Genomic DNA, 144,179 nt, shown 5'->3' with positions numbered 1-144,179 from the left:
TCTGTATCCTATTTTAGAAATTAGTATCCATCTTCAGCTATTCTATGGTGTTTGTTGTTTTCATTTTCCACTAAAATTTTCTCTTCCTCCGTTTTCGCGGAAATTGTTTTTAAAAACAACATATCACACTCCTTGCATGTGTCATATCTTGGAGAACCAAATTGAAGCTTGAAATCCGTAAAAAATATAGGCTGCTAAGAAGCCCTGCTCACTTGATTTTCTAGATACTTTTAATTAAACAAACGATGCTATCTTTGATACAGAGAGATTCGAATTTAGATACTCTTGTTCGTAATCTTTTCTGCTATAATGAGTAAGTTCTTTAGGAAAAGAATTTATTTGTTCCTTTATTAAATCAATTGTATCTGTCTTGAGTTTTATGCAAATAATCAAGTTCAACCAACCATAGTTGACGCGTTCTTTTCTGCAACGATTTGACCTCTTGAGGAAACGTACTCTTTTCCAGCATCTTTTAAAATCTTTCTTTTATTTTGCTTCTACTCTTTCTCATTCCTATTTCTTTTTTTCCTCCACAGGTCAACAAAAAAGACTTACTTTTTTAATAAGATATCCGAATGGTTTCCGATTCATTTTTCGGCGCTAAACACGATCCCGACTTCCAAAATTGCCCATCACGTCAGGATTTTGAGAAAAGTGGGGGTCCCCAAAAACGTGTTTTTGAGGGATTTCAACATTTTTTTTCCTTAACCTGACGTGTTAGACTTCCACAAGGTCTTAAATTCAAGCTTGTAATGTTCACTACAAAACCCATGTCCATATGATAAAAAAATATTTTTTTTTTCAAAAAATGTGGTTGAAGACACCAAAAATGTGTGTTTCTTGATTGCTTTAATAGACTTATTGCAATTGCTTGAATTCGCTTAAAAATGATTAATCGGGGTTTTGGGGTCACTGATTACGAATCCGATATTAGTTTTTAAAAATTCAAAATGGCGGAACTTAGATGTCAGATAAAAATATTAAGAAATGCTTGGATTCGCATTAAAATGGTTACTCCAGGGTTTCTGGAGTCGCTGATTACGAATCAGGTATTTGAATTTTTGAAAACTAATATCGGATTCGTAATCAGTGACCTTAGTAACCAGAATTTGTTAATGTGAATACTACTAAGGGGCCGTCCATAAACTACGTCACGCCTTAGAGGGGGGGGGTGGAATTCATTTTTTGTGACGTTCTGTAGAAAAAATGGCGCTAAAGCATGTAAAATTTGTGACGTAGGTAGGGGGGGTGGAAAAATTAGGCAAAATAGTGTGACGTAGTTTATGAACGGCCCCTAACTATTTGTACTAACTACTTGTGTAATAATGTTTTCATCAATTAGTTCCTTTTGGATAATTATTTTCAAGTTTATGTTAGGCAGAATTAAGTCGCATTAAATTGTAATCATTTCTATGCGGCGCAATACTTCATTCAATACTTCATTCAAACTTTCAATACATTTTAATACCTTTCAATGCGACTTTGTATGTAGGGAAGCTTCTAATTAAAGAAATTATACCATGCATAGCGCAAAAAAATTAGGTAAGCTCATGAAAGTTACTATTCAGGTCCTTTTGTGGTTTGTGATTACGGACCCAATGTCAAGACTCAAAAAATCAAAATGGCGGATCCAATATGGTTGTCAAAAATACTAAAATTGGACCTAAGTTGATAAAAACTGTTCCTCGGGGGTTTTCGGGGTCACTGAATACAAATCTGATGTCCGTTTCTAAAAATTAAAAATGGCGGATCCAATATGCCTGCGACTTTTTAAAAAATTGTTCAGATTCGCTGGAGAATCGTAACTCGAGGATTTTCGGAGTCGCTGGTTAAGAATGTAATTAATTTCAAGCCGATTGAATTTATTGTGTGTCCAGTACTTAACAGTATTCAATCTTTAAATGAATGATATTGCTAACTCGTGGTTCAGAATCTTCCCTTGTTAACATTTTTCGCTTCCACCTGTAACCAGAGCACCTCCACGTTGCAACAGTGGGCAACAGAACCCTACTGTCAAAGTTCCTGGGAAAACGGCATTCTTGCCCACATGGCAAATACAAGTAAAAAGGTTTTACGATGCAAGGATTAGGAACCCCAGTATCGGCGTCTGGTGGGGGTTGGAAAGCGGGCCCCCTCCGACATTTTCATCCGGCAAACGTAGCTCTTCATTGATGGGTAACTTGGTTAATGAAGAGTCCGATGCTACAAGAATAGTGACTTTTCTATTCCATAATTGTAATAAAAGTCCCGATTCCTTTTGTTATATTTGTAGCAAATATGAAGTGAGCCCCTTTTGGAAGAAATATATAAAGAAGTGGAAAAGCAAAGAAATTTATTGAACAAAAAATTGTTGCGGTAGTAAATTATAATTTCTTACAATTATGTAATCGAGAAGTCAGTTTTATTGTAGCATCGGACTCTTTAGCAACCAAAAGCTACAGTTGCCGGATAACGACGTCAGAGGACCCGCTCTCTTAACCTAACTGGACCCGATACTGAGGTTCCTATTCCCTGCATCGTAAAACCTTTTTTACCTGTATCTGACATGATGGCATGAACGCCGTAAACCGTCCTCACGAGGAGGTGCCCTGGTTGCAGATGCAGACGAAAAATGCTAACAAGGAAAGATTCTGAACCACGAGTTAGCAATAGCATACATTTAAAAATTAAATACTGTTAAGTACTGAACACCCAATCAGTACAATCGGCTTGACATTAATTACTAAAAATTAAAGGTGTGCAAAAAGCTCAAATAGCATGGCTGAACTCGATGTCTCGGGTATTAGAAATTTTCTAGTACTCTAAATTATTTTAGCTTTTATACTGCCCGTTTCGGCTCGAACTTGGCTCGAGTTCGGACTGATTTAGCTCGGCTCTTCTAGAAAAACATAAAGCTCGAAAATACTCGATCGAGCTTTTAGCACACCTCGACTAGAAATATTTTGGGGTTACCAATTAAAAATGTAATCTCACATTCTTAATCAGCGACCCTGAATACCCTAAAGTAACAACTTTTATCAACATAGGTCCAATTTTAGGATTTTTGGCAGACATTTTGAGTTGTTAAAATTCGACATCGGGTACGTAATCAGCAACCACAAAAAGACCTGAGTAGTAACTTTCATAAGCTTACCTAATTTTTTTGCGCTATGTACTCCAGATCAAGACACTTATTTCTTTTTGTGTGGCTGTGAATTAAAGCTAAATAGTTTGTACATTATTAAGGTACCGCTCGCTAATTACAACAACGTATTATTAACATTACGTGATACTTTAAAATTATTTCGTGTTCGTTCGGATATTCTCGAGTCATCTCGACGAATGAGACGACGAGAAATGCACGCAGATTTTATTCTAACACATTTTGGCGTGAAACGCTCGATTTTTGTCGTATCTGTTGTTACTCTTCCTGGATTTTGTTCGTTGCTACCTTGTCGATTAATTTTGGTTTCGTATAAAGTTTCTGGTCAGCTTGAGTTAATAATAATCTTTCGTTGTAGTTTTTTTATGCGATTCGTTTAGATCCCTTTGAATTTCCTTCAAGTGCTTGTCCCAATCTCAACCTTGGTTATTAGCGATATATGCTTGAGTAGCGCGGAAAATTAACTGTGAGTATAATTCCGTGCTTGTTACAAAAGTCTCTAAATTGTTTGGAGGTAACAACAAGAAGCAATTAATGAGTTCAATCATTTTGTTATCGTCGACGATTGCTTCTTTTAAATATTTTCATATGGTGTGATCTACGTTATGGTTACTTACTTGATTTATTTTCTTTTTAGCGATTCATCGTTTGTCGAGAAGTTGACCGACGTTCGGGTGAACCCTTACTGCCATAGCATTACATAAATATCTTGACCAGAGACCGATAAGAGTTTGTTCTTTGGTGTCCTGCATACCGAGGTCATTGGTTGATTTTCCGGGGAAGCTTTGTTGTGAGGTTGAAGTGTGAGTGCTCGATTACTCAATTCCAATAAGGTTTCCCTTCGTCCGTCTTCCAGTCAGAGATGCCATTAGGCGGAGGAATTTCATCCCCACTCTTGCGCCATTTTACATTGACTTAAATGTAAAATGGTGCAAGAGTGGGGATGAAATTCCTCCGCCCAATGGCATCTCTGCTTCCAGTAAGTTCCACATGGGCATCTCGATATTTTGATTAGGAGAAGGAAAGAGCCTGCTACAGGTGGGGTTAACACTGGGGGGCTATTGCGACCACTGGGATGACCATTTAAAGACATGAAATCACGTTCGCCCTCATGTGGTGGTACTTGTCGCAATAAGTCTTGACGCACGCGTAATCCATCGACCTGATGGAGTCTTGGGAGTTCGTTTTATTTATGCACTGCGATTCTTTTTATACAAATAGGTTAACTTTAAAACTACACTTTTGAATGTTAATGTGAAAATCAGTGTAAAGAAGTATTTACAAATAAGAGTCATGAATTGAAATAATAAAGTAATAATTAAGTTATTTTAATAAGTAAATCAGATAATACAAAAAGGTTACCCCACAGTGATAGTGTTTCGCAACACTGATCTATATATATTAAATGGATGTCGGACGTGCTGCCTAAAGCCGTGATTAATTCAACGCCATTTTTTCACGCCGAGTGTTAATCGTGTTTTTCCGGAAACATTCGTATCTCTGTTTACGTTTTAGTAAATTATTTTGGTACACTGCGGTGTGCAGGCGACAAAGGGTTGGACGGCCTGACTGAGATACTACAGAGCACTACCGACAGACTACAAAACATGCGCACAGCTCATGACAGGTATGTGCGAATGGTTCGTTTCACGCACGTGACGTCACGTTTCTATTCCCTAAAGAGTTAATTGTGAATTTAACAAACAGCAAACAATATTGTTTTATAAAATTAAAAAATTACTAATTTAACCCCTTGGCAGTCGATGACGTGTATACACGTCATGGTGCAGGTGGGCTCAAACTTTCGATGACGTGTATAGACACAAGCAGATTTTTGGCTACAAAAACACACAGATTTGTCCACAAATTGATACTCGGGGGTTTTCGGGGTAGCTAATTACGAATCCGTTTTCAGATTTTAAAAATTCAAAATGGCGGATCCAACATGGCGGACAAAATTTTTAAAAATTCATCGGATTCACTAGAAACTTGTTACTCAGAGGTTTTTGGGGTCGCTGATTACGAATCCGATATCAGATTTTAAAAATTCAAAATGTCGGATCCAATATGTCGGACATTTTCAAAAATTCATCAGATTCACTTGAAACTTGTTACTCAGGGGTTTTCGTGGTCGCTGATTACAAATCTGATATCAGATTTTGAAAATTTAAAATGGCGGATCCAATATAAGAACAAACAAAAAAAATATAAAAAAACAAAATAAATAAAGATGTGTAAAATCCGACCGCATACCTTCACGTGGTAAACTCTGGGGTCGTAAGTAACGTAGTACACGGAGAGAAAAAAAAAGTTGTAACTGCTTTCTTTTGAGTCGTCATGATAATTTTATGATGTCAAGTAGTTGTAACCGGAGAGCCAGGCCGTTTTTACTTGGCTCTCGAGTTGCGTCTTTAGTTTTCCTCAGTCAATTTACTATTGATATCGATCCAGCCATTGACATTACTTGAGGCAGCCAAGCCAAAACTGCCTGGCTGTCAAATTGTGCTGACTTGGGCATCAGAGGATATGTCAACGCCTGTGTGGGTCAAGTAGTTTTAACCGGGGTCTTCGGTTGGTATAACCTAGGGGAGTGTTAGGTATGGTAGCGGACACTTTGTTTTTTGCGTCTCTCTCTCTCTCAAAAAACATTATTTTTCAAAATTTCAAAAGCAAGCAGTTGCTGACATCTATGAAGCATATTTCTGTTAGAAGCGGCTGTTAAAATTCAAATGCATTTAAATTTTACAGCTCTTGGCGCAAAAAACTGATTTTTTTTATTTTTGAAAGTTGTAAGGTATAGTGGCGGATTTGGTGAATTCAACTAAAATATTATGTAGATGTTTAAATCATTTATTAAAACTACTAAAAAATGATAAAAAATAACAAAAAGAGAAAAAACTGATGATTTTACATTATAGAAAAAAAGTTTCACTTCAGTTATGGTTACAATTTGGACATGTGAAGTAGCTGGTGACTGTTTTATCGCAACTAGAATAAGAGAAGACCGCAAGTGTCACATATTCGAGAATTGTATTTTGGAGCACAAGAGGCATTAGTACACAAAAAATGCAAAGACAATTAAAACTCGTGCAAAAAATGATCATTTAATCATTTAGATAAATAGAGGAAAATTGTAGAGAATCCTTGATCTAATTTTTTGAGCTCTTGGGAGTTGAGTGAAGTTAGCATTTTTTATGAAAAAATGACAAATTAGAGTATAAAAACCTGTAAATCATGATAAAACTTAATAAAACAACTTTTTTGTAATAATTTAGGATCACTAAATACAAAAATTAAGTTGGAGTTTCGAAATTCAAAATAACGGATGAAATTTTCAAAATTTAAAAAAACTTCTAATTTATCTAAATTGTGGTATTTTAATGTTTTCTAGGTCGCTGAATTCAAATATGATGGTGAAATTTTAAAATTCAAAATGGCGGACCCAATGTGGCTTACCAAATTTTTTTAAAATGCTTTGATTTTAATAATACTTGGTACTATAATATTCTTGAAGTCGCTGAATTCAAATATGATGATAAAATTAAAAGATTTAAAATGGCGAACAAAAAGTGTTTAAAAATGCTTAGATTTTAACATGACTTTGTACTTTATGATTTTATGCAGAATATAATATTTTAATTCTCCAATTTAAGATTCGATTTGTACCAAAGTTTAAATTATTTGTGGCTATTGGAAATATTGCAATTGGTGTTTTTTTTATTTAAATCTATACTTTACTCTGATGGTTTTAATATATTTCAATTCCCTGGAAGTATGTACTTATTTGTAAATTTAATTACAGTTGTTTGACATTTTTTCTGCTTTCAATTGTTTTCCCGCTAATCTTTTTTTACAAGTTAACATTAGAATTTGACTGCGCTTGACGTGTAAGAAAATAAAGTTGTTACTTTTAAAATTTGTCAAATTAAAATATAAAAAAAATTTTTTCCGACATATTAGGTCCGCCATTTTGAATTTTTAAATTTTACCATCATATTTGGATTCAGCGACCTCGAAAACGTAAAAGTACCAAGTCTTATTAAAATCGAAGCATCTTTAAAAAATTTTGTCCGTCATTTTGAATTTTTAAATTTTACAATCATATTTGGATTCAACGATCTCGAAAACATTAAAATACCACAATTTGGATAAATTAGAAGTTTTTTTAAATTTTGAAAATTTCATCCGACATTTTGAATTCGCCATTTTGAATTTCGAAACACTAACTTTATTTTTGTATTCCGTGATCCTAAATTATTACAAAAAAGTTGTTTTATTAAGTTTTATTATGATTTACAGGTTTTTATACTCTAATTTCCCAGGTGAGAACTGACGCTGGGTTCAGGCTTTACGAAAGCTTCGTTGAGGCTTGGTCAACATTGATCAAGCCTCGGTGGGACGGCGGAAGCAAGGTTGCTTCTAGCCATAATGTAACACTTATTTAAGACTGACGCTCCAGTCCCTGTTGAAGATTGGCGTTCAATGTTCAATCAATGCTGCGGAACCCTAATGCAGGACTGAAACAAGGATGCTTCTACTGTTCCCAAATTTACGCGTCTCTCGCGCTCATTCAATATAATATGGATATATGAATTGTATATAATAATAATAGTAATAATTATAATTATAATAGTAATGAATATTATTGCTATTATTTTTATTCATATTATATGCGTTTGTTAATTTAATGGCATTAAGTTACTATCATAATAATTATATTATTATCATATAAATAATATATTACTAACAATAAATGTCATTTGAAATAGTAATATTAAAAAAATAATTTTAGTAAAAGAAAACAATTTTTCTGTTAATCGGTACATTTTTTTCTCGATTTTTCAGCAGACTTTTTAATATTATTTACAAACATATTCACATTTTTTATTCACAACACAACACACAATTTTATTATTAGATATAACGCTTAAAACAAAGAATAAAAAATATTCGCTCGCATGTGGGATCGAGAACTCACGCACCCCGCCCCTAACGCATACCGGAAGTCCTAAACGCACGCATTTAAACCGCTCGGCCACAGAAGGCTGGAAGGCACCTCGCCTAATCTACTATTTCAATGCCAACGCCGTATATTCTGTAGGGGAGAGTCTCCAGTTGTGAGACGGGTTTCATTTTTGACCCGTAAATTGTAAACGGGTAAACGAAATTGTAAATAAAATACACCGTTCGAAAGGTAACAGAAATACGCAACTTTTATTAAAAGAAAGTATAGTGTTTCGATGAACTCAAAAAATTTTACGATACATTTTCCGAGCACATCGCTTTTTTCAAAAAAAAAAAAATGTCTCCAGTTGTGAGACACTCATTAAAAATTGCTAAAATTTAATAAGTTTGACATAAAACGTTATGTTTAGTAGAAATAATTAAATATATTAATAATATATATTATTATATACTAAATAATAATATTTATTCGACAAAATATGACTATCAAATAAACACAATTTAATAGCTTCAACAAGAGCATTAAAATTGATTTCTTCTGAATCAATTGACTTTTTTCCACTTGACATGCCCAAAAATACTAGAAAAAAAATCAAAACAACATTTAAATAGTATGCCTGCAAAGTCGTATTTTTTATGCTGCCCAGATGGGTGTTGACACCGTCTCACAACTGGTGATATGCTGTGTCTCACACCCAGAAATTGGCGCTATTTTGAAAAAGGAAAATTAAATTATTTTCAACCGTAGATTGGAACAATGCAATATTGCATCACAAAATATAAGGAAAACACTAAAAGAAAATGCATTACATTTACCTTTTCAAATTAATTAACTTGGAAAAAAAGTACTTTGCATTTTTTGAAAAAACGCTTTTTAGTCGATTATTACACACAGTGTTGGTATTTAACAAAAACAGTTTATATATCCGCTTCGGCGTACACGAAAAATTTGGCTCATATAAATAGAAATGTTTTTATATAAACCAATCGGCTTTTTAATATTGCATGTTAAAAAAAATTGACTGTCTCACAACTGGAGGTGTCTCACAACTGGAGACTCTCCCCTATATACGGCGCGTCACTCAATATTTGTTCAGCATGGGACACCAATGTTCGTCCCATGCTCGATTCAAGACTCGGTCAATCTTGATACAATATTCACTTTCTTTATTACCGTGTGCACTGAACAATATTAAATATAAATATTTATATATTATTTAATATTCAAATATTTTTTATGATAATTTTATAAGTTAAATTATATATATTTTTTTTTCTTGTACAGTGTCAAATTATTATTTTCAAAGATTAAGAGTTTCGTTTATCTAAAAAATTATTAGTGAAAAAAATGTTCATTAGGTAGTGATAAATATTTATGCTTAGTAATTTTACACTAGGATTAACTGTTTAGTAAATATTATCAAAAAACTATTTTTTGGCAAACACGCGCAGCTAAACACAAATAACCTTGAAACTCCAGCATTACCAACTCAACACATACTTTAAACTCTTAAGTTGGCAATGCTAAAGTCTCAAGGTTATTTGTGTTTAATCGCACGCGTTTGACAAAGAATAGTTTTTTGATAATACATATTTACTAAACAGTTAATCCTAGTGTGAAACTACTAGGCATAAATATTTATTACACCCTAATGAACATTTTTTTTACTGAAAATTTTTCAGACAAACGAAACTCTTGGACTTTGAAAACAATAATTTGACACTGAGCAAGAAAAAAATAATAATATATAATTTAACTTTATTTATATGAATCTTATATAATTAATAATAATAATAAATAATATAACACAAGTCAACATGAAATTTGCGCCTGACATTTAAGATATTTTTTATGATAGATTTATCGACAGATATGAGGAAAAAAATTTTATTTTATAAAAAAGTTTGCTTTTGTAGATAGGAGAACGTTTTTACCATATTTTTGATAATTTAGGATTTTCTGAATGAAATGGTCAATCAAAAATCTGTAAAGTACGTAATAAAACGTACAGATTTTTGATTTACCATTTCATGAGTATTGCATGAGTATAGATGTGCAAAATAAATATATTTTTTAAATTTTATTAAAAAATGGTGTCTGTGCAGCATTTCATTAGAAAGCGTCTCGTTTCAGGATTCCATAGTCAGACAACTAACGTCCTTAATTTTTTTATCTGGAAAAAAACGAAAATGTTGTCATTTTCTATACATCAACAGCTATCGACACACGAAGGTTTTTTTATATTACTTACTTTTATTTTTATCAACAATTTTTAGAATTTCTTTTTTGAAAATTGTCATTTTTTTGTTCAATTACGCACCATTTTGTAAAAAAATCAAAATATCGAAAAAATCCTACGTGTGTCGATAGCTGTTGATGTATAGAAAATTACAACATTTTGGTTTTTTTTAAAATTAAAAAGTGAGGACGTTAGTTGTCCGGCCATGGAACCCTAAGATACAGACGCCTTCCAATAAAATGCTACATCGCAGCCATTTTGCAATGAAATTTTTTAAAAAAAATATAGTTTGCATATCAATACTCATGGAATAAAACGTAATTTACAGATTTTTAATTGATCATTTTATTGAGCCAAAAAAAATTCCTAAAATATGCCTAATTTTCGTGATTTCCCCCCTTAACATGTCTGCAACTACTACAAAAGCAAACTTTAAAAAGAATACGTATATTTTTCCTTTATTTTAGTGAATAATAAATAGAAAAATCGTTATATAAATCCAGGCGCAAATTTTTTTCGTTTTTTTGTTGAGCTGTGTAATAATAATAATAATTATTATTATTATTCTTATTATAATAATAATATATAATTATTATTATTATTATTAATTAATATAAATATTATATACTAAATAAATATTAATATTTATTTACCAATTGATATCTTAATAATAATAATTTTTAAATAGCCCATGTAGAAATTTCCCTACTTGTCCCTACCAAATGTTGGATTCTGATTAGAACCATCCTAGAAAATCTACTCTAGAAAAATCTGTCTAGAACCTCGCTAGATTCTGACTAGAATCTCTAGTCTACAAAAACTAATCGGTTTCCAATCAAATTCTAGTTAAAGAATTATTATTACTAATTTTGTATTATAAAGAATTATTATTAATTGACATTATTATTTATTATTTTAATAATTTAAATAATTTAATAACTTTATAATTTTTTAATTTAAATTATTATTAGATTATAAAGAATTATTATTAATTGAAATTATTAGATAATTCAGACTAGAAAAACTCACTAGGACCTTATTGATTTCCAACTAGCGACAAACTAGTGTACAAGTAATATACATAAATTGTCTTTCTATAAATAAATATTTTTATGAATTGTCAAAAACATTTTAAAGTATAATTGCACTTACATATATTTTTAAATAATTATTTTTACGGATAATATTACAATATTTAGGTAATAAAAATTAATTATACTCACATAATTAATATTTATTTGTGTCTTATTCTTTTAATTTACTTATTAAATAAAAGATTTTTATTTAATAAAATTGTTTTATTGGAATTTTATGTAAGAATGTTCTACAATATTAAAAATTGGGTTTCAAATATGTTAAAAAATGAAATAATTAAATAATATGCAAAATTTTTTAAAAAATAATGCTGGTAAAAATTATTTAACTAGAATTTGATTGGAACCCGACTAGTTTTTCTAGACTAGAGATTCTAGTTAGAATCTAGCGAGAGCCCTACTAGAGATAGGGGCAAATGGTGAATTGCTGCACGGGATGTTATTTAAGCGGAGGTGCTTCCAAGCTATCACGGCCGGGAGGTATGTGTATCCGACTGGAGTCCCCAAGGTCCAAGGTTCGATCCCCCATGGGCACGAGATTTTTCAACTCAAGTTTCAGGTTTTTCGTGTACAACATTCATTAATAATGTTAATATGAATGAAGAATTTAATTATAAATAGGTTAAGTTGAAAAATAATAATTTTTAAAAGTCAACTAGAAAATTCTAGTCGGGGCCCTATCAACACACAGCTAGTTTTAATACTAGTTCCCGACTAGATATTCTAGTCTATACCCCATCTGCCGACCGTTATGAAAGTAGTTGGGTTCTAACGATTTTCTCTAATCAGTTCCCCACTACAGATAGGGAATTCTGGCTAGGACCCCATAAAATTCCAATCTCAATTTCTGCATGGGAGTATATAAAATTATCATAAAAAATATTTTAATAGTAAATAATTTATAAATATTTATATTTGATATTTTTAAATGCACACGTCAATAAATAAACTGTCAAGATTGATTCAGAATTGAATTAAGATTAGATATTCAAGCTTCACTCACGAAGATTGACCGAGCCTTGAATCGAGCATGGGACGAACATTGGTGTCCAATGCTGAATCAATATTGAGCGACAGTGATATAAAGACTGCTTCAACACTGGGTTACCCACGCTGGGCGTTCAAGACTGAATCAAGCTTCAATCCATCGTCAGCATTGGTCTTTCGCGCCTGGGTTGTCATTTTTTCATAAAAAATGCTAACTTCACTCAACTCCCAGGAGCTCAAAAAAGTAGATTAAGGATTCTCTGTAATTTTTTTCTATTCTACATTTATTTAGCTTTTTTTGGTCCAAGGTTCATTCATTTTGGTCAATTCCTTCAAGAGAAATTAGGTTTTGAACGCGAAAATGAAAAAATAACTCATTGTGCGGTAGAAGTAAACTAGAACTTCTAGTCGGGACCCCATCAACATGATCGTGACAAAAGCGACTAAAACCCCACTAGTTTCTGTAGTTGAAGCCCTTTTTCAAATAGGGTAAACTAATTAGTGTGGTCCTCACTAGATCCCAACCACCATTTCTACAAGGGTAGTTAAAAAGTAGTAAAAACCAGATTTTTTGTATGTAGACGGTCATTAGAATTAGTAGGGCTTTAATAGGGTACTTTTTAGGGCCACATTAATTTTCCACTGATAATTTTTTGCCCTATTTGTCCCCTAATATTAAAAAGGTAAACTTCTACGACCCCTAATCATAGAGTTAGACAAAGACCTTACCAAAAACTTTTACTCTTGCACATGCGCCATTAAGGCACTTTTCCTATGTGACGGTTTGAAAAAATCGATTTTTTTGCATGTTTCGAAAGTACAATATCGTAGAAATATCGTGTAAAAGTTTTAGACAGATATTTGAAAAACTAACAAAGTTCGGTCTGTAATTTGGAGGCATTATTCTACACATGAGTGGCTATCCTATTTTTTTAAAACAATTACTTACGATAAAACAAGCGATTTTTGAAATTTTTTTTTAACAGTCCGCCATTTTGATATTTATTAAGATAAATTGTTTATTGAGGTTCACACGATAACAGTAAGCCTACTGAGTAAAACTACGTTTGATTTTTTTATTTCAGACTATACTGAAGAAAGTTATCGTTGCGACCGTTCACCCGTGCATTTTCAAAGGAGTCACCTTTGACTCATAAAAATAATTATTAAATGATTTGAAAAATCACTAAAAAAAATTTTTTTGTATATTTTTAGACACCAATTACAACATGTAAAATAAATTATAGAATTATATTTTATTCTCTGTGAAAAAAAAATTCCTGAAAAAAGCCTAAAATTTCGGCCGTCACATAAGAAAAGTGCCTTAAACAAGACAAGATAAGGGGTCTACTTTCATGCTTTTGTCTCTTTCTATGCGCCTAAGAATGCTTCTCATAACGTTAATCTGACGATATTTTTTGGTCACTAATATTAGATTAACGTTAACTAAATGTTAGCCTAACGTTAGTATCATTAGCTAACGTTAACTTTTCCACCTAGGATGACAATGATCAGATTAGTTTTTCTAGACTGGAGATTCTAATAGAAATCTAGCGAAATTCTTACACGGAATGTAAATTCTAGAATTTTTTATATCTTATATTAAACCAATATAAGTACTCATAATATGACATAACGGAAAAAATTGTTGCTTCTTTATTATTGGAAATTCACGTTATAACTTTTTATAAATACACGGAGAAAAATACTTTAGCAACAGCAGCAAATTTGCATTATCAGAAATTTATTAGCTGTTGATGCTAATAATTTAGCTAAGTGAGCAAATTATTTGTTGTAGCACCAAATCTTTCATTGATATATATGTAGAGTAGAAGGGGGTAATGTAGTGCACTTTTCTTTCGAAGACTTCTGTACATTATTTTTTTGTAGATGTAGGTGGAGCTTTTCTATATCCAAAAAACTGAAAGCACTTTTTTCGACATTCTAAAATTTGTGAGGCAATGTAGTGCACCACTTTATTAGTGAAATAAAAGCAGAGAATATATTATAAACAATTTTATTTTATTAGATATGATAGTAGGAACATAAGAAACTTAAAAAACTATAAACAAGTAGTGATGCCCACGAGAAGAGACTTTGCATGTAGAAACCGAGACGAGATCTAGACTTTACATGCCCGTGCGGAAATTAAAATGTGGGCCTGATAGGGTACTGGACAGTTTTCCCGATCTCTGGTGTGGCTCTGGGTAGAGAAGCTGACCAGTGCCCGACTAGTGTGTGACGTTGTTCCCGACCAATGCCCTACTTAGGAAAAAACTGGTCAGGGCCTCGTCAGTTTTTCTTAAAATTGCCCTATTTTGTGAGGCTAATTTTATTCAAAAGAAATTACAATAAAATTACTGTAATTAAAAATATTATTATACTAGAAACATAATGAACATATTCATTATATCTAGAGAAAAATATTATTTAAACCAAATATATTTTATTTGAGTTAAATAAACGTATACTTGTCTCAGAACCAACTAGACTTTTTATTTCTTTTAAATAAAAATTTTATTCGACACAAATAAAACATATATTTGAGATAAATAAAATTTTATTTAAACCAAATAAAATTTATTTCAAACAAATAAAAAGTCTAGTTGGTTCTGAGACAAATATACTATTTCTCTGGGTGTATATATACAACATATTTATACATAACATAATGAGGTATTATAGTCATTTTGACTAATTTAAAAGTAAAAATGATAAAAATAATATAATTTCAAGAATAGAAAAACTTAAAAATTTTTGAAAAATATAATTTTTGGTTTTATGATTAATTCATTTTTCTTTTGGAGGTTGTCGCTCCTTTCTGCCTCCTTAATTTTATAATATTATTAAGGTTATAATTTTTGTTTTCAAATGTGTAAGTAATAATTAATATTTATTTAAAAAAAATTTTATTCAAATTTATTAATTATGTTTAAAAAATAGTTATTAAATATTGAAGGTGTTAAATTTAACAATCTCTCCGAATCATTTTCTCACTTTAAGCTAATATAATATAAAATAATTATTATTATTAAAATAATATAATATAATATATATATATATATATATATATACAAACCAAATGATAAATTCATCCTATAAATTAATAATTATTAAAATTCATTAAGTATAATTTATTAATAATTGTTTATTAATTATTATTTTTTAAATTCATAATTTTTATTTTTAAATAAATGTATAATAATTAATTATTTCACAGGAAATGAAAAGTGTTGTTTTAACCTGAATTCAGGTTAAAACAACACTTTTCATTTCCTGTGTTAATAACTATTATTATTCGTTATTTATAATTTAGTTGTTATTATTAATAAATAAACTTTATTATAATATTGTACTTAAAGAAAAAAAAAATTATATGTATTTTCGTTTTTTAAATATATTACCATAATTATTTTATAAAGTGTTTTTAAAGAACACGCTTTTTTAACTTAAATAACTGTTTTAAAAAAGTTAATTTTAAAAAATTAAATTTATTTACATGCTTTTAAAACGAGGAAAACTGTCGAGGCCCTGATCAGAGCCCTATTTCATATCTAGTGAACACCCCACTTAGGGTTTTGGCCAGAATTTCTGGTCAAACCCATAAGATAAAAAATTCTTAAAAATGTAGTATAATTACTCCGTTTAATTAATTTCTTCAAGTGTTTATAATTTTATTATGGGAACTAATTTAAAAAATTTAATTCATTTACACTTTATTCAAACGATGAAAACTGTCGAGGCCCTGATCAGAGCCCTATTTAATATCTAGTGAACACCTCACTTGGGGTTTTGGCCAGAAATTCTGGTCAAACCCACAAAATAAAAAAATTATTAAAACGATAGTATAATTACTCTCTTTAATTGTATTCTTCAATTGTTCATTATTTTTTATTAAAAGTAATTTTAGAGATTTAATTTTTTACACTTTATTTAAACAAGGAAAACTGTCGAGGCCCTGCTCAGTACCCTATCTAAAATCAAATGAACACCCTACCTGGGGTTCCGGCTAGGAATTCTAGTCAAACCCCTAAAATAAAAAAATTATTAAATAACTAAAATAATGGTTGCCTTTCATTGTTAATAGCTTCTACAACAAAAAGGAATTCTAAAAACTTTATTAAAAAAAAAATTTAATAGGGAAAACTGTCGAGGCCCCGACCAGAACCTTGTTTTAAATAGGGCAAAGTGGGGCATTTTCTGCACGGGTGGTATCATCTCATCTCGTGGACAGCACTATAAACTAGATATTTCTTTGGTCCTGTGTTAGATAAAACTGAAAGAAAATTGCAAAAATTTGCAAAAAGCAAACATGGTTAAATAATACATATTTACGGTACTCTGTATAATTGCACTACATTGCCCCCAACCCCGTACACTACAATGCCCCAAGCACTTTTTTCACGTTGACTTCAATATCTCAATAAAAACAAAATTAAACGTCAAAACAATACTAAATTTGTGTTCAGAAGTAAATTTTACATTGAAAAAGCACTTACCTGATACTTTTTTAACGAGCCTTACATTTTCTTCAAGTCACTAAAAAAACGTAAATATGGTTTCGAAATCTAGTATTTTTGAAGTTACGCCACAACTTCTTTTAGAAGAAGCACAATAAAGCCAAAATGATATACATTACTATAATTTGATACCTTAACCCTACCATGCAAACGGCAAGTAATTCAATTCATTCGTTTAGTCAGTAAAGCCAGTGCACTACATTACCCCCCTCTACTCTATATAGCTGTAAAAGTTATCTAAATTAGCCATTACAGCAAACAAGTTAGCAATTACAGCTAATAAGTTAGCAATCCGTGCTTGTGAACCCCGTAGATTTTCACGCATGCACTAGACAGTATTAAAGAAAGCGTCAATGACATCGCGTTTAGCAAATAAGTTTAGAGTGCTAAATATATTAAATTATACCTACTATTACTATTTATTTTCGGTCAACAAAATGTGAAGTGTTAAACTATTAAATTCGTAAAAAGTGTAGGACATGGAGGATTGTGTAAAAAATCTGAAAGTAAGAGATAAACTTTAATATATGTATCAATTTAACATTATAATTTTTTCTTTCGTATACATTTTCATTTTAGTTTTTCTTATGTATTAATATTATATTTTTATAAATTAGTTTATTAATTTTATGTTCAAAATTATTGAAAATTTATCTCTTTCCAGAAGAGAGAATATTAAAAATTCGTACAATGTAAAATCTAAATGTAAAATAAAAGCATTATTAGAACTAGTAATATTAGCCAGGTATATTTGTTATTTTAGCTATTTTGTTAGCTAGATTATTAGCTGATATAGCTAACAACGCCTCTAATATTTAGTAGCTAGAGTGGCTAATATAATTGCTATCCATATAATAGAAATTAAAATTAGCTGCGATTGCTAATAATTAGTTGCATTAGCTAACTTTTTTCTCCGTGTACAACTTATTTATTTTATTAGAATTTAATAAGTATTAAATGTCATCTACAATATTTTAAAAAAATGTTTTAAAAACAAATCTAAACTGGGCGATAACATCTTCATAGATTATTATGAGAACATTATGAGAGACATGTACATGTATGAAAATGAAACATATATTGTATTATAGGGGATATATTCGCAGAATAGCTGGAAGGTTTACCTTTAAAGATGTCGATAGCCTAGAATAAGTACTCTGCCAAGATTCCAATTAAGCGTCGGCCTTTTAGTTATGAAAAGACGCGTATTGTATATATACGTGCCGCGCAATACTTATTTGGTTCACATTCCACTTGATTGTAATCGATCGTTGTGGGCTAATATTTTTTTGAGTTAAGAATTTTTCCTCCCTTATAGTTTCAAAGTCTTCTTACACTACAAGAGCATGGTGTTGTTGCAACAAGGTGTTAGATTAATTGTCCGATTAAAACATCGTAAATCACTAAAGGGACGCCCACAACTCGCGCCTTCCTATCCAGATTTACTCATCTCTTCCTCTCCCCCATCCCATCTCTCACTATGTGTGAATTCGCTTATATATTATATTATATTATAAGCGAAAGCTTTATACCAACCTATGACGATACGTATCGTTTTATAGACGTTTGCAATTTTTCGCAAATAACATGGCCAGTTAGGTTCGCATCGCCTTCAATTGGAATCCCCAAGGCAAACTTTGTGTTTAATCGAGGAAATGAAAAAGGAATTATGAAATTACATCTTTTAATTTCATTTTTTTTATTATTATTAGAGCGTTTTTACAATTTTTTTTATTAATCAATATTTTTATAAAAATTAATTTATTTAAATTTATTTTCATTTTTAATTAATAATTTTTATGTAATTATTAATATTTATTGAAATAATGACACAGGCATGCAAAATTTTGGTCATGTCTGTTACAAAAAAGGGTAGTAATTTTACAGATTTCTTAACTCTGGATTTTTTGAAACTTACCAAATACTAGTCATAGACTTGAAAACTCATTTTTGCAAATCGTTTTAAGATATTTCATGAAAAAAACTCATGCAGATTTGAAATTTCTTTATTTAATTATGTATATTTGAGGCATTATTCCTGAACTGCCCCCCCAAAAAATTGCGAATAGCCTACTTTGACAGTAGTCCGACCTAGACTATACTCCCCTACAATATTTTTAGAAAAAATCATTTTTATTTTTTTATTTTTCTATTGAACATAATCGAAATCAATTTAAATTAGTCTAGTCTGAGCACCGGACAAATAATAATGCATAATACAATTTATTTAAATTGTTGCAAACAATTTTAAGGGGGCAGTCTGGGTCATTTTGCACGTATTTCGAAGAATTTTTTTTTCATAGTGAAATTTATTTAAACATTTTAAAATTTTTACATATTATTACACATATATTAAATTAAATAAAAAAAATGTTTTCTATATTTTTTGTTGTTAATAACGAAAAAATGACGACTTGAAAAAAAAATCTCGAAAATCTGGTTGATTTCTCCAGTCAGAACAGACGGAATCAAAAAATTCAAACGGATTATTAAAATATAGGTAAGTGGTTACAGTCTGAACTAAAATAAAAAATTTTCATTGAAAAATAACAAAATGGCGGACTTTTTACTTTTTTAACCCTTCTTTTGCAACTAAAATTGTTTACAAAACAGGTTAAAAATTATTTAAAAATTATGATTTTAGTTCAGGCTTACCTATATTTTAATAATCCGTTTGGATTTTTTGATTCCGTCTGTTTTTATTAAAGATATCATGTCAACCAGATTTTCGAAATTTTTTTTCAAATCACCATTTCTTTGCTATTAACAACAAAAAATATAGAAAAATTTTTTTTATTTAGTTTAATATATGTGTAATAATATGTAAAAATTTTAAAATGATTAAATAAATTTCACTATGAAAAAAAAAATTCTTCAAAATACGTGCAAAAGACTCAGAATGCCCCCTTAATTACAAATAGATAACTTTGGTCCTTTTTCATAAAAAACTTTTTTTTATTGCAGTCAAGTTCAAATTTATATTTATTTAAGTAGGTAATTAATGTCTATTTTGGTAAACAAATATTTTAAAGTTAATAATTATCATTGTTATTAACAATTATATGAACAATAATCAAGTTTCTATCTGTAAATATTTTCGGCATTTTTTAAACTTTAAATGTTTATATCATATGTACGTTCTTTCAAAAACTTAAAAAATTTATAAGCATAAACAATTACATTTGTTATAAACAAAAAATTTATAAAAATGTCCAGAATGGACATTTTTTGCCCATTCAACCTCTAATATTACAGAAAATCCTGATGTGATAGGCCATTTTGGAGGTCAGATTCGAATTCAACGTCAAAATATCTGTAAGAATCAACTCCTCTTTTTATGTAACAGACATTACCAAAATTTTTCAAGCCTGTGTTTTTGTCTGACACCTATATTATGTATTGTAAATAATCGTTCTTAACTAAATTTTGTTAACTATTAAGATCTTCGAAAATGCAAATTTATTTCACCTACTGATAATTTTATTTTTCTTACTCCAATATTAATCTTTTTTTGAATTACTTATTATTATGCAATTTCAATAATTTTATTTAAAAACTTATCAATATTTTATTTAATTCAAAAGCTTATATTATATTTGAGGAATTTAAATATTTCATGACATTGAAAATATTTATTATAAGAAAATTTCTAAGAAACCAACTTCTCTTCAGATTTTAACGACAGAAGCTCCTTAAAAATGTAAAGATGTCGATCGGCAGAATTCTTAGCTCTCGGAAAGAATTTTTATTAGAGACTACATAAAATTGATGGTCGATAACTTTACGCTCAGTTTATTTTTTTGCAAATAAGTTTATTTAAAATAATTCAGACCAAAGAATATTACGTTCATTCAATGATTCATCATATCCAATATCTGGAATGCAATTATCCATAAGAGAGGCTTTCACTCAAGGACTTTTGCTACGACTTTACTTTCGCTCACTGCAATTCTTACAATTATAGAGACCTAGAAAACTTAAATATTCAATAAAATACAAAACTTAAAAGTATTTTTATGCAGTAGAAAAATAATTTATAACTTTTTGCGATTTTTGTTTGTTTACAGTTTAAAACAGATAAATTATAAATAATTTAAATTAAAAATTTATAAGTTTACTTGACTTGTTAAACATTAGATATTGACGTAATATTATGGTTGACACATGGAAAAGCGGAAGGAATAAATACTTCATAAATATAATTTTTTACATTTTTTTATTATAATTTAGATTATTATTACATTTTTTTGTTGTTTTTATAATCATTTGTTTTTATTTGTTAGCATTCGGTACATAACGAACAATAACAATTGCAGCGTTATATATATATATATATGACGGGTTCCACGTCAAGTGACCCAGGTCAAAAATTTACATGGAATATTTGAAAAATTTGTAATTTCTGTAAAACAAAACGAAAATACGTTTTCTATTTTGGGTTTTGCTGCTGTTTTTCAACACTTTCTAATAGTGTGAACAAATGTAGAGAAAAAAAATTATTTGACCTTGAAAAATTAAATTAAAAAATAAAATTTCATTTTTCTATCAAATGGGCAGTTTTTATTTTTTTAAAAAAAATTTTATCATAAAGGTGAGGTTTTTTCCTAAAAAAAATGTATAGGTCAAAACGTGGGACAAGAACTTTTAACTGGTCAAATTAAGCATTTACTTCTGCCGTGCACCGTCCCACAGTGGAATTTTTTTTACAATTTACTATTAAAAAATGTCTATAGCTTACAATTTTTAACCGATTTGAGTGTTCTTTGTCTTAAATTAAAGGGGAATAAATTCTTAAGACATCCTTCGAGGCCGATTTTGGAGATTTTAATTATTTATAATTTTTTTTAAATCAAAGTTAACAAATTAATACACTTTTTTAAAAAAGGAGGTTTATTTTCTTATTCCGTTGATGCACATGATCTAAATAAATTTAAATTCATCCAATATGACCACCAGATAATTAATAAAGCATAAAATAATTTATTTCAATTGTTATAAACAATATATAGCCCAACAACGAGCAGGGGCGGTGGATTGCAGAAGTAAATGTTTATTTTGACCAGTTAAAAGTTCTTGTCCCACGTTTTGACCTATACATTTTTTTTAGGAAAAAACCTCACCTTTATGATAAAATTTTTTTTTTTAAAATAAAAACTGTCCATTTGATGAAAAAATGAAATTTTATTTTTTAATTTAATTTTTCAAGGTCAAACATTTTTTTTTCTCTACATTTGTTTACACCGTTAGAAAGTGTTGAAAAACAGCAGAAAAACCCAAAATAGAAAACGTATTTTCGTTTTGTTTTAAAGAAACTACAAATTTTTCAAATATTCCATGTTAGACCAAAAATTTAAACTTTGACCCCCTCCAGTTTTTATATTTGTTTAAATAAATTAATAATATTTGGTATTTTTAATTGTATCTAATAGGACTACTGTTTTTGCAAAATTTTTACCCGATCCCAAACATTTAAAATTTTGACCTGGGTCACTTAACGTGGAACCCGTCATATATATAAATAAAATCTCATTACGGTCATATATACCAAAATGAGTATACTCATACATACATGTGCGATAATGTTTCATAAAATCTAAATGTGTAAAAAACATTATACGATATACAATATATCCTCAATTTACTAGCATAATTAGTATACGAACAATATAATCTCCATTTAATTTCTACGCACGTGTACGCTTTATAATTTATGTGCACATTATGTATATGTATATATGTATATATGAGTGAATTCGCACACTTGTCATAGAAAGTTTTTTTGGTTAAAAAAATAACATCTTCTGCAATTTAAAAACGAATCGCTTACTATATATCAATGCTCTGAAATAAATAAATTTATGTGATAAAAGTTGAAAAGAAAAAGAAAACTTTCTCTTATTTATAGAATATACGATACAATATGTACTTTGGAACTTATACTATACCTCATTGCTTTAAAATTGCACTCGGTACCTTTAAAGGGAAATTATTACAGCACATTTTTTCTTTTACCTTCGAAAATTAAATGAAATTAAACTTTAATTATAATTGCAATTTTTAATAAGTGCATCAAAAGAGAGATTTAAAAAATATATAAATATATGGAAACAAACACTTTTTAAATAGAATATTTTTAATTAAAAATTGAAATTAAACCAAGTAAGTTCTACCTCGAAATTAAAATTTAGGTACGAAGTATGGTAATACATAAATTTTAATAAATTGTTGTAGTAAATTAATAAAAGAAAAGAAAATTCTAAGGTTGGGATGTAATAACCACATTTGTAGCAACTATATAAAAATCCTGCCCATTGGTCTTCATTTCATGACCTTGAAGAGTAGCCAATAGAATGAGCGAGAACTACATGTAGGCTTCTCTACTCCCACTACACGATTTCTAGAGTTGTTATTACATCCAAAATTAAATTATATTAATAATTAATGAAATAAATTAAAATAATTATATTGTTGAGAACTTATTTAAATCATGCTTCAAAACATAATTTCTTCTACATTCTAAATAAGTATAATTACAAAAAATGCAGAAAAAATAAAATAAATATTAAAACTACAAGTAAATATATATAAAAAAGGAAGATAAAAAAATTGTTATCTTTTTTCGAATGAGTTATGCATAAAAGAAGAAATGTGTTGTAAAAAAATGTTGGTACCGAAAGGTGCTTTATGATCCCATTATGTAAACGCACTTAAAAAGCCACTACTTGGGAAAAGAAGAAAGAACCTCTTATTAGGACTGGTAAAGAGAGTACACGACCACCTTGTGTATATTGGAATCGTGTCGTTTAGAGATTCTTAGTGATACAATAAATACGTGCGTACCAATGTCAAATAAATCCGTTTATGTACAAGAGCGTTTGGTATACACGAGGTGGCAAAGAGGCAAGAAGAGGAGAAGGAGGAGGGAGCGATACAAAAGTACAAAAAACAACCAATGAAAAGTACTAATTAAATACCTGATACAGACCTGGTCGCTCGAGAAACTATCAACCTTAAAGTTAATTAATTTCCAAGGGCTATGTTTTTTGGAAAATAAATAAAAAAAACTACGTTCTTTTCTAACATTTTTTTTCCAATCAACATACTCTACTCTCATAAAACAAAATTTAGACAATTTTCCCACTTTCCTGAATTTCAATATTCAATAATAACAATAATAATAAAATAATAATAATACAACAAAATTATAAATATTTTTTAAAAATCTTGATTAGCAAAAAAAAATAATTTACTGTCCGGAAAAGTGAAATTTTTTTTATATAAATACAAATATAAATAATTAAAAACCATAAATAAATCATTATAGTAATTATAAAAATATGTTATAAAATATTTTTCAAAAATTAAATAATTTCAAATAAGTAAAAGTATAGTATTATTAAAAATTATTTTCAACTTTAAAAAGAATTCAATCAATTTTAAGAAGAATTAGATTAAACTCTTATTTAAATAATTGAAAGATACGAAAGTAAAGCACCTCTATTGCAAATATTATATTGACGATATAAATATAAATCGGGGATCTAACGTCAAGTGATCCGAGAAAAAATAAAAATTCATGGGATCGGAGTGAAATATACGCTAACTTAAGATATATCTTCAAATACTAAGTATTATTGCTTTTTTCAGTAATTTCCAAATTTTAGAAAGGGTTTAAATTTTAGATTTCTGTATGACATTTACAATTTGATAACATAAGTCCTGGATTAAATGACGTACAATCCATCATATATATATTTCAGTATTAATCATAAAGTTATAATAATAGGTTTTTTAGCATCATATAACAATGGAAATGACTCACGTGAGTCTGAAAAACTAAGAAATTAAATATTCCTTAAATACTAATCGTTCATAGAACATACAATGTTTAATATATCATAGATATATGGGACCAATATCACCGGTCTCAATCGCATATTCTATCTCCTCCTAACACATTTAATTTTCCAAAATCTCTCATTTTTGCAATTTATGAAAATAAATATTTAATAGAATCGATATTAATAATATATGACAAATAATAATATTATTAATAATGCAATAATATTATTAATACTATTATTTTAATGAAAAATATTAAAATAATCAAAGATTTAAATGTGAAAACAATTTTTGATATTAATTTGCATATCGTTTATTTCATTGCCACAAAGTCAGGTTTTATAGATCATTAATGTCATCAAATACGCGTAAAATTTTTACTGCTTTTCTTTAAATTTATTATTTAATGTCTCACCCATTTTATAAACACCTTTTTTCTGTAATATTTCAATACATTTTTTGGAACTTAAAAATTTCAAATTTTGTTATAAAAAAGATAAATAAAAATCATTTTTGAAAATATATAAGTAATTTAATTTTACTTCTTTGAACTTTTAGAGAAAAGTATTATACTTCGAAATACCATTTAAAATTATTACTCTACACTATATGATTACTTCAATTTACTTAATTAAAATTTTTAGAAGTTATGTTATTCATTCGCAGTAAAATAAAAATTGTATTTTAACGCGGAGAGAGGGTAAAAAAAATTAATTTAAGATAGTTAATTTATTAGGCAGTCTAATAGATTTATGCAAAAAAATTTTCTCTACTAATTAAGAGTACTGAATTTCAGACTCTTCTTAAAATAAGATTTTTTATAGTATTAATTTAATGAGATTTGATTTAAAGCTCTAAAAATAAAGAAAGTAAATGAAAATTTATTTATTGATTTGAAAAAAGGAGAGACTTTGGAGATCAGAAGTGTTGATCAAGCAGCAGCGAATAGTTCCGCGCGCTAAGATCATAGAAGAGTGGGCCAGAATGTTCCGCGAATGAAACCAGCAAGCAAACGCAAGAAGAGACTCTATATTTTGGATGTTAATGATTAGTCATGAGCTGAATGTATTTTTTTTCTAAAATCTTCACAGGACGTACCTCCTGATTCGATCTTACGAAAGTTGTTCAGCGTGTGGTGTATCTTTGCTTTTTTTATAGAGCTCTCGCGCGTTATTAACAACAACTTACCCTCTAGAAACTTGAGAAAAGCCAAGGTTGTGCTTTTTAGCAATATAAGCAGCCTGGATCGATCGTAAAAATCGATAAGGAATGAAGAACGAGATTGCGTTAATTAAGCGCCCAAACCGGGCGTACACGTTGGTACCCGACCGTCGTTTGACATTATTCTCGAAAATAATGCAAACTCGGCGGATTCTTTTTGGCGACCTCCGCATTACAAAAAACAACACTTTATTTTTTTCGAAATTATCAATTCACTCACGACATACATACTGCGAAATTTTCCTTTTTCCCATTATTTGTACAAAAAGATAACAATTCGTAAATATAGAGACACTCGTTAAACGCAGACATACAATTATTTTGCTTGAATTCTTTCCACATTGCGAAAAGACTCGGAAGCCTAGATTTAGCTCTTGATTCTCAATCTAGATTCGAGATCGCCAATTGGATGAATTTTATTGGATATACGCTTGTAGTATCGTTTGATCTTTGACCATTTAAAGATTCGACGCGAGATCGAATCGAGATCGAGAAATGAAATTAGACGAAGACGATCTTTGAGATGAAGAAGACAGCTTCCTTTGGATTTATGTGGGAACTTGATTTGCATCGAGGAGAAATATATAAAGAAGTCTATCCCCGGCAATGAAAGAATCAAAAACTTGCCTCTGATTTCAAAATCAATTTTAAATTGTGACTCAAGAAGCTCAAATCCTAATTCAAGATAAAATGTTCGAGACATGATTCAAATTTGATATGAAATGGCTAGTTCTCGATGTTTATTTTTTGGAGATATATTAAAGACAATAGGGATGACAGAACTGGTAGACTAACCTCTGGCTGCGTTCTGTCTTCTTCATGATACCTTTCTTGTAGTATTGTCGAATGCTGCGACTCAATTTGTCATAATTCATTGCAGGACGATTCTTTCGTTTACCCCAGAGCCTTGCAACGCGAACGGAATCTTCAATCTTAAAGACACCCTTGTTGCGATCGAGCCAACGAATACATGAACCATGCACTCCGGGACTCTGGAGCAGTTCTTTGAGAAATTGCCAAAGATGTATGTGTGAGCCGCCATTTCGCATTTTTCCACCGGATGATGCTTGAATCGATCCGGAATCCTCATCTTCATCTGCAATCAACAAAAGAAATTTTATTTTGCAGATTGGAAGATAAACTGTAATTTACAATGATCCCTATTTCATTAAAATTTTTAATGAACAAGTTGTGTTAACTCTACAGAATTTGATAAAAATAAGTTTAATAAATATTGAAAGGGAAATAAATTATTAATTCTTTTGATGATTTACCGTCAGAATAATCCAAGGAACAGGATCCTTTGACACTGGCTGGACCAGTACTTGATGCGGAAGAAGTTGTACCTCCATTTGCACTTCCTGGCGCTTGAACAACTCCTGCCGGACTCCACGAAGCGGCCAAGGTATTTCTTGGTGATTCCTCGACTGCTGTTTTCCAGATTTCCAGTTGAGCATAGAGCACGCTTCCGCACTGTGATCAAACAAGATTACTTTCGATGAGCAAAACATACCTCTCAAAATCCAAGACTATTTCATCTTAGAATATATATCTCCATACCTATGTATACAGTATACTAAAAAAACGTCTATTTTTTTGGGACCTTTAATGGTATTATCTGGGAAACAAAGCCATTTAACCCTTAAAGTACACACTTCAAAAACTTACGTTCAATACACACAAGGGCGATTTGTACCCAGCAATACTTTAAACCCTTATATCTTTGTCTCAAATTAATGAAATTTAGTCGTTTTTTTTAATCGATACGAAATGTTCTGAGGAATATGAAAAATATAGTTTTGATGATATAAAATTAATTTGTTAAAAAATATTAAACAATAAACAAAGGCATGATTTTAAAAATATAATGCATTTGAAAAAACACCGGGGCGATCTGTATTCAGTGTGTACTTTAAGGGTTAAAAAACGTTTATAAGACATTGTATGTCTGATTCAAAAACGTTTAAAAGACGTCCACGTTGAACTTAGAAAATTATATTTTTTAATACCTATGAAAGTCTAAGTAAACAAGACATCTTTTAAAAATCTTAAAGACATTCAATGGCTAAGATATAGAACATGATGAGTCAACATTGACATAATCAATATTGAGGAAATATTGTAGTCAAATTGTGCTATTTGCAAATTTAGGTTTCACTTTAAAAATATAGTAAAAGTTTTTTTTTACAATTATCCTTCCCAGATATTCATATTTATAAGTGAGTAGGACCTTAAAGTTTAGGTAAATTGTCAAAGGTCCGTAAACGAAAATTATCTTCAAAGGATGTTAAGCCTAAATTCTTTTAAGTTAACTTAAAAGGTGAATATACATATATAACCTCAAATTTTAGGTTTCTGTTCTGAAATCTAACTAATAGCAGGGTTGCCACAGGTCAGGGAAAAGTCAAGGAAAAGTTAGGTATTTTTATTAAAAGTAGTGAAAAAAATTTAATTTCCAGGATTTATAATTAATTTTATTTTACTTTTTAATAGGGGAGAGTTGTCAGAGTTGGGCAGTGTTTAGGGTTGAGCCACCGCGTTTATTTCGTTTTATCGCACTAGCGCCATCTATTTTTTTACGAAAATTCTTGCTACTAATGTCAGCCATCTTTTCATATGAGTCGCAGTTACATATACGAACCTATACTTGACCATCGTACCACTTTGTGATATAGACTCAGCAAAAATTTGTTTGTGGTGTCAAAAAAAGAGAACTAAATGTAGAAGAAATGTGCCAAAGACAAAATAAGTTTATAGAAATTGTTCATTAAAATGATATGTGAAAATGTGTAAAGTAATTTGGTGTTTGTGTCACGCGTTTGTGTTCTGTGCCCCTATGGCGCAAAACGACGCGTGAGTCAGAGTTGGGCCATGAGGGAAATTTTGCAATTACAAAGCGTACTTGCAACAGAAATTCATTTTTTTTACTTAAAAAGGTATTAAAAACTCCATTTTCATTGGAAAGAGAGAAAAAAAATTTTTTTGATAACCTTTTTTCAATTTTTCAATTCTGGATTTCGTTTATGAGGAATAAATTATCTAAAGTTATATGAAAATGCATAATATGGGATTTTATTTTAATTTCATGGTTCCTTTCCTCATTCCCAAGTGTCATTCTGTCCTTTGAAGGTCATTTTTAATCATTTACCTAAATATTTCATTGATTTTCTACAGTGTCCCAACTCTGGCAACCATGATCAACTCTGGCAACATTTTTTTTTTAAATTGCTTATAACTCTGAAACTTTTGGTCCGATGTTCAGCAAAAACATTGCATTTGAGTTGATCTTTCCAAAAATATTCGCAAAATCGCGAAATTCGTTCTACAGGGGAAGTTATGAAGAAAAGTCAAAACTATGCCCAATTCTAACAACTCTCCCCTATATATTTATTTAATTATTAAAAATCATGGATTTATAGAAGAATTTTAGTTAAAAACACTTAAAAAATTCATTTTAAAGAAATTACAAATCAATTATCTTTAAAAATAATAAAATTCTTCTCCAAAATAAAATTATTTTATTTATAAATAATAAACATTTCACAGCAATTCAACACTATTTACAAATTTTTTATAAATTTTTTCGTAATAATTTAATTATTTGTATAAATAATAAATTTTTTCCCAATAATTCAATTATTTTCATAAATAATAAATTTTTTTTTCAAAAATTCAATTATTTTCATGAATAATAAAAGTCCATAGAATTTCAATTATTTTTAATACACAATTTAAACCAAATTTCTCGAAAAATGTAATTTTTCTTGGAAATTTTATTAAAATTTGTCGAAAAAATTCGATTATTTAAAAAAATTTGTTGATAAAACTCTTTATGAGAATTCAATTTTGAAAAAAATTAATTTATTCAATAATTTTTTCATTTTTGAATTTAAATAATAAATTGAATTCTCGTAGAATTTTTTATTAAAAATTGTTTTAAAAATGAATTTCAGATAAAAAATTAAAAATAATTGTTCATTTATTTCTTTCGAAGAATTTTAATAACATGTTTTAAGTTAATTACATCTTTCGAAGAATTTACTTAAAATTGTATTAAAAATAATTGAAATCTTGAGAAGAATTTTATTATTTAGGAAAATAATTGAAGTCTTGCAACGAACTTTTATTACATTTCTTTTAAATAATTAAAATCCTGTGAAGAATTTTATTATTTAGGAAAACAATATTGAATTCTTGCAACGATATTTATTACATTTCTTTTAAACAATTGAAATCCTGTGAAGAATTTTATTATATATGAAAATAATTGAATTCTTTTGAGAAATTTTATTAAAATAGTAGATTTTGCAAATATTTTAATTTCAGCGAAGAATTTCATTATTTGTGAAATGTAATTGAATTCTTGCAAAAATGTTTGAAAATAATTACATTTTTCGATGAATTCATTTAAAATTGTATGAAAAATAATTTAAATCTTAGGAAAAGTTTGATTACTTATGATAATAGCTAATTGAATTCTTACAACGAATTTTATTACATTTTTTTTAAATAATTGAATTGATTTAATTAAAATTTTTATAAATAATTAAATTTTTTTTTGAAAAATTTTACAGAAATTTAAATTATTATAAAATATGAAGATTTGAGAATTAGAATATTCTTTTGAGTCAGGGAAAAAGTCAAAATTTTGTCTGGAAATCAGGGAAACGTCAGGGAAAAAGAAAATTAATTTTTTGTAGCAACCCTGAATAACAAACATAGTTAAAAACTTTAGCTTATGTTTAGAAGGCCAAAGGTCAAAAAGCGAACATAAATTAAAAATTTGGATTAAATGTCAAAAGAGAAATATGTACTTTTTGTTTCTTATTTATCTCTTGCTAGAAGCGACAATAACCTTAAAATTTGATTATTATTGCATTGATCAGAAAAAAGGTCAAATTTATATACATGTTTATAAAACTAAATACAAACATTTAATTCTGAAAAAATTGTAATGTAATTTAAAACTGAAATAAATTATAATTTGAAAAACAAGTTTTTAATAGGTATAATGTTGTACTGTACAATTATTTGCCTGTGAAGCAAAGTTACAAACAAGTTTTATTCTTTCATAAAAAGTTTTCAGTAAACGTACGATTTTTTCATACTTTCTTTAAAAAATGTACATATATATAAATTTCACTTTTTGTCAAATAAATGTTCCCTTAATATCCGTTTGTAATGTCAATATTCATGTGAATGAAACTATTTTTTACGAGAATATTTAATATGAGTATTGATTGGATGAACCGATTCATGAAACTTGAAGAATTTGATAAAATTCCGATTGAAAAAAGGAAGAAAGAAACGATTGCGCTCTTTTGCGTTAGAACTATAGTTTGCGAACGAGGAAAAAGAACACAAGTATAAGCAATAGAATTCCCGGTCGTGTCTCGACTGTTGAAGAGAAAGCAGCTCTGGTGACCTACATTATCGTTTAGGACTTGTTGGGACCAATGAAGGAGTCTGCAGTGTCCGTTGAGAAGACCAATCACAGCTTTTGCCACTCTTTGTGCATGTCATCTTTAAGAGGTATCAAGAAACGCACCTTGAAACCAGTTATTTCTCATGCGCTTTAATCATTTTTCAATCATCTTCATATTTTTATCACTCCTCTGTCTTTAGTTATTTCTCTTGCTTCCTCGATTGTATGAGTTGTTTTAATGAAAATTTTTTATTTTTTCATTGATTTTGATATTATTTAGATCAAAGATTGTAAAAAGTTACGTTTTTAAAAATTTTTTAAATTTTTTTTCCCGAGAAATAAAGTAAATATTTACTTGAATCAAATAATTTTTGTTTAAATCGAATAAATGTTATTTACTTTAAATACTGAAATTATTGATTCAAATACAATTTATTTGATTTAAATGGAAATTATTCGATTCAGGTATATTTAGTTTATAATAGACTAGCAACGGTTTTTCTTATTCTCTCAGCTTCTGTATTTCTTTTTATTTCTTTAGTAATTTAACGCGAATTAAAAAAAGTCTGGCTAAAATTTATAAACAGCATTTATGTACTTTTAATATTCAAAAACATTTAATAGTTTATTAATTTTTGTTTAAAAACTTAATATAAATTTGTTATCTTCTCTTCTTTGGTATATGTGATGCAATTATATTATTATTATTATTTTCTGAGTTACAAGCTTTACAGGAATATATGAGATTTTTTTCTGAAAATGTATAAGTTTTTAGATTTCTGGTGTTCTACGGTTTGAAATATCGGCGGGTGGTGTTTCAGGTGTTTGGTTTGAGATAGGTATTTTGCAATGCAAGATTTCCGATGACACATCACTTTGCGTGGTCCACGTGATTCAGAACTCGTGCATGCTCTCACTACATCGCACCACCGGTGCATCGATCTTTCGAAACCAGATGGAAATACCTTCGATATATATACATATATATATATATCGAGTTCACGTCTTTCTAGTGCTCGTTTAGCATTTACACCAGATGAAATATCAGTCCAATCGTTAGACTTATATCTTCACCCAACAGGTAACAGCTGAGATTACTCTCGTAAAACAATATACATATATAACGAAAATTTAAAAAAAAAATCAAAAAAGAATCGAAAGCAACATCCGACAAACATTTTTAAATAGAGTAAGTGAATAAGTAAGTTCTTTTGTAACTAAACGTAAATGTAAACAATAAACTGTTAAAAAAAGAATGAAAAATCAACTCAACGTAAACCTTAGCTATATTTTTAATAATCTTTAACATCCTTTGATATTAAATTATTAAAAATAAAAACGACCACAAAAGGACAATAACAAGTACTTGGACAAAAGGACAATTAGTACTTGACTGAAATTCAAGATAGAAGCTTTATGCAAAGTCTTGTTTCTATGTTTAATAACACATCTAAAAAAAACCAAAAATTTTTGCGCCTGGGTTTATATAATGATTTTTCTATTTATTATTTACTAAAATAAAGGAAAAATATACATATTCTTTTTAAAGTTTGCTTTTGTAGTAGTTGCAGACATGTTATGGGGGGAGATCTAAGTAACTCACGAAAATTAGGCATATTTTTAGAAATTTTTTTTAGCTCAATGAATTGGTGAATTAAAAATCTGTAAATTCCTTTTTTTCCATGAGTATTGATATGCAAAATATATTTTTTTTTAAATTTCATTACAAAATGGCTGCTGTGCAGTATTTTATTCAAAGGCGTCTGTTTTTAGGGTTCCATGGCCGAACAACTAACGTCTTCAATTTTTGATTTGGAAAGAAACCAAAATGTTGTCATTTTCTATACATCAACAGCTATCGACACACGTAGAATTTTTTCGATATTTTGATTTTTTGCAAAATGGTGCGTGATTGAACAAAAAAGTGACAATTTTCAATAAAAAAATCACAAAATTGTTGATAAAAATAAAAGTAAGTAATATAAAAAAATCCTACACACAGAAAACTGAGTGTTGTTTTTATTTTGGGTAATATTTTGGTTGGGTAATCTCATTAAGGGTAAATATTCATAATAGAAAATTTACCCTATTTTCAGTGTTGATATAACACAACCGGGTTAAAATTTGATGCAGACACTTTTCACATCGAATTCAGTGTTAAAACGACACTTGCCTTTCTCTGTATACGTGTGTCGATAGCTGTTTATGTAGGTATAGAAAATGACAATATTTTCGTTTTTTCCAGATAAAAAATTAAGGACGTTAGTTGTCTAGCCATGGAATCCCGAAACAAGACGCTTTTCAATGAAATGCTGCACAGCCACCATTTTTTAATAAAATCTAAAAAATATATTTATTTTGCACATCCATACTCATGCAATACTCATGAAATGGTCAATCAAACATCTGTAAAGTACGTTTTATTAGGGGAAGTTATTGTATTTATTCTTAAAATCTAATTTCAAAGTTAATTCAATTTTAAAAGAATTTAATTAGAAATATAAAAAACGTAGATTTAAAAAAAATAAAACTAAAATTCTTCCGAAATTAGTTGAATCCCGTGTGGAAAAAGCCACGTTCGAACCCCACAGCTCCGAGGCCCCCGTTGGGGGCCCTCGTGGAAGATCCATGAGGAGAAATCCACGAGGGCACTAGCAGGGGCCCCGTTCTTTGCCCTTACCCAGTGAGAAATTGCCAATAGACTTTAATCGGTCCAATATCGGTCCAATATTGGTTGCCGTGCTGGGCGCCGATTGACTCCCAATATTGGACCAATATGGGCTGATGCTTGGGATGTAACGGCATCGCCAATCATCGGTTGTCAATATTGGTCCAATATTGGCCGAATATTGGCAACCAAGAGAAAAAAATTTTTTTAAATAAATTTTTTTTAATTAAATAATAATAATAAAAAATTAATGTTTATAATTTTTGTTTAACATATTTATTTGTTTAATTATTTATTTTTAATAATTCATGTGAATAATAAATAATTTATTATTTATAAATTATAATTATTTAAAAATGCAGCAGCTATTAGAAAATAGCATTCTGCAAAAAAATTCTATCATTGAAAAATCAATGATAGGCGAGAGAAATCCGCGTCTTTAAATAGATTCGCAGATGATAGACAAGAGATATCCGCGTCATTAAACGGATTCGCAGATATACTCTGGTCTCGCGACGAATCTCTCGATACTTATATACACTGGAGTCGCCGTGTCAGTTGCGAGAACGGTTACAGCGTCCCTCTTGCGGCAGAGATAAGAATTGTCACGTAAACTGCTAAATCGCTTTACCGACCGCCTTATTATACCCGCAGTTTACGTGACAATTCTTATCTCCGCCGAAAGAGGGACGCTGTAACCGTTCTCGCAACTGACACGGCGACTCCAGTGTATATAAGTATCGAGAGATTCGTCGCGAGACCAGAGTATATCTGCGAATCCGTTTAATGACGCGGATATCTCTTGTCTATCATCTGCGAATCTATTTAAAGACGCGGATTTCTCTCGCCTATCATTGATTTTTCAATGATAGAATTTTTTTGCAGAATGCTATTTTCTAATAGCTGCTGCATTTTTAAATAATTATAATTTATAAATAATAAATTATTTATTATTTACATGAATTATTAAAAATAAATAATTAAACAAATAAATATATTAAACAAAAATTATAAACATTAATTTTTTATTATTATTATTTAATTAAAAAAAATTTTTTTTTCTTGGTTGCCGATATTCGGCCAATATTGGACCAATATTGACAACCGACGATTGGCGATGCCGTTACATCCCAAGCATCAGCCCATATTGGTCCAATATTGGGAGCCTTTATTGGACCGATGATCGGTCTCTTGGCTCCCAATATTGGACCGATATTGGACCGGTGAGAAATTTCTCACTGGGTACGGTTGCCCTGCTCAAAAATTTATCTAAGTTTCAAAAAAAAAATTTTTTTATTAAAAAACTTTAGTTCAGATTGCATTAAATTACATTTCAAAGCACCTGAAATAAACATTAAGTAACATTTGTCCAGAAATTCTATTACAAAGTTATGGAAATTTACGAGGGCACCAGCAGGGCCCCTGCTCTTAGCCATTATGAATGCCCTGCTCAACAATTTTTCTAAGTCCAAACAACGAATATTTTTTACAACAAAAAATTATTGTTTACAATCATTTTAAACAATGAAAAACACGTTTTTAACAAATATTTAATGTTACTTTTTGAAAAATATAAAACTTATATGAGGGCAAATCCTTAAGGGCCCACGAGAGGGGCCCTCATGGATTTCCCACATCATTAACTAGAAAAAATTTCTAAGTCCAAAAAAAAAAATTTTTTTACATCAACAAATTAATGTTTATAATGATTTTAAACAATGAAAAATGCGTTTTTAACACAAATGTTTTGACATTTTTTTTTTTTTGAAATGATAAAAATATTAATTTATGAATATTTATGGTCTATTATTATATTATTAATATTGTTATTATTATTATTAAACTATTTAATTATTTGTCATGGTGTATTAGTGTCAATAAATAATTTATTGAATCATCAAAAGCAAGTCAGCAAGTCACCTACAATAAAGCAATAATTTTCAAGTAGGTCCCGTAGCATAGTGGTACTCTCTAAATTTGAATCAGCGAAAAGTCGCTGATTCACCAGCCCAGAGTATGCAGCTGATGAAATAGCGTATATACACTGATGAAACAGCGTATATGCACTGATTTTCCAGCGTATATACGCTGTTTAATCAGCTGCATACTCTGGGCTGGTGAATCAGCGACTTTTCGCTGATTCAAATTTAGAGAGTACGAGTGTTGCCTGGTAGTCAGTAGGTCGTAGGCTCAATTCCCGCGTGCGTCAGATTTTTTTTTTTTTTGGTCACGATTTAATTAAAAAAGTAAAAATTGTTAAATAAGAATGTTATTTATCAATAATTGGACTAATTTGTTATTAATAAATAATTTATTTATTAATTTAATTGAAAATAAAGTTGAGGGCATTTTATGAAATCCACGAGGGCACCGCGTGGAAAATCCATATGGAATCCATGAGGATTTTACTCCAGGGCACCCATGAGGGAAATCATGTCACGCCTTCGAGGGCTCCGCGTGGATTGCCATTACGGATTCCACATGGCAAGAGGGCAATCCACGAGGGCCCCGCCGGGGGCCCTCACCATTTTTCTGCACGGAATTTTTTAATATATATATTTAATTGATTATTAAAAATAATGGATTTATAGAAGAATTTTAGTTAAAAACACTAAAACAAATTGAATTTTGAAGCAAATACAATTGATTGCAGAAATTCAATTATTTTCCAAAGTAGTAAAATTCTTCTTACAAATTCAATTATTTTCAAAAAGGGTATAGCGGAATAAGAATGGAAAATCTGCCTTTGCTCCAAAAAAGTTTAAATTATTACTAAAAGTTGGTACTAATAAGATAAAAATTTCTACCAAATATTTTTTGAAAAAATGCATTTTTACAGGACTTATGGAGGGGGAAAGCAAAATGAAAAAATTGATTTTTCTCATAAAATGGCTAAACTGATTTTAATAACAAAAATAAGTTTTTTTGTAGAATCAAAAGAAGAAGTATAAAAAAAATACTCAGAAAATTTTTGCCCAAAAAAACACAAAAAAGAAAGTTTTTGAAATTTTGAAAAAATTTTTTAACAGGGTTATTGCAAAGGTACCATTTTTGAAATGTGACAAAAATATCTCTAAAAGTGCCTACTTTAACATATAATTTTTCTAGATTTTTAAATTTGGTGGAAAATATTGAAAAAAATTGAAAACCGAGAGTGCAACGTCATTCTATCATCTGCGTACTTCGGCTTAAGAAATAAAAAACTTTTTTAAACCATTCCATAAAACTCAATTTCCGTAATCATAAGATGAATTATAAAAAAATACCCCAACAATTTTTGCCCAAAAAAACCCGGAATGGTTTAAAAAAAACTATTTTTAATTCTCCATTTTTTTTTAATATGTTGCACCAAATTTAAAAATCTAGAAAAATTATATGTTAAAGTAGACACTTTTAGAGATATTTTTGTCATGTTTCAAAAATGGTATCTCTATAATAAAACCCTTTTAAAAAATTTTCCAAATTTCAAAAAATTTTTTTTCTGGGATTTTTGGGCAAAAATTTTCCGAGTATTTTTTTTATTATTCGTCTTTTGATTCTACACAAAAACATATTTTAGTCATTAAAATCGGTTGAGCCGTTTTCGAGAAATATCAACTTTTTATTTTGCTTTCCCCCTCTATAACCCCCTCCATCTCATTAGTACCAACTAAACTTTTAGTAATAATTTAAACTTTTTTGGAGCAAAGGCAGATTTTCCATTCTTATATTCCGCTATAATCTTTGAATCAAATTCTTGGCAAAGTTTTAATTTTATTTTCAAAAACTTTCTTCAATTCAATGATCCAAAAGAATTCAATCACTTAAAAATAATTTTAATAAAATTCTGTGCAAACATTTCATTATTTTTAAAAATAATAAAAATTTTACAGAAATTCAATTATTTGCAAATTATTTTCATATATTATTCAATTATTTTTCATAAATAACATTTTTTACAAGGATTCAATTATTTTCATAAATAATAAAACTCAATGTTAAATTTAAATTATTTTTAATACAATTTTAATGGAATTCCTCGAAAAAAGTTATTATTTTTAAAAATTTTATTAAAATTTATTAAATAATTATAATTTTTTAATAAGCTTTATTACAATTTATTTATTAAAATTTTAGTTTTATTTTCAATACATTTTTAATTAAATTTCTTTAAAGAATAAAATTATTTTCTAAACTTTAATGAAATTCTTTGGGTAACAATTCATTTTTTTCAAAATAATTTTAATAAAATTCTTCGCTGAAATCCAATTATGTCTATAAATTTACAAAAATTCTAGTCAAATTTTCAATTATCTTTATAAATAATACCTAAAATTTTTCTCCGAAATTCAATTATTTTCCAAAACATTTAATAAAATTCTTGGCAGAATTTCAATTATTTTTAATACAAGTTTCATCAAATTTCTCGAAAAATGCAATTATTCCTGAAAATTTTATTAAAATTTGTCAAGAGAATTTATTTATTTAAAAATTTATTGATAAAATTCTTTATGAAAATTGAATTTTAAGAAACATTCAATAAATAAAATGTTTATTTCTTATAGTTAAATAATTGAATTCTCATAGAATTTTCTAATAAATATTGATTTAAAAATGAATTTCAAATTAAAATCTTTGAAAATTTCAAGTTTTCAAACTTTTAATTAAGAATTCTATAGAATTAATTTTTCTCAATAAGTTTAATGGGATCTTCGACACGGAGTGATCGCTTTCTTCATGTTTTATGATAATATTCTTATGTTATTGAATTTCAAATTTTTGAATATCTTAATTTCTATAAAAAAATAATTATTAAATATTTATTTAAAAATGAAGTTATTTATGTTTTCGAATATTTTTCGTTTTAAAAATCTGGAAAAATTCCGTTTCTTAACCTGGAAAAGTCGGGGAATTTGAAAAGTGCAAAAGCGTGGCAACCCTGAAATTTATTAAAAATGATTAAAAAATACTCTGATGATGGAAAAGATATTGTGACGAATGTTTTTTGCTGAAATATAATTATGTATAATATTATTATACACAATTAATTCTGGATTGTGTTTAGTTACTAAGGTACTGAGTATGATCCACTATATATTCTTCTTTCCATGTATATACAATAATACATGAATATGAAAGAAGCATTTCAAATAATTTCATAATGATTACAATCTTTTTAATATAATAGTATGAAGTACATAAAGAAAGAAATAAAATTAAAAAAAGAAAAGAAACAAAACAAAAGTTAGAATACAAAATACAAAGATAGAGCAATAATAAGAAGCAATAAATTAATAAAAAATAAAAAAGGTTAAAAATTCGAAAGGAGTAATTTTTCCGAAAAAAAAATAAAAATGCATTTAATAGTTCAAAAATCAATGTTCGAAGGTTCGTTCGAAGGTGTTTTGTAATTTACTGATATTTTCTACTAATGTTACAAGAAGATTGTTCTTAACTGCGGATTGTATTGGTGAAATATCGAACTGAAATTGTGTAATCCTCTAGTGCCACTAAGACGGTTGCAAATATCTTCTTGTGTCCTGACTGAGTATGTGATCCAATTACAATCATATCTCAAAATCTTCATAAAGATTTATATTTATTTTTAAACACTATATTATATAAATTTCAGACGTCTTCCCACACAAATAGCACAACATTTGACTATAAAATATTGCGTCAATATTGCCAAGTATGGCGGATACAATAAACGTTAATGGAATAGTACCCTAATATTACCATGCAATATTAACGCCCGATTCTCGACATTTCAAGCTTGCAGAAATCTTGCACAGTGAACATATTTAGAGAATTAGTCAAAGTTCCATGAGATTCGCAACTAAAGATTCCGAAAATGGCAGTCAAGTTAATTTTAACTTTAATACAGGAAGTACTTGACTAAAAACTAAATTTTTTTTTACTTCAATTATTTTGAGGTTGGTGATAAATAAACTTGAATTATATTATGTTTTCCAGATAGGTATTTTATAATATTTATCCCACAGTAAATCACCCTAAATTAACTACATTTTCAAGTTATAATATAATTATATTTTTGTAGTGTTATTCCATTCTTAACCTAAATTTTGAGGTAATATATTGTTGAATATACCTAAATGGTGTAAAGTTTATGAATTATATTTACAATAGCGAAATTATTTTCTAATAATGGAATGTTCTGTATATAAAATCAAAAAATACAAAAAAAAATTTTTAATGAATTATATTGTCGAAGATAAAATTCCATTTTTTTGTAGTACAGCAAAAATAATAAAAGAAACGATTTCATCATTGATTCGTGATCTCGAGCACGGAGATGTTAAATGAATGCTGTGATCCGTTACATGGAATACAAACACACACACACACATAAATTCGAAGAACTCTCATTTCAGGTATAAATCTGACCACGTAGAATCAGTGCCAACACACGTATTATGTATTCTAAAGTCGCGAAGAAAGACGTCAGAGTTCCAAGATTTCCCGGAAATTTACTTTCACCGGACCTCTCCCTCAATAAATTTCACAAACTTTAAATGACTCAACAAAAATCATTACTTAATTGTTTTCAAAATTACATATAATATCGCAACAATTTTAAATTATCTGCGTGGCAAAAAAATAAATATGAACTAAAAAAGAATAAAACAAAATTTTTCTTTTGTAAAAGAAAATATGGATGATTAATTTAATTATTAATTTAAATATATTAATTGAAATAAAGTACTTCAATTTTTTAATACTTAACATATTCCAATTTTTTATCTTCTCAGTTTAAAAAGAATTTTAATAATTTTTTATTTTATTATAAAAAAATTTGTTTATTTCATTAGAAAATTAACGCGCTCAGTGTGAAGACAAATATGGAAATTATTGCTATATAGGAGCAAAATTCGTCGTGTGTGATTAGCGATGTGAGGCTTGTCTTGGAAATAAATTATTCTTTGTGAACCTTTGGAATTGCACTGGAGATACGAGAGTCACGTTCGGGATTTATTACGCTATCACGATGTCATGGTATTTTCTTCGGGAAGGGATAACCTCTTGAGAAGAGATCATCTACCATTTCAAGGCTGATGTGTTCGCAAACCATAACTCTTTTTTTTAAACGAAATGATAACGCAATGTAACACATTGACATCGACCTTTTATACCGAAAAATGTTTTCGTGTCGTTGGATGTTTGATAATTTTAGTCGCAGCCTCCCCTCGATATCGTTTCACATATACATTCAGAACTTGAAATTTCAAATTTTATTATTAAAGAAGAAATAATTTAAAAATGTAAGTGATTTAAATAAATTTAAATTTCTAATTCAAAACTGAAAAATAGTAAATTGAATTTTAAAAATTGTAAATATTGATAAAAATTAAAAAATAATGAAAGCACCTCTCTGAATCTGAATATTGAAAATTCATATATTTAAAAATTATGAGTCGTTCTCTCGTTTAATAAGTGCAAAAACACTTATAGTAATTAGTGAAATTTCACTAACAATAAATAAAAAATTCCCTTATTTATAAGTGTATGCACTTATCGATTAAGAGAGAGCGACTTATAACATAATTAATATAATAATAATTTCGATTGAATTTGAAAATTATCGGTGAGACAATAAAGAAAATGAATGGGAAATGAATGTCGGGTGGATAATTTGAATTATTTCATGGATACTTATTTTAAAAAGGTTTTTAATTGATAAATAGCACGTCTTGAAGAAAATCGATTGACTCACCTGTGGAGCTCTCCGGCAAAATTCCTCTTCAGTGAGGGAAGTGAGAGTAGCACCATCAACATTGAAACTTTCCAGAGGCACAGAGGGTAACTGCAATTGCCTTCTAGCCCACTGCACCCAAGCTGCTACGTCGGCCGCACTCCAGCGGCAAGGTTCTAAAAAAAATTTGCAAGAAACATTTTAAACCCAAGATCAATATTTGCTTGTTGCTCAATTGAACCGAAAACTATTACACAATTTTTTTCGCAATTTTATCCCCCTTTTTTCATTCGGACAACAACATTACACTTTTTAAAAATAAATAATTTTTAATATTTCAATAAAAAATTTATCGAAAATCAACAATAAAACCCTAAAAAAATAATTTTATATTTAGAGGAAAATTTCTTTTCTAATATCCTCTCAATTGTTCCTCTCATAACAAAAGTATTCCACTTGAATGTAAAATATTTTTATTCTCTGGTGGTTAATAATTAAACAAAATAATTTTTTGAGGTTCTAATGTTAAAGACATTAAATTTAAGAGAAATAAATAAATTTTATTAATTACTGTTAGTTAGTCATCCCAATAAACCCTCTCCTCTAACTCCCTGCCCCTCTTTCCATCTCTAAACCCCGTCCCTTGGTCTTCTTCTCTAACTGAATGACCCCTTTCCCCTATAAAAACCCCCCATCTAGACCCATCCTCTGACCCCTTTTTAAATCTATCTAAATAGGTCAAAATTGACCTATTTTTTGACCTACAGGTCAAATTGTAAGGGCCCACTAGTATACTTAAGATAACTCCAGATCAAAATGTAGGTCAATTTTGACCCTTTTTAACCTACAGGTCAAATTGTAAGGGCCCACTAGTATACTTAAGATAACTCCAGATCAAAATGTAGGTCAATTTTGACCCTTTTTAACCTACATGTCAAATTCTAAGGCCCCCTATAGTATATTTAAGTTAACTAGGTCAAAATATAGGTAAATTTTGACCTATTTTTTAACGTACAGGTCAAATTGTAAGGGCCCACTATAGTATACTTAAGAAATCTCCATCTTGAAATATAGGTCCATTTTGACCTATTTGTTAACCTACAGGCCAAAAAGAGGTCTCATAAGGTCTCTTCAAGTGGTCATTACCCTAGGTCAAAATGTAGGTCAAATCTGACACAGTATATTGTGAGGTATTAAAAAGCGCTGCAGATTAAATTAACTCCAAGAAGGATTAAAATAATCTATTTTGGTGTTATTTTTTACTGTGAATGAAGTTTTATTTCAAATCAAAACCAAGTCAACGATTTGTCAAAGAAAGTCAATGTAAGTCTAAGGCTAAGACTAGGCCTAAGTCTTAGTCATAGTCTTAATCTTAGTCAAAGACTAAGGCTTGACTAAGACTTTAACTAAGGCTTTAAATAAAACTTTGACGAAGACTTTGAATATCAGTATGACTTTGACTAAGAATTTGACTAAGAATTTGACTAAGACTTTAAATATGACTTTGACTGAGACTTTAAATATGATTTTGACTAAGGTTTTGACAAAGAATTTGATTAAGAATTTGACTAATTAGGTTCCTTCAAAGTGTTGTTTTCTTACGTCAAAATTTAGGTCAAATTTGAAAAATTCTTCGACCTATGGCAAGATGTAAGTAAATCAAGATGAAACCAAGTAAAAAATAGGGGGTTGGCGCGCGAAGCCCCCTATATCAGTCAATGTAAGTCTAAGGCTAAGACTAGGCCTAAGTCTTAGTCATAGTCTTAATCTTAGTCAAAGACTAAGGCTTGACTAAGACTTTAACTAAGGCTTTAAATAAAACTTTGACGAAGACTTTGAATATCAGTATGACTTTGACTAAGAATTTGACTAAGACTTTAAATATGACTTTGACTGAGACTTTAAATATGATTTTGACTAAGGTTTTGACAAAGAATTTGATTAAGAATTTGACTAATTAGGTTCCTTCAAAGTGTTGTTTTCTTACGTCAAAATTTAGGTCAAATTTGAAAAATTCTTCGACCTATGGCAAGATGTAAGTAAATCAAGATGAAACCAAGTAAAAAATAGGGGGTTGGCGCGCGAAGCCCCCTATAGCCATTAATTATATTTATTTTATTAAAAACATTTAATTTGGTAGATTCAAATTGCTTTTTTTATCAGTTCATAACCATAATTGGCAAATAATATGCAAGAGGAAAATTCTCTTATGTGAAGACTACACGGAGAAAAATTCTTTTTAATGATTACAATAGTCTACATTACAGCTCGGATATGTGACCACTTTTTGGAATGATTACGAAGACTATGTAATGTGTTAAGAATTGAGTAGGAACGATTACTATAGCTGTTGTAAGGGATACCTTCATGTTTGTACTCCTTACAACAGCTATAGTAATCATCACAAAAAGTGGTCACATATCCGAACAGTAATATAGACTATTGTAATCAGTAAGAATAAATTTTTCTCCGTGTATTACTTTTGATACCACGTATAAGAGGAAAATATCCATTTAGTTTAGAGGAATCAAGAATCAATCAAATCAAGATTACTTTTTTAGGGTACATTGCAAATATATGAGAAAAATTTTTACTCGGACCATCTATAGTCCATAGAAAATTGGTATTTTCTATATTAGAATAAAATAATAGTATATGTATCTTATTAATATATGATGCTTTAAACATTCCAAAACTGATTAAAATATTTCCATCTTAGGTACGTAAAATACTTTGATAATTTTTTTAAAGTACTTATCGCAGATTAAGATGTCAAAATTCTAAGTTATTAAAGTATAAAATACATTGTAAGATACTTGACACATACATAAGAAACTTATATTTGCAGAGCATAAGTTACCTTTCGTTTTTTTATTAAAGTAAATGAATAATTTTATTCATTAAAATCAATTTAAATAAATCTAAAATAAGAAATAATGATAATAAAAAATACCAAAAGAAACTTGAATAGAATAAATAAAAGTCTAAAAATTCTGCTCAAAAATTTTGTTCAGCATGCCTCAGAATATGGATTGATTCCTGACCCTGGAATGAGGGCCAAATTTTCGTAACTTATAACCGAAAATGCGTCGTCATCTTTATTAAAGCTATTTCAATCTATAACGTTATATGTTTTAGACGAATAAAGTGGAAGCCGGTCGTGGACGAATATTTGCCGCGGGCAAGGTAGGCTGGTCATATAAAACAAGTATATAGGAAAAGAGATGACAAATTATAATATTTTTTTATTAACTATTTTTTTCCTATTTTCTACACTTGAATAACACTTCCTGACTTTAATTGATGATGATATTTAGTTTTAAAGATTTTTAAAACCGAAAAAAGTATCTATAGCTACATTAAGTAATTTCTATTCATCCATGGAATGTTTATCTTTTAAAGGTACAAACAACTTAATTTTTTCAACATGTAACAAATATAAATTTTATTATTTTTTAATAAATTATTTACTATTAAGATGCTAAAAAAGAATTAGTAAAATGTCGCACAATTATACCGTCGGTAGTGTATTAGGTTATTACTATTTGTGTTATTACAAAGCATAATTAAAAAAACATTTCAAATTAAGTAATATAAATAATTTACTAAAAGAATGTACCGCATTTTTTATTTTATTCATGTTCACTGAAGCAAAGTTTGTAATTAAAAAAATGTAAATATACAAAAAATAAATATATGCAAATTATTAATTAACAAGTGGCATTAAATTGACATCTCTCAATCTATAGTGAGATGTCTCGTGGACTCCCATGAAGATATTAAAAGACCTACAATTATTATAACTCACCAGGATGGATGCCGAGGGCAACGCATGTATTATCAAAATCCTTTTGCAACTGTTGTATAGCAAGACTGAGAACAGGTTCAATTTGCTCCCGGGTAAGATCACCAACGCATTCACCAGTTTCCATATCTTCAACAAATCCAGTACCAACAGTTCCAAGATCAACGGGTCGAAGATTATATTTTCTTTGAAAGCTCGTGTCCCTTAGAACTTCTCGTAAAAGTTGATGGTCACTTTTTCTTCCGTCTTTGAATAATTCTTCTTCCTTTGCCAGGGGATTTATCATTTTGTCCAAAAGAAGATCTTCCGGGAATTTTTCCACTTTCAAAATAGTCGTGGTTTCGTCGGGTAGATTCTTTGGACTCCCCTTGTAAAGCAATTCACGAAGTGGAGATCGTTCCAATTCAGCGTATGCTGGAGAGGAAGCTGAGGAGGAAATAGTTGATGCAGAAGAAGAGATTGAGGCTGATGATGAAACCGAAGCTGGCGAAGATATGGACATTGATGATGAAGATGATGTTATTGACGCTGGTGATGATGACGAAACGAAAATGGAGGATGTGGATCGAGGCTCTTCTTTAAAGAGAATTTCTTTTAAAAGGGGATTGGAGTCCTTTTTCGGGAAAAAATCTGTATCTAAACTGTTATAAATATCTTCTTCTGTCCTGGGAGGTGTAGAAGGAACTGTGCAGTCTGTAGAATCCTCTTTATAACCAAGACTCTCTGCTAAGAGTCTGCAATAAAAGAAAGCGTTCGATTAAAATTTTAACCTGACTTCTTATTTTATAAAAGATTTTGTATTAATATAATTTCTGGAGTCTAATTTGACTATTATTAATGATCAATGATGATTAAATGATCAATTAATAGGTGCCAATTTGTAATCCAATAATTAATTTGAGATATTAGAAGAACCTTTAAATTTATTAAAAAGAATTAAAAGTCAAATAAGTACATATTTTACTAAAAATTGACAAAATGTCTTCGAATTTTTTGATTCATTTACTCAGAAGGTTTGGCGACACAAATCTGAAGTTGAATTTTCATACACATTTTAAAGTTGTTTAGATATTATATGATTGGGTTCTACTTGGGTAAAGCGTAATTTATCAAAGAGATATCTATTTTTAATGTCGTGACGCACAGATGAAAATTCATTTATTCTCTTGGAAATATCCAGGACTTTTTTTAAATCTTTTTGACCATTTTTGAAATATTAATATGATAATAATACGTCTAGCAATTTTTACCGAAATTCGTTGAAACCTTTTTCAGTTCTCGTGTTCACGAAAAATGGAATCCTCTCCCACACACATATACATAAATCCGGACATTTTATTAGAAAAAACTCATAACATATTCATATTATAAAGGACAATTTGTTTCAATCATTTTAAAAAATTTTATAATTTGAAAAACTAGAAAAATGAACACACTTATTTTTAAAACCTTTTCTGAGCAATACTGGATCAATTATTTTGAGTAATTCTTATAAATCTAACTTTAGATTCAAAATCAGTGGTGACTACAAAACCCCCGAGTAAGAAGATTCAGACGAATACTATTACATTTTGTCGTTTTATAAAATAAATTACTAACTAATAACCTTTAACATTTTGACGCCACATTTGAAATCGCCATTCTGTAAATGTCAATTCCTTCATACTTTTCTATAAACACACTTCTTTGGTTAAAGGTAGAATTATCTCTCTAAATCTGAATCAGTGAAAGCTTGCTGATTTTCAGCTAAAAGTATATACTACTGATTTCAATCAGCATAAATATTTTTATGAATTAGTGACAAATGAGTGAAATTTCATTAATGTATCAGTGAATATACCCTAACTGAAATCAGTGCTATACTTATAACACATTCAAATTAAGAGAGTATTTAACTATTAAGTGCCCAAAATTTGTTTTATGGACAAAAGAATTGCAGAAATGAAATTTTTTTATCCCCTTTAGAAACTATAGAAAATTTTGAATTGTCTTACATGAAATCTTTTTAAAAATGTACATTCTTTGTTTTTTCATAAAAATGTTATTACATTTAAAATCTTGAAATATAAACAAAATATTTAAAAAATTGTAGAAAAAAGTATAGAATTAAACACTTAAATTAAATTTATTTGTACTATTCAAAATTTCAATTAAATATGAAAAGAATAATAAAAAAAGCATTTCTTTGATAAACTAATAAAATACATATATGAATGGTAGGCATATTAAATTTTTAAAGAAATCCTTGGAACTGAGAATGAAATTAAAATAATCCCCACTTCCAAGAACATCTTTGTATCAACTATCAAGAGTTGCAAATTTCTTTTCCCTTAAACTGAAATATCTTATTCATTATTAAGAGATGATAATAATTTTTTATAGATACAACATATGACACAATTTTTAAAACAAGCATCCTACCTAGACTCTTGAAGAATAGCCAGAAGATCAAGACTTTTCTCTCGTTTGACATGTTGCTTGGTGGGTTCGGGACTTGTTGGGTAAAATTGAGCACTTTGTGGACTCTGTGGAAGATAATAAGGACTTGTGGGATAAGCAGGTGATGCATCTCGCGAGTAATTTGGTGACAATGCACCAAGTCCTGGATAAGGTGGACTTGGATAAGTTGTCGGTGATGTGGGTCGTGGTGAACAAGCCTCTTGTTTGATTTGCGGAGGTTTTAGATTGTTCTGATTGTTCAAAATGCCATAATCGTCTGGCAGTAGAGACAAATCGAATTGGAAGGTCGTGTAATCGAAGGTCGGCGAAAAGCCATCTGCCGTTGGCACTGTCTGTGGCATCTGAAACAAAAATATTATACGATCATTGTAACTGACAAATAAATGAAAAGAGAAAAAATAGGAAAATATAAAATACATCACATACCTAAAAAATGAAAACGAAATATATAATTATAAAATTAAGAATAATATAAATATGTGAAAAGGAAGAAATGAAAAATAAGATATAAAAAGAATTATCAAGTATAATTATGTAAAAATCACTCAATTAAACTGTAAAAAATACAAATTCCATAAGAAATGAAGAAACAATAAAAAAAGGAAACATAAGAATAAACACAAAAAATTTAAAAATATGAAACTGTAAAATTATAAGGAACAGAAATATATATAAAAAAAGGAAATTGCAAGAAGTAAAGTTTTCTAAGCGTCAATAAAATAGAAAAGCAAAAGAATAAATGGATGTAAGCTGTACATAAAATGGAATGAAAATATGAAGATATAAACAGCATAAAGTTAAAATGAAGATAAAATACAGAAGTAAATAAATTGTAAATTACATTGATATTATTAACAAAAAAAAATATTGCGAACTATTAAATGTCGAGCCAATATAAAAAGTACATTATAGAAGTTTATAACATCTAAAGATTCTAGGCTTATCAAAAACATCTCGACATTTAGACAGCCAATAAAATCGATGAGGAACAACCTTTGAGAAAAATCTATATAAGAACTTTATCAAAAGATATCTTTAAATGCGGTATGTGAGAGGTGGAATACGTAACAGTTGTTATATATGTAATAATCGGACTTCAATCAGAGGTTAATTACAACCTTTATAAACATTTGGCGAACATATAGACAGATACTATTAAAATTTAATATCTGGAGTGTGCAATCTTTTATAGATATTAACCTTTAATATATCTAGAGTATTAAGCCTGTATGTCATTATTTTCATTCTCATTTTTTACCTTCTTCTTCTTCTTCTTATCTTCTTTAACATTAAGAGAAAGGTTAAAAGAATACAAGAATTTTTCCAGTACCTATATTAATCAAAATTATTTACCAGAATATTTCTGCAATATTACATCGATAATTAAAACGCACTAAAAAACCATTAATTTGAATCAAAACTATATTTAGTTTAAATCAAATTTATAATATCTTTGCAATACAGTTAAACATATTTAGGTTTAATAAAAAAATATACTTTTTGGGTCATTGAAAAAAATAATATATTTAATTCAAATAAAAATTTATAGTCGTGTTTATGAATTAATTGTAATTAACTATTTTCTTATTAAATTATATTAAAATTATTAATACAAAATTAAATTCTTGTAATTAGACAATTTTATTAAAGTTTTTGTAAATAATTACATTTTTTTGAAGAATTTCATTAAATTTCGTAAAAATAATGTAACTTTATAAAGTAATTTTAATTGAAAATTTTGAAAATAATTGAAATTTACAAAGAATTATACCTAAATATTAAAAACTTATAAGAACAATTGAATTGTTTGGAAACATTTTATTTCCATTTTTAAAAATAATTGAATTCTTGCTAAGAATTTTACAATTTACAAAAATAATTGAATTGTTTCAAAGAATTTTTTATCAAAATTTGTTGAAAATAATTGAATTTTTATTAAACTTCTTGAAAATATTTGAATTTAATTAATATTTTAAAAAATAATCGTATTCTTTCGTAAAAATTTTATTAAAATTGTATGGAAAATTATTGAATTCCTCCTAAAAATTTTTTTATTTATGAAAATAATTGAATTCCTTTGATGTCAATTTTATTATTTATTTATTTAGGTATATTAAAATCAATTATAAGTGAATTCCTTGAATTGAGGGTTCACGTGCAATAAGGGGACGCGCAGGCTATTCGTTGTCCTCTCGCGCAGCCGCAGAATCGCTATACGCGGGGACTTTCACTTCCATGCGTATCCCCTTATTGCACGTGAACCCTCAATTTTGAATCTGCAATCATTCAAAAATTAATGTTTATTCTTGAAAATATAAAATTTTTTAACCCTTTCGCGTCTCCGCTCCTGTACATACATGTACCACTTACAAAATTTAATAAAACTCTTATAATTTTAAACCAATAAACAATTAATATAGCTTTTTTAATCACCAATCTAACTAATATTTATAAAAAAGTAGGAAATTACATAGTACTATTATAATTATTATAAACAATAGTAAAATATCGTTAAAAAAATAGCAAAATTTAATTTTTCAAAATTTGCTAAAATTTGCTTAAAACTTCTTACTCAAGGGTTTTCGGGGTTACTGATTACGAATCTAAAGTCAAATTTTCAAAACTTAAGTTGGGGGAAATTGTTTTTCAAAATCGCTCATATTCGCTTGAAACTTGTTACTCACGGTTTTTCACGGTTGACATTTTGAATTTTGAAAATCTGACTTCAGATTCGTGATCAGCGACCCTGAAAACCTCCGAGTAACAAATTTTATTCAAATTTGAGCAATTTTGAAAAAATGTCCGCCATATTGGATCCGCCATTTTGTATTTTGAAAATTTTGAAAATCTGACTTTAGATTCGTAATCAACGACCCCAAAAAACCCCCGAGTAATAAGTTTCAATAAAATTCACTGTCTGCGGGTTTCTCGGGGGCACGAAAGGGTTAATTAACAAAATAATAATAAATGAAATACCGCTTTCCGCGCGTATTATTTGCTAATAAATATAATAATTTACTACTTTGTAATTACAATAAAGTTAATAACAATAAACTATTTAAAAACCAACCTATTATACGCGTGGGTGAAAAATTACATTTTAAAAATTTTATACAATATATTTTATACATAATGTAAATAGAAGAGAAATAAAAAATTTCGCGTCCAGGAAGGTGTTGGAATTAGATAGCATCAGCTGTCACACGAAGGATGAAATAAAGGCAGCCGGATAAGAGAATAGAAGTTGAAGATAGGTTGTTGTGTTTGGCGTTTAATACTGGCAAGTGGAGTGACTTGAATGAGATCGAATGAAGCCTCTATACACCAGTAAAACACTTTGCCTGGGATATTGTTGGGACTTTAAAATGAACGCTTGTATATGTATGAGGGAGAGAGAGAGAGAGAGAGCATCGTAGGGATTTAAGTTGTGCCGAAACACTTTCCCTGGGGTACCAGAGGTACTATAAGGGCCATTTATCTTGGCGTGTGTTTATTGCCCGTCGTGTGTTTGACCTCGCATCAGTTTGTTACGCTTTGTAAGCCCATTACATCGTTCCCAGTGCATCTTCCCTACGCCAGGCGGGGTCCCGTCTGACATCTTGACGTAGTGCCCTGCAAAGGTCGACGCGAAATAAACGATTATACATATACAGAGGCGAAAGATACTGGACATACAACGAAAGAGCACATCATCTACGAACGATCCGGTCGAGCAACAATAGTTATAAGATTCTCTATATAAACTTGAGTCGTATATACTCCACAATCTGAAGAGCTAAGTGAGCTTATCTATGTTCTTATGTTTTACGTTTGACTCTTCGCTCTCGGACTATATAATGTTGAGAAAGTTTCTTCGAGTTTCACGGGATTACTTCACCAATCAGACACAAGAAAATTGAAGATAAATAATTATTTATAAATAATTCCTACGGGTTTTGGAAACCTCATCAGAAAAAATGGCACATTAATTATAAAGAGCTGTACGCGGTAAAAATTGCTTTAGTAAAGTTTGCAGGCCAAGATTGTCAGATTCTTTTGAGAATGGACAACACGACGGCAATAGCCTATATCAATAAAATGGGAGGAACAAAATACAAAAATTTTAATACCTTAGCTAAAAATATCTGGAAATGGTCTGAAAAGAACAATATTTTCTTGTTTGCCTCTTATATCGCATCCAGAAAAAATATTGAAGCAGATTCTCTATCGCGAATAGGAAACGATGACACCGAGTGGGAATTAAACGATTATGAGTTCGAAAAAATTTTATGGGGAGATAGATGTCGATTTATTTGCTACAAACGAAAATAAAAAATGTACTAACTTGTGTTCAAGATTCCCAGATTCAGAAGCATTCGAAATCGATGCTTTCACCTTCAACTTGTCAAATCTAAACTTTTACGCATTTCCCCCATTCACGTTGATTTTAAAGGTATTGAATAAAATTAGCTTAGAAAATGCTTCTGGGTTAGTGGTCGTACCAAACTGGTCTAATCAACCAACTATTTATTTATATTTATTATTTTTATTTGAAGATTCAATTCTGATCGGCCAACTTTGTCAAAAATAATGCATACATTGCATTGGTATTATGATTGCAAGAATTAAAAAAAATCTTTGACGAAATTGCACTCTGAGGACTATATTATCCTACTATTTGACACCGTTATAAAGAAAAGTCTGCCTTATAATTTCTTCTAGAAAGAAAATCTTTAGAATGATATAAAAATAAATTGTTTTTATCCACAACGCATAAGATTCCTAGAAATTGTATGTAATTTTATACTCAATGAGGAATGATTCAGAAATGACTCGTTTTCTACTCTCTCTTTTTTTTAATCACAAAATTTATCTGATACTTTAACTGTGGTATATTTCACTTTTTCATCATGTATCAAAAGTAATATCTTTTGAGCAGTATGTAAATCTACAGACAAAAAAGAATTTAAATCTACTTTGGAATTTCCAAACTTCAGGTATCGTTGAAGACTTTATAAGAATCTTTTTTATAACGATTAAACTCCTTGGGTTTCTTAATGGTTAATAAGAAAAATCAGCACTTGACTCATTGACGTTACAGTACACCGATTAATGAATACTTGCGGTCGTCCTTTCGCTTGCCTAACCAAGTGAATGTACTATGAAACACTCCTTTGAATCGCGTTTTCTAAAAATAAAAATAAATAAGAGAAAGAGTTTTTAACTAATTAGTAGAAAATACACAATTTCTTCCCCGAACTCTTCTAAATAGAAATTATATCTTCTTTACATTCAATTTATATTTGATGCTTGACAGAAATCGAAAACAGGTAAAAATAATTTTACTTCTCTAACTTCATATTATTTTAAGTATCATTTAAGTTATTATAATTTAAAGTATAATCAAACAATCCATTAAATTAATAAATTAATAAATTTTTTAAAATAATAATGAGTAGAATTTAAGAGATTTATTAAACTGACATGTCAATATTTTAATGTACAAACTATAATTAAGTAAATAACTAATTCAAAAAGTTAATTTCACCAAAAGCGAGATAAAGTATTTTAAAATAAATAAAAATATTTTCATATCCACCTTTACGAAAATTGACGTTTATTTATTAATAATACAAAATTAATAAGTTTACTGTTACTTTTGGCAAATAGTTTAAAATAACATTTCAATTTCCAAGTCTCTAAATATATTTTTCAAAATATTTAAAGTTTCCAATAAATTAATTTTACTAATATTCTACCCAATACCACTCTACCAATTATTATAAATTTTTTTAATAAATTCTATTTCAATTATCTATCAGATTTGAGAAAGGAGAAAATTTGACAAACCATATCTTTGGATTATAAATTCTCTCTCAGAAAAAATATTTCGTTTCTATTATTTCCAATGCGAGAATGATGCAAAAATTTAAGTCTACGATATTGTGAAGGAATTGAGAAGCGGTAATTTTCGATGGTTCGTTGACCGGATAAAAAATGTAGGTTCAAGGACTAAGTATACAAGTACGAAGCCAGTATAGTATATAGCATCAGGACTTTTTTTGTATATAATGTATATAATTTATAAAGTGTAATACATATATGCATATATATATATATAAATATATAACACTGTTTCCTAATACTCTTGACGTCAAAGCAACAGGAGGTGGTCCTTTCTAATCCAATGACGTCATAAATATGCTTTGTTTGCCACGTTTTATATATTATGTCCCTTTTATTCTCACCACTCCCATTTCATTTTTTTTATATCTATCTCTTCGGCCTTCTGCGGCCTTTACACTTTTTATAGTATATACCTTATCCTGACTCGACTTTCCGCTGCAATATCGAGAAATCATTAGAACGACCTTTGAAGGACATTCTTTGTTCATTTTACCAGACCTATACAGTATACAATCTACATCTTTATTTTTATGTTTTTTTATTGATATATTATCACGCTTTTATAATTATATATGGGCAATTCCACGTGAGATTTAGGTCGACCTCTTAAAATCGGCCAAAAATATTTTTTTTCTGTTCTGTATCGAAAAAAACAGATACGTATTTTTTTATTTTTGTTTAATATTGTCCAAATTTTCGAGTTATGAATTTTCGAAATGTTGGACTTTTAATTGTAGACCTATATTCAGTAGCTTATAAGTCCGAAAATATTGAATTTAGGAAAAAGTTGTCAAAGTATGGAAGTTTCAGTTTTCTCTCGACTTTTCGGAAATGTAAACAAAAATTTTTTTTTTTAATTTGTTATTAAAAAAAAAATTTTTTTTATAAACAAATTAATTTTTTTTAACTTTGGGCCAGATTTTTTTCTATTTTTTTTAAATTTATTTATACCTTATAATATAGAGAAGATTTTCCAAAATGTCCCGAAATTTGCCTGATGTGTTAAATGAGTTTTAAAACATTTTCAAAAATCACTTGCAAGCATCACAGTGGGATTTTTTAACAATTAACATTTTAAAACTGTCTACAGCGTATAATTTTTAATCTATGTAAGTGTTTTTTGTTTTAAATCGAAGGATCTACGGTGTAGACAGTTTTAAAAAGTTACTTGTAAAAAAAATCCCACTGTGATGCTTGCAAGTGATTTTTGAAAATGTTTTAAAACTCATTTAACACATCAGGCCCATTTCGGGACATTTTGGAAAATCTTCTCTATATTATTAGGTATAAATAAATTTTAAAAAAATAAAAAAAAATCTGGCCCAAAGTTAAAAAAAATTAATTTGTTTATAAAAAAAAAATTTTTAATACAAAATTAAAAGAAAAATTTTTTGTTCACATTTCTTAAAAGTCGAAAGAAAACTAAAATTTTCATTCTTTGACAACTCTTTCCTAAACTCAATATTTTCGGACTTATAAGCTACTAAATATAGGTCTATAATTAAAAGTCAAAAATTTCGAAAATTCATAACTCGAAAATTTGGACAATTAAACAAAAATAAAAAAATACGTATCTGTTTTTTTTCAATACAGAATAGAAAAAAAATATTTTTGGCCGATTTTAAGAGGTCGACTTAATCTCACGTGGAATTGCCCATATGTTACATGTTGTTGTTCTTTTATTACTGCAAATTTATGTACGTTTCACTTAGTTAGTAATTTCTCGATTTGAAATTCATTTGTCATTATTTTCTAATTTTAACTTTAATTGATTTAGAAATAAAAATAGTTTAAAATATAATAAAAAAGGTCAATGAGGTGCAAAATTATTAATATTTTAAAAATTAATTACTAATAAAACACTTTGAAATTAGTAAAATTCGGATTTTACGGACCAAAAATGAAAAGTTACGGACCAATTACTGACAAAAATATAACCGAGTCCGAGTCAAATAAAAGAACATTTTACTTAAAAGTATAAATTAAATTTTTTTCACAACTATAAAACATAAAGAAATCGATCACTCCGAGTCTTTGACTCGGAGTGATTTCTTCATGTTTTATAATAATTAAAAATGTCAAATTGATAAAATCATTATTTTATATTATAAGAATATTGTACTTCTTCAAAATTATTTTTATCATATTAATTCATCATTATTTTTAAGAATTTTTCACTAAAATTTGTCTTTAAATCAATTAATGTTTAAAAAAGTTCTTCTACAATTTTCAAAATCTACACGCAGAAAAATCCGATTGAAAATTGTGGAGTTCAGCGCTAGTAACTTAGATTTCATTCCCAAACTTGTCTACCTTTGCGGCTCCAGGATAGAAAACAGGGAAATGAATCGTAAAAGGTTTAAAGCACGTCAGTAGGCTTAACATGTTTTCGTTTTTATGCACATTTATACGCGGAACAAAGCAGACTGAACACATTGATAGGCTCTTCTGGGCGGAGTCCAAGGCAAGTCTAGTGCCGAGTCCCATACTTTGAATTTTATAAAACTTCTCACTGGGATTATTAATATTCTTTAGATATTTAAACGTAGAATCTCTTTAAAAATTAAATACAAGTCCTTTGCCATTTTTACTAAAATGATCTGTTTTAAAACGTTTAAAGAAAGACATTTTATTTAAATATCTACAGATTAAATAAAAATCTCAATGCGAAGATTTTTAAAATTGAAAGTATTCTCTATGTTTTTAAATATTATTTCATTTTAGACTTTACATTTAGTTGCCTAAATTGAACATTACAATAAAATATAATAACAATTAGGCATTGCATAACCGGCTAAAAACCAAATAAACACACACCTAACCTCAAAATGAGATCAAACATTTCACATAGATATTCTTCTACATTCATTTGTAACACTAGAACTTTATTACAAAACTGCACTCAATATTATATTTAAAACTAAAATTTTTATTAATTGAAACAATTAATACACTACGAACTACACCGAGACTTCCATGTATATCAAAAACGAAGAAACTGAACAAACGCGGGCGCAGGCGCGCCACAGAGTTTCGCATTCCTAAAAACTGTTTGGGAATGAATCTAAGGACTCTCGCACAGAACAGTCCCCGTTTAAGTGAGCGTTGATACAAAGTTTGTATCAATTGAGTAGCTGAATTAAAATAAATGCAAATAATAATAATTGTACCTATAATTCTTTTCACCTTTGAATTATTTACGGAATCTGATTGCACTTGTTGAAAGAAGACTATTGGCGTTTATTAAGATATTTAGCATTGATCTTCATTGAAAATCGTTACTAAACTTTTTAGAATAGAGAACCAAAATTTAATATTTCTTCCTATGATAATACAAATCATTCAAATTGTTTTATATTCAGTCCGAAATCTGAATTTTCATTTTTCTCCGTGTATTTATTTACAATATTCAATTTTACAATTATTTCTAAAAATTCACGCTATATTGCTTTTAATATTCAATTATTATCTAATATTTTAACTAAAATTCATTTTTAAATCAATTTTTATTAGAAAATTCTACTAGAATTAAATTATTTAAATACAAAAATAAATAATTTATTGAACTAGCTCCTCCGACGGCCGCAAGCGACCGTCTACGGTGCTAGTTTTTATATGTCCATTGTCCAAGTCCATTATTTCATTAATAATAATATTCAAATTTTTTCAGTTAATAATTTGCTTATTTATATTTGAAATATTGACGTTTTTTTGACAATGCAAAATAAGATTTGTTATGTGTACATTCTCTTAACAAAAATAAAATTTATATATTCGCGCTCTTTTTAAATAACATACGAGTGCAGCGCCACCTTCACATGTATAAACAATTTTAAAAACACCCTTCTATTAAGATTTTACATTCTCATTGCCCATTCTTTACTTCGATACTTTTCGATACATTCGACCTTTCCACTCCATGTCTTTTTTAAGAAAGGATAATTGAATGTTTCTTAAAATTCAAAATTCTCATAAAGAATTTTACCAACATATTTTTAACAAATTGAATTCTTTCGAAGTTTTTTAATAAAATTTTTAAGAATAATTACATTTTCCGAGAAATTCGATTAAAATTGTATTAAAAATAATTGAAATTATGCATTGAGTTTTATTATTTATGAAAATAATTGAATGCCTAAGAAGAATTTTACTATTTTTTAACATAATTAAATTTCTGCAAATGATTTTATTACTCTTAAAAACAATTGAATTTTCGCAATAATTTTTAACTTCTCCGAAATTAAATTTTTTTTTAGTGTTACACGGAGAGAAAATTTATTACATATATTAACACATATCATATATATTTTGCAAAAGTTTTTACAGTTTAGGGAAAAAGTGCACCAAACCGAAATTTTGGTATCAAAAATACTAAATAGTGAAAGAAATAATTTGAAATTTAGTAAAGTTAGATTAAAATTCTTTATATTTGATATTATTATACTAAATTTCATATTATTCCTTTCACTGTTTAGTATTTTTGATACCAAAATTTTGGGTTGGTGCACTTTTTCCCTAAATTGAGAAGCACTTTTACAAAATTTAATATAATTTTCTTTCCGTGTAACTAAAATTTTTCTTTAAATTCATCATTTTTATTAATTATTGAAATAGTTTTTTGAGAATTTTCAGATTCATTTGTTTTTAACTGCAATTCATTTTTAAATCAATTTTTATTATAAAATTCTACTAGAATTCAATTATTTAAATACAAAAAATAATTTATTGTAAATATATTTGAATGTTTCTTAAAATTGAATTATCATAAAGAATTTTATCAACAAATTTTTAAATAATTGAATTCGTTTGACGAATTTAAATAAAAATTTTAATAATAATTACATTTATATATGTGAGAAGAAATCATTCTTTCCGAGTCATTTATATATCATTTATTTAGTCATTTATATTATTTTATTTGACTCGGAAAGAATGATTTCTTCTCACATATATAAATTTCGACCGAGTGATAAATTCTACTTCATATATAATAATTACATTTATCTACGAATTTGATTAAAATTTTACTTAAAATTATTGAAATTCTGCGACGAGTTTTACTATTTATGAAAATAATTAAATTCCTAAAAAGAATTTTATTATTTAGAAAAATACTTGAATCCCTTTAAAAATGGTATTATTTATAAAAATAATTGAATTATATTGCAAAGAAATTTATAAAAAATTTGTAAATAATTGAATTTCTGTGAAATTTTTATTATTTTATGAAAATAATAGGTATTAAAAATTATTAAATTAAGGAAAATTTTTGAAAATAATTGAAATTTTGCCAAGTATTTTATTAAAATTTTTGAAAATAATTGAATTTCTGAGAAGAATTCTATTATTTATAAAGGTAATTGAAATTTTGACAAGAATTTTAAAAAATTTTTGAACAGAATTGAATTTCTGCTAAGAATTTTATTACTTTTAAAAATAATTTAATTTTGCAATCATTTGAAATTTCTCTAAAATTTTCCAAATCATATCGTACAATTTAAGAATTTTTTGTCCTTTTTTAATAAAATAATTACTGAATTTACGGACCTTTTTTAAAAAAACTGACTTTTACGGACTTGAATCAAATTTACGAACCTTTACGGGATTTACGGACCTAGTTCGAGCCCTGTAGTAACCATATAATAATATAATATTAAAAAAATTATTTCACGAAATTTATATTCTTTCTAATTAAAAATCAGTAAAATTTATAATCACTTAAAATTCATGTAGAAATTCTATAGAATCGTTCTAGTGAAATTCTATAGAATATTCACTAGAATTCATATATAGAATGATTCTAGTGAAATTCTATAGAACTTTTTCAGCTGGGCATCTAAACTGATAATTTTAAAATGTTTTTTATACAATAATTAATTTAAAATATATTTTTTGATTAAAAGTTATGATTCGAAGAAATAAACGCGTTCTGGATTTTAATAATCGTTTAGTCTTTAGTGTCGTAGGTCACGTGTTGATCACACCTGCTATTTCCTTCTCGACACTGAAGAAATACACTTTCTTAAATACTTATCAATGATTTGACAATTTCGCACTCAGGAATCACATTCTTCACGAGTGTACTTGCTATATATAAAAATAAATAATTTTGATAATTGACGATTAATAAAAAAATTCAGAGATTCTACAAATGCACAGAGAGATGATAATTGTAACAAGCAAGTAAACAAATTAGCATTTTTTTATCAATTTCTCAATATATGATAAAAATATTTTTAAGCTAAATCAATGTTTCACGAAATGAGAAACTTTTTTGCGTTATGATTTAATTTCTAGAATTAATCTTGTAATCTATGTTTTTATAATATATAATAATAAAAAATAAAGAAAAAAGTTTTATGTTTAATAGTGGTCCATTTATTATAATTATATTAATAAACATAATTCTTTTACAAAAATAAAAAGGTGACTTTATTATACAATTATTATTTTATTTGTCATATTTTAATTCTATTCTTTTTTCTCTTATAAGTAAATTGAATAATTTTCGAAAAAGAAAAAAATTATTAAGTATTATTATAGAAATTTGAGTTAAAAAATAAATTAATTTACCGTAAAATTTTAAAAGGATATCTTTTTTATTACCCCGGGGAGTTACAGCAAAACAATGGTGTCATTTTTCTAGTGAACTTGAATTACCATAACGATTAATTGATGATAAATTTATTAAATTATATTCGCAGAATAAAAAATCTTTCAATACTTGGCACCATTTCTAATTTAATAGCAAATTTTCTAGTTCAAGGTATTCAACACATATACATTGCGATTATAATTATTCTTTTATTAATATGTCTAAATATATTTCTTTTAAATAAGAGTGTTTCAGATGAATAATATCAATTTTTAATCAAGATTTAAAATTAAATGTAAATAAATAAAATAAATTTTAAGTTTGTTTTTACTCTTATCCCACGTGAAAAATTTCTCGGGAATTAGACGGAAAAATTCCCGTTAGTGAAAAAAAAACTTGTTTTTTCACTCCCGGAAAATTCTCGGGATAAGTGATTCCCGGGAATTTTTGTTCTTGTTCCCGGGAACTTTTTCACGTGGGATACGAGACAAAATAATAAGAGTGTATTTCTTAATGTTTTATGCAATAAAGATATATATCTTTTTATATACTGCTGCTAATTGACAATACTATAATTAACGAACGAAAATAAATAATTCATTATTAATTCATAATTAATTCATTATTAATTATCTACACTACCGTCGGAAATTGTCAGTCCGATCGACCGAAAAGGAGAAAAAAAGACAGCTCCACTAAAATCATAATAACTTTGACAAAAATGAAGATAGAGAATTGAATTTTGCAGATTTGGAAAGCTTATAAAATTTTGAATAAGATAAGATTTGGTTAATTTTTTTAAAAGGTTTAAAACTTGTTATATTATTTAATTATTTGTAGTACAAAATTCTCCAAATTTTCAATTATCGTTCGATATGTTTAGTCCGTTGCCTGATTTACAAAAATAATAGGAAAAATTTGGAACTTACACCATTTTGTACGAAAAACTGTCACCTTTAGTTTGAGCCTAAGAAAATTAAAAAATATTAATCCGTCTCCGAGATATGATTAAAAATGTCCGCGTATGTTTTTCTCGTCATTGAACCATCGATCGCCGCGGATCCCGTCTGTGGCTTTCTCTCTCTCTCTCTCTCTCTCTCTCTCTCTCTCTCTCTCTCTCTCTCTCTCTCTCTCTCTCTCTCTATATATATATATATATATATATATATATATTTATTGATTTTTATTTAAAAAACATATTCTCGGAATCAATTACTTCTTGTATAAAAATCTTGTTAAGGAAAAATTATAAAAAAGGAAAAATTCCTTCTTCTTGAAGAATATATCAACGTTTCAATTAATCACTCTTGCTACACACTAATATCATCATTCTAAATATAACATATTTTCATTTTATTTAAAGAAAAGAACTTGATTAATAGTTTCGATTTCAAAAACAACTACATTTTTATATTATTCCATTAAAATCAAATATTATATAAAAACTTTGGTAGAAGTATTTAATAAAATTTATAATATATCATCTTAAATTTATATAATATCAAAGAAAGAATTTCATTATTAAAAGAAAAATGAAAATATAAAATTAAAAAAATCGCTAATAAAAATAAAATACATAAACTAAAAGAAAAAAGAAGAAGAAAAGAAGAGATTATTTGTGTATAAATGTGTATAAATTTATAAGAAAATAAATACAAGTACAAAATAATGTAAGTTGTCAAGTGGGCAAAACTGTGCCATGCAAAAGAGAAGTTATATGAAGAAGAGAGTATAACGATAAGGTAGACAATATGAACTCTGAAATGCGTATAGATAGATATAAGGTGGTTGCTTCCAAGAGAAGATGGTTGGACAATCTGCACGATTTGCCACTACGGACTATAATAGCCAATACCAAGCTAGCAATCGTAACACCACTTTATTACTGCATTCAGTAAAAACTCAGGGATTCCCTCCACGTGGGCGAAAGTTTCTCCCCACCATTTTCTCAATTACAATAGTTCAAATTCACAACCTACACATTCTTATTTGCCTCCTTTCCATTCTTATAAATTTACATAATAACCGCGAATGTATAAATATACTGTAGGCTCACTTATTCAACATTTTATACAAGTTCACGATTTAATTCATATATATATTTCTGTTTTCTGAAACACGCGTTAACAACATATTCAGAATCAATAATCATTTCTATGTTTATAGAAGAAATTAAATTTGTTCCGAATTGACTGCGTTTATAAACAATTGTTAATTGTTATTAAGTCTTGTTTCTAACCAATAAAATTATTTATTATCTACTATCAATACAAATCATTTTAATAATAAAAAAATATAATCAAGCAAAAATTCTGATCATTACTGTCGTTACCAACCAAACTGACCCAAAAATAATATAAATTATAATTGTTATAGGAGGAGAAATTAAGTCTTTGAAATAACACAATTGAATACAAGAAAAAGTTCTTAATGAATAAAAATTTTTTATAAGCGAAATGCATTCCAAACAGCATCCGGATATTCAAGACATCTTACGAATGTCCTAAGAATATTCGGAATCTATTATATCCGAAGGATGTCTCAGGGATGTCCTGATAATATCTTCAGGACATCCTGGGGATATCCAAATTTCCAGATGTGATATCCCTAATATCCAGATAGGATTAGGATATCCTTTAATATCCGTTGCTCTTAGAGAAATTCTGTTTTCTGAAATATTTTTCTGAGACGACTCTGACTGATATTTCAGTCATTTTTAACTGATTTTAAATGAAGTAATACTGATTCAAATCGCGAGAATAGAGTCACTGATTGTCACAATCAGTCAAATTTCACTGATCTTCAGTGAATTTTCACTGATTCCAGAATTAGAGAGTAACTTGAACATTAAGTCAAAAAGTTAGTAGAAAAAACCAGTCTACAATCAGACACGTCTACACTTTCGTCCTTATAAAAGATTTCTCAACCACCGCAGAGAAGAATTTGCCGATCATTTATCTAATTATGTCGTAAAATATAAAATTATATAGGAATAGAATGTAAAATTGTTAAAGAATCGAGTGTGCTATTACGGATTATGATCAGTTTACGCGTATCAATTGAAACAATTCGATTAGCAATAAGCGATAAGGTCGCAAAGGCGTGTCAAGGCAAACCCGTGCACGCAATCGTTTCTGTTTTACCGACAAATCGTTCTATCAATTTCAATCTTAACTTTTATAAATATATATATATATATATCATACTAAATAATTATTTTAATTATGTACATTATATATGATTTCTTTTCAAAAATTATCATATTTTGAAGATTCAGGATCATCTTTAATGTGAGTATCAAAAGATAAAGGTGATTAACCAAAATTTTATTCTTTCAAGTTAAAAAACATTTAAAATTTTAATTTTACATAGTAAAAAAAGTGTCATTTTAACATCACAATCAGTATAAGTAAATAAGCAATCCTGTTATTATTGATACTATTAAACAAAGTAACATAAGTAGCACCCCTCTGGGCACGGAAACGTCTTCGTTTTAGAAACGTTATTTAAACGTTTTTAGAACGTTTCATGTCCCCTACATAACGGCATAAGAACGTCCAATGTTTTAAAAACGTTTTTAGAACCAAAAACGTTTTTAAGACGTCATGTGAAGGACACGAAACGTTCTAAAAACGTTTTAGGAACGTTTCTAGAACAAAGACGTTTCCTTGCCCAGAGGGACGTAATATCACTGTAATGTCTCTGTAATGTTACATGTAATGTTAGTGATATTACAATGTCCGTCACTGTAATGTTACATTGTAATATTACTAACATTACATGTAACATAAAATATAAAATAAATAAACATACTATGCATGCACAATAAAAAGGGTAACAATAAATTCGCGGTAATTATTGAATTGATAATTTGTTGCATAAACTTTTTTCTTTTAGGATATGTAGAATATTAATGTCATGATGAACTGTTAATTAGCAAATATTTAATGAGAATGTTATCCTTAAAGCCGAACTTTAAAACTAAGTAAAGATTTTATTGTCTTTATAATTTTTTTCTTTTTAAAATTGTTACTTTTTTGGAATTGAATGCCTTTGTCTCTATTACAAATTTTATGGGATCATGCTTCCAGAGACGTTAATACAAAATTTGAAATTGTATTTTATTAGTTAGCTACGCGAAAGACTTAAAATAGAAAAATGATGTTCATCAAAAAAATAGTATATGGGGAAATCTCACGAAATGGGGACAAATTGGGTTCTGAGATATATGTGCCACAAAAAGCTTCCATATTGCTAACCCTCATTTTTATACATTTGCTAATACTATATCGCGACTATGAGATATAAAAAAAATTCTTTTTAGTAAAAATTAAAGAAGTATGCACCTGATTTATTCATTAAAATGGTAGAAATTGAGAAATTCTTGACGTAACTCGCATAAAATCGAATTTTCATTAAGCGATAACTTTTTGAGCAATTTTTTTTTTGTTTGGAATTTTTTGTCATTTATCTATAGGTTGTGAAGGGTCGAAAAAGGTAAATTAGACAAGTGTGCCAATTATATAATATTCGAGATAGTGAGCTGTTTATAACTGTAATTGCATTTTCACCTTTTTTTGAAAATCATTAATTTTTTTATAATACTTGTTGAGCGATCATTATTTAAAATTCGCCCATATATTATTTATATTTTTAGGTATTCAGAAAAAGAATTATGGGTGGTAGAACATTGTGCCACTTAAAACATCTACGAAATCGTTCTGCGAAAACGCGCAACGAGTGCGTAACTCGTTGTCAAAAAATGGTTTTTTGACGAGCACAAGAAATCACATTTAAAAAAATGTATTCACCTTTGTGTAATATCTTGGTTTAGTGTTAATAAATATGTGTGCAAAATGCTCACCCCAAAAAATAATATTTGTGGTTAATATTGAATAATTTTTGTGCGAAATAATGTTACTTAGTCAATTATAGTGCAATTTTAAGAAAAAATATATTTGAACTATATCGCGTGTAGATTTTTGATAAATGTAAGTTTAGGTAGATAAAGGAAAATGTTTTTTGAAGGGTTGTAAAATATTATAAATTCTTGAAGATAAATACGTTTTACCTGCACTCATAACCATAAATATGAAAAAATAGTTTAAATAAAGTAGCAATTAATAAATATGAATTACGCCGGTTAAAATATACTTCTATTTGGTCAAAGAATAATAATTAATGGTAAAAAGATGTGCCACTAATTTGAAAAATAAATTTTTTTTACAACAAAAAGTCCCAATTTCGTGAGATTTCCCCATATAGAAGATAATAACGATGTAGTGGGAGAAAGAAAAAAAGTAAATAGAAGAAAGGAAAGCAAAAAGTACCCAAAGTAAAATCTGAATCCGTTTACATCTTAAAACTAAAGTGATTGAAAAGTAGCCCATTCTAAGCTTAAAACTAAATTAAGTCAATTTTCGGAGTTCAAATCATATTCTCGCAGCTAAAATTCAGTCAAAAATGTTTATCATGTAAAATGTATAGGATATGAATGAAAATTATATATTTATAATTTTTTCTGTAATTTTTTCGTTCAAACATAATTTTATGCACATAGTAATTAAAGTTGGTCTAATCTTTTAAAATCTAGGATTTTCTAGTATAAAGATGATGTCATTGTTATTGACTAATTTTTTAAAACCAATATCTTTTTTAATTGCGCAAACGTAATCTATCTTACATAATTGTGTTATATCCCTCAGTGAATTTCTTTCTATATTCTTTAATTCATAGAATTTTTAAACATGATTTAAGGATTAAAATCCGCTAAGTATTTATGAAAAAATCAAAAAATACGTTTTTTCCATCTGAGATTAGTAGAAAAAGAAGCAATCATTATAGTCTCAGAAGTAAATATATTATTCACAATGAATTTTTTCAAACTCGACAATTAACATTGCTATTTTTGATGTAAGTTGAATTATGCTTTTTAATTCCTCAGTTTATTGTGAAATATTTTTGAAAAGAAATGTTCCAAAGGGAAAAAAATTATAAAAATGTGATAAATTTTAGATGAAAAAAAAGCGAAAGTGAATACAATAAACTGTCGAATTTAGCACAGGAAATCAGAATATCTTACAAGTGTAGTGGATGGTAATTTAACACTTGACTCGTGAGGCAATAAAGAATATAGAAGGAGTCTAAAGAAATAAGAAACAGGAGAGAAACAAGTAAACTGGAAGACGAGTAAGATAAATAAATGGATGGTTACTGTAGTAACATAATACTGCATAATAGGAGCATCATGTCAGGAAACTTGATAAAACCTATAACCAAACGGCCCTTTGCTTTGTGAGGCAGAAACCTCAAAAATCTTGTTAATATCGACAATTGGTATTAAATGCTTTTGTGTATCACACTTTCATTTTCCTTTGCAAATATAAGAAATAGAATGTCAATTTTAATAAATTATTACTAATTAAACAAATAAAATTTTTTAAGCAGATGTCCTTTTAGCTTCTTTTTTAGTTTTTACGAATTTTAGTGTTAGAATTATTTGACTGTGTGGAGTGCCATACAATTTTTGGTTAACATGATTTGGTATATGTATACTATTATACACATTTTGATGAAGGTTACGGTACAGGCACTTTTTTGTGTGCTGCATGTCGCTATGGACGTGAGCGTACGTTTCACATATCGCGAAGCGGTACTTTTTTCCATTCCATTTACATCAATTAAGAAAATCGCCAGGTTGCATTCAGAGAACGCACCTGCAATTTAGTTTTATTTGTCGTACTCGTTCAAGCGTAATGACACGTGATGAAAAACGACATGTATTATAAAAATAATATATAAAGAAAAAGAAATTCGCTTTTTTTAACACAGTTTTGATAATTTGACATATATTCAAGTAAATGTAATTTATAATTATTTGATAGTAAATTATTGAAAACTTCCCCAAACACTTCCATCATATCTATATAAAAAATGTTAATGTATTTATGAATTCTAAATTTAATCAAGATTTTTAACACAGTAACAGTTGTCACTACAACCGATATGGCCTCAACATTGCAAGGCAATGTTGTCCTATTTTAGTAGTTAAAAAATGCTCAAAGTTAGATAAAAAGAACTAAATTTAAATTATGTAAACGTGAATAAATAAACAAAAATATTTTTAAAACAGGAAAATGTTTGTCATTTAACAATAAAAGTTGTATTAGAAAAGTAATCGAGGTCTCTCTCTCTTTCTCTGCAAAATACGCCTAAAATATATATGCCAATTAAATTGAAGATGCACATAAATTGCACAGTGGCTGCGGACAGTTTCGGTCAGGTAGCCCGTCTGTACGATGATCTATTCTATTATGGGCTTAACTCTAGTATCAATAACCGTGCCGTAAAACGTTATATGGTTCGAGAATATTAGAGCATTCACTTTGTTTGACTAAAATCGTCAAGATCTACTTTCAATAAGAGAGGAAGCAAAATTACATTTCGTTACCTACATACTTTAACGAATATATTTTCAAATACAATAAAAGTAAATTTAATACCTTATAATAATAATAATAATAATAATAATAATAATAATAATAATAATAATAATAATAATAATAATAATAATAATAATAATAATAATAATTCCGTGCCCGGTTGGAACTTTTGTTCTACCTGGGGCGCATTTTTGCGCGGGGTTGCTGGTCCTCTATCGGACGCGTGCCAGGTGGCGGATAGGTTAGCTTCCTAGAAATAGGTGGTATCGAGGAAATCAAATACTCGACGCGGACCAAAACCAGCAAACAAGAAATACCCATCATGAGCGATTGTAAAAACGAGGAAGAGTACCTGCGGGGTAATGCTACGGCTAAATCCCTCACTGGTTCCGATCGTCAAGCACCTAGCGTGAGGACGGTGGCCAGTGGCCCAAGGATGCAGGAGGGCAACAACGCGTTGGTAGTGCCACAGATCATCGTGGACAGGTCGGAGAGACGAGGGAGTACGAGCAGTGTGACAAGTCAGGCTAGCTGCATTTCTGTCTTCAGTAATGCTTCAGCGAATGACATTGCTAGCTGCAACAAGGACCGAGATGAATGCATAAAGCTGCGGGAGGAAGAGGCAGCGAGCATTCTAGAAATGGAGGAGGAGGTCAGCAAGATGCTGAAGTCCTGTGAAGTCCAGAAGAATGCTAATAGGACAATTAAGGATGGACTCAGAAGCTTAACATCGCTCATAAGGGACGTAAAGGAGAAGCACGCAGCAGCTGCGAAAAAGGACGAGAGTTTCTACCAGGGTTTGACCTGGTCTGAAGAAGCTAGACAAGATTGCAGAGTTAGAAGAGATCGTTGTAACGCAATCGTGTTGAGAAACGTCGTCTTAGATGCTTAGAAGCGGAAGAGAAGTGATCCTGAGTCTGCGAAGGATCCAAAAAGGAAAAAGGAGGAGAGACCAAAAAAGACTGGAGGCAAGGGGATCAAAACGGTTCCAAAGCCAGACCAGGTCAAGAAGGGAAGAGCCACAGTGATCGTTAAAGTGGCCGAAGGAAAAACTTTCGCCGAATTGCTGGCGAAAGTTCGAAAAGAGGCTGACCTAGAGGCCAGTCAGACAAGGGTTGTGGGAGCCTTACCCACTAAAAAGGGAGACCTTCTCATTAAGATTGGAGGGTCTTCAAACAAGAAGTTGTTCGCTCAAGAGGTGACTAAGGTTATCAGCGATTTGGGAAAAGTGCAGATGGCGGACCGGCAGACTGTGCTGGAGATCCGCGACATGGACACCCTCACCGTACAGCAGGACGTCAAGGAGGCCCTAGACAAAGTATCTACGGTACCAGCAGGAAGGTGATAGTCCTTGGACCAAATAAGCGAGGTATGAAACTCGCTGTCGTGGTCACCACCCAGGAGGATGCTACCAGACTGGAGAAGATAGGGCACATCAAAATCGGTTTTGTGTCCTGCAGAATCAGTAGGAGAGTTATGGTCACATGGTGTCACAAATGCCTTGACTATGGCCATATAGGCAGAGATTGCCAAGCAGTAGATAGGTTGGCTGCGTGCTTCAAGTGCGGAGAAGCTGGCCATAAGGCAGCAGATTGTAAGAAGAGCCCATGCTGCTTCTTATGCAAGGCGAAGTTCGGCGAGGAGGAGAGTATCCAACATGTCGCCGGATCAGGAGGATGCAAGGTCTTCAGAACTGCCCTAGAGGAAGCCAAGAAGACTTTGTCAAGGACAAGAAGGAAATAAGGCCAGAACAAGAGCGGCACGGAAGAGTCGCATCAGCGACTAAACGGGACCATCCATCTACGAAGTTTGAAGCCAATAGGTAGTTCCGTAGGTGAATAATAGGTCTAATATTATTGGGTTTTTAACATGGTATGGTCGATGTGAGTCCTTGATGTCTAAAATCAGAAGGCAATCGACAGAGTCCTGTATGATTCAATTTGTAACAAATTGTTTCTCTATAAAAGATTTTAATGTTTTCATAAGCTTTCCAATTGAATTTATTCGGTTGTAAAGTTTATGTTAACTACCCAGCAGAAAGCTAAAAAAAAAATAATAATAATAATAATAATAATAATAATAATAATAATAATACCTACGTAATAAATTTAACAAAAAATGAAAAAATTAGTAACAATATAATAAAACCAGTATCAATTAGTAGGGTTAACTTCTGCCCTACTTTTGTAAATAAAATTAGCAATTTAAAAAAAAAATAGAATTTAAAAATTTTTAATTCAAATTTTTTTTCATAAAAATAAAATATGAATTGGAATATAGATTATTACTATTATAACCACAATAATCATATATTCTGAGACAGTGGATTCAAGAAAAAGTTAGACATTTTTATTAAAAGTAAGAATTAAATTTTTAGAATACATAAGACAATTCTGAATTTTAGTGTCTTTTTTGTTTGCCTCATAAACTATGAAATCACCACGAATTCTAATACAAAACCTTCAATTTCTGACAATAATTTATTTTTAAATAACTTCATTTTTGAACAACAATCATAAAATTATTACTTAGAAATTATATTTAATGAATAATTTTACTTAAATATTACAAAATTCATTGAATTTTAAAAGAGTTGCGTTTATAATTACATTCTTATAAATAGATGAATTTCAAAAGGTTTCAATTTGAAATTTTTAAAAATTTCAATTTTCAATGAATTTAATTAGAAATGTTAAAGAACTTAGATTTTTGCAAAATGTTAATAATTGAAATTCTTCTTGAAATTAGTTAAATTTGTCAATTAATTATTAAAAATCATAGATTTATAGAAGAACTTTATTTAAAAACATTTTAAAGAATTGAATTTTGGAGAAGTTACAAATGATTGCAGAAATTATTATTTTCAAAAGTAATAAAAAATTTTTTACAAAAGTTCAATTATGTTCAAAATTTAAAAAAAATTCTCGTGAAAATCACAAATATCTTTATAAATAACAAATTTCTTCTCCAAAATTCAATTATTTAAAAAAATTTTCCTTATTTCAATGATTTTCAATATCTACTATTTTAATAAATTTCCTAAAAGAATTCAATTTTTTAAATAAAATTGTACTCAAACATTTACAAATTATTTTCATAAATAATAAAAATTGCACAGGAATTGAATTATTTACAAATTTTTTTGTAAATATCTTCTCAATTATTCAATTAATTTCATAGATAATAAATTTTTTCAATGAATTCAGTTATTCTCATGAATACTAAATTTGTACAATTTTCATCGAATTCCTCAAAAAATGTAATTACTCTTAAAATTTTTAAATAATTAAATAATTTTGAAAAGGTTTCAAATTAAAATATTTGAAAATAAGAATTTTCTATACTTTTAACTGGCAATTTTGAAGAATTAATTTTTTTAAAAAGTTTAATTTAATTTTTTTTAAACAATTTGAAGTTACATGAAAATATTTCCGAATTCTCAGAAAATTTTCCCATATTTTCGTAAGGAAATTTACCTGAACGTTTAAGAGAATTTTTTAAAACTTTTGGGATTTTTTCTAAGCTATTTTATGAGAATGTTTCTAAATTCATAAGGAGTTTTCGATAATTTTTTAGAATGGTGTTAAAAATTGTCATAGAACTTTAAAAAATTTTTTAATATTTTGATTTAATGAAGAATTTTAATTAAAAATTATAGAAAATAATAATTGTATTGAAATGATAAAAATAATTTTTAAGAAGTCAACGGCTCCCGTTGATATGATCTTGTTTCAATTGTCAAAATAATAAAATCGTCTTTGGAGCTCAGTTCAATATGATCTCTATTCAATTGTCAATTTAATATAATCTCGCAAAAGTTTCCGTGTAAATAAAATCTTAATTCAGAGTAATTTTAAATTTACTTAAAAAATAAAATATTAATTCGTTTTTAATATTATTTTAGGTTTTATAATGATTAAATAATTATTAATAAAATAAAATATAGAAAAATAAATAAAGAAAATTATTATAACTATTAAAAATAGCAGAAAAATAAATTATTAATTCTATAAAATATTAATTCGTTTGTAATATTATTTCATACTTTTCAATAATTAATTTAATAATTAATTAAATTAAAAATTAAATAATAAAATTATACAAATCTAAATAATAATAAAAATACTAAACTAACTAATTTTAATTAATAAAATTAATTATTCATCAAAAAGTATAAATAATTTTTTTATTTTATGAGTTTTGTAAAACGTTTAACAGTATTGTTTTTGGATTCTAAATAATTTAATTTTTAATTAATTTAATTAATTAATTAATTGTGTGTTTTAATTAAAACACATAATAATTTTATTAATTTTTATTAGAATATAATCTTTTGAAGGATTAATTTATTTCTAATTATTATTAATAGAATAAAAAACAAAAAAAAATAAATAAAGAAAATTAGAAATAAAAGTGAGTAATATAAATAATAAAAAATAAATAGAATAATTAACCTACAATAATAATAAAATTAATAAAATAAATCAAAGAAATTTAAAATAATAATTAACAAAATAAAATATAATTAAAACGTAACGAAATAAAAATTAATTCACAAATGAATAATTATAACCGAAATTGTTAAAAAATTAATATAATAAAATATTATTATAAATAAGAATTTGTAGATTAAATTTTCTCATTCGTATTTAAATATTTCAAACTTTATTTAATTTTTCTCATGGAATACTTTTATTTATTTTTTTATATAAGAATTGCTATTAAATTTTCTGTTTTTGAAATGAAGTTTTTAATTCTTTAGTTAATTTTAAGAATTAATTAATAAGTTTGATAAACTTATTAAAATTCAGGTAAAAAAATTATAAAAATAATTTCTGTATTAATAAGTTATATAAAATTAAGTTAAATAGTTTTTAATGCATTTCAGACCATCCACTTCGGCCGGAATGGATAATTATACTTAAAAAAGAATTTCAGTTGAAAAATGTAGTGTCATATAATTGTTAATATATATTTTTTAAATATTATAGATAATAGGGGAAAGTGGGGCAAAGGCGCTATGCGGGGCAAAGACGTTTTTTAAAATATCTCTTTTATTTTCTGTCTATTCCAATTGGTATTAAAAATTAAGTTGCAATGCAATCAGACCAATTGATTAAAAAAAGAAAATCCTAAAAATATCAAATATTTAAAGAAATATAACAAAAAATTGTTTTGCAAAAATAAAATGATAATTTTACTGAACAAACTTTTATTTTTTAAAACATAAGTTTAAGTATTTAATTTTCAAAAACGTAACATGTAAATAAATTAAATATTTCTCTACACAACTGGCGTGGTGTTTTAAATTAATTTTGTATCTAAATATTTTTAATTTAAAGTAAAAAAAAAGTTTGTTATGTGGGGCAATGGCAATATTGAACATAATTTGGTTAAAAACAATTGAATATTCGAATATTATACTAATAAATATCACTTGTTAATTTTTTAAGGCTTATAAATGCTTTCTTTTAGAAATATAAGCGAAAACGTCGCTGCCCCAGCGTGTGGGGCAAAGGCATTTTTTGCATTGTTTTTAAATTTCATTAAATAATGTATTTATAATTATAATATACTAAATAACAACTATTAAAATTTCTGTTGATTAGTTTTAGAATAATGAAAAACAAAGACCTCATAAATTTATTGCTTAATTTAAAAAATATACATCGAATGTAAACCTAGCGCCTTTGCCCCACTCTCCCCTACTCATTTTGATTATACTTTGTTAATTTTTTTTTATTTAATTAATTTTATTATTTTTTTGCAATATTATTTCATACTTTTTAATAAATAATGAATTTTATTAATTAAAATTAGTTTGTTTAGTATTTTGATTAGTATTTAGATTTGTATAATTTTATTATCTAATTTTTAATTTAATTAATTATTAAATTAATTATTGAAAAGTATGAAATAATATTACAAACGAATTAATATTTTATAGAATTAATAATTTATTTTTCTGCTATTTTTAATAGTTTTAAAAATTTTCTTTATTTATTTTTCTATATTTTATTTTATTAATAATTATTTAATCATAAAACCTAAAATAATATTAAAAACGAATTAATATTTTATTTTTTAAGTAAATTTAAAATTACTCTGAATTAAGATTTTATTACACACAAACTTTTGCGAGATTATATTAAATTGACAATTGAATAGAGATCATATTGAACTGAGCTCCAAAGACGATTTTATTATTTTGACAATTGAAACAAGATCATATCAACGGGAGCCGTCGTGTTACAGTAGCAATATTCTTAATATACAATAATGATAATAATTTTATTAGTTGTTTAATTTTAAAAAGGTTTGAATTTGACATTTGTAAAAATCTTAATTCCTGTGCAAATTAAATTTTCAATTAAAATTTGCAATTGACAAATAGAATTAATAAACATTTTTTTTCTTTATTTTTAAAAGACTTTAAATTTTATTAAAGCAATATTGCTATTAAGAAATAGAAATGATGCAAATTATTTCCTTATGAAAATTGAGAATTTTCTACAAAAATATTAAAAAACGGGATAGAGTTTTTTTACATAAAGAAAAGAAGCGGTTTGTGAACTGATGAGTTTGTTATTGAGAAATAAAAATTATGCATGAAATGGGTATATATCCTATTTCTTAATCATATATTTTGAATAATTAACAATTCTCTAATACTTTTATAAATAAAAAGGAAAAAAATTTGCTCGTAATATTACAGCGATATTGGGAACATTGCCTTAACATTACCAATATTGCCTCAATGTTGTGGCATATTGCTGGAATGTTCCCAATATTACGTGCTACTTGGGTTTCTTTTACTTATATTTCACTAATAGCCTGATTAAGGACATAAAAATAATTTTTTAACTTTTATTACATTTAAAAATAGGGGTAAAAAATAGACTTATTCTCCCTTTCTTTCATCCTGGGACATATAAAATGATGTTTTCAATCCGTTTATTATTTGAGTAATTACACGTCAATAGTTCTTGTGCGCAAAATGCACTGAAGTTTCTCATGCGTGCCTCTAATTTTGCAGCATTTCGAATTCATCGCTTATCGAGGATACGATAAATTGCTATTGGCATAAGTGTGCGAGCATACCATAGTGGAACAGCGGTAATTACTCCAGATTAACGATGAGATCAATCTCTCAGGAAAATTATATTCAATTGAAAATTCTTTCTTATTATCAAAAAATTTTATCTAAAATATATCCTTTTCATATATTGCTTTATGAAAAATAAACTTTCAAATTCGAATTGTTCCAAATTTTTTATAATATATACCTATACATATTGAAAAAGTTCTAATTATCAGTTTCTTTTTGCAATAGTGACTAAAAATTATTGTCAATAATGTTCCCATCACAGGGGTTCGATTACGTAACTTATTCCGCATTACACATTCCGGATTCCACATTTCACATTCTGCATTCAACATTCCGGATTCAAAATTCCGGATTCCACATTCCGGACTCCACATTTCACATTCCTTATTCCACTTTTAAAATTTCACTTTCTGGATTGTGTATTCCATATTCCATATATCTGATTCCACATTCCTAATTCCACTTTCTGGATTCCATATTCTCTACTTTCAATTTAACATTCCAAAAACCATTTTCCTCTTTAGTCAAGATTATTCAATATCCTAGATTTCACGTTCCTATTTCTACATTTTCAATTACACTTACAAGATTCCCAAGTTCAAATTCCACATTTCCTGTTTCCCATTCCTTATTCCACATCCATATGCTCTACAAGTTGGTATTGATAATTTTGAAGTTACTTGTACATTTTTCAACAAAATTTTGAAAAAAGTCTTATTTTACAAAATTTCAGATTTTAAAAAGTTTAATATCTCCAGCTGATATGGACGAAAAATGTTTAATGAAGGCTCAAAAGATGCGTCTGAAAAAACTATACAAAACTAAGTAGAAACATTTATAGATATCTTAACATTTTTTAAAGTTATGGACGAAAAACGTCTTTTGCAAAATAAAAAAAGTATAGTTGAACTTCACAGTGCAACAGAATTTCACTTTTTTATTATTTCTAGGATCGCATAGGGTGATTTTTATAGGTTTTTTGATGCTGAATGCGAATCCGTAATCAGAATTGTTCCATCACCCTAGGTTTTCGAGAAATTTGACCTTGAAAATTGAAAAAAGGACGTTTTTGGGATGCTTTTCGGTTTTTTATCAGGGTACAAAAATTTTTTCTAAGGTTTTCATGATATGCGTACGAAATCTCACATCATCCTCAACAATCTCCAATTTGAACATTTTAAAAATATCTATTTTTCGATGAGTTATCTTTGTTTTTATTAAATTATTGTTAAAGAATTTGAAATGATAAACAAAAAAACAATGGTTAATTTATTTTTGATTTTCCTAAGAATGTAATAGTTTCTTTAATGAATCATTGGTTCCTGCTTGAGATTTAATGGGTTAATATTAATAACATTAATATTATGTTAATATTTTTCTCACTGTTATCCCATTTGACGTTACGATGCGAACTTCAAACAAGGATAGCTCATCGAAAAATAGATATTTTTAAATGTCAAGATTGGAGATTGTTGAGAAGGATAGCTTTCGTACGCATATCATGCAAATACTAGGAAAAATGTTTGTCCTTTTTTCAATTTTCAAGGTCAAATTTTTCAAAAATCTAGGGTGATGGAACAATTCTGATTACGGATTCGCGTTCGGCATCAAAAAACCTATAAAAATCACCCTATGCGATCCCAAAAATAAAAATGCTGTTGCACTGTGCTTTATGAAACGATTGCTACTACTTAATAGTGTCAAAATTTGTGAAGCGAGAATCAAGAATGTCGATTCCGGAATATGGAATATGAAATGTGGAATTCGGAATGTAAAACCGCCATGTGGAATCCAAAATGTGTAATCGGGAATGTGGAATTCGGAACCTGGATTGTGTAATGTAAAATCCGGAATGTGAAATGAGGAATGTGAAATGTGAAATCGGGAATGTGGAATGTAAAACGTGGAATCCGGAATGTGAAATGAGGAATGTTAAATGTAGAATGTGAATTGTGGAATCCGGAATGTGAAACCGCAATGTGTAATCGGAAATATGGAATCCAAAAGTGGAATCGGGAATGTTGCATCCGGAACGTCGAATCCGAAATTTGGAATCCGGAATAAGTTACGTAATCGACCCCCAGTAGCATATATTTTGCATTTGCAAATACTTAATCAATGGTTTTATTGCTTCTGTCTTTTAAAAATTATTCATATTGATTATACTTTTTTTTATTGTATTCGACGAATTCGAAATGTGGAAAAGAGAGATATATATAGTAGATTTTTCCTCTTTGTTTAGTTAATAAGTGATGCCTTACAGTCATGGTAGATTCTTTATAGTACACGTTACAAACGTACCCACGCACCGTACAGATTAATAGTGCAGAATGGAGTTTGCATAATCGAACGATTCAATTCACTCGTCGTGCCAGTGCAAAGGTCTGAAGCCTCCGCCTCTTTTTGCCTCGTTATTGGCGCCGACAATGGAGGCACTTCAATGTGCAAATTTGTCCTTATTTCGACTCCAATATATAAACGCCCTTTGAAAAAGCTTTACGCATATACTGTGACTTTTATTCAACTTTCCTGATTGCAGAAATATTTTTCTGCATAAAAAAGTGTAAACATTTATTTACTTATTTGTATTAGAAAGAGATAGATATAATAATTATGAATAATTTAATTTGCTATCAACATATTTAAGAAAAAGAATACAAATGATAAATCGTTTCCTGATAAGAAATGTCACTGATAAAGTGATGTCAAGATTAGATATTACATTTGTAAAAAGCAATGACTACTGAAGGTCGTGTGGAGAAAACTTGTGTTACAGGCAAATGAGAAAAATCTGTAACGGAAACTGCAAAGGTAAACTAGATAGAATTTTAAAGTTATTTCATTCTTTAGTATACTTGGTTACTAAGCTGCAAATATTTTACTCCAAACTCTTTTTGACTCCAGAAAACGTATAGTATTGTCAAATAGGAAATTATTTTTCAAACTGAAGAAAGTTAGTAAATTGAACTTTACTTACAATTAAAGATTCATTGATAACTTTTCCGCTGATTAGTTGAATGTACTAGATCTGTTTGAAATTTGTTAAAAAGAGAAAATTATGGATTTGGCTCTTAACATAGAGTCACAACTTGAAAGCTATTATCCGAGGTACAGGTATAAGGATTATTACGGTTTTTAATCAAGTAGATAACAAGGCTTTGCAATAAAATTAAATATTTCATCACACCAATTTATTATGTATGTATACATTTTGATTTTAACTGCTTCACAGTTGTTGAGAAAGGATAAAATTTTGATAAGGAATGATATCGTGCAGCTTGTCCACATGGGGTCTCTCTCTCTCTCTTTCTCTGAATGCGCATTTTCTTATCATTCATACAAGAATTTTCTTTTCCTTTAAAAACCATTGCTCGAGCGCAATATTTATCGTGCTAATTAATAAAATGAATGTACTTCAATGCACACTCACAATATAATAATATTCACTCGCACATGCACACTTGTCAGGACAAGTGCTCTGATATGCAAAACCACTAATGCACTCACTTCGTTAATGTCACTCTTTTCATGTGCAAAATACACCCAATTCTAACATCCATTTATTTCAAGCTGACATTTTTCATTTTTCATTTTCATCTTCAAGATCAAATAACTTCATTATCATGAAAAAAATTCTATTTACAGAAGAAATCTTTCTTACCTTACTAAGAAGCACTTCTATTTTTTCTCTTTTTTATAATCTTTTTTTATTATTCGTTGCCAGTAAGAATAATGTCTCACACTGTTGTTTCAATTTACTTTGATATCCCAATGGGAAATTTACAACTGGCGTAGTACTGCGCCAGCACTGGCAGCACTGGCGGCAAGGCTGAGAGCCAGCACTGGCATGGCACTGGGATGATAACGCCGTCTGGCGCTGCCGAAGTACTGTCTGTCAGTGCTGCCAGGCAGCGCTGGCGCAGCACTGGACCAGTGCTGGCTGAGAATATTGCCGCAATAAATGCCGTATTGTTATTAATTAGTTGTAAATTCATAATTTATTTATAAATAATTTAACAACAAAATGGTAAATAACATTAATAAATAGTTATTATTCATAAAATATTTCTCTTCTTAAAGAAATTGTATTAAAGATGGAGACTAACAATGCGGATATAGTAAATGAAGTAGAAAAAAATTGTTTATAACATTTAAAAATTAAATAATAAACAATTACAGTAAGTGTGCATTAGATTTTCATATTTTAGTACCTAACGATTGGAATCTAGAAATATCGCAAACCTATGAAAATAAACAAAATTGCTGACGAGGGGAATCGAACCTACGACCTACGGACTAACAGACTAACGCTCTAACCACTATGCTAACGACACGTGTGTACAGTAAAGTATTAATATCTCAGTATCATTCAGACATACAATTATTATTGAGTCAAAGATGAGAAAAAATAGGGATACGTTAGAAATAATAAATTAAACTGAATTTTTAATAATTAAATTAAATTACTTTATTTATTGCATTTAACATTTGACGTAATTCTTATAAATTACGTGGTAATTTTTTAATAATTTTTTATTCATAGTATGAAGTATAATAGTATTTTAATAGGAACCAAATTATTATTGAGATTAAAGTTTAAATTTTGTTTATAATTTTAATTTGTTTAAATAATTTATTATTTACAAAATTAGACAATTATGTTAAATTATTATTATTAAATTTAATAAAAATAAAAAATGAACAACTGAACAGTAAAATATTAATTTTTTCAATAAATTTATATTTATAAACATTCATAAACTTTCTTTATAATTTTTTTCAAGTTTATGTAAAAAAAGCAATGTTGGCAAAGAGCGTTGTGAACAATTTTTCTATACTCAGCCAGCACTTGCCGCCGTGGCTTGTCCAAGCTTTGGCGAAACAAAAATTCTGTACTGCGCCAGCACTAATTGTCGAGGCTCGGCTAGACTACGCCGAACAATCGTCTGAGTACTAAGCCAGGGGTGAACATCGGCACTACACTGGCATTTCCCATTGGGATTATAGAAAATCATAATTTATTATCTTTAATTCATTTTTTATTCATGTATTGTAAAGAAAGAAAAAGAAACTTTTTTTCATCATATGAAGTTTTTTCTTCATGTGAAGAAAAAACTATTGTATGTTATTACGTCAAAAAAAAATTAAAAATTATTTTTAAAAAAATTCAATTAAATTCTATATACAAACTTTTAATTATTTTCAAAAAATAATAGAAATTTCACAGGAATTTCATTATTTACAAATTTTTTTCATAACTTTCTTTGCAATCATTCAATTATTTTCGTAAATAATAAAATTTTTACGGGGAATCAATTACTATCGTAAATAATAAAATTCTTTTTATGAATTCAATTATTTTCGTAAATAATAAAACTCATTTCACAATTTCAATTATTTTCAATACAATTTTAATCGAATTTCTCAAAAAATGTAATTATTCTTAAACATATTTTATTCAAATTCGTCAAAAGAATTTAAATATTAATACAATTTATTAATATAGTGTTTTGGCTATCTGCTTTGCAAAAAGCCATTAAATAAAAAAAAAAAAAAACAATTTATTAATACAATTTTAATCAAATTTCTCGAAAAATGTAATTATTCTTAAAAATTTTATTAAAATTCGTTGATAGAATTCAATTATTAGAAAATTTGTTGATAACAATTCTTTATGGGAATTTAACTTTAAGAAACATTCAATTATTTAATAAATTATTTATTAACATTTTATTTTTATTTAAATAATTGAATTCTAGTAGAATTTTCTAATAAAAATTGTTTAAAAATTAATTTCAGTTAAAATTTTAGATAATAATTGAATATTAAAAGCAATATTGCGTGAATTTTTAAAAATAATTGAATTTTGAAATTATTTTTTTTTTGAGAAAGTTTAATTGAATTTTTTTAAATATCAGAGTAGAAGGGGGTAATGTAGTGCACTTTTCTTTCGAAGACTCCTGTGGTCGCAATTTTTAACCAATTTTGATCAATAAGGACTCGTTGGAAAGACAATGCTTCTAGCTACATTTATGGTGTACATTATTTTTTGTAGATGTAGATGGAGCTTTTCTATATCTAAAAAACTGAAGGCACTTTTTTTCGACATTCTAAAATTTGTGGGGCAATGTAGTGCACCACTTTCTTAGTGAAATAAAAAGCAAAGAATATATCATAAACGATTTTATTTTATTAGATATAATATTAGAAACATTAGAAACTTAAAAAACTATAAACTAGTAGTGATGCCCACAAGACGAGACTTTGCATGTAAAAACCGAGACGAGATCTAGACTTTGCATGGTATATCATCTCATCTCGTGGATAGCACTATAAACTAGAGATTTCTTTGGTCCTGTGTTAGATAAAACTGAAAGAAAACTGCAAAAATTTGCAAAAAGCAAACATGGTTAAATAATACATACTTACGGTACTCTGTATAATTGCACTACATTGCCCCCAACCCCGTGCACTACAATGCCCCCAAGCACTTTTTTCACGTTGACTTCAATATCTCAATAAAAACAAAATTAAACGTCAAAACAATACTAAATTTGTGTTCAGAAGTAAATTTTACATGGAAAAATCACTTTCCTGATACTTTTTTAACGAGCCTCACATTTTTTTCAAGTCACTAAAAAGACGGAAATATGGTTTCGAAATCTAGTGTTTTTGAAGTGACGCCACAACTTCTTTTAGAAGAAGCACAATAAAGCCAAAATGATATACATTACTATTATTTGATACCTTAACCCTATTATACCAACGGCAAGTAATTCAATTCATTCGTTTAGTCAGTAAAGCCAGTGCACTACATTACCCCCTGCACTACATTACTCCCCTCTACTCTATTTTAAGTTTTTATTTTCTAATATTTATTTAATTGAAGAATTTACGAATAATTGAAATTTCGTAAAATTCAATATTGTAAACAAATGTATTTGAAAATTGTCAAAATGTTGGCCTATATCATGCCTTTTACATAGCATTTTTTAATCGACTTGTGTTGGGTTGTTTGGCTTTTTTTGTATACAAGTTTCTGCTCCCCCTCTTTGTCTCTTTCTCACTCTCTCGATGAACCTACACTCTTTACGCTTAATCAGAATCACGAAACTGAGGTGCGAGAAAGACACAAGTAGGAAGTGAAGTGGGAGCACGATTTGAAAAACCCGACATGGTCGACCTTGAAGGTTGGCCCGTTCACCAAAAAGAGGAAGAAAAAGAGGAGAAGCGGCGCCTTTCAGGAATTTCGATGAGAGAAGCAAAGGGGAAAGAAACTGTCAACCACTCTCAGTCTTTTTTAATAAGTTATATATCGTTAAAAAATTACTTAACATATTATGAAATAACAAAGAAAAATGTAGCAATTAAACATTAATATTTAAAAAGTGTTTTTAAAATATAAGAGAAAAACAATTATATAGAAAGACAGATAGAATAAAGTTAATTATGATTAAAAATTGTATCCGACATTAGTGTAAACAATTTACAAAGTGTTAATGTACCGAGATCACAGAAAACATTACTTTCGATCCTCCAAAAATGTAATGGAACAATAAGTTAGGTGTCATGCATGCGTATAGGTAGTGCTAGTGATTTTGTCTAAAAAATAGCGATGGGCCTACCTCGACTATGTTCCCCTACAATTTAATAGTTGATGAAACTTGTTAAAAATTTAATTTTATAATATTATATTTATTGCAGTGCTGAGTATTAACAGCAAATTTATTAATAATTATTAAATTTTGTAAAATACTGACTATATATTTAAAACTATTTTTCTACTATAATTTTAAAATATCCTTCTGTTTTACATTTTTCTTATACTTTATAATTTCCCATTTTTTCACTTTAAACATTTTATTTATTATGCATTTAAAATTGATAAAAAATTGTGTATAAATAATAAAAATAAAATGAATAAAATAAAATTTAGATTTATTTAATTTTATATTATTTTTATATTGATAATAATGGTGCTACGCAATGAAATTCAAAAATACAATAACGTTTAATGAGAATTTATGCGATAAGGCACCTGTACTATATAATAAATATACATATACAGGAAGGTAAAATGCAAGGTTAAATTTGCGAATAATTTTTAAAATAATTTATGACTTTATTGAGAAAAAGTACGAAATGTGTTTTAATCGTACTTCGCTTTTTTTTATTTATCAAGAGAGATAAACAACGTTCTCTTAATAAAACTGTTATTGAAAAATGAAGAGAAAAAATTGTACACACATATAACGTACACATTCACGTATACACAAACAGGTGTAATAATTTAGCGTCCTCGTTTTCTCGGTGCTGAAATCATTAAAGACGATCGCGTAAATCGATGCTGAGGATTCACTTGGGAAAGGAAAATAAATTGATTTACGCAAGCTTCGTATCATTGTTGGATTTTACGACTTACGATGCTTTTCACACAATCAATATCAGCTTGTACACAACCATACATATAGTTATACATTCATATACAACATAATTCTGACCATACGTTTAACAAAATCACTATTTGCTGTATACTTTAGACTAAAATAACATTATTATTATCTCATAATTATAACTGGAATTTTTAATATTTCTCCTCTTTAACATTCTATACTTTTCTATTTTAAAAGCATAAAAATTGTTTGAAAAAGTATTTGACCGCACGTGTTAATTTTCTTATAATAATTTTAGTAATAAAAACTAGTTTGTCGTTATTTTTAATAGCCGCGACTGGTTTGCAATTATTAGCAAATTTATTTAATATGATTCATTTTAACCTACCTTTACTTGTTTTGAATCAGCTGTAATTTGTTTTCAAAGTTGTTTGTGTTTATTTTTAATTATACAGAGAAAAAAAGAATTATTAATATTGAACTTACAAATTTATATTTTGTCCTTATTGTTACAATTGCTTTTATTGCCTGAAAATATTGTTATTACAACAAATCTGAATTGTTCGGACAACAAAATAATTATTTCTGTATTAACCAATCGATTAGCAAAGTAAGAATCCTTTTTTCCTTGTAGTTTATAACAAGGTAACTTAAAATTATGTTTAAAATAAATTATAATTTTTGTATTTGTAACAGTCTCCTGTTGTTTGTAACCAGTCCGAACAAGTATGGACTAATTAAAAACTATTTGATAAATAAGTAAGAAAAATTATAAAACCTAGTCCATAATATAATAGTTGTTGTCTCTTTTCCATTTTTTCCTCGTTTTCTGAGTATTGTTCTCACTAGCTAGTTTGTAACTTGGAACAGAATCGAGTTGCAGCAAAATAATACATGGGAAAATTGTAGCTAAGAAGTCAAGTTTTCAAACGGTCCTACTCATTTTTTTATTTTTTTTTTTTTAATACATTTTTAGACACAAAAATCCAAACAAAAATAGTAATTCCCCACCCTACCCTACTAGATATTAAAAATCATTGAATTACGAAAAATTTTTGAAAATTATTGAATCGTTTAAAAGAATTTTATGATTTTCTAGTCGAAACATTAAAAGGAGATATTAAGGAAGAAATTTGTGAATATAATTATTTGTGTCGCGTCGTCGAGGAATATTTCGTTTTATTAGGATCGTCCTCGAGGTCTAGGGTTCGATCCCCCGTGCGTGCGATATTTTTCCGTCTTAGTTCTTAGTATTTAGTGTATAATTCTCAAGAGTGTTATATAAAATATAATTATAAACAATAATAATAATAATTTAGTAATTAATTAAAATAAATAAGATTGTATAAATTAATAAAAAAAAAGAAAATTTTTTTTTTAAAACTTATTTCAATAAAAGCAATTTTTCTAATTATTTACATTTTTATTGTTACTCATAAAAGTTTATTTACTACAGAAATATTAATAATAATTATTAGTATTCAATAAATTACTCCTTTTTCTTTAATAATCAAATAACAAATTAATATAAGCTTCTAAAGGTAAATTTTGTTTTAGAGAACGCGTTACAGCATTTTCCAAATTTACTAAATTTTACCTGCGAATCAGTAATTAGGCGGTGTTCTGCCAGTGATATCTTAATACTGACTTAGTACTGACTGCCGGTAAAAAATCAGTACTGGACAGCGTTACCAGCCAGGTATTTCCCAGTACTGATTTAGTACTGGAGTCAGTACTGCTATACTGGCAGTCAGTACTGGGTCATTACTATGCCAGTATTACATTTCTACTTGGGTAGTGATGCAAAAAAGTTGTTACACCCAATAATTTCAGTTAAATATCTATACAACACTATAGATTTGCATTAACGGTTTGCATGATGTTTATGTAACAAATTATGTTTTATATTTATAAAATAGAGAAACAGTACAATACAACCAACAACAAAATTACCACTGAAAGTTATAAAGTGCGACGATAATTTCACACTAGTAAAGGTGACATACGGAAAGCGTTAAAGTGGAAACCATTAAGTCCAGCACAAGAGCGGAGATACCGGTATCTCTCCAACTCTATTTGGACACAAGTAGAAACTCATCAACCCGTGTGGAAATTGCCCGACTTCGCCTTATTTAAAGATGGGCACTGATGAGGATTTAGTGAGGCCAACCACACTAATAATGTCTAGATAGGTGATAATAGGGTACTGACTAGAATGCCTTCTTTTTCCAAATAGGAAAATCTAGCTGGATCTATTTATGGCCCTATTAAATATTTCAATCAGGCTCTGACTAGAATGCCCTTTTTGTCTGAACAGGGAAATCTATCTGGTATCTATTTATGCCCCTATTAGGTATTTTAATTAATTTTCAATTTTATTGACAAATCCTAATTTCTAAATAATAAGCAACGAAATTATTAGAAAAATAGTTCTAAACGCATATTAAAATACTATTTAAAGTTTAAAAACTATTTAAGCAAAAATATTTACGATTTTAAAAATTCGAAATATTGCACTTTTTCTCACAAGTGCTAAAGAAATGTTCTGTTAAGTATATAAGGACGATGAGAAAATATATTCATAGCGTGCGAGTTAGTGTTAAGTTAGTGATAGGTTGATTGGTCGAAACAGTGTTGTTTACATGTGTGTTTGTTCAGTGACTTGTTCAGTATTTCTGGCGCAATATTACGCCTGTCGAAAATTTTTGCCTATGTATTTAGAAAAACTAATGAGGCGCTAAAGAGGCTCTCTAGTTAAATCCCCACATTATGCTTTTCTATTCAGGCAGTGACAAGGCAATCTAGTTAGAACCTCTCTGTCTTTCCACATCATCACCTGATATTTCAAGCATGACGAAATTAGACGGGTCCTGACTAATTTTCCTAGTTTGCGCCTCACTAAACGAAAGGGCGTCTATTCAGGGCCTTACGAAGTCCTATTTTCAATTTCTACACGGGAAGCTTTGTCAAACACTGCCCTAAATTACAATTCTACGTGAAATAAATTCGACACAAACTACTTCTATAATTGATCTTTTTTTTGAATGAACAAACTGTTATGATTTATATTTTTCAAAAATTCTTCATTTATTTTCGACACTAAAAAAAGATTTTTTTGAAAAAAGTTACAAAAAACCTTTACAATACAAGAAGTTTCAAGATGTCTTACACGAATATTATATGGATATCTTATAGAGGTAGGAGAAAACTATTTAAATTCCTTTAAGTACCCAAAAGCATTAGGATATTCAAGATATCATACAGACATCCTAGAAATATTTATTCACTTTCGATGTCAACTGATAAATGTTAATTTTATAATTCGTCCTTTTTTTAATCGATTCTAGGTTAAACGGTTAAAGTAGATTATTAACTGAAGAAATGGTAATTAAAAGTTAGCTTTAACCAATACAAGTTGTAATCGGCATAATATACACTTAGAAAACCATTGTAGTTAACCCAATTTTGTCAAACTAATTCAAATAACTATCGGCACTTTTTTATCTTTATTTTCACGATTAGAGTTAATTTTATTCTTTGGAGATTAGCAGCGAACACGCCCAGTTTTTAATAGCGCGAAAACGATCGCTTCAATTTACAGTTAGAAGTCCACATATTGAAATATAAACGTGGGGATGATTTTTAAAATTTCTAAATGACAGTGCGATAAAAGAAAATCTAATGCTTTTTTAGTTTTAGCGGTAAATTTCACCATTTCTAATAAATAATCAATAATTGTCAATTTCTCTTTTCCTCTCTCTCTTTCTCTGCGTGTATTATGAGCGCGAATGCAAAACTTAACGATTTTACAGTATCCACTCGATTATCCGTGAGTACACGCGTTCCTACCTGTATAACACGTCACAAGTACCAGCACCCCGTGTGCTGCTTTAAGTTTTATATTTATTCCCTTTTTTTATTTGTTTTTTAAAGGTTTGCTAACGCTCACGGCATATTTTACTTGCTGACTTATGTATAATTCAGAGGTACATCGAGGCACCGTATTTCGCATACACGAATGCGAATGCGGGAAAGATTAAACATAGATTGGAAAGGGAGGTGGAGGAGGAAGAGAGAAAGAGAGAGAAAAGGATCGAGTGAAGCGTTTACAATTTATTTCGAGCTCCATCGAAGAATCTTTTGGATTTTTTATTAGTAGGGGTCAATCTCAGGATCCGTACCCTATACGGGAGTTTTGTGTATGGACGCGCGTTCACTCTAGTTGCGTACACAAAAAGTCAGAGCCTTTTTTTTAATATACATAAGCATAAATGACCTTGTGAAAATAAGAAAGATCGATGACCGTGAAACATGATACAAGAAGTCTAACTGATTTTAAAAAAAAAGAGAAAGAAATATGACTGATTGGTTATTAAATCTTTTTTCAGATTTCGAAATAATTTGTATAAGAAAAAGAAGAATCAGCTTCACGATACTTTTAAATATTTTTTCAAGATAATTCTAAATGCTTCAAGTACATTAAAAACAATTTCTAAAACATTTTATTACTTTCTAACTATTTTGCTTCGTTTAATCAGTACCCAATAAAATTAAAAGTTTCTATTAACCATCAAAAACTAGTTAAAATAAGAACTAAAAATGTATTGCTGTAATCAGACTTTGTAATTGTTTTTGAAATTTAGTTACTTTTTTAATTAAATGGATTCCAAATTTTTAACTACATAAGTAGTATAATTAACTATACAAACAGTGAAAATTTATTAAAGATTTAAGTTCTGAATAAAGATTCTGTATAATATAGATAAACGTCAGTATGTGAGAAAATATTTAATGCGAAAGTTAATTGAATATTTAAATTAAATTTTCGTTAAATGTTTGGCGCAAAAGTTGACTGAGCAACTAAATTAACTGTTCGTTAAATGTATGGTGCGAAAGTTGACTGAACATTTAAATAAACTGTTCGTTAAATGTTAGGCAAATAAAATAATTTAACATGATGCGTAATTCTAAAGTAAAGCGTCTACTGCTTAGCAAAAAAAATGTTTGGTTTCCCAAATACTATATGTCTATTTCAATATCAATCAATCAATTTAAAGATACTTCAAGGTAGTTTGAATAAATTGTTACGAAACTGCAGATAATTTAGAATACTTTTTACGTATATCTAGACCACACTATGTGTATGGCTGAAAGAGCAATAATAATGTACACTGTAAAAAAAGGGAGTTAAATTTTAACTCCCCCGGGGGGTCTATAAAAGTCGCACCCATTGGGGAGTTAATGCCAGGGGAGTTAAATAAAGAGAGTTAAAACTTCACACCCAAATGCTAACTCCCCAAGGAAAAAATAACTCGCGCGGGTGTTGAATGAAGGGAGTTAGAAATTAACTCTCTTTTGGAGTTGATTTTTAACTCGAAAAATTTCACTCCCAACTCCCGAGTCCGTTAACTCCCTAAATTTTTTACAGTGTATGTCTGTACCATACCCACAAATACAATTATTAGTAAATTAGTCAAAATTATGTCAATAGCAGAGATACATTTTCCCATGTACAATTTGAAAAATAATTGTCAATCTGTTAAAAGAAGAATTTTAAAATCGAATGTTCCTAAAGTACTAAATAATTCAGGAAATTAAAGTATCCAGGGATTTACCTGGGGTACCTTTTCGACATTCTGATTTCAACAAGACAATAAATATAGCTAATAATAGGATGAGCTTATAAAATAAAACTGAGACAACTATCATAAAATATAGAACTTCTACTTTTCAGAAAAGTATTTCGTATAATAATAGGAACATGGAGAAAAATGAGTATTAACCGTTAACATCCAGATGTTAAAGCGTAACATGTTTTATATTTAACATAGGGCCAACTATCTAGATATTAAAATAATATCTGTAGATCTTTAAACTATATATCAAATAATATTCAAGATATTAAATTTAAATATGTGAAATATTTATTACATGTTATTTTACATCCAAAATAATACATTTAATCATGTTGTGTTCTTTTAATATATAAGGCTTTTAATATTTTCTAAAATATTAGTATTCATTTCTAGACTTTTCAAACTTTTATGATCATTGCAAAGAATCAGGTAGCAGGGCTCGAACCAGTGAAAGTATTTAAAAATACGGACTTTATGGACCAAAATAAAAAATTACGGACCATTTACGGACCAATTGCTGACTATTTTCAAATCCATTTGTTTACAACATTTAATTTTACGAAATTTTAATTATTCGTAAATTCTTCAATTAAATATATATTAGAAAATAAAAACTTCAAATAATATAAAAAAATCCGCAATTAAACTTTCTCCAAAAAAAATTAATTCCATAGAATTGTTAGTTAAAAATATGAAAAATTCAAATTTTCGAAGATTTTAATCTGAAACCTTTTCAAAATTCAATCATCAATTTTTATGAGAAAATTCTACTAGAATTCAATTATTTAAATACAAAAGAAAACAATTTATTGAATAATTGCATGTTTCTTAAAATTGAATTCTCCTAAAGAATTTTATTAATAAATTTTTAAATAATTGAATTCTTTTGACGAATTTTAATAAAAATTTTAAGAATAATTACATTGTTTCGAGGAATTCGATTAAAATTGTATTAAAAATAATTGAAATTCTGCAATGAGTTTTATTATTTATTATCAAAATAATTGAATTCATAAAAAGAATTTTATTTTTTACCAAAATAATTGAATCCCTGTAAAAATTTTATTATTTATGAAAATAATTGAATGATTGAGAAGAAATTTATAAAAAAAATTGTAAATAATGAAATTCCTGTGAAATTTTTATTATTTTTTGAAAATAATTAAATGTTTGTGTAGAATTTTATTAAATTGTTTTTCAAATAATTGAATTCTTCTGGAAAATTTTAGTAGAATAGTAGATGCCTATTAAAAATCATTGAATTGAGGAAAATTTTTGAAATTGACAAGCTGTACATTTTTTTATAATTTTGGTGCTCATTTCATGAACATTTTGCTTCCTCATAGAGATTAAAATAATAGAAATATATGAATAAATTTTTATAAATATGATAAAAGTGATTGAATTTTGAGTCAATCAATGTATTTTTAAATACCCTACAAGATAGTTATAATAGTTTAATAGTTAAACAAAAGTTTTCAAACAAAAAAGTTGAGAAAATGTCATTTTCCATAATTTTTGGTTATTAAAATACCAATAATTTCGAAATTTGTTATCGAATTATATTAAAAAATAGGTCAATCGAAGCATTTTTAATGCTCTACAAGTTGGTAAAAATAATTTATTTTAAAATTACTTCTACATTTTTCAACAAAATTTTCAAAAAAGTCTTATTTTCCAAAATTTTTTATTTTTAAAAGCTTAATATCTCCGATTAATATGACCAAATATGTTCAATTAGGGCTCAAAAGATGCGTCTAAAAAAACTACAAAATTTTGGAATAACGTTTATAGGTGTCCTAAAATTTTTTTAAAGTTATGGGCAAAAAACGTTTTTCGCAAAATTAAAAATCCAAAGAAATTTAGTTAATCTTTATTAATCTATCACAAAAAGTACTCTCACTTTATGTCCGCTGGTGAGATCTACAATTTAAAAAAAAGTGCAACCCAAAAGCTCTTCATGATTTTGAGATATTTATGAAAATGTGATGTTTACACACACACACACACGGAATGACATTTTTTAAAAATGTCATTTTTGAACTCCTGAGGTCAAATAACATAAAGATATGTCAAAAAATCGAACTCGAAAAATTTTGGTATTACAATACTTCCTCTATGAGGAAGTAATTTTATTCAAAATTTGGAAAATAATTCAATTTCGAAGAAGAATTTAATTATTTCTAAAGATAATTGAAATTTTGACAAGAATTTTATTAAATTTTTTGAAAATAATTGCATTTTTGCAAAGAATTTTATTATTTGAAAAGATAATAATAATTGAAATTTTAACGAGAACTTTTAAAAAAAAAATGAATTCTACAGAATTGTTAGTTGAAAAGTATGAAAAATGCAGATTTTCCAAGATTTTAATTTGAAACCTTTTCAAAATTCAATGTTTTCTAAAAATTCATACTCCAATGATTTTAATATTCAATTATTATTTAAAATTTCAAAAAAAAAATTAATTTTCAAATCAGTTTTGATTAGAAAATTCTACGAGAATTCAATTATTTAAATACAAAAAAATTATCCAAATTATATCGTACAATTTACGGGCTTTACGGACTTTTTTTCAAAAAAACGGACTTTTACGGACTTCAAGCAAAGTTACGGACTTTTATGGGATTTACGGACCCAGTTCGAGCCCTGAAGGTAGTCATGTGACTCTTGTGCACGCGTTTGAACATAGCGTTTAAAATCTGAATTAGCGATTAATGACACAAAAAGATACTAGATATTTATGAAGGAGTTTACACCGTAAGCCTTAAATATAAGCCTCCGCGAGCATAAACGGATATGCCTCCATGAGGATATACTTGCGTCTGCGCAAAGTGTTTGCCTGCAGCTGTGTTGTGAAAGAGTTTGCCTTGACCACGTGTTCGCGCAGGCGCAAATATATGCTCCTGGAGGTATATCCGTTTATGCGCGCGGAGGCTTATATTTAAGGCTTACTGTGTAAACTCCTTCTATCTAGGAAGGAGTTTACGGATATATCTCCAGGAGCATATATTTGCGCCTGCGCGAACACGTTGTCAAGGCAAACTCTTTCACAACACAGCTGCAGGCAAACACTTTGCGCAGACGCAAGTATATCCTCATGGAGGCATATCCGTTTATGCTCGCGGAGGCTTATATTTAAGGCTTACGGTGTAAACTCCTTCCTAGTATCTTATATATATATGGGTGATTCTACAAACGAAGGACGAAAATCAAGAAAATTTGGACACAACATTTTTTTCTCATTTAAGTTCTGAAAATTATTTTAACTTCAAGTTAATGGTACTAATAAAGACATCCATAAGTAGCCAGACAAAATATTAAAAATTACAAAAGTTATGGTTATTTATAAACAATTTATCCAGAGAATTAAAATCGTGTCAAGAAAATTCACATTAACATAAAAATTAATGAATGGATTTTTATAAAATTGGTTACTCGGGGGTTTGCAGGGTTGCTGATTAAGAATCCAATGTCAGTTTTTCAAAATTCAAAATGGCGGATACAATATGGCGCACGACTTTTGAAAAAACTTATCGTATTCGTCTAAAAATCCTTACCCGGGGGTTTTTGAGGTCGCTGATTAAGAATCTAATTAAATGAATTGTAAAAAAATTGTTCGATTTTTATTAAATTTGATTTTGTAAAATATGTTTAAACGTTAAATAAGTTATTAACCTAGAGGAAAAGTTAGAACTAACAATTTACAATTTACCACCATTTTCGCAACTTTTGAATCAGATAGTTCAAGATTATTTAAAATACGGAATACTTGATGCATACGGAAATTTCCGAGGACTGAAAAGAAATCGAGTACCCGAAAAAATCGAATACTAAATACTTTGAATACACCTCTAGTTTTTAACGTTGAGTTTAATTTTGAATTTACTTTTTAATAATTTATTAATTTATTTTTATTTAATTTATTTAACTAATTAATAATTAATAATAATAATAATAAATTTTAATTAATTAATTATGATTATTAAAAACTATTTAAAATTTATTTATTAATTTTTATACATCTATGAACTATAAATATAGTAGTAGAACTAAAAAACATAATTAAATTGTTTAAACAAATTGTAAAAGCAATGGTTAATTTGAAAAAAGTTGACCTCGGATTGGTAATAAGCGAAACAGAAAATCACCGAGTAACGATTTTCAGACGAATATGTTAAGTTTCTCCAAAATCGTCGGCCATATTGGATCCGCCATTTTGAATTGAAAAATTTTAAAAACTGACATTAGGTTCTTAATCAGCAACCCCGAAAACCCCCAAGTAACGATTTTTACGAGGATCAATAAAAGTCATCGGTTTAATTAATTTTTGTTGTAATTTAATTAATAATTGTTTATAACAAATTACGGATGGTCTATTTGTTTCTATAAGCACAATTTCACAAATCATAGAATTGTAAAATTAAGTTCAAGTGTCTAATAATAAAGAACTACTTTGATTTTTGTGGGCTAAACTTTATTCATATAAAAAATACTTATTCCATTTGTTTGTTTATGTCAATATAATTATGCGAAATGAAAATTGAAAATTCAGTTACAGCAATTTCTTGTAAATTTAATTAGGATTATTTTAAGACCAGAAAATCGAACAATAGTTGAAAATTGTTAGTTTTACGCTATTTTTAGTGATATAGTATACATCCTATCTCAAAAGTGCCAGACGAATGAGAATTTGGCATTTTTTGTTTAAAAAATAGAAAAATAACATTAAATGAAAAAATCCTTCAGTACTATCTTATAGAGAATAATAATCTACAAAACATAAGTCTATAGAATAACCGAAAAATAAAATATTTTTTTAAAAAATGTATGCCAGACGAATGAGAATTTGTCTGGTCACAACACAATCTCCGTTACAAATTGAGAAATCTTGGTTAATAGATTAGAAGATTCAATAAAACCCGATTGGTATCACATTTAGTTTAGTTTAATTAACAACTACAACGAACAGTCACTTCATCAGAATGTTGATTTTTAATAATTTTTACATTTTTTGCACTGCCAGACGAATGATAACAAATTCAGGGGACAAACTTCACGAAGATATTTTATAAATAAGATATATAGAGAAACATCATAATTATTTCCATATTAGTAATCTACAACTATTCAAAATTACTAATTCAGTATGAATTTTCCGCAAAACCTCTTTTGTAGAATCACCCATATATATAAAGCGTTAACGTCTTTTTTTAATATCTACTTTTAACCATCCATTTTCTCTGTGAAGTGATTTCATTCCTGAAACGGGGTCCTTAGGAGCATTATGATCGAAGTTGAAGAAATATTTGAGGGGGACTTCCCACGTTTGCTCATTTATATTAAGTGCGACTCTGGTAACACACACGCCGTGGGTGGACTTGGCCACTGGAATGGCATTTGCGATTACGAGCCCTGAACGGCGCGCGGCAAACTCGGTCCAGTATTATAATAACAGCGGTTCCACATGGAGGCAAAATCGCAGCGACGTTGCGATTGTCGTGCTCCCACCATCCCATCTACTCAATGCACTCCCCGCCTGTGACGTCATGAGGGGAAAGCATTGTGTAGATGGGATGGTGGGAGCACGACAATCGCAACGTCGCTGCGATTTTGCCTCCATGTGGAACCGCTGTAATGGATTCAAACTAAGGGTTTGTATTGAGATATCAGTATGTGGCCGGCACCAGTAATGGCCTCGCGTTCTCAGAAGCCTGTTCCTACATTCAGAGCACTTCAGATAGATATGCGCATTACGCCCCATAGCTATAGGTAAAAGGTTTATATATACAGGTTTAGGTTCTTATGCTTGGTGCTTTTCTCATAGCCAAGTATTGTTGTATGTGTACACAGAGAGGTGTATCCATTGCATCATGGCACGAGGAGGCTGTCCTACACCCGATACCCATATACCCAATATCCCCCAAGGTACCGTCAAGAGGTGTCTGAATTTATTTTCTTACAATGTTGCCTCAACATGCTCGACCATATGCATTAATGCAACGAGGCTTCTTCTTTATGCACGCCTCGATATATAGGTTCTGTATATTTTACTATACTGATAGATGATATCTTCTCTATCCAGATAACTTTCGACTCAACGATATACTATTTCGTTGTGACGTCTTCTTGTCATTTTTTTCATTTTCATTATGAGTCAATTGGTTGACTGGAAATTGAATAAGCTTTTAATTTTAAAGACTCTTCATGTCTACACATTTCTAGAACTGCTAAATATGAAAACGAGATCAAAAAAGAAAACTGGGTTTAAAATTATTAGCGTGATGTGAGCTTCTTATTCTAAAAAGCAACAGGAATAATTTTGTTTAAATTTTTTTTCAAGTTTTAAACAAAAAAGCTTGGTAAACCCTAAAACTTCAGAGGTTTGTTTTCTAGTTTTTTACTATTAACCGTAAATACATTTAATTATCATTTAAAGTAATATTTATATTATTTTATTTAGAAACATAACTCTATTTTACTTTTTAAAAAAACTTGAACCAAAAGTACATAAACAAATACAAAAGTCTGTATAAATATTGTATTATTATAATTTATTCAAAACCTTGAAATGAACGGGTACCACATCTTTCAGAGTGGAAAACTTTTTTAGAATGAAAGCAGAAAAAAAATGGAAAAAGGAAATATGAGAGAAGGAAAAACAGTCACGTGCAAGGGTTGCAGTCGCACATTGTTGTAAATCACAACCGCCTCTATTCTATTCAAATGAAACGACAATTCTCTTTCTCTCTTTTTGTCTTTTTCTGTTTTGCTTTCTACCTTTCTTCTTCCCTCTCATCACAGTCTCTCGTTTGCAATTAACTGTACGTGTAGTTTTTTCCTTGTTATAAGAGCATAGAATCTAATGACATTTTGCATAATTAGTCTTGCATCAATGATTATTGTTCTTTGAGATTGACCCTTTTAATTGATTCTTGTCTTTATAAAATCAAAAATTCAATTTTAAGCCCAATATTAAATTTAAAATTCACTTCTAATACTTAAAAGCACAACAATATATATTTCAAATTTATTATAATTTATCTATATTCTAATTATAACTAATATTAATTTAAATTGAAATGAAATTAACTGGATTTTTATAAATTAAAATTTACATATTTAATGATAATCAGATTGTCAATGCAATTAACATATTAAACTTAATATTTATTAAACAAGTTAAATATACCGTTCACATTTGTGAAAATAAATAAACAATTAATTATGTAGCAACTATACTCTTTAACACTAAAAAAACTGTATTTTAAGAGACAATATTAAAAATTTCTTTATGTTGTTTTTTGTAATAAAAAAGTTTTCGTATAAAATTTCAGGGTTATCACTAAATGTCAAGGTACTTAATCAAAGGTAGAAAAGATGGAAAAATAATGAGAAAATTAAAAATATTCTAAAAATGTCAAGGAACTGTAATATAATTAATTAATTACTAATTATGTTTTTTCTTATTTTAAATAGATAGGAAAATTTTTTTATTAAATATAAAACTTAATAAATTTGTACATAACAGAATAATATTATTTAGTGAAGACTTTTATAAAAATGAAAAATATTTATCACCCTTTTTATTTTTTGTTCCTGAGATGGTAAAAATTTTACTTTCCGAATGACCTTCTTTCCATGTAATTTCAATTTTTCCCCAAGGTTCTTAAGTTGCTATTCATCAACCACTTTCAAAATTGTATCTTGTCAAATTGTACACAGAGAATTTATGACATTACGTTGTAAATTTTCAATTCAATATAATATATAAAAGTAAGCGTACTGAGCTATGAATCAGTTTACTATTATAATTTAATAAGTTTTAATAAAAAGTATTTTCAAAAATAACTGAATTTCTTTAATTTCCTAAATTTTATTTCATATTTTTAAATTGCAACTTTTGCAATTTTTAATTTTCAACTTAAACCAATTTTCATAAATCTTTCTCTATTTTGCAACGATTTCTAAACAAATTAAAAATCGTTGTCAAATTGTGTGTAAAGTATTTAGTTTGACAATTTTTACTTTTTAACATCAAGTGCTTAAGTTAGCCCCAACATATTTAATTGTTAAGATTTTCATCTAATTTTTAGTCTTCTTTGTCTTTTTATTTTTAATATTGTTTTGAATAAGTCCTTAATAGTTTGGGAATATAAGTTCTAAGTGTAATACATAACAAGTACAAGAAATTTAGAACTAGTTCTAAAATGTGTTTGTTTAAAATGCTTTTGGAAAATAGTTTTATGGTAACCGACTTTTAATCAAATGTTTATAATAGTTAATTAATACACAACTTTTTCTCATGCAATTGGCAGTTTGTAATTAAGTCAGCTTAAGAGAGTGCAAAACTCATAAGTACCTCAAAGATAAAATTGGAAAATAGAAAAATATAACTTACATACCTCTCTGTATATAAAGAGTAAGAGAGAGAGAGAGAGAATCCATTGACCTTCGATTGGAAATAGAATATTATCAGGAGAAAGTCTGTTGTTAAAATAGCACTAATAAAGTCACGTAAACTTATCTCGACTGGACCGCAACTGACTGTTGCGATAAAGGAATTGAAAAGGTCGTTCTCAAAAGCATTAAGAGCTGTATATAGTAAAACGAGAAAAGCACTCGACAAAAGCGGCTTTTGAAGATAAGGCATTTTAAAGGCGTTTCAAAAACAGTAAAGCTCCTTGCAATAGCTTCCTGTGACATTTAATCCAATCTGCAATAAACTACATATAAAATCTCAACAGAACACTTATTTTTCTATTTCTCTTTTTTGTATCTAACGAGAAGAAAAGGTATTTTTATCTCTTATATGATGATGCAATTAGTCCCTATACAGTAAGAAAAGCTATCCGTCAGTCATAGGAAAGTATGGGAATCGCATAAGTCTGTCTCACTCCCACTCATGGGATATGACTGACGTGGTAGGTTTTCGTACTGTATAATTGTTTCTACTGAAATTTTCTGATAATCATTACATTTTTCTTCTATTTAATGAAATTCATAATTTTATATATTGAAGCCTGAAGCAGTGAACCAGTGTGTGTGTCATGATGCCTGTACATTTCATTATATTGGTGTCAATGAATTGTGTAATTCTGTTGACCCATCCAATGCTTCCCGTACTGCCTCGTGTAATACATTTTCAGCTGTTCTCCAATCGTTCTCTATTTATTATCAGAATTCTACCTTTCATACTTACTTAACAGTTTGCAATATAAATGAAAAAGTATATACATATAATAATAATGTAAATGCGGCCAACTAATTTTTGTAATTAATTCTGTCATATTTTTTTTTATTATAAATAGTACACTGTACGAATGGGCACAGCCCGTATATATCTAAATAAATAAATATTGTGTAAATATTTTTCTATTAACAAAACTCCGAATAAACAGTAAATATAGATAAGAAAAAACTTATTATTATTTGAACATATGTATATAATTAAGTAATTGCAAAAGAAATAGAAAAAAATAGTATTTCTTCATCGATCAAAAGTAAATGTTTTTCTGAAAAGTAAGACGAGTCAGCAGCAAACAGAAGAAGTCGAGTAACGGTAAAACCGCGTATTCAACGAAGAAACTCCGTTGCGCCTGTGATGTCTGCGATACTGAATACTATAATACGAGGAACGCATATACGCGAATATAAGTGTGGCTTGTGAAATCTTAAACACACATAAAAAAGAAAAATGCATGTGTTAAGGAAGAAAAATATTTGTTGGTATGCGCTAAGAAACACGTCATCAAGCGAATATATATATATATGCGCACAATTAACTCTCACCATAGTTTTCAAGCGTTCCAATCTATTTAGCCATTTATATCTAATTGAATTTAAGATTCTCCATTATATCAACATTACAACGACATTTTCAATTCATGTAATACATCCAATTAAGCGATTACTCAGGAAAATGGTCCTTAAAGTGTAACGGATCGCTTTTATTTTAAAGGAAGGACAAAAGTAGTAGTTCTAAACAAAATCTTCAGTCTAAAAATGCAATTATCAAGGCTGCGACTAAACTTGTTATATACATTTCCCAAGTAGCACGTACTACTAAAGTCACATATTAAAATGTCCACCTTATGCAATTTTTATAATATTACTGGAATCTTACAGTAATATTACATTCCAGAAATATTATTTTACACAGTATAAAGTAAACAGGCTTCGCACTCATCTACTAAAACCTACTATTTACTACTTTTTTTACGTTATGCTATACTATTTCTGTTTTTTTCCAGAATTTTCACTAGGGTAAAGTGCGGATAGATGCCCCCAAGTTCGAAAATTACATCTAAATTCAACAAATATTTATATTTTTAATTGACTATTCGATTTTTACACACTATTACTATTTACCATTAACATATGTAAGGACCAAATACCTACAATAAATAATAAATTAATCAGAACGAAAATACAAAAGGTCTGCATTTGGCCATATATCCCACCTGGGTGGGTAAGACTCCCCCCCGGTAAGTTATTATCATTTATTACAATAATTATTATAAAAAATGGTAAACGCCGATCTAATATGTAATATGTTTCTCTGATTAATTTGAAATAAGAAAATAATAGCAAATATTTCATTCATTTAGATATTTCTAAAAAATCGTCATTTTCAATGTTTTACAAAAATTTGAATAACTTCTAAAATAATGAACGCTTTTTAATGAACTTAGGCTTATTTTAAAGGTCATTTGTTACACTATAAGAATTACTTATAGGCATTAACGTGTAATTTTTTTCTTAGAAAATGCAAGCCGTCAAACTTAGACCAAAAAAATTCAAAAAATTTGGAACAATTTTTCTGTACTAAAAACGATTCTAGAAAATATATAAAATACCATATGGTGTTGATTTTTCAAGAAAATTTAATAAAAAGAATACGTTTGAATTTTAAAAATTATTTTTCTGTTAACAAGAATGTTCCAAATTTTTTGAATTTTTTTGGTCCCAAGTTTAACAGCCTGCATTTTTTAAGAAAAAAATTACACGTTAATGCCTATAAGTAATTCTTATAGTGTAACAAATGACCTTTTATAAAGCCTAAGATCATTTAAAAGCGTTCATTATTTTAGAAGTTATTCAAATTTTTGTAAAACATTGAAAATGACGATTTTTTAAAAATATATCTAAATTAAATATTGGCCAAATGACTTCTAAAAGATCTTTTTCTTTTTAAAATTTCAACATCTTTTAAAAAATAAAAAGAAAAAAATTTTAGTTTCCATACATTTTATGTTTTAAAATGTTTTTCAATCATCTGAAAATGGGTGGTCTCTCAATTTTGACCGGTAGTGTATTTATTATTATAATTATTATATAAATACCATGCATAATAATTTTGGTTATATGAATTGATAAAATAAGCAATTGTAATGCATTAAATTAATGTTTTTATTTAAATGAATATAATTAATAAATAATAATTAACATTATTGTTATATTTTTGGCAACAATGAAAAATTTCCCACAGAATGTGAATTGTAAATTTTTTTCAAAGAATCTGACGAATGAAAGAATTTAATTGAAATCGAAGAAAATTTACAGTTATATGTCTAATAGATATTCTTGATAAATTTTAATAAATAACAGTGACAGTTGAGAGTTGTATTTCTCTTACAAACCGCAAAGACAATTTACATTTTATAATGAAGTTCTAACCACACTTGAATAATTTTTCGATCTCAAAACACCATAATTAACAAATGAAATAAATGGTTTTTCAAAAATGTTTGTGGTTATGAATATTTTTAATTTACTCTAATTTGTAAATTGGAAATCTTTGTAAAAAAATCTCTTTTTACAGCGTAGAGAAATGCTTCTGAACTTGAAGCAAGAATATATATATATATATATATATATATATATATATATAAGGAGAATGAAGAAAATGAGGCAAGAAGCTATTTTCACACGCAAAGCGTGTGCGTTAGGTGCTTTATGAATGGAGTACTTACTTCATTCTTGATTCACGTTTTTCATCTTACATGGAGAAGAGTGCAGAATCTAATAAGGAGAATATATTTGGACTAAGTATAAACAGGTTAGTGTGGTTTACTTTGTAAAACACGGATAAACAAAAAATAATTTTTTGTAACAAAACACTAAAATATTATTTTCCCTCCTTGTAAAGATCTAGACCACACACTAATGTTATTGTATTATTTAAACGAACTTAAATACATGAATTAAAACATTTTACAGTTCAATTAAAACAGATATCGGGAAAAATTTACATACAAAAATAAAATTATGTCAATATATCGAACAAATAAATTTTATCGCATGTATTTATTTATTCTAATTTACTATCAACTTATTAAATTCTTACATAAGTGCTGAACAAAACAATATATTATCTATATTTTTATGTATACATTTATGTATATGCATTACTGTTTTAAACAATGAAGGTATCAAATTTTATTATTATTAAAAAAGAAGAAAAATACTTTTTTTTAATAGAAAGAGAAAACAAAGATAATATACCTATAGGATAAATAAATAATGCAAATAATAAAAAGATATTAAAAAATCGAAAAACACATAAGAAACAGAAGAAAATTAAAAATTAATAGGTTAAATTAAATTAAGAAAATTAAAAGGTTATATTATAGCAACATGTAAACAAAATATTAGAATGCCGTGAATACAGCATAAAATAGTTTTTAAACTCGTAGTTTGAATTTTATAAAAAATGTTGGACATTTTGATATTTGAAAATAAACATAATTGAAACTTTTGGCTTTTGGAAGAAAGAATTATTGGAACTTTTGGACTTTGGAACAAAGTATTATTGGCACTTTTTTTCTCTGGAACTTTTTTTTGGAACTTTTGTCCTCCAACCAGTTTTTGTGTATGCTTTTGTTTTTCTCTTTAATTGTTTGACAAATCTAAAATATGCAAGTATTTTTCATAATTTATAATAAAATAATATTTCAAATTAGAAAATTTAAAAAAAATTATGAATAACAAATAAATTATCATTATTTTATATTTAACTCTTTCAAAATTATTCAATTATTTAAATTCAAACACAGATAATTTATTAAATAATTGAATGTTTTTTAAAATTTAATTCTTATAAAGAATTTTATCAACAAATTTGCAAATTTAGAAAAATGATTGAATTCATAAAAAAAATTTATTATTTATGAATTTAATTGAATTATTGTGAAGAAATTTATAAAAAATTTGTTAATGATTGAATTCCTGTGAAATTTTTATTATTTATTAAAATAATTAAATATTTGAGTACAATTTTAGTAAAATTTTTTTTAAATAATTGAATTCTTTTGGGTTTATTAAAATATGTAGTAGATATTGAAAATCATTGAAATGAGGACAATTTTTGAAAATAAAATTGAATTTTGGAGAAGAATTTTGTTATTTATAAAGATAATTGTGATTTTGACGAGAATTTTTTTTTTAATTTTGAACATAATTGAACTTTGCAAGAAGAATTTTATTGCTTTTGAAAAGAATTTAATTTCTACAATCATTTGTAACTTCTCCAAAATTAAATTTTTTTAAATGTCTTTGACTAAAATTTTTCTATAAATCCATTAGTTTTAATAAAATTAATTAAACATATATTGACAAATTTAACTAATTTTAAGAAGAATTTGAATTATTAGAATTTTCCAAAAATCCAAGTTCTTTAACATTTCTAATTAAATTCATTGAAAATTAAAAATTTTTAAAAATTTCAAATTGAAACCTTTTAAAGTCCATCTATTTATCAAAATATAATTTTTGTAAACGCAATTCTCTTCTAAAATTTAATGAATTTTGTAATATTTAAGTAAAATTATTCATTAAATAATTTCTAAGTCATAATTTTATGATAGTTGTTCAAAAATGAAGTTATTTAAAAATAAATTATTGTCAGAAATAGAAAAAATTGAAGGTTTTGTATTAGAATTCGTGTCGATTTCATAGTTTATGAGGAAATCAAAAAAGACACCAAAATTCAGAATTTTTTATGTATTCTAAAAATTTAATTCTTACTTTTAATAAAAATGTCTAAATTTTCCTTGAATCCACTGTCTTAGAATATATGATTATTGTGGTTATAATAGTAATAATCTATATTCCAACTCATATTTTATTTTTATGAAAAAAAATTTTAATTACAAATTTTTAAATTCTATTTCTTTTGAAATTGCTAATTTTATTTAAAAAAGTAAGTAAGAAGTTAGCGGCGCGAATTATGCTAGTTTATTATAATACAATATTAAAGTAAAAACATTAAATAGTAAAAAAGAAGTATACATATGATTACAAAAATTCTGGATTTAAATCAAAGTTGACTATGGAGTGCTCCACTATATATAGTAGGGGTGAAAAGATAAAATGAGAAAGAGAAAGGGCAAATCGTTTTGCAAGAGCGAATCTCCGGGCACTAGAGGTGAACGTAACTCCTGGGTGAGCATAACCCAAGAGATGCACCCAGGCAAGGTAAAAGGATTCATTTTGAGCGACAAGACAAAGAATGTCAGCCTTCTAATGGCTGCTGTAAATTTCGCGTTACTGAGGCCGAAATGTAACTACGTACTTTATACCCAGTTAAGTGCCTAGTCCGGCACATCGATCGATCTCGATTCTCCAGTCTTTCCTTCTAGACAATATAAACACAGTCAAGTTATTTTACTGCTTACCGCATCGTCAAAATCAACCAAATAAACTATAGATATTTCAAAAACACATTAAACTTAACCTTTCTTTTAAATTCCTTCGCATTTTTTAATTTCATTTTTTCCCAGTTTATTATTTCATCATATTTTTTAGCATAATGAACTTGTTACGTCTCATTATTGAACTTCTCTTAGTAAAGTCTTTAGTAAGGGTGAAACACGCAGCCTGGTTTTATTCCACATTTAGATATCTCTGGTCCCCGTTGGGACCACAGGGGCTATTTGTGTAGTTTCTTAGAAGAAATAACTTAAATTCTTAAAATAATTTTTTAATATCTTTTATTATATAATTATACATAGTTTAACATTTACTCAAAAAGTCATACAAAAACTATTAATTAATATCAAAGGCTAGTATTTGGATTCTATAACACTAATATTATTAATTAATAAATCAAGAGGGAGAGAGAGAGAGAGAAATTTACAGTTAAAAAATATTATCATATGAAAGGATCGATATGTCAGAATGTTTAAGGACAATGCATACGAATTTGGTAGACTTATTTTTAATCAACCTCGTCGAATTGGATCTATCGAAATAGTTTAACCTCTTATTGCTTACGTCGCGTCGACGATATTCCTGCGTAGGTATACATTTTTTATAATTCTATTCAGTATAGATTTATCAGAGAGGCGGTCGGTTTCAATACGTGTACTTCAACTCACTAGTATAAATAAAATTATTTATTGATAACACTCACTCACTAACAGAGTCTTATTAATATTTTTTTATTAAATAATATGTGTTGAATTTAAGCAAATTTTATTCGTGTTCGCTTTTTGAAATTGATCCCATTTCTGAGGCTATGTTTTGTTTCTTGAACTCGGACTTATGGTATCAACTTTGAGAACATTAGTTGCATTGTACCTATAATGACCTGCGTTTTGAATTTACGTTTGAAACACGTATTAAATCAATGACTGTGAAATAATTCCATACCTCAATACGAAGTAAAATAAATTTATTTTGTAGTAGAAAAAAGAATACAAAAACAATGATGATTTTTTTAAATTGAGCACCTAGTACAATAATACTCTATTATATGCGACGTCAAAGAATCCCGCAAAAGATAAGAAACTTTATATTTATACGAGCAGTAAATGAACATTTGTCGCAGTGATGAAAGTCTGCTGAGGGAAAGCGGAAATACAAGAACTGTCGAGGAATCTCGAAAAAGTGGAGCACACGCACGAATTGCAATTACCTTATTTCTAAGTCTTTGTAAATAAAACTCAAACTCCTAACGAACACAGAATTTTTTGTTTCGATCTCTCTCTCTCTAAAACTTAAAAAGAAATTTCCTAACTTACACGTTTTTTATCTTCAATTTTCACTAAAAATTATGGAACAAATTAAATTTTTCATAACTGTAAAACATGAAGATGACCGAGTGATAAAATCATTATCAATTCAATTATTATTTTCAACAATTTTTAACTATAATTCTTCTCAAAATCGATTATTTTTAATAATTTTCGAAAAAGTTCTTTGACAATTTTCAAATTTATTTGTTTACAATATTCAATTTTACGAAATTTCAATTATTTATAAATTCTTCAATTAAATATATATAAGAAAATAAAAACTTCATATAATATAAAAAAAATCCGCAATTAAACTTTCTCAAAAAAAATTAATTCCACAGAATTTTTAATTAAAAATATGAAAAATTCAAATTTTCAAAGATTTTAATCTGAAACCTTTTCAAAATTCAATTATTTCTAAAAATTTACGCTCTAATGCTTTTAATATTCAATTATAATCTAAAATTTTAACTGAAATACATTTTTAAATCAATTTTTATGAGAAAATTCTACTAGAATTCAATTACTTAAATACAAAAAAATTAATTTATTAAATAATTGCATGTTTCTAAAAATTAAATTCTCATAAAGAATTTTATTAATAAATTTTTAAATAATTGAATTCTTTTGACAAAGTTTAATAAAATTTTTAAAAACAATGACATTTTTTCGAGGAATTCGATTGAAATTGTATTAAAAGTAATCGAAATTCTGCAATGAGTTTTATTATTTATCAAAATAATTGAATTCCTAATAAGAATTTTATTATTTACCAAAATTATTGAACCCCTGTAAAACTTTTATTATTATGAAAATAATTGAATGATTGCGAAGAAATTTATAAAAAAAATTTGTAAATAATGAAATTCCTGTGAAATATTTATTATTTTTTGAAAATAATTAAATGTTTGTGTAGAATTTTATAAAATTGTTTTTTAAATACCTAACTGAATTCTTTTGAAAAATTTTATTAGAATAGTACATGCCTATTAGGAATCATTGAATTGAGAAAAATTTAAAAAAAAAATTGAAATTTTGACAAGAATTTTATTAAAATTTTTGAAATCAATTAAATTGTTACGAAGAGTTTTATTATTTAAAAAGATAATAATGGGAATTTTGACGAAAACTTTTTAAAAAAAATTAATTCTACAAAATTGTTAGTTGAAAAGTATGAAAAATTCAGATTTTCCAAGATTATAATTTGAAACCTTTTTAAAATTCAATTTTTTCTAAAAATTCATGCTCCAATGCTTTTAATATTCAATTGTCATCTAAAATTTCAAAAAAAATTAATTTTCAAATCAGTTTTGATTAGAAAATTCTACGAGAATTCAATTATTTAAATACAAAAATAAATAATTTATTCAATAATTGATTACTTCTTAAAAATATATTTTCATGAAAAATTTTATCAACAAATTTTTAAATAATTGAATTCTTTTGATGAATGTTAATAAAAGGGCCTAGCGGAGTAAGCATGCAAAATCTGCCCCCGCTCAAAAAAATTTGAAATTCTTGTTACATGTTGGCAACATTAAGATAAAATTTTTCACTAAATATTTTTTCAAAAAATGTATTTTTGTAAGAGTTATGGAGGGGGAAAGAAAAATAAAAAATTTGTTTTTTCTCGAAAACCACTGGATCGATTTTAATGAAATTTATATGTGTTTTATAAATTAATAAGAGGAATTTAAAAAAAAAATTTCAAAAAATTTTGCCCGAAAAAAACCAAAAAAAAAAAATTTTTTAATTTTCAAAAAAAAATTTTTGGTCTTTTTTTGGAGATACTACTTTGGAATTTGTACAGAAAATTCTCCTAAATGTGTTCTTTTAAGAAATATTTTTGTCGATTTTTTTAATTGGGTACCACATAGTTAAAAAAATTAAAATCCTAGGTGGCGCATCATTCCGCCTGAAGCACAATGTATCCAGTAACTGATTATTTTTAAATTTCCTTGAAATTTAGTAATTATGCGTTTCTGGGGTCACTCAGTACGAATGTAATATTAAATTTTCAAAATTCAAAATGACTTGGTACATTGTGCTTCAGCCGAAATGATGCGCCACCTAGGATTTTAATTTTTTTAACTATCTGGTACCCAATTAAAAAAATGGACAAAAATATTTCTTAAAAGTACACATTTAGGAGAATTTTCTGTAAAAATTCCAAAGTAGTATCTCTAAAATAAGACCAAAAAAATTTTTTTTGAAAATTAAAAATTTTTTTTGGGTTTTTTTAGCAAAATTTTTTGAAATTTTTTTTTTAAATTCCTCTTATGAATTTATAAAACACATATAAATTTCATTAAAATCGATCAAGTGGTTTTTGAGAAAAAACAAATTTTTGATTTTTCTTTCCCCCTCCATAACTCTTACAAACATACATTTTTTGAAAAAATATTTGGTGAAAAATTTTATCTCAATGTTGCCAACATGTAACAAGAATTTTAAATTTTTTTGAGCGGGGGCAGATTTTGCATGCTTACTCCGCTAGGCCCTTTTTATGAATAATTACATTTTTCGAGGAATTTGAATAAAATTGTATTAAAAATAATCAAAATTCTGCTATAAATTTTATTATTTATGAAAATAATTAAAGTCCTCAATAAGAATTTTATTATTTATGAAAATAATTAAAGTCCTAAATAAGAATTTTATTATTTATGAAAATAATTGAATTATGGCTAAGAAATTTTTATATAAAATTTGTAAATATTTGAATTTCTGTGATATTTTTATTATTTTGTAAAAATAATTAAAGGTTTGTGTAGAATTTTATTAAATTGTTTTTTAAATAATTGAATTCTTTTGGAAAATTTAACTAGAATTTTATTAGAAATTTTATTAGAATAGTAGATGCTTATTAAAAATCTTTGAATTGAGGAAATTTTTTAAAAATAATTGAAATTTTGCCAAGAATTTTATTAAAATTTTTGAAAATAATTGAATTTCGGAGAAGAATTTAATTATTTCTAAAGATAATTGAAATTTTGACGTTGAATTTTAAAAAAATTTTAAACATAATTGAATTTTTGTGAAGAATTTTATTACTTTTGAAAATAATTAAATTTCTACAATCATTTGTAATTTCTCTAAAATTATTCAAATTTTATCGTATAATTTACGGACTTTACGGACCTTTTTTTTAAAAAAACGGACTTTTACGGACTTCAAGTAAACGTACGGACTTTTAAGGGAATAACAGACCTAGTTCGAGCCTTGTTTAAATAACTTTTGAAAAATCAATGTACGAAATCAAAAAATTTGCGTTCAGATACTTTTAGTGGAAAAAAATTTTTTTAATTGAAAATATATGACGATCTAAGGGGAAAACGTTATAGTGACCTGGAAACACTGTATGGAAGACAAATCATTAATTTTTAATGTTTTGTTCCTTCAACAACTTTTTATAAATGTTTTAAAAATTCTTATATTAGTAAATTTAATTTTCTTCAAATTGCTTCAAATTAGTTTTAATTGTTTGTATCATATTAATTAATTATTAATTTGTTATATAATTGAATAAACAAAATCTAAATAAATTAATTATACACTATATAAAGGCCACTATAGAGGTCTATTTGAGAGTCATCCGTTTGCGGATACGATTCTTTTTCAAGTAGACTCGAAGTTTAAGTTTACTAATGTATTTTTTTCCAAATGTCTTTTCTTGTATATGAATTTTGATTTTACACGAGCAGTATAAAAATTATGATTTTATGAGTTTCTTCGTCATTAAATGTGTTATTAAACACAGGCACCAAGAGCAACAAAATTATATTACATCATCGAAATATTTTAAATTAGGAGTAACATGAAATTACTCGGTTCCGTAAATTTGCCCATATATTTATGTAGAACTTCATAACAATTGTAATACGAAAATCCCTTTAATGGTAGAAGGAACTGGAGCAAAACGCTGTAGCTGCGATTAGAAGTAAATTATTTTAGTCAAATGTATATATATATATATACTCTTTATTTAATAATAGAAGATTTATTTTTTGGTGGCGATGAAAAAAGATCAGGAACTGTTACTCATTTGTAATGATCAGACAACCTTGGTATGGAATTTTACCTTGGTCAAAAAGTCTTCTGCTTCCGCAATAACGTAAACAACTTTCCATTCTTCTTTCACTACTTTTGACAAAGTGAGAGAAATTGTCAAATATTATAACGTATAAAGTAATTATTTCTAATATATAACAATTATAGATAATTATTATTATAAATTTGTTAAATTTTTAAGAATTTTGCAACTTATGAAATAATAACGCTAATAAATTTGCTATTTTAACAAGGGATCGTTAAAAATCAATCGTGTCGCACGTTAAAATCAGCTCAACACGACAAGAAACAAAAAATTTCGAAAACAATTGTCGCATTGCTAAACGTACCATGGCCCGACACGTATATGATTTTGACTAAATTGTTTTTCAGAATAACAAGATTTCTCTAGGTAAATCCTTTGAAAAAAGGAATTAATAAAAGACGCTCATCTATATGTATCTCCACATAAACAAATTCTTAGTCTGATATAAATATTCATTGGAATGCTATTAAAACAATAATTAATTTAATATGCAATATAAAGAAACAAATCATTTCACACTGTATGTCTATTAGTAAAAAAAGTCTAAGGAACGTTTGAATAATTCATAATATTGTAGTTTAATTCACTGTATTTGAGGATGAAGGATTTATTTAAGGCAATAATTGTCTGCCATTTATTAAAAGCATTAAAATTCACTAGAATTACCTAAATTATCGGATAATAACCTACTTCACTTTGATAGATTGATTGCTTACCGTTATATTTCTATATCAGTGTAATGAGAAAAAAAAACATGATTAACAGTTCAGAACTAGAGAAAAAATACATTTTATGTTCTTTAATATTTATTTTTAATATAGCAATTTAATATTGTTATTATTAATCCAACATAATTCAAGTTTTAAAAGTCCGGATATTACTATATTTAACTGTTATTTTAGTTCAATCAATTGTTACATCGTAAAAGAATTATTTAATTGGTAGTTTTTGGAATATTTGCAGAAACCAAAATATCTAGAACTGTTCTGGAAATCTTTCCACATGCATATGGGTTAAAAACACTAATATATATGTACAAATTATTAATTCAATTTTCAAATGTAATTGAGATATTTAAGGTTATTTATTAAATTACATAAATAATTAATTTCTTAAATGTTATATAAATTAATTTTATTACATTTTTTTAAAATTATTTGTTTTAATTTCATTGAGTGAACTTTCCTTTCCGGTCAAAATGATTTTAAAACAATCATTTTTTCTTTAAAATGCCCAGGTGCGAAAAGTTGGTCGGGCCATGGTCGCGCCGACCAAGTGGATAGTCGTGCCGACCTTGGCAACCAAAGGTCGGCCGAACTAGCGAATTGTAACACCCGCCGTCCAGTGGCTGACATGGTCGGGCCGACTATGGCTGCCAAAGTCGGACCGACCAGGGGTGCCAAAGTTTTGCCAACCATGTGAAAGAATGTCGGCTTGACTTTGGCAACCATGGTCGTGCCGACCTTGGCAGCCAAAGGTCGGCCGAACTAGCGAATTGTAACACCCGCCGTCCAGTGGCTGACATGGTCGGGCCGACTATGGCTGCCAAAGTCGGGCCGACCAGGGGTGCCAAAGCTTTGCCGACCATGAGAAAGAAGGTCGGATTCACTTTGGCAACCTTGGTCGTGCCGACCTTGGCAGCCAAAAGTCGGCCGACCGATTGCAAAAAATTATTAATTATTTATTATTATTATTAATTATTATTATTCATTATTTATTTGTTTATTGTATACATCTTAACACTAAACGCAATCTTACACATAAATACAAATTAAAATTTCTAACGCTCGCAGGAATCGAACTCGCAACCTAACGCACCGAAGTCTAACACGCTAACCATTACGCTACGCTTACATGAAAGCCTAAGAACAAAAATGATTTTATAAGCTGCAACTTCAAACTGACCATCGGCCCGACTCTGGCCAAAGTCGGCCCTACCAAGTGAAATTAGGTTTTTTGCACTCTGGCTGCCATAGTTTTACCGACCGTCGGCCCGACTCAGGCCAGAGTCGGCCCGACCAATTGAAATTAGGTTTTTTAAACTCTGGCTGCCATAGTTTAACCCACCATCGGCCCGACTCAGGCCAGAGTCGGCCCGACCAACTAAAATTAGGTTCTCTAAACTCTGGCTGCCATAGTTTTACCGACCGTCGGCCCGACTCAGGCCAGAGTCGGCCCGACCAAGTGAAATTAGGTTTTTTGCACTCTGGCTGCCGTAGTTATACCGACCATCGGCCCGACTCTGGCCAGAATCGGACCGACCAACTAAAATTAGGTTTTTTACACTCTGGCTGCCATAGTTTTACCGACCATCGGCCCGACTCTGGCCAAAGTCGGCCCGACCAAGTGAAATTAGGTTTTTTGCACTCTGGCTGCCATAGTTTTACCGACCGTCGGCCCGACTCAGGCCAGAGTCGGCCCGACCAATTGAAATTAGGTTCTCTAAACTCTGGCTGCCATAGTTTTACCGACCGTCGGCCCGACTCAGGCCAGAGTCGGCCCGACCAAGTGAAATTAGGTTTTTTGCACTCTGGCTGCCGTAGTTATACCGACCATCGGCCCGACTCTGGCCAGAATCGGACCGACCAACTAAAATTAGGTTTTTTACACTCTGGCTGCCATAGTTTTACCGACCATCGGCCCGACTATGGCCAGAGTCGGCCCGACCAACAGAAATTAACCTTTTTAAACTCTGGCTGCCATAGTTTTACCGACCATCGGCCCGACTCAGGCCAGAGTCGGCCCGACCAATTGAAATTAGGTTTTTTAAACTCTGGCTGCCATAGTTTAACCCACCATCGGCCCGACTCAGGCCAAAGTCGGCCCGACCAACAGAAATTAACCTTTTTAAACTCTGGCTGCCATACTTTAGCCGACCATCGGCCCGACTCAGGCCAGAGTCGGCCCGACCAACTAAAATTAGGTTCTCTAAACTCTGGCTGCCATAGTTTTACCGACCATCGGCCCGACTGAGGCCAGAGTCGGCACGACCAACTAAAATTAGGTTCTCTAAACTTTGGCACCCATAGTCGGCCCAAACTTGGGTGGAAACAGTAACCAAAGTCGGCCCGACTTTGGCTGCCGACCTATTGGCAGCCATAGATGGGCCGACCTGCGCCCGACCTTCCAACTCTGGCGGCCGACCAAAATTCGCACCTGGGTGTTCCTTAGTATCATAAAATTACTCTTCTAAAATATTTTTGAAGAAATATGAAAAAGAAAAAAGTTATAGCAATTTTTCTGAACGTTTTTTAACTCACTGTAATACATTACGAAAACTTTAAACGCGTTTTTCTCATAAAACATTTTTGAAAATTTCACTTTTCGCAAAATCTACAGAAGCGATTTTAAAAAACTAAAAACCATTCGATTCTTTATCTAAAAAACTAGACAAGAAACCTATAAAATTTTACATTTTTACCCAAAAACACATCATTTTTTCGATTTTTTGAGAAAAATATAAATATTGTAAACTTAAAATTCTCGATTTTTTTTTAATAATTCCCTTCTTGTAATGAAATTTTTGCAATTAAAAGTGTTTTTTACCAATTCTGCACTTGAAAGTTCTGCACCAGAAAGTCCCTTTAAATGTTAATATTTTAAATGTTAAACTATATTTATTTTTTAATTAAATATTTAAAAATAAACTTTTCAATCGACTTCTAACAGATATTTCATAAGAATTTACCATCGTTTTTCTCCCATAAGTATATATCGATAGGTATACCTATATATACAAATGCGTCTGACGCTGTTGGGATTTCTCTACTGAATTAAAACTTTAAAAGTGACATATTGGCCAGGTAGCGCATCAAATGTTATAATTTCTTTTAAATATTGATATTTTATTATATTAATAACACATTAAAAATAATGAAATCAATTTTTCAATTTTTTAGCAGATTTATAAAAAATGTGTTTGAAAAAAGATTTTAGAAATTGATTAGTGAAACTACCCAACGGGAAGTTGCCAATGGTAACGATTGGTTCAATAGTGGGCCATGTTTGGTGCCCAATGGTTTTTTCTTGGCAAAACAATTGGCAACCATCATTGGACCACCACTGGTTTAAACTTGGGATGATCACGCTACTGCCAATGATCGGTAGCCAAGCATCGGGCCAATATTAGTTGCCAAGAAATTGCCAAGAAAACAAAATCGATTTTCAAAAGCTTGATTTTTTATTGGCAGCCAACAAAAAACCAAGGTTTTGAAAATTGATTTTTTTTAATAAATTAATTTTTTCGATTTTTGGAAGACGTATATAAAAGGTAAAAGAAAAACACTCTTTTACTTTTTTATAAAATAGACGACGTTTCGGTGGTCAGGTTCGCCACCATCATCAGGTCACTTTAATAGAAAAATTTTTTTAAAAAAATTAATACAACAAAATTTTGAAAATTTAAATTTAAACAAAAAATAAAAAACAATTTTTACCTAGTTAAAGTCAATAAATAAACATCACGTCAATAAATTAAAAACATAAATAAACGCAATACAACAAAAAAATAAAATATTTAAATTTACAAATCACAAACATATTAAAACGAGTGATTAGTCAAACTGACTGAGCCGGTGACAATTTTCGCGTTATATACAGTCGATGGGGTCAATGACCCGCAATCGAAATATTATGAATTATAACCATTATTTCAATTTATTAAGCAAAGGAAAATAGGAATTACTAAGAAACTGTATATCTTCCTTCTTGTTAATAGTAAAATTATTGCATTTAATATAAATCATCTCAGAAATTAATCGTTTTTTATAAGAAGTTTCATAATCTAAAATTTCTGCATCGTCAAAATTAAAAGAATGATTATATTCAGTTTGATGTTTGTTCACAACGGATTCGTTGCCCTGCAACATATATTGGTGAATCAAAGCGTACTTTGAAAAAAAGAATTAGCGAGCATAAAAACAAAAACCTCGAATCCGTTGTGAACAAACATCAAACTGAATATAATCATTCTTTTAATTTTGACGATGCAGAAATTTTAGATTATGAAACTTCTTATAAAAAACGATTAATTTCTGAGATGATTTATATTAAATGCAATAATTTTACTATTAACAAGAAGGAAGATATACAGTTTCTTAGTAATTCCTATTTTCCTTTGCTTAATAAATTGAAATAATGGTTATAATTCATAATATTTCGATTGCGGGTCATTGACCCCATCGACTGTATATAACGCGAAAATTGTCACCGGCTCAGTCAGTTTGACTAATCACTCGTTTTAATATGTTTGTGATTTGTAAATTTAAATATTTTATTTTTTTGTTGTATTGCGTTTATTTATGTTTTTAATTTATTGACGTGATGTTTATTTATTGACTTTAACTAGGTAAAAATTGTTTTTTATTTTTTGTTTAAATTTAAATTTTCAAAATTTTGTTGTATTAATTTTTTTAAAAAAATTTTTCTATTAAAGTGACCTGATGATGGTGGCGAACCTGACCACCGAAACGTCGTCTATTTTATAAAAAAGTAAAAGAGTGTTTTTCTTTTACCTTTTATATACGTCTTCCAAAAATCGAAAAAATTAATTTATTAAATAACTGTGGAAGAATTTACTAAATATTTAATTGATTTTTTTTAATTATTAATTAAAATTTATTTTTAAAAAATATATTTTTCAAAAATTTATTTTAAAAAAATATATTTTTCAAAAATATTTTTTTAAATTAATAGAACATATTAATTAAATTTTTCACCTCTGGTAAAACAAAGGTGAAAGACTGATAAAAATTCCCTCACCGTATCTCACAGTGGAGGGATGACAGTGAATGTCTTTGCGAGAGAGGAGCAGGTACTTATAGAGCCAGTGTAACAGGTCACAAGCGAGAAGAAATCACTAGCATGCACTCTGGCGGCGATTGTCGGAACTGTTTTCTGGCGCGCATGCATATCCTGACATTATCGACACAGCGCTTGGCAACCAACGTTGCGCCACTTCCGACAAGCGCCGCCAGAGTGCATGCTAGTGATTTCTTCTCGCTTGTGACCTGTTACACTGGCTCTATAAGTACCTGCTCCTCTCTCGCAAAGACATTCACAGTTATCCCTCCACTGTGAGATACGGTGAGGGAATTTTTATCAGTCTTTCACCTTTTTTTACCAGAGGTGAAAAATTTAATTAATATATGTTCTATTACTTTAAAAAAATATATAATATTGAAAAATATATTTTTTTAAAATAAATTTTTGAAAAATATATTTTTTTAAAATAAATTTTTGAAAAATATATTTTTTAAAAATAAATTTTAATTAATAATTAAAAAAAATCAATTTTCAAAACCTTGGTTTTTTGTTGGCTGCCAATAAAAAATCAAGCTTTTGAAAATCGATTTTGTTTCCTTGGCAATTCCTTGGCAACTAATATTGGCCCGATGCTTGGCTACCGATCATTGGCAGTAGCGTGATCATCCCAAGTTTAAACCATTGGTGGTCCAATGATGGTTGCCATTAATGTTCCAATATTGAACCAATCGTTTACTTCCCATTGGGTATTGTTCATCTTCCATAATTATATGTAGAATATAATAAAATATGTTTTGCACCCGTGCAAAATTTTTCAATAATATTTGAAAAAGAATATAAATACATAATAAATTATTCAAAGTCACCAGTAAATATAAAGCAAATATTAACAGAAATATATTAATCAAATAAGTAATAAGAAATCCAATGAATTTGTAAGAAAAAATTAATAACGATTATCATAAAATTATCATATAAAATAATTTCGAGTTTTTAAAGACAGTTGTGAGTGACAAGGGAGACAAGTTTTCTTCGAAATTCAAATATGTGCCTTTCCATATCAAACTTGTTCTCCTGAAGATTGTGTACACTGGGGACTTGACATCGTGTAAAAGAAAGTTGCTTGAAACAAGAATCTTCCCGCCTACATATATACATATGTATATAGGTATTTGTATGTATTCTAACGTATCGTATATTGGAATATCAGCGAGAATCTTCGGAACAATGTAACAGGTTTAAGCTTTTAAGCAAGCATTATAATGCCAGCAGTCCACGGGCATTACTCGGTATAGCTCATCTGCCGGTTTAGGTGCACTAACGGCAGCGACCTTCTGCGATTTCTCAGAATCCCCACCCCCTCTCTATATTTCCGGAACTTCTGGGACCACAAGGTCCTGACTTAACATCCTTCTGGGATCTAGACTTTGGGCGAAAAAGTGTTGAAAGTCGTCGTTAAATCCGACGCCATTGGGGCTCCCGGTACTCCCAACCCGGGTTGTTAGGTCTTAAACTCTTTTTTCCTTTCACTGGACTCTCTCTCTCTCTTTTCTTCCCCGAGAGAGTATCCTTCTTTTTTACCGACCTTCGACCCGAGACCATCGGTCAGGGTTGGTGCAATTCCCATCGCAGTTTCTTTGCCTCGTTGTCATCGGACCCGAACACATAGAAAGACCTCTGACAAAAGAAAATAACCTTCACTGATGCCCATTGCAATTCAACTCCTATATTTTACTGTTTTTTTATGATCTTATTTCACCTCGAATAATGTCTCCCTTTAAATAAAAATACCTTAATGTCCCGCAAAAGGGATATTAGACGATCATTTTAAAACTCAGCTACCGAAGAAACCACGCAAACGATTCACTGCCCAACAGGAACTAACCAAATGAACACTAAAAATTGTTCCCCATCATTTGCGGTCAAACATGCGCCGATCATAAAGAGACGTAAATTTATTCCATTGATTCAAAGCAGGGCTCGAACTAGGTCCGTAAATCTCGTAAAAGTCCGTTTTTTTGAAAAAGGTCCGTAAAGTCCGTAAATTGTATACGATATAATTTGGATAATTTTAGAGAAATTACAAATAATTATAGAAATTCAATTATTTTCAAAAGTAATAAAATTCTTCGCAAAAATTCAATTATGTTTAAAAATTTTTAATAATTCTTGTCAAAATTTCAATTATCTTTAGAAATAATTAAATTCTTCTCCGGAATTCAATTATTTTTAAAAATTTTAATAAAATTCTTGTCAAAATTTCAACTATTTTCAAAAATTTTCCTCAAATCAATGATTTTTAATAGGCATCTACTATTCTAATAAAATTTTTTAAAAGAATTCAATTATTTAAAAATTTTTTAAAAAAATTTCTTGTTATATAGGTGAAACAAGTCGGTATATTGAAGACAGAATATATGAACATAAAAGAGACTGCAAACTTGATAAGAGAAGTACGGCTCTCGTCGAACACTCACACATTCATGATCATAAATTTATATTCCAAAACACTAAGATTATATGTAATGAGCAGAATAGTAATAGAAGAAAATTTAGAGAGATGTTTCATATATTGAGAAACGATACAGTTAACAAAAAGAGCGACTTAACATCATTAAATAAGATCTATCACTCACTCATTACGAACACATAATACTTTGTGTTTTAACGCGATTTAAATTTTCGTGAAAGCATGATTAAGTAGATTTCTACATCCGTATTGATAAAGCAGATTACAATTTTTCCAATAATTAAATCACCAATTTTCATATTAAATTATACATGTTGTTTTTTATTTCCCACGAAGTGTCTGTTTTTACAACAATGTTATTTTTATTTTATTTCTATTTTTTCTAAAAAAGTTGAACTATTGTAAAGATACACAACAATGTGTCTTTGCAGTGTTCTTATAATTTTTTATAAATGAATGATATGTGAGAGAAGAGATCCTATTAGTAAGTAAGGTTATGTTTTTCTAACGTTTTATTTAAATTAATGTTTTTTGTATTTTTGTGATTTTATTTAAAAAAACCTTATAAAATTATTAGTATTATATAATGTAAGTTAAATCAGAACATCTTTTTGACATGTAATTTATGAATGTTAATTTTAAGTGTAAATTGTTTGTAAAAGTTAAGGAACTTTTTACAGATTTTGAATTTTCGAATTTCACCTGATGAGGTCCATCGTTGATAGACGAAAAGCTTCGTGCTTAAAAATGATTTTAATATGGATTAAAAAATAATAAACAAACCAACATCTAACTAAATTATTACAATCCAAAAAACAAAAACATCTTATATATTTAAAAAAAAGTTTAATAAAATTAAATCAATTATTTTGGTAATTAATAAAATTCTTATTAGGAATTCAATTTTAAGAAACATGTAATTATTGAATAAATTGTTTTTTTGTATTTAAATAATTAAATTCGAGTAGAATTTGCTCATAGAAATTTATTTAAAAATGGATTTCAGTTAAAATTTTAGATTATAATTGAATATTAAAAGCATTATAGCTTAAATTTTTAGAAATACTGTTTAAAAATTACAATTAAAAATTCTATAAAATTTCTTTTATGTGCAATTGTTCCTAATGTTCCTACAAAACTAGTATACCAATCATGTTTACAAAAAAAATTTCTTATTCGTTAAAAAAGTTTTTAAAAAAAGTAAGAATCCGACAGTAGTCGGCCACCTGAAGCAATCATTTTAATTAACACTGTTTTAAAAGTGCAATTCATATTTTTTTCGAATTCTTTCATGTGATGTTGCTTCTTCTTACGATCACACAAAACTATTAAACCAATCATGTTTATGAAAAAAATTTTTTGATTCGTTAAAAAAATTAGTAAATAATCAAGTGAGAATCCGACAGTAATCGGGCACCTAAACTGACAGTAATCGGACATTTAAAAAAGCTTTAAAAAATCGTACAAAAATTTTTTTCTTTTAATTACAAAAGCTAAGATTTGTTTATGATCACCTTAGAAATGATTAGCAACAAACAAAATATTTTTATCTCATACGGTTTTATAGCTATTCAAAATTGAAAAGTGGCATACTACTGTCTGGTTTACCCTATTAAAATCTATGAAGATTGGAATTTTTCATATTTTTAACTAACAATTCTGTAGAATTAATTTTTTTTTTTGAGAAAGTTTAATTGCGGATTTTTTTAATATTATTTGAGTTTTTATTTTCTAATATATATTTAATTGAAGAATTTACGAATAATTAAAATTTCGGAAAATTGAATATTGTAAACAAATGAATTTGACAATTGTCAAAGGACTTTTTCGAAAATTATTAAAAATAATCGATTTTAAGAAGAATTTTAGTTAAAAATTGTTGAAAATAATAATTGAATTGATAATCACAGCCCCACAAAAAAAAGTGTCATGTACTTTTGACCGGAATACCCTAGCCCTATGTATTTTGAGGCCGCAGTCCCATGGCAGCGTTTTGCGTTGCGTTGTAATGAAAGATTAAAATAAAATTTAAACTCCTCCTTCTTAAAGAAAAATATTTTTTATTTGTGGCTTCAATAGAACAAAATGGAGAAAATATTAATATTTAAAAAATATAAAGTTTAGTCCTAACCCCCAAAAGATAAAATGGATGTTTAAGACCAATTAAATTAAAATTTAAACTCCTCCCTTTCAATAAAAACTATTTTTCATTCGTGGGTTCAAAAGAACGAAATGGAAAAAATATTAAACTTTAAAAAATATAAGTCTCAACTCCTCACAAAAAAACTGCTATTAGCCAATAAAAAAATTAAACTCCTCCTATATTTTTATTCATTGGTTCAGTTAAACAAAATGGAGAAAAATTTATTATTTAAGAAATAAAACATATAATTCCAACCCCCAAAAGAAAAAATGGATGTTCTAGACCAAGTAAAATAAAATTTAAATTCCTCCTTCTTAATCAAAGCTTTTTTCTATTTGTTGGTTGAGCTAAACAAAATGAAGAAAAAATTAAATATTTAAATTTAAAACATACTATTCCAACCCCCAAAAGAAAAAATGGATGATTTAGACCAATTAAAATAAAATTTAAACTCCTCCTTCTTAAAGAAAAATATTTTTTATTTGTGGCTTCAATAGAACAAAATGGAGAAAATATTAATATTTAAAAAATATAAAATTTAGTCCTAACCCCCAAAAGATAAAATGGATATTTAAGAACAATTAAATTAAAATTTAAACTCCTCCCTTTTAATAAAAACTATTTTTTATTCGTGGACTAAATGTAACTTTTTAAAAATTAAATATTTAATATTTAATCCGACATGTTTTTTGAGGTTAGAAAAAAATCCTGACATAATGGAGCAAAACGGACTTTGGATTTGTGTTCAGCGCGTAAAAATACATAGGACTAGGGTATTCCGGTCAAAAGTACATGACACTTTTTTTGTGGGGCTGTGGAATGATTTTATCACTTTGTCATCTTTAATTTATATTATGATTCCGAGTCTTCGACTCGGAGTGATCGATTTCTTCATGTTTTATAATTATGAAAATTTTAATTTATAGGTTTAAGTAAAATGTTCTCTTATTTGACTCGGACTGGTTATATTTTCGTCAGCAATTGGTCCATAATTTTTTATTTTTGGTCCGTAAAGTCCGTATTTTTAAATACTTTCACTGGTTCGAGCCCTGTTCAAAGAAATGATGTCAAAAAAAGATGAAAATAGTTCTAATTTGTCCGAAGCCAATTCTAAATTGTTTTGTAATGCATTTTAAATCTTTCGAAACTATAGTTTTAAATTTGAAATCTTTCTTAAAGAATAAAAGAAAAAAAACTTTCTTAATTTCTAAGGAGCAATTGATTTTTTATTATTAACTATTTAATAGAAAGCCGATTTCCCCAGAAAAGCAGGAAAACTTGTTTTTTTTAAAGAAACTCTATTGACGACACGTACATCATTCTGTACATCCGATCTGAAGATATAGAAGAGGATAAGAAAATATGCAATGAAAAGGCGGTGGAAAAAAGTGGTTGTTAAGATCGACCCGTAAAAGTCAACAGAGGAAACGACTGTGGAGCAATTACAAGACCGATAATACAGAAAGATCAACCCAACTTGACCGACTGACTGAACGAAAAAACGATTAAAAACCACGCCCTCGCTAATGCAATACCAGAACAGGATTCGAATTGGCACAAGCAAGGACGACTACTAACGACCGAACACAAAGAAAATATACATATACAAGCTTCGCAGATCGGGGCGAGCACGCACAGAGTCAGATTTTTTAATTACACTCTGCTTACACGGCGGGCAGACCGACCGACCGGCTTGGTCAACTATCTCCGTGAAGATAGGGTCGACTTTTGCCGTACTTTACTGAGCCACAACGACTTAAGCACCGCGGCACACGTGCGCTAAACTGTTCTGTTTGTGGTCCCTCCCAACAAGGTATAAGAGAAGCGCAAAAAAAAACACAATTTTTTCTTTTATTCACCATTATACTCCATGGCTATTAATTGCATATTCATTTTTTAGCTGTGCTACCAAGTGCGAAAACAAGATAACAGAAAGAGCGTTGGTAAATCAATTTTAAAGAGGTGTCCATTAGGGTTTTAATATATACAGGCAGCTCTAACATACGAAAGTCAGTTTTACGAGCACTTTTCTAATTTTCGTACCACAACTGTAGCAATAACAGCAAAACATTGCACACAAGAAAATTTCTGTCCTATATAGAAGTATTTATCAAATATAAAAGTACACGTGTAGAAATTTTTATCGGGGTCAGTTCGGAGACAATATAATTAAATCCCAACAAAAACATCTTTGATATTGAACTGTAACAAATATAAAATATTAATTTAATGATTAACATAAGCAGCTAATGAAATCCAATTATTCATCATAATAAAAAATTTTATGAAAATTGTAAACCCAACTCTTTTAAAAAATTGAATTAATTTTGAAATATTTGAGTAAAATTATTCATTTCATAATTTATAAGTCATTATTTTATGAAATATTATAAATAAATTTAAATAAGTATACCTACACTACCGTCGGGAATTATCGGTACGGCTGCACGCGCACGGCCCAAAAACATACCAATCTTTAAATCACGATTTTTTTGTAAATACAAATGTCAGAAAATTAACAAATATACCATTCGAAAGATTATTAAATTCTGCGATTAATGATACATAACTGAAAATTTTAATAATTTATACAAAATTAGCAGCAATCGGCAAATTTGACAAAAAAAATTAAAAAATAAAATTTTTTCGGATATTTTTTGAACCCCTGCACATTTTTTAAAAATTGTAGAAAAAATTTGAAACTTATATAGGTGTAATCATTCAAGTCTCATCTTTAATTTAAGACCAAAAAAGTTAATAAATCTTAATCGGTTATTGAGATATCATTATAAACGGCCGAGCATTTTCAGCCAAAAACCGTTCAAAATCGACTAACTCAATGCATTTGTCAAAAAACATGCTCCGACGTTTATAATGATATCTCACGAACCGAATAAGATTTTTAAACTCTTTTGGTCTTAAATTAAAGATGCGACTTGAATGATTACACCTATATAAGTTTCAAATTTTTTCTACAATTTTTAAAAAATGTGCAGGGGTTGAAAAAATTTCCAAAAAAATTTTATTTTAAAAATTTTTTTGTCAAATTTGTCGATTGCTGCAATTTTTGTATAAATTATTAAAATTTTCAGTTATCTATCATTAATCGCAGAATTTAATAATCTTTCGAATGGTATCTTTGTTAATTTTCTGACATTTGCATTTACAAAGAAATCGAGATTTAAAGATTGGCATGTTTTTAGGCCGTGCGTGTGCAGCCGTACCGATAATTCCCGACGGTAGTGTACAATAAACCATATTGTAAAGATAGGTAAAAAAACAAGTAAAAAATGAACTTTCTGTAATTTTTTTTTATTATGTTATAGAAATAATATATTTTACTATTCATAAATTCGGTTTTGGGAACGAAGAGAGAGGTCTGAGAGGTCCAAAGTGGAAAAATTGAATTACTTACAGACTAAAAGTAGATGGTGAATTGTATTGGAAATCGTTTACTGAAATTAGAAAGAACTGTGCGTCTCTTGATAATAGTTTAAGCTCTTTTAGCCATCGCATCGTTTTGTATCGTACGACTTTTTGCTTCTGTTTTGTTTTTGCGAATCGACCAAAGCCTGACTATCGTTCCTCTAAGTACCTTAAAGGAGATTCTGCGACGAGAACTACTAATTGGTATCACGTCGATCGTGAATTAAAGAACACGAGCCACACCATATACGACTGACTAGATAAATTCTCACTCTTTTATAAAAAAAATAAAATAAAGGAAAATAATCCAGGCGAAAAATTTATAAAATACGAAGAAATTGTTAATGAGAATCTATTATTTAAGCTATAGAACAAAAAAAAATGTTTACAAAGAAAATTTACTTTTTAATTTTAAATAGCAAACTTTAAGATTAAATCTCTGTTTAAAACGTAAAAACTTAATTTGTATAAATATAACTTGAAAGCAACTAATTCTGAAAAAATTAAACATTTAAAAAAAATATTTGTAATTTTACGACTAATTAAAAGTACGATGATGACTTTTACATAGAAGGCGAAATAAAAACAAATATTTACCTCAAACTTCTAATCAGTGAATGATGTGATGAACGTCTGACTTTGTAAGAAATAAAAAAATAATTTCTTGTTTTCCGAGAAATTAAGAGTCTAAAGTCCAAACAATTAGAAGTTAATTATCATTCAAACACATTCGAAATATTTTTAATTGGTCACTTTAATCTTCTCACCTAATATCAGTGAATAATGAAAGAGTATAAAAATGCAACTAGATAAAAAAAGTAAAAATGGTTTGAAAAATTTATTTCCAATACTTAAAATTCAACCTTCTATAATTTCAAGGCTACATATATTAATTAATTCATTAAAAGGAAAATCATACATCATTCTGACATACTGTGCCTTAAGTTATTATTTTCTAAGATACTTAAATACAAAAGGTATTATTATTAGTATTATTAGTATTTAAATACTTAAATTCTAAATTTCTAAATTCCTTAAGAAAAATTTGATAAAGTTATTATTTCATAATAATGCGAAGTCAGATATGTGCGAAATTTTCAAAAATTAAAAATGGCGAATACAACATGGCGGACGAAAAAATTAAAAATCTCACAGATTTGATTGAAAGTTAGGATATAAATGTTTTCGGGGTCATTAATTGCAAATTTGATGTTAGATTTATAAAATTAAAAATAACGGATCCAATATGGAGAACGCAAAATTAAAAATACACTTAAAGTGAAGAAGAATGAAGATATTTGCTAATTATAACAAATTTTAAGTAAATTGACCATCTTCTCTAGATATTCCGGGAGAGATGGACAAAAATGCACTTTTTTTTAAATGTAAATTTTAAGACTGTTTCTGTCAAAATATTTTATTTAATTTTTCGTTATTTTAAAACACAATAAAAAAAAGTGTGAAGTAATTCACAAGCTTATGTATGGAAAATCATTCAACACAATATTCAATATTTATTAATTTATTCACATATGTATATTACTTTCAATATTCAAAGAGTTCATACAATAATTTAATCTGAACTTGAAAAGCTGACGGAGAGAAAACAAAATAGTGAGCATATAAACACATTATGAATTTACATAAATCTGAACATTAAGTCTACGTACATTTGGATATGCGAATGGGTAATAGGATATGGTGAATAAAGAATTCTGTCGCGTATAGAAATTTTTTGCCTTTTCGCAAAAGAATAAGTGAAATCTTTTTCCCAGATTCTCGGGTAGATTTGTTAAGGCCGATTAAGTCGACATTAGTACTTGAAACTGGAAACCAACATGGGGATAACAGAGAAGTGAAAACGAACAAGTACAACGATCTTGTGTTTCGTTTTTACTTTTTATTATTTATCGTTTTTATTAACGATGGAAAATTTTACAGTAAAAACAAAACATAAGATCGTTGTAAATTTCTCGTCCTCATGAGACTTGTGAAACTTATAGTCTGAGCAGTGTAGTATTAGATTCGAAAGTTTGTCTATATAGTCATCGTCTTTTGAAGACAGTGCCGTATCACTTTAATAACTATATTTTTATGCTTACAAATATTTAATAATTTATTTATTTACAATGAAATTTAAGAAAGCATATGCTTAATAGTAATAGTAATACCGTAGTGAAAATTTCCTCATGAGATCTTTTTCAAAAACTCATATTAAATTCCAGAATCCTATGGTATTTCATGTAAGACCATGTAAAACTTTGGTATTAATAGTTAAATTTTCCTTATTTTATGAATAAAAAACGATTTTTTAAATTTTTTATTGAACGATTTAAAAATATAACAATCAAGGGATAATAATTAAGTCTATAATTAAAAAATATGTGCACTTTCAAGATCCGACGCCTTAAATAACCAGCTATTTGCTGATATGGCAAGCTTGCTTTAAGCTTACCTTGTAATACTGCAGCAAGCTTACACGGAAAGCTGACGAAAGCTTAATAAAATGCCCTACCTAAAAAGGTAGAGCATATTATTCTTGAAAAAACTTGCACAGTAAGCTCACCACAAGATACGTACTATCTGGGTAAGTAATAATAAAAATCAAATTTAAGTCATTTAACAATTTAAATTTAAAAATTTCCTCACAATAACAGAGTACTTATTAAGAATCAAAAGATATTACAGTATCAAAATGGAATAGTAATGAAAATAATAACAACAGAAATAATAATGTTATTTAGTTGTAAGTTTGTTGTTGATAAAAATGTAAAATTGAACATATACCCTAGTAGAAATTTGTCATAGTATCTTTAAGGGCACTGGACAGTTCCACTGGAAAGTTTCGAGGCACTTTACAGTTAAACTGGCTAAAAACTATAAAGTGATGTCACGCTAATTTCTTCAAGTTATTGTCCAGTCAAATTTTACAGTTTCTGATCATCAGTCCTGTAGAAAAACTATACAAAATAATTCACTTGGAAATGTCAAAACTTTCTTTATATTGACGTTTCGTATTAAACACGTACAAATTTGAGAATATAACGTTAAATTTTTTTGTCAACAAATTAAATAAATTAAAATTTTACGAAACTATATTTTTACTGTTGGTGTATCTATTGTTCCGTATAATAAATGATTTATAATAAATTATCTGTAAAATTATTTTTAAATAACTACATAATTAAAAAATAATAATAAACATTACTAATTCTTGTACACATGTCATTTTTTTACATTAAACAACATTCACTTTTTCCTTGAATTAAGCACAACACTGAAATAAATATTATTATATTATCACACTACAAACTTATAAGTAAACCCTAATATGAAGAACTAATTCAGTTCAAACAAAAAATATCTAGCGGTAACGGGGAGCGAACTCGGGTTACACTGGGACAAAATACCTAAACGCACGCTTACGCATCACGGCCGTTCTAGTCGATGGACGATTCCGGAAAAATAAGAACCATACTCTACCGGCAGGTAAAGCAGTTCCCTTTTTAATCTTTTCTAGCTCAACTGGCGAATTACTGGACAGCTACTGCATAACACTCTAAAGTTGAACTTATTGATTATTACTGTATAGAAGTTCTGTCTGACCAGTTATTTTCATGGTACTGTCTAGGCGTTCCGTGAAATTATGTTTTAAAGTTTGTCGTGGCGTTAGCGCTACCGTCAGTCCAGCAACTGAACAGTGTTATGTAGACATTTTCCATAAATACATCAGTGTATACACTGAAAGAAATAATTCGCGGGTATAACTAGAATTATGTCTATTTTTTCCGTAAGGAATTAGTAATAAATTGTTACTGGCTACTGTCATTAATTATAGACAGTTCTGTTATACAGATCGGAGAGCTATACATACACGGAGAGACCGAGATTACTAATTTTTGTATAAAATCACACTAGAATTTACTATTTTCACATTGCAACCACCGGAAATAAGGGGACTTTTTGTATTTTTTACTATTTTCTACACTAAGTCACTAATCCCGACAAATGTTCACCAAATTAGCAAAGTTTCTTACTATTTCGTCCAATAGTTCCAAACAACTGTAGTAAACTCAGAAGCATTGTGTACGTAAAATTACCATAGTCGTTTGTAAATGCAGAAAGAAAGAGTGAAAGAAAAAATAGGGATTTTTGTCGCCGGTTTCCCGTCAATTCTTGACTAATGGAGACAAACTGGAAGGATTTTTACATACACAGACACACACACTCACACACTTATATATTTGTTGGATAAATATTTGAAGACACACACATGTTTATTTCACTTATATGTATAGACGCGGTTAATTAATACACTAATACACAACTGCACGCACGACGACGAATTTCGCTGAAAGTATACATCTTTGTTTCCTTATATATTGAATGATGAAAATTTACAGCACTTACGAGAAAGAAGTTTACTTTTAACAACTTATTATAAGACATAGTCCTTGGGACAGGAATAAATGCAAAATTTATTAATTTATAATGGTCAATTTCTGAGATAACGAACGACCTACGTTTCACTTTATATTTAATTATTGTAGATAATATCCAAATTTATTTTACATACGCGAAACATAGTCACTGTCAATGATCGGATAGCATCGGCTCAATTACGGAGATTGACGAAGTTAGCAACCAATAGAAATGCAGGCGCCATATGACTGCACTCACTAGCCACACTTGCTCACCAAAAATTACTACAGTGGATAGTAGGTTTTGGTGGAAAATGTTTTCATTTGTCAGATTTTGTCTAATTAAATTAGAGAAAACTATAATCAATTTTTGCTACATTTACAACTCTTACACAAAATATTAAAACTTGCTATTTCAATGTAGCAAATTTATCTATTTCTTTTGTAAATTTATCTAATTCTGTAGCACATTATGCTAAAAGTCTCCTTATTTCCGGTCATTGCAACCATTTTTAGTAATTTTTACGAATGTGGGTCTCTCCGTGTATGTCAACGTCAATACATCAATGTAAAACATAACCTCACTTTATTGGACCAATTCTAACTTTTTGTATGTAACAGGTTTGTTAAATTAATATTTATACATATAATAAGAGTAAATAATCTTGAAAAGAAATTGTCTTCTGAATTTAAAAAATTAGTTATTTTAATTAACTCAATTAATTAAAGCGAATTTTAAAAAAGTTTTTTTTTCTAAAGGAATTTTCATTAAAAAGAAATTTTGATTTAAAAGACATTTTTATTATTAAATCAAAAGTTTAATATTAAATAATTTAAAAAATTTTGTTATTTAGTTGTCAACAGTAAAATAAAAAAACAAAATTAAAAATATAAAAACTATAAACTGTAAAATCAAAAGATTTATTTTATAGAAAATATTTCAAAAATGTCAATACACAACTGTTCAGTTGCTGAACTGGCGGTAGCGCTAACGCCACGACAAACTTTGGAACATAATTTCTCGGAACGCCTCGATAGTGCCATGAAAATAACTTTACAGGAAACTATGAACTATGCAGTAATAATCAAGTTCAACTTTATATTTTCTTTAACAGTGTTATGCAATAGCTGTCTAGTAATTCGCCAGTTAAGCTAGATTAAACTTCCATGACTAAAACTGTGCAGTAACTTGAATAAATCTAGTCATGCTACGACAAATTTCTACTAGGGTACTTCTGAAACGTTTAAGTGAGCCTTTCACTGACCTTGTCAGGTATTCAGTAACGGGTCTAGATTTTCTAACAATAATATTCCAATCTAGTAAAACGTTCTGAAAAGTGCACAACTTTCAATTGATTTCGCAGCCATACACTATCTCCATTGATATAGTAAAAATTATATGAACTCCCACAATCAGAAAAAGTTATATTTGAATCAACGAATTTTTTTCCACAGGCACAATGTATTTCTTTAATTTATTAAAAACTTTTCTACTCTTATTGTTAGTAAAATATTTATTCGATTTAAATAAATGTTTGGTTCAAAAAATTTGAAGGAATAATTTAATTTCATGAACCACATGATTTAATTTACTTATCCAATAAATCAATATATTGGTAGCCAAAAAATCCACGTGAAAAGAGTTTCTGGGAATTAGACGGAGAAATTCTTAGGAATTTCCCGGGAGTGAAAAAAAATTGTTGTATTCATTTGTTTTTTCACTCCCGGGAAATTCCCGGAAACTTTTTCACTTGGGAAGAACCAACACAAGCTATAAAATTAACTGATAAATTAGTAGATTTAACAGTTAATACTGTATTTTATACAACTGATTGCATTGGTAACTTCTACTGAATCAGTTCATTTCTAAAAATGATTAGTAACTCAATTCTAACTTTTCTTTATTAATGTTTTTGTTTAAAATTATCAATACTTATAGGTTAGAATGTAATAAATACAAATCTGTAACCAAAAATTAATTTTAACAGCATTCAATTACGTCAAAAATGCTATCGAACTTTTAAAAATGAGATTCCTTGAAGTATTTTACAGTAATTTGTATAATTTCAAGTATTTTATAGACTGCTCAGATGAAACTAAGTCGCAAAATGGCATTTTGACAGTTGGCAGCTGTCAAAAATACTGTCAAACTTAGAAAATTGTAGATTTTAAGAAATTTTACCTTTATTTCGTCAAACAGAAGTATTTTTTTCACATTTGGAACCGATGAATTAGGAAGTGTAATGAAATAAATTCTAAATTTCGCAAATTATCGATCACTCTAATATATAGAAATATGAAATATTTCCTGTATTTATTTTATAAGAAAAGAAAAGAAAAATAGCGTAAACAGTAACAATCTGGGAAAATTGTATTATGAGGCAAATTACTGAGCGCAAGAGTACACCATAATTCCCTATATATATATATATATATATATATTTTACATTCTATTATTATCAGTTATGTTTCCTACAGTGTAGCAATCATGTAATGATATATCAAATTCATAATGATTGCGAATAAAAATATCTCATTGTTATCAACAAAAAGTGTCGTAATTTATGACTATAAATGTAAAAAAGTTTGTAGAAAAATCCATCTATTTCGTTAAATAAACATTTGCCAAAAAAATTTATAATGAAGGTATTTTTTCTTCATAAACAACCATTTTTTTAAAGTACTACTTGGTTGCTGCCATAAATTTTAACTAAAATTCGATTACAGTTACCATTGATTGTAATAATAATTGATTATAATTATCACTTTTTATAAGTACCATTAATGTTAATGCCGCATATTACAGATCTGCAATCTGGTTCTGGAAATCAAAACTGGCAATTTTCTTGCGGCAAAAATTTTTTTTTGAATTGATTTACTTCACTATACGATAAAATTTAAAATCAACGATTCCAAATTTAATTTTTCATAAAATCGTCTATCATATTAAATCCACCATTACAGCTTTCTAAAATCGAAATCCAATCTCATAATATTCGGCTTGAGAAAGCCTTGTGTAAAAATTAAGACTTTATTTTATGTAGTAATAAATATGTATCTCAATTTGCAATTAGAATTTTCGAAAGTGGTTAAAAGTTAAAATTCTATTTTCCTCAAAAATTTTACATCTTTTTGTAAGATAAAAATAAAACAGACTTTACATGTTTTTTGTGTTCTCTAAAAATTATCCGACAAATTTGTTTATCTCTCTGTCCTTCTCTCGGGTATTGTAGATTATACACTAAAAACAATTTCTTTCCCGTTAACAATAAGGTGGTTAAGTTGAAGCAGACTTTTTTGAAATGACAGGGATTTATTGTAAAATTAGCAATAGGTGCAAATTTAAACCTAATAAAACAAAATTTGTTAAACAGTAATGTAATTAGCCAACTAAATATCCTTGTCATTTTAACTAACTGTTCCTAGCTGGCAACGTTACTAACATGGTACAATAGTTGATTTCTTGTAAACGAATATAAAGTATTTTTTTGAGTGTACAGGGGAAAAATTTAGCATCAGCGAAGAAAGCTAAATATCTTTTTCTCTCAAAAGTTTTGCGTCCACCTTTTCGGAATAATTTTCTTCAGTGAAGTAAATTTTCACGTGGGCGGAAACGTGAGACAGTTACTCGCCGCTCCGAAGACGCAATGTAATGTGCGAGTCTTGAATTTCAAGAGGATCCATGAAAGGCTTTCCTCAAGTACCTTGTTGTATCCTCACTCCTATATGGTCTTATAACTTGACGTGGAGATTCGCAAGCGATTTCTCTCTGTCATGGACTGTCACTGGACTGGGTCAGCTGCATTTTTAATGACCAACCGGCAGGGTGTGTTTGTTTTGAATTCAAACAAAAATTTTCTAATTTCAACAATAACATTCAGTACATGAATATTTTTATCCTTAAACATAATTTTTAAAAAATTTAGTTTCAAATTTTTAATATCAACTATTTAAATACTATTCAGTATTGATCGATTTAATTATTTTTGGTATTACAGTTTCAATTTCTAATTAATTATGTACATTTTTAAATTAACTGAATTAATTACATTTTAAAAAATAATTTTTACTAAAATTGTAGAGAAATGGATTAATAAATAATAAAGAAATGCATTTTAATATTTGGCAAACTAGAACAGAATAAGATCTCCACTAATGTCGCGTGTAATAGAGCGCGAACGCACAGTTTGTATAACTAAACCAAGTTTTGAAGCGTGCACGTATGAATGCATTTACAGAATCAACTGATATATTTACCAGCATTATTTTCTAAACATATAAAGTAATGGTTATAATTTAGAAACTCAGCCTAGTTTAAATGTTCTACCATTTGCAACTTACAGCGTTAAATTTAATTAAAATATTAAACTGACAACTTATTTCATTGTCAGTGACTTTAGTTTAACAATAAATTATGTCACGTGTGTTACTATAAATTGCAACAAAATTCATAATTAATAATAATAGATAAATATATAATTATTAATGTATCAAATTAATATTGTTCTTATTATTTACTTATTTAATAAAAATGTTGAAACTGTATATTAAATAGATAAACAAAACAATTAATAAATATTGTACTAATTAATTCTGTGTTATCAAATTCGTGAACTTATTTTTCTTTAAAAATCAATTGAAAATATTTAAAAATTCACTTGTAAACAAACTCTTGATAAGAGAATTTCTTTAAAAACATTTCTCAATTTTCTGCTATTGTGAAATGTTTTCCCAAGTGATAAAAACTATGTATTCTGTCAATAAACCTTGTTAAAATTAACAACAATCAACATAACAAGTTAAACTTTCATTAAATACTTTTAACAAAAAGGAAAAAAATTGTAAAGAATAATCACTCACCGATTCCATATCGAAACCATAAACCATTGTATGCACTCTGAATCGTTGAAACAATTCTTCACAAAAATATTACAAAATATTCTTGTAAATTTAACGAGATCACATGTACCGGCAATGGTCCACATGAAACAAATGTGGATGAATGAAAATCGTGTTTGAAAAAGGCGCGAGCGCGTGTGTGTTTTGAAAAAATTTTATGATAGCACTTATTGTATGTGATTGAAATTAAGAAAAATTCGCGAAAGTGCTTCCGCAGCAATTGCGCTATAGATCGAATTGTGTGGCGTGTTTGTGACACTCAATTATATGACTTCGAATTGAATATAAGCGAGCTTCTCTTGTCGAAGCCTATTCTCTGACTACCGAAGCAATCCGCTATAGTGAGGTTCTTAGGCCAGTATCGAAGAACAGGCCAAGCGAGCGGGTTCGCGCGAACGGCGACCTACTAACGCTCGACCTGCGCCTGATGCGCAAGCGCCCAAGATAATTATTTCAGTCACGTTAAACGAAAGATTCTCAAATAGCTGCGCCTGCGCGTTCTTTTTTAAAATCTTTACGCTTTTATTTCTTTAGTTATACTACCCTTAAATGCAAAAAATTTAACTTTACCAAACATCTTTCTTCACTTGGAAGACGGGATTAAATGACAACAGGCGCACGCTTCTGTAGCGTCCTATCCGTAAGTCTTGAAAAAGCCTAAATGGTTGATAGGACAAAATAGGTCGTTTTTAATAGTAAAAACATGAAAAATTATGGTTTTCTGCAATTACTTCAATATAAAAATATTGAAAATCATTCAGTATCCCAGGTAGAAATTTCAACTCTGTAATGACCAGTCACTGTGAAGTTTTCCTAGATTCTGACCAGTTATTGACCAGAAAATCTGGCAAGTGATTGATTAGAAATGTAACGCGCTACTTGAGCAGTCACTGATTAGATTATCTGGCCAGTGACTGGCAAGTAACTGACCAGTAACTGGACAGTTTTCTGCTCAAAATCTAGAATAAAATAAAATTTTTCCTGGCTCTTTTTATTTTGTTTATAATTACATATTATTTATATTTTTGTGTTTTTTCAAATATTTAAGACTAATGAACAATTACTCTACCAATAACACTTAAATCTAAGAATGAAAAATTCGCACGCATGGGGGATCGAACCCTATAGACCCTGGAGACACAACGCATGTGCGTTACCACGTAGCCACGGTGACTAGATAGTAACTTATCATAACTACAAGTTTAAGAACTGAAGTTCTATTCCGATTGTGACCAGAATTTCTGGCTAGTGACTTTTTAGAAGTAATGATCAGAAATCATGACCAGATAAACGGTTTAGTCACTTGTCAGAGACTTGGCGGCTTATCTTCTCAAAATTTAGAAAAATTTAAACTTTGGTAAAGTGACAGTGAAACAAACATAACTTTTAAACAAAGTTACTTTAGACTTTTCTGTTTTAGACCGTATGGAACATAAAAATTATTTTTAATATCTAATTATAAATGATTGACTAAGAGTGTATTTTTGTGCTCTTTAAATTTGAATTAGTAGAATTCTACTAATTCTTAGTCAAATTCTACTAATTGAAAAGGGGAAAAGTCTTCCACTAAGAATTAGTAGAAAACTACTAATTGAAAAAGATATTTTTCGCTATTAATTGAATTAGTAGAATGTAGAATGTCAATGCGCATGCTCCCGCGTGCGTCTTTTTTACTCGCTTCTTTGATTTTATAAAAACATGCCATCTAAAGAAATGTAAAACTATTTAATTATATTGATTCATTTAAACTTTTATTCAGATTATAATTATAATTGAAAAAGGGAAAGAATGTTTGAGGTTAGAAGTTTATATACTATTTTTTAATTATTAAAAAAGAAAATTGAATATTATATGTTAACTATTTTATCGAGAGTATATATAATACAATAAATAATTTACACCATAAAAATATAGTTAATACACATTTTTTGTATGCACGTTTTTATCATTCATGCAATGATGAAAATACCGGCGTCTAAAGATATATATACAAACAGTTTTTCTACTATATTTCTTACAATAGTGATTGAATAATAAATAATCAAACTTTGTAGAAACTTGCAGTACATCAAGTTGTTTTTTGAGCGAAATCATTTTGATTTAAGATTTTTAAATAAATTACAATTATTTATTACGCCCCTTAGCCATTATGTCCCGTTCCCCCTATATACGTGATTTGTAAATATGATATCAAATGTATGATTAAAAACATGAAAATTCGGATACAGTGGATGTGATAGTTTAATTCTTATAAGAAAAACTTTAAATTTACTGAAGATTTAAAAATGAACAATTAGATAAATATTCTGCATAATTTTTTTAAAAGAACGTCCAAGCGCCTAAACGAAAATGGCTGGTTAACGAACTTAGCCTTCATTTTTACACTAACTTTAGGAGAGTTAAATTTAAAAACGATCCGATAAGTTTTTCAAAAGTTATCATGGGAAGAACATTTTGTGTCTACAGACAGACAGACACCATCGTCAAACCATGTTTTTTGGGTTCAGGGGACCCCAAAACGTGAAGATATCATAAAATTAGCAAAAGTCAAAATTTGCATAAGACTAATACCTTCTCATATGATGAGAATGTAAAAATTAAACTGTTTTTAATCCCAATTTTTTTAGAAAGATTTGAGTAATCTTTATACTAATACAAAATGTTTTCGAGAAATTAAAATTTTAAATCCTTTTTTTGTTTAGGGGTCGAGAATTTTGAGTCTCAAAAACTTATAACCTCTTCTTTGATAGAGACCCTCAATTGTTGCCACTATTTTGAATACAATTTTGTTGAATTATTAAATAGTATTTACAGTTTTTATAGATGTACATTTCAGACGATGAAATATTCTTTTGAATCAATAGCACGTGCTTTTGTTATTACAAAAGATGTATTCGAATACGTTCAAAAACGCTATAGAATGCTATAGAATTTACAGTACCATGCTATAAAATTGACAGTACCGTGCAGTAAAATTGTAGTCATACTTATTTAAATTAAAGATGTTAGGTATTGTTTTGTTGAAATGGTTTTTCAATATGAAAACATATTTCTACTATTTAATAGCATTTGCATTTCATATAAAAATATCATGTCTTAAACTTAAAAAAAATAATATATTTAACAATGATAAAAATAAAGATTTAAGAAGATTTATAAAATAAGGTAATTAGATTATTAAACATTTTTTCACTGAATATTTGCTATGCTTACTTAAAAAATTAATTTTTTCTCTCACAAGCGGGGATAATTTCATCAGTTTTGTATATAAGGAAGTTCAAATCAACATCATTTAAATGTATTATGATTGTATGTATGCATGTGTAATTTTAAATAGTGTGTTAAGTTTATATTGTGATAAATCATGAGTTCAGGTCAAGTTGTGATTTTCTATCTCAAATTGTGTATGTTGTGTGCAAAACTTCAAAAAAGTGTATTTTGAAATAAGATTCAGATGTATAAGAGAGCAAAGATATGTTTATTTCTTAAAACATTTTTTTTTATAATTTTATAACTGTTTAACTTTTTAACTGTTGCTTTTAAGCAACAGTTTTGAACATTAAAACTATAGCATCATGCTATAAATTCTTGTTCATGTACTTTAAAATTGATAGCATGCACTATTGATTTAAAATAAGGTAGAAATCAAATCACTAGTACATGCTATTAAATTTATAACAGATTTAATTATAATTATATCTTAAAAATGCATATCTTGATATTATAGTATTTTTCGTTAATACTATAACTTCTGTTATAATATTATATAAAAATGTATTTTAATCTATAGTGCAATAATCAATAGCATATCTTATTGAACCAACAGTATTTGTATTCGAACGATATTGAATATCCCGTTTATTGCGACAAACAAATATATTCATTGATTCAATAGCATTTTTTTCTCAGTGTAGGTAGAATCTTAAATAATTCTTCAAATCAGTGACTTGCTAGTGTCTAGAAAGAAATTCTTGTCACGATTATGGTCAGATTTTCTGCTCAGTGACTTAACAAAAGTACTGTTCACAAAGTGGAATTGTTTTTATCCAGTGAAACTATCCAGTCACTTATTCAGGACTGGCCAGATTGTCTTAGCAAGTAAAACTCGCTTTTGACTCTACAGCTACTGGAAGAAAACAAGTAATACTTGACAAATTACTACCTGGGTAAGTCAGAGGGAGACGTCCACAGTTTTTTAAAAGATTGTAAAAATTATAAAAAAGCAATTTTTGTCTGAACTTTTACTGATAATTAAACATTAAACGTTTAGCTTTAAAATAACGAAAAATTAAATAAAATATTTTAATACACAGAAAAAAACTGAATTAAGTCAGAAGAGAAACTCATTATAAGCTGCAACAAAAATGAACCTCGTAGATGACTCCACGTTTTATGTCATTAAACATAGACTCATTTTGAGTTGTAACAAATATAAATCCAATTTTTTCTGTTTAGAAACAGTCTTAAAATTTACATTTTAAAAAAGTGCATTTTTGTCCATTTAGCTTTATTTTCATCTTTAATAGTTCACATAACACTGCGTTACAAAAAAATGGTCATGTCATGTTTATTTAAAATTTTCCTGTATTTATTGAAAGCTTAGGTATCACTGAACAAGAATATACCAGAAAATTTTTTTTTCATTCTGTCATTCCCATAAAAAACGAGATTAAAGGGTCAAAAAACCGCATTTTTAGCACTTTTTGAGGCAGCAAAACGCAACATGCAATCCCTACAAGAGCTTAAATAAAAGCTGAAACCTTTAACTTTAAGGCTCAAAACTGAAAAGTTCTTTCACCCATTTAGTCCCAAAAGTCCGTTTTTTTCTCTTCACATTTGCACTTATCATTTTCAAAGATGGTTGGCTAAAAAAAATTTGCACGTCGTGTTTCGCATGTATTTTTTCGTCCTCTTTCAGAATCTGCCAAAAAATAAAAGACTGGGGTAGGTCCATGCCTAAAAAATCAAAGTTGTCCCCTACATCTTCGATTTTGTTGAAACTTAGAAAATTTGCAGTGGAATACATGCCAGTAAAAAGCCCAAAATCAATTTCGAAAAATTTTGGGTTTACGAGGTTTTAAATTTTTTTTTGAAATTTTAAAAATGATATATATATATCAAAGAAAAATAAACGAAATTTAATAAAATTTACAGGAAATGCTTATTATTTACTAACAATTAAGAAAAATATTTCGTCAAAGAAAATTTTTTTTTAAAACAAATTAATTAAAAAATAATTTTTAAATAAACAGTTTTTTGAAAAGTATCATTTTTTTTTGCTTTTAATAACAGTGATTCAATTCCTACTTATTTCACTAGTATTTTCCAAAAAAAAAAATTATGAAAGGTCTGAAACTTTAGGAGATATTGAATTTTTTGTCCTTGCGCGCAACCGTTAATGTTGAGAATATAGGGGAGACTGGGGTAAACCCGCTTACTTTTTTTCAGATCGGCTAAAATCTAGGAAATTATTCTCTAAATCCAAGTTAATTTATATCATTTGAAAGCTTATGATTTCTAGTAAAAAAATAAAAAAGAGTTATTGATTTATCTTTTTTAGTTTTACTTAGAGAAACTTTTTAATAAACATATACCAAATTTCGAAATCACAATTTTCCAGGGTAAACCCGCTCACTTTATTTTTTCAAGACGGAACAGTTTTATTTTTTAAATATTAAAGTTCGTCTTATTCCCGTCTTAAGTATGAATTATTATTGATAATTTATGAGTTTTATAAACAATTCTATAAACAACAAATTGGTTTAATAAATAATGAACATAGATTTCATGAATTACAACTATGGATTTAAATAGTGTTATATTTTATTAAGAGAAAGTGAAATGTAGTTACAATTTTGGTTTTAATAAGTCATAAATTGTGTTATTGTTGAAATATAATACGTGAAATTATTTTATTCTAAATTTTAAATTTAAAACTAAGTGAGCGGCTTTACTCCGACTTCAGGTGAGCGACTTTACCCCGAGTGTATTCCTCACATTTCAGAATAAATTTAATTAAATCTTTTTAAAATAAGTTAAAACTATATATGTACTTCGATGTAGGACATCCAATAGTAACAAAAAAAATTTGCCAGATAAATTAAGACTCAAAAATAATGATCGAAAAACTTAAAAATCCAAAATACGTTTTTTTTTCTGACACCTCTAAAAACATTTGATCGTCTCTGATTCTATGTTGAATTCATGAAACTAAACGAAAGTTCGTTAATATAAGTTGAATGTTAAGTACTATTCACAGTATCAATATTTCCATCTTAAGTTGAGTTCATAGCGTCAAATCGCTAGTGAGCGGGTTTACTCTGTGCGCGGGTTTACCCCAGTCTCCCCTACCTATCTTTTTATCAACGCCCTACAGATTTATCAAGAGAGAGGATTATGTCTATTATAAAAAATCAGTCAGAGAAGCAGGGGCAATGCGCCTACATCATAGGGTTTCTTGGCCTAAAATGACAAAAAATAAATAAATAATAATTTATTTAGAAATTTTTTTGTACTTAAGATTGAAATTTTTTTTATTATCATAGTAATGGTTGCCATGGCAACGGTTGTAATGGCAACCATTACTATATCAACGGTTGCAACGGCAACGGTTGTTATGTCAACCATTAACATAGCAACGATTACCATGGCAACGGTTGTTATGTTGTCTTAAGACTTAAGACTGAAGACATAAGACATAAGACATAAGACTTAAGACTTAGGACTTAAGACCTTCTTATACCGAAGTTAAGTCTTAAGTCTTAGAACTTAAGACCTTCTTATACCGAAGTTAAGTCTTAAGTTTTAGAACTTAAGACCTTCTTATACCGAAGTCTCGCTATAAAAGACTTAAGACTTATTACATAAGACTTAAGACGTAAAAACTACGGACGGACACCGAAGTCTCGCTATAAGAGTTTTGGCCCTTGGCCATGAAACCCTAAAAATGACCCATCGCGTATGTATTTTTGTAATACAGTCGGGTCCCCATACTGTTACATGTCCAGAAATGTCCCACTCCTCCAAACTCAACACTGTTATGTGCTCAAATTACGCCTATTGCGCACCTTTCAGGGGCGTAAATGGGTGACTTCATTTAAAAGGGAATATTGCTGTCCCCCACTCCAAAAATTGACTTGTAGGCTTGTTTTTGCCAATATGAAGCTTTTTCGCGGTAGTTAGTGATGTAATAAAATTATTCTCCAAGTTTGATACCAATTGACAAAATAGAAAACGAGATAACCCATTAGAAACAGGCAAAAATAGGCAGAAATGTCATTACTGTCCCTGTCCCTGGGTTACTTCTGTAAGTTTCAAACGTTCATACTGTTCTCACATGTTCACTGAAACTTGAAAAAAAATTCTGATGGCTTTGTCTACCCTCTAGTCTGATAATTCGAAGCATTTTGACAAAATTTTTCAATTTTTGTACGCAAATAAAAATCCCGAACAGATGTCCCTCGCTTTTTAAATTTCATCTTGGAAAAAACATGCTTACCTTTGAAGTCTCTTTACAATTTTTTAATCTCACGTATGGGTTTCAGAGTTAAATTTTCTAAAATATTGATTTATAATCTCGAAAATAAAAAAAAATTGGCTCCCTTCGGTTTACTGTTATAATTTGACAGACAGGCAGAAAAATCGGCAGAATATTTCGACTTTTTTTGTCATTGCTGTCCCGTCTGCCCAAAATTCAGGAAATGATGAAAAATAGTTAGGAATAACGAATTTTCAGGTGGATTTGCAAGCATTCTCGAATACCATTGACAGAAATATTTTAAAACACATATTTAATGAATAAAATTTAATTTTCGGCAGAATGTCATTGCTGTCCCTGTCATTACTGTCCCCCATTTTTAGTATTTGGGCAATTCTACGTGAGATTTCAGTCGACCTCTTAAAATCGTCCAAAAATATTTTTTTTCTATTCTGTATTGAAAAAAAACAGACGCGTTTTTTTTATTTTTTTTTTTTTTGAAGCTAAATTTGAGAGTTATAAATTTTCAAAATTTTCAGTTTTTAAATGTAGATATATTTTCAATGGCAGATAACTAAAAAAATATTGCTTCTTTTCATTTTTTGATAAGAGGAAAAAAGTTTTGTTTTTGACTCTACTTTTAAATAATAAAAACAAAAAAAATTATTTTTATTTTTTATTAAAAAAATAAAAAATTTTTATAAACAAATTGATTTTTTTTAACTTTGGGTATGATAAATTTTTAATTTTTTTGTATAAAAACATACCTTGAAATGCTAAAAAAGTTTTGCAAAAATTTTCAGAGTGGGCCTCACAAGTTTGATATGTTTAAATAAATAATTAAGCTGTCCGTGTAAATCATTTTTTTAAATTTACTATTCAAAATTGTCTAGAGCCTAAATATTTTATCAAATTTTCATCTCCTTTAATTTAAGACTAAGAACATGAAAATCCGATAAAATTTGTAGGCTCTAGACAATTTTGAATAGTGAATTTAAAAAAATAATTTACACGGACAGCTTAATTATTTATTTAAACATATAGGCCAGTCGGTGAGTGCAAAAAGTGCACAAAAGTGCAACCTGAAAAGTCTCAATAGTTTCTTGTAGTTTGGGGGCCCCATATAAGAGCCCCATGGTTTGCTCTCGATTTCCGGTTGCAAAAAATAGTGTAAACAATCGTCAAAGTTCGAGAAACGTAGTTTTTCGATGACCCTTGCTTCCGGTTAAATTTTAGAGGAAAAAGTTGTTATTAAAAGTTGTAGAGCCTAAAAATACCTTTCAAATGACTGGTCATACGTTGAAAAAGGTTAATTAGTTTAGTTGCAAATGAATTTAAACCATTAAAAATAGCACTTTTTTAATTGTTTAATAACTTTGTTAATAATTATTGAATTTGTTTACAACTCACCAGGAATATTCTCCTTGCGAAGCTGAATAAATTTAAAAAAAAGTCAACTCGATCGGACAAATAGTTTATGATTTATTCCATTTGTTAACTAAAAACATGAAATTTTTAAACAGAATTTCCCCACTTTTGGACCTGCGAATTTCGTTTTTTTTTCTTCGAGAGTACAGTTTAGGAGTCAAATTTTGATTCCATTTAAATGGGAAATTGATTTTTTTTATCTAAGTGCATAATAATAGACGTTAAAAAAGGGTATGTTTTTTTGACATAAACAAATGGAATAACTCAGTCAATTTTCACTTTATCGATTTGGTGTAAAGGGAATTTAATTTCATTCGTTTTCACAAAACTTTTCCAAAAAAAAAATCCGACCTAGCTTCAAGGAGGGGGGAGTTAGTTTATTTTTTTCAAAAAATTCCTGACTAGATAATAATTAATATTTTTAATTGAAAATTGTGCCACTTATAGTTCAATACATGTATTTTACGAAAAAAAATTGAACATAAGGTTTTGTGCATTTATTTTTCATTTACATCAAGTAAAAGTAAATATATCCTTTTTTTAACCTCTAAACGTCGGAGTGGGGGTACTCGGAGGAGCGTGATTCTCGCCGCCACAACTCAATTCAGCCGTTCAAATTTGCAAAAATTGTCATAACTTCGTTAATTATTTACCGATTTTAATCATTCTTTTTTTAATTTGATGTATTTTTTTACGCTGAATCCAAAAATGATTTTATATTTTTTCAAAATACAATATTTTTAAAAATAAAAGAGAAAGTTTTTTTAACAGAAAATTTTTAATTATTATTTATAACATTTGACAAAAAATTCTTTTCGTACATATAATTCCATTGAATTCAAAATAATATTATGACATAAAAAAATTCAAATTATTTTTATATAAGTGTGTAGCATTAGGTTGACATATGCACGCCTGTTCAACTATCAATACAACGATGCTACACACTTATATAAAAATAATTTGAATTTTATGTCATAATATTATTTTGAATTCAATGGAATTATATGTACGAAAAGAATTTTTTGTCAAATGTTATAAATAATAATTAAAAATTTTCTGTTAAAAAAACTTTCTCTTTTATTTTTAAAAATATTGTATTTTGAAAAAATATAAAATCATTTTTGGATTCAGCGTAAAAAAATACATCAAATTAAAAAAAGAATGATTAAAATCGTTAAATAATTAACGAAGTTATGACAATTTTTGCAAATTTGAACGGCTGAATTGAGTTGTGGCGGCGAGAATCACGCTCCTCCGAGTACCCCCACTCCGACGTTTAGAGGTTGAAAAAAGGATATATTTACTTTTACTTGATGTAAATGAAAAATAAATGCACAAAACCTTATGTTCAATTTTTTTTCGTAAAATACATGTATTGAACTATAAGTGGCACAATTTTCAATTAAAAATATTAATTATTATCTAGTCAGGAATTTTTTGAAAAAAATAAACTAACTCCCCCCTCCTTGAAGCTAGGTCGGATTTTTTTTTTGGAAAAGTTTTGTGAAAACGAATGAAATTAAATTCCCTTTACACCAAATCGATAAAGTGAAAATTGACTGAGTTATTCCATTTGTTTATGTCAAAAAAACATACCCTTTTTTAACGTCTATTATTATGCACTTAGATAAAAAAAATCAATTTCCCATTTAAATGGAATCAAAATTTGACTCCTAAACTGTACTCTCGAAGAAAAAAAAACGAAATTCGCAGGTCCAAAAGTGGGGAAATTCTGTTGAAAAATTTCATGTTTTTAGTTAACAAATGGAATAAAACATAAACTATTTGTCCGATCGAGTTGACTTTTTTTTAAATTTATTCAGCTTCGCAAGGAGAATATTCCTGGTGAGTTGTAAACAAATTCAATAATTATTAACAAAGTTATTAAACAATTAAAAAAGTGCTATTTTTAATGGTTTAAATTCATTTGCAACTAAACTAATTAACCTTTTTCAACGTATGACCAATCATTTGAAAGGTATTTTTAGGCTCTACAACTTTCAATAACAACTTTTTCCTCTAAAATTTAACCGGAAGCAAGAGTCATCGAAAAACTACGTTTCTCGAACTTTGACGATTGTTTACACTATTTTTTGCAACCGGAAATCGAGAGCAAACCATGGGGCTCTTATATGGGGCCCCCAAACTACAAGAAACTATTGAGACTTTTCAGGTTGCACTTTTGTGCACTTTTTGCACTCACCGACTGGCCTAATATCAAACTTGTCAGACCCACTCTGAAAATTTTTGCAAAACTTTTTTAGCATTTCAAGGTATGTTTTTATACAAAAAAATTAAAAATTTATCATACCCAAAGTTAAAAAAAATCAATTTGTTTATAAAATTTTTTTATTTTTTTAATAAAAAATAAAAATAATTTTTTTTATTTTTATTATTTAAAAGTAGAGTCAAAAACAAAACTTTTTTTCTCTTATCAAAAAATGAAAAGAAGCAATATTTTTTGAGTTATCTGACATTGAAAACATATAGACATTTAAAAACCGAAAATTTTGAAAATTTATAACTCTTAAATTTGTCTTCCAAAAAGAAAATAAAAAAATCTGTCCGCGCAAGCGCGGACACATTCTTATCCGCGCTTCGCGCGGGGGCTCGCTTCGCTCGCAAGTTTCAGCGCGCCTCGGGGCGCGCGATTATTGATCGTCGCGCTTCGCGCTCCGGCGATTATTTCGCACGTCGCGCTTCGCGCTCCGTGTGTTGTTGCGCGCTTCGCGCGCAAATGGCTCGCTTCGCTCGCCGGGGTCTGCAATTGTTGTGCATTATTTATGTTCTTGTTTCCTATTATATGTTTCATAAAACAGTTTTTTTTTCTTAAAGTTACTACGACTTTAAGGATTACATTCTCATCACATGTTTAAGTTTGCTGATGATTGCGATATTAAGTGAATTTAAAT

The 144,179-nt window shown here is 28.3% G+C and overlaps 1 protein-coding gene across 1 annotated transcript; it reads right to left on the bottom strand.

Annotated features, from left to right (window-relative positions):
* Positions 1-24,405: 24,405 nt before the first annotated feature.
* Positions 24,406-132,720, bottom strand: LOC122505413 (DNA-binding protein D-ETS-4). The gene is made up of 6 exons (XM_043617010.1): positions 132,321-132,720; positions 48,024-48,403; positions 45,606-46,336; positions 41,819-41,973; positions 27,286-27,484; positions 24,406-27,107 (listed from the first exon to the last, which is right to left on the bottom strand). The coding sequence occupies exons 1-6, from the start codon at positions 132,345-132,347 to the stop codon at positions 26,770-26,772; spliced, it is 1,830 nt and encodes a 609-aa protein (XP_043472945.1). The 5' UTR covers positions 132,348-132,720; the 3' UTR covers positions 24,406-26,769.
* Positions 132,721-144,179: the final 11,459 nt, after the last annotated feature.

Source organism: Leptopilina heterotoma, unplaced genomic scaffold, assembly GCF_015476425.1.
Source record: "Leptopilina heterotoma isolate Lh14 unplaced genomic scaffold, ASM1547642v1 Lhet_356, whole genome shotgun sequence".
Lineage (NCBI taxonomy): Eukaryota > Metazoa > Arthropoda > Insecta > Hymenoptera > Figitidae > Leptopilina > Leptopilina heterotoma.
Note: the sequence above shows the minus strand (reverse complement) of the source record. Positions and strands in the feature narration are given on the sequence as shown.

Coding starts and splice junctions, on each gene's coding strand:
- LOC122505413 (XM_043617010.1), bottom strand. CDS start 132,347: ATGGTTTATGGTTTCGATATGGAATCG. Junction 41,974..45,605: donor TGCCCTCGGCATCCATCCTG/GTGAGTTATAAT, acceptor AATTTTTTTTAG/AACCTTGCCGCTGGAGTGCG. Junction 27,485..41,818: donor TTTGCCGGAGAGCTCCACAG/GTGAGTCAATCG, acceptor GTTTGATCACAG/TGCGGAAGCGTGCTCTATGC.